General features: G+C 43.3%; 1 protein-coding gene and 1 long non-coding RNA gene across 4 annotated transcripts; one reads left to right on the top strand and one right to left on the bottom strand.

Annotated features, from left to right (window-relative positions):
* The first annotated feature begins 61,371 nt into the window (after positions 1–61,371).
* On the top strand, positions 61,372–127,540 carry LOC126059328 (uncharacterized). The gene is made up of 4 exons (XR_007513419.1): positions 61,372–61,450; positions 103,736–103,804; positions 126,732–126,766; positions 127,431–127,540. It is a non-coding gene; the product is annotated as an uncharacterized LOC126059328 (long non-coding RNA).
* HNRNPF (heterogeneous nuclear ribonucleoprotein F) lies at positions 120,921–138,604 on the bottom strand. Of its 3 annotated transcripts, none has more exons than XM_049855008.1 (5): positions 138,520–138,604; positions 138,128–138,193; positions 128,209–128,343; positions 126,163–126,221; positions 120,921–122,838 (listed from the first exon to the last, which is right to left on the bottom strand). In XM_049855008.1, the coding sequence occupies exon 5, from the start codon at positions 122,781–122,783 to the stop codon at positions 121,539–121,541; it is 1,245 nt and encodes a 414-aa protein (XP_049710965.1). In that variant the 5' UTR covers positions 122,784–122,838; positions 126,163–126,221; positions 128,209–128,343; positions 138,128–138,193; positions 138,520–138,604; the 3' UTR covers positions 120,921–121,538. The 3 variants fall into 3 exon arrangements, with proteins under 3 accessions (XP_049710965.1, XP_049710964.1, XP_049710966.1); XM_049855007.1 differs by having other exon boundaries at positions 128,209–128,327; XM_049855009.1 differs by lacking the exons at positions 138,128–138,193; positions 138,520–138,604 and adding an exon at positions 137,813–137,909 and having other exon boundaries at positions 128,209–128,327.
* Positions 138,605–144,179: the final 5,575 nt, after the last annotated feature.

The following is a 144,179-nucleotide window of genomic DNA, read 5'->3' as shown; positions in this document are numbered from 1 at the left end:
CTCTAATCCCTAGTCGTCTGGGTACATACCGGCTTGTGGACGTTCCCCAGGCAGGCCGGGGAGCTGCCTCCTGCCTCTGCTGTGGGGGTCCAGCTTTACAGCTTCCCCCACTTGGCTGCCATCTCTCCTTACCCCTTCCCTTTCTCCTAGTGGGTATTTTTGTCTTTTCTCCTTTATTCTGTAGACAAACAAAAAGCTTTCCACTTACAGTAGCCCTTACCTAGGAGATAACAAAACCAACTGAGTTTCCTCCCACTGGCTCCTCCTGCTGAGGCAGAAGAACATGAGTGACCAGTAACCTTTGACCTTTCCAGGGCCTCCCTGAAGGGGCCAGCTGACTGAGCAACCACAGGATTTTTTTCACCCACCAAGAACAGCCACATGGCCACGTTCTGCCCTGTGTACACCACTTCTTTGGATGTTCCTTGTGGGCACTGAGCAGGCCTCTGGAGAACCCCAACTTTGTTCCCATTGGAGGGACTGGGGAAGGTGGGAAAGTGCCATTCCAGAGGCACCTCCTGCATTCTTCCTCTTACCCTCCCCCATCTCCCCTGGCCCTCAGGCCATGGTCAGATGCTCCTTCTACGCTCACTACTTGCCTTTGCTGGAGGCCCTGGTTCTAGAACCTGACAGCCTGGATTCTGCTTCTAGTCCCACCACTTACTGGCCAGCTGGCCTTGGCAAGGGACTTTACCCTCTCTGTGCCTTGGTTTCCCCATATATAAAATGAGGTATTGAAAGTATCAACTTCATAGTGTTGCCACGAGGAGACAATGAGTTAATGTTCGCAAAGTGTGTTATTAAAAGTGTATCTGAGTCAGACTAACCTTGGCGAGGAGACCCTGGTGGTGCAATGGTTAAGCGCTATGGCTGCTAACCAAAAAGATCGACAGTTTGACTCCACCAGATGTTCCTTGGAAACTGCATGGGGCAGTTCTACTCTGTCCTATAGGGTTGCGATGAGTCGGAATCGACTCAACACCAACGGGTTAACCTTGGGGAGGCCACTTAATCTCTCCAAACTTCAGTTCCTCATCTGTAAAATGGGCGTAATGATTCTAAACCTGTAGGGTTGTGTCTAATTAAACGTTATGAAAAACCCTGAAGGACTGAGCCTTGGCCTCTGTGGCTTTCTGATGTCCTTGTCCCCTCAGTTGTGTCTCCTACGCCTCCTGCTCATGATTTAGCCCGTAATTTCATCTGGCTCCATCAAGTCCAGCCTACCGAAACCAGGCTGCTGGTATCTGCAGACAATCCCCGTATTCCCCACAAGTCCAGCCTGTCCAAACTAGGCTGCCGATCTGCAGGAATAATCCCTCTAATCCCATTTCAGAAGCTAATGCCACCATCATGAAATAGCCCGCCCTCTCCCTGCCAGGCATTCCAGAAGACCAGCCAAACAGTGGCCGCTCCCAGCGTGCTCCCTCCGCCTTCTCCTTCCTCCTTGTCCTTCCAAAAGAAACCCCAGCCAGAATCAGGCATTTATTTTTCAATTGTATCTATTCCAGTGCTTTTACATAAATGGTATTTTCCCGTAAATTTGTTTCATTCGATACTGGTTTTCACAATAATCCATGTAGGTATACATGACTTTTGTTCACTCCTTTCATTGCAGAATAGCGTTCTAGCCTACAAAAAGTCTCAGTTAACTTTTTCCTCCCAGTAGAGATTTACATTGTTTCTTACTGACATTTATTAAAAACGGCTACTCTTTCCGGTGGCGGAGTCTGGAGACTGGGCAAACCTGACACCTCTCAAGGGAAAGGGAAAGAAGGAAGAGCAAGTCGTCAGCCTTGGACGAGCAAAGGAGAGAATGTCTCCAGTGTCTGCCTCGTTTCTGCACCCTTCAGTGATTCTTTTGTCCACGTCACCGATCTCTCTGACAAGGAAACCGTCTGCCGTGTGACTGGAGGTGAAGGCTGACCCAGATGAACGCCCACCACACGCGGCATGGAGGTGAAGGCTGACCCAGATGAACGCCCACCACACGCGGCATGGAGGTGAAGGCTGACCCAGATGAACGCCCACCACACGCGGCATGGAGGTGAAGGCTGACCCAGATGAACGCCCACCACACGCGGCATGGAGGTGAAGGCTGACCCAGATGAACGCCCACCACACGCGGCATGGAGGTGAAGGCTGACCCAGATGAACGCCCACCACACGCGGCATGGAGGTGAAGGCTGACCCAGATGAACGCCCACCACACGCGGCATGGAGGTGAAGGCTGACCCAGATGAACGCCCACCACACGCGGCATGGAGGTGAAGGCTGACCCAGATGAACGCCCACCACACGCGGCATGGAGGTGAAGGCTGACCCAGATGAACGCCCACCACACGCGGCATGGAGGTGAAGGCTGACCCAGATGAACGCCCACCACACGCGGCATGGAGGTGAAGGCTGACCCAGATGAACGCCCACCACACGCGGCATGGAGGTGAAGGCTGACCCAGATGAACGCCCACCACACGCGGCATGGAGGTGAAGGCTGACCCAGATGAACGCCCACCACACGCGGCATGGAGGTGAAGGCTGACCCAGATGAACGCCCACCACACGCGGCATGGAGGTGAAGGCTGACCCAGATGAACGCCCACCACACGCGGCATGGAGGTGAAGGCTGACCCAGATGAACGCCCACCACACGCGGCATGGAGGTGAAGGCTGACCCAGATGAACGCCCACCACACGCGGCATGGAGGTGAAGGCTGACCCAGATGAACGCCCACCACACGCGGCATGGAGGTGAAGGCTGACCCAGATGAACGCCCACCACACGCGGCATGGAGGTGAAGGCTGACCCAGATGAACGCCCACCACACGCGGCATGGAGGTGAAGGCTGACCCAGATGAACGCCCACCACACGCGGCATGGAGGTGAAGGCTGACCCAGATGAACGCCCACCACACGCGGCATGGAGGTGAAGGCTGACCCAGATGAACGCCCACCACACGCGGCATGGAGGTGAAGGCTGACCCAGATGAACGCCCACCACACGCGGCATGGAGGTGAAGGCTGACCCAGATGAACGCCCACCACACGCGGCATGGAGGTGAAGGCTGACCCAGATGAACGCCCACCACACGCGGCATGGAGGTGAAGGCTGACCCAGATGAACGCCCACCACACGCGGCATGGAGGTGAAGGCTGACCCAGATGAACGCCCACCACACGCGGCATGGAGGTGAAGGCTGACCCAGATGAACGCCCACCACACGCGGCATGGAGGTGAAGGCTGACCCAGATGAACGCCCACCACACGCGGCATGGAGGTGAAGGCTGACCCAGATGAACGCCCACCACACGCGGCATGGAGGTGAAGGCTGACCCAGATGAACGCCCACCACACGCGGCATGGAGGTGAAGGCTGACCCAGATGAACGCCCACCACACGCGGCATGGAGGTGAAGGCTGACCCAGATGAACGCCCACCACACGCGGCTATGCTGGCTGCCCAGGATGTGGCCCAGAGGTGCAAGGAGCTGGACTCGCTGCCGTACACATCACACTCCGGGCCACAGGACGAAATAGGGCCAGGACCCTGAGCCTAGGACCCAGACTGCCCTCAGAGCCCATGCCACTCGGTAAGGAAGACGGGGAGGATTGAGAGCGTCACCCCAGCCCCTCCGACAACACCCACAGGAAGGGAGGTTGCGTGGTCGCCCTCTGTGAGCTGGACTCGTCGAATTACTGTTTTCTGTTAATAAATTCCCTTCGTATAAAACAAAGAATAGTGCTGCTGTGAACACTCCTGCGCACGTGGAGGGATGCGCTGTGCAGTTTAGGAAGCTCCCGAAGCCCTGGGGTCTCACGCCCCAGCCCGCACCACCCCCAGGCCCAGGCCTCCCCGCAGGGCGCGGCCTCCCTCCACGCTTCCGACCCACCCCACCCACCCCGGAACCCCGTCCAGAGTTGGGGGAAGCAATGCGGTTAATGAGCATCGCCAATTCAAAGACTATTTCAGAATGGAAGCTACACGGGAAAACCTTAAACCCCTGAAATCTCGCACTCGTATATGAAAATCGCGTAATCAAGGTCTTTTCGAATTTGACATCCAAAAAATTTACATTACCAATAATAAATTATGACGCTGAAAGCAAGTTTCCTATCAGTAAGTGTTCTAAAAAGCATGCCTCAATCACGCTAGAAACCTGTTGCCGTCGAGTCGGTTCCGACTCACAGTGACCCTATAGAACAGAGTAGAACTGCCCCATAGGGTTTCCAAGGAGCAGCCTGGTGGATTCGAACTGCCCACTTTCCAGTTAGCAGCTGTAGCTTTTAACCACTACGCCACTAGGGTTTCCAATCACATTAGAAGCTTCAGTTATTTTCTATTCTTTTCAATATAAATTGTTCTAATTTTACATACTTGTCTTAGTTATCTAGTGCTGCTATAACAGAAATACAACAGGTGGGTGGCTTTAAGAGACAGAAATTTCTCTTTTACAGTTTAAGCAGACCAAAACCAAACCCATTGCCATGGAGTCTATTCCAATTTATAGCTACCCTATAGCACAGAGTAGAACTGCCCCCATAAAGTTCCCAGAACCAAAACCAAACCAAACCTGTTGCAGTCGAGTCCATTTCGACTCATGGTGACCCTAACGGACAGAGCAGAACTACCCCATAGGGTTTCCAAGGAGCGCCTGGTAGATTCGAACTGCTGACCTCGTGGCTAAGCAGCCAACTTTTAACCACTATGCCACCAGGGCTTCCTTTTAAGGAGGAGCCCAGGTGGCACAGTGATTAAGAGAGTTCAGCTGATAACCCAAAGGTCATTCGACACCAGGTGCTCCTTGGAAACCCTAAAAGGAAGTTCTACTCTGTCCTACAGGGTTGCCGGACAGCAACGAGTTTGGTTTTTTGGTTTTAATCTTTAAGGAAGCAGACTGCCACATCTTTCTTCTGCAAAGCTGCTGGTGGATTTGAACCGCCAAACTTTTGGTTAGCAGCCGAGCACTTAACCTCTGTAGCACCAGGCCTCCTTTCTCACAGTTTAGGAGGCTTGAAGCCCGAATTCAGGGTGCAGGCTGCAGGGGCAGGCTTTCTCTGTGAGCTCTGGAGGAAATCCTGATCTCTCTTCAGCGTTTTTTCCTGGGTGGTCTTCCTGTCCCTTGGTATCACCTCCCCCCATCTCTGCCTGCGTCTCTGTGCTTATCTCCCAGAGGTGATTGGCTTGAAACACACCCTACGCTGGTATGGCCTCATTAGCACAAAAAAGAAAACCCATTCCCAAATGGGATTACAATCACAAGAACAGGGTTTAGGATTTACAATGCCTATTTTGGCGGGACACAACTCGATCCATAACAATACTCCAATTACGTTTAAAATATTCTAAATTGAAACAGTAATCAGGATGATGTCATTAATCACTTACAGTTATCAGAAAAACGAACAATGTGACAGGGCAATTAACTTTAAAATGTGTTACTTTTCTGGATTTTACGTTTATGAGATTTGTCAACTTTTTAAAATTTGCAATTGTTTTGATTTCTTTTATCACTCTAAATATAAGCTTTCATACAAACACGGCAGATTCATAATTTTGTGCTTTTAAAGAGACAACCTCACGTTGTACAGTAGTGGCAGCATCCCCAGATCTGCCCACGTAGTCTTCTGGGACAGGCGCGTCTGTTGCACAGGTGAACATACCTGGCGCAATGCTGTTGACCATCATGTTTGCACAACTTGAGTTTTCAGAAGCAATGCTGATTGTTTACAAATTTAGAAATGGAACTGAGACCCGTGCATCCCCACCCCACCCAAGATCAGTTAAAAGGTAGAATAAAGCAAATTCTACCCATCCCGAGAGGCAAAACTGGTTCTCCAAGTCCTCTGTGGTGGAGGGGATGGCTTCAGACCCTCAGTGTGGAAAATCCCAATGTTAATCTTCAGAAGTTAATATATTAATATTTTACTAGTTTATTAAGAACTTAGGAGCCTGGGTGGTGCAAGTGTTTTGCCCTTGGCTGCTAATCTAAAGGTCGATGGCTCAAACCCAACCAACCACTCCACAGAAGAAAGGCCTGGCGCTCTGCTTCCATAAGGACGGTTGTGTGCCGTCGAGTAGATTGTGGCTTATAGCAACCCTAGAGGACAGAGTAGACTGCCCATCCAGTTTCCTAGGCTGTATTCTTTGCGGGAGCAGATTGCCAGGTCTTTTCTCCCATGCAGCAGCTGGTGGGTTCCACTTGCCGACCTTTCGGTCAGCAGCTGAGCGCTTAACCACTGTGACACCAGGGCTCCTTTTTCATCACCATTACAGCCAAGAAAAACTCTGTGGAGCTTTTCTACTCTGTAACATATTGGGTCACATGAGTTGGAGTTGACTCGGTGGACTTTGGTTTTTGTTAAGATTTGAAGGCAAGTAGTAGCTTTCAAGAATTTGTACATCGAACTACAAGACACTAATTTTATACTATAGGAAAAAGCTAAAACTGCTATTCATTTTTTTAGCATGATTGATTTTTCCATTGGTCAAAAAAAAAATTTTTTTTTTCACTGAACTTCAGCTTCTTCATAGCTAGTTTTAGTTTGGTAAATATTGCTTGGAGGTAGTTGTTATTCTCTTTCTTACTCTGAATGGAGCACAACATGACATTGGCTGCCTTTGTTTACTGGTAAAGCAACACAACAAATGACTGTAAAATGTTGCTGGGTTTTAAAATTAGCTACTGCTTTATAGGGTCACCATGAATTGGAATCAACTCAACAGCAACGGGTTTGGTTGTGGGTTTGTTTTTTTGGTTTATGCAAGACAGCCCTGGTGGTGCAGGGGTTAGGAGTTCAGCTACTAACAAAAAAGGCTGGCAGTTCAAATCCACCAGCCACTCTTTGGAAACCCTATGGGTCAGTTCTACTGTGTCTTTTAGGGTCGTTATGAGTCGGAATCAACTCAATGGCACCCAACAACAATAACAACACGGAGACAAGGGAAAGAGCACTGGTGGCAAAGTGATTAGGCTCTTGGCTGCTAACCAAAAGGTCGGCAGTTCGAACCCACCAGCCCCTTCAAGGGAGAAAGATGTGGTAATTTGCTTCCTTAAAGATTTCAGCCTTGGAAACCTATCGGGTAGTTCTACCCTGTCCTAGAGGGTTGCTATGAGTCAGAATCAACTTCACAGAAATGGGTTATGGGGACAAGGACTATCGTCAAGCTCTCATTGTTAACAAACTGAACAAAGGCTGGCTTAAATGTTAAACCCTTTCCAAATAGTAGTTCTTTTGGTCTCTCGAATCTGTTTTTACAGTCTTTCAACTTTAGCAGATATTCAGCATCAGTAAAAAACATTCTTTTATTCTATTACTACCCAGTAAATTTGTGATTCTACTTATCAAACATTCAATCTAATTATAACTAACTTATTTTTATAAAAATGTAGATAAAAAGGGTTCATGGAGAGACATTCCTTAGAATGAGAGCCACTGGTTCTAGATAAGGAATAATATCTGGGTGTATGTTTAACTTCATTGGGCCAATTTAACTTAAAAAAAATGGCAAAGAGAAACTTATGACTGCAGTTTACAAATGTGTTAAACCTATTTGTCTATCACTCTGACCAACTCTGACCTCCCAGTTTAAAAATGTAGTCTTTCTACCCTATCGTTATATCTTCAAGCAGTCTTCCCTAACCAAAAAAAAAAAAACCATAGCCGTTGAATCAAATTCAGACCCGTAGCTAACCTACAGGACAGAGTAGAATTGATCCATATGGTTCCCAAGGCTGTAATCTTTACATGTTGTTAATGAGTCTTCCACCAATCCTGATGCCTCATCCTTCATACAGTCCAGCTTCTCGGATTCTTTGCTCAGCACACAGACTAAACAAGGATGGTGAAAGAATACAACCCTGACACACACCTTCTCTGATTAAACCACAACGTGTTCCCTTGTTCTGTTCGAACGACTGCCTCTTGGTCTATGTACAGGTTCTGCATAAGCACAATTAAGTGTTCTGGAATTTCCATTCTTCTAAATGTTATCCATTATTTATTACAATCCACCCAGTTGAATTCCTTTGCATAGTCAATAAAACACAGATAAACATCTTTCTAATATTCTCTACTCTCAGCCAAGATGCATCTGACTTCAGCAATGATATCCCTCTCTTCACATTGTCTTAGTTATCTAGTGCTCTTGTGCTGTTATAACAGAAATACCAAAAGTGGATGCCTTTAACAAACAGAAATTTATTTTTTCACAATTTGTTGTTGTTGTTGTTGTTAGGTGCTGTTGAACTGGCTCTGATAGCAACCCTACGTACAATGGAATGAAACAACTGCCTGGACCCGCGCCATCCTCACAATCATTACTATGTTTTGAGCCCACTGTCGCAGCCACTGTGTCAACCAATCTTGTTGGGGATCTTTTTCTTTTTCCCTGGCCCTCAACTTTACCAAGCACGATGTCCTTCTCCAGGGACTAATTCCTCCTGATAACATGTCCAAAGTATGTGAGACAAATTCTCAACATCCTTGCTTCCAAGGAGCATTTTAGCTATACTTCTTTGAAGACAGATTTGTTCATTCTTTTAGCAATCCATGGTATATTCAATATTCTTTCCAGTACTCTCTGCTTTCAGCCAGGATCCATCTAACATCAGCAATGATATCCCTCATTCCATGTCCCCTTTTGAATCTGGCTTGAATTTCTCCCAGTACCCGGTCAATGTACTGCTGCAGCCACTTTTGAATAATCTTCAGCAGAATTGTATTTGCATGTGATATTAATGATATTGCTGGATAATTTCCGCATTCAGTTGGATCACCTTTCTTGGGAATAGGCATAAATATGAATATCTTCCAGTCGATTGGCCAGGTTGCTGTCTTCCAAATTTCTTGGCATAGATGAGTGAGCACCTCCAGTGCTACATTCATTTGTTGGAATATCTCAGTTGGTATTCCGTCAATTCCTGGACACTTGTTTTTTGCCAATGTCTTCAGTGCAGCTTGGACCTCTTCCTTCAGTATCATCAGTTCCTGATCATATGCCACCTCTCACAGTTTAGGAGTCTAGAAGTCTGAATTCAGGGCACCAGCTCTAGAGGAAGGCTTTCTCTTTCTGTCAGCTCTAGAGGAAGGTCCTTGTCTCTTCAGCTTCTGCTTCCTGGTTCCTTGGAGATCTTCATGTGTCTTGGCATCTATCTTATCCCCTCTCTGCCTCTGCTTGCTTGTTTCATCTCTTTTATATGTCAAAAGAGATTGACTCAAGATACACCCTACACTAATCCCGCCTCATTCACATAAAAAAAAGATAACCCATTCCCAAATGGTATTATAACCACAGGCCTAAAACAAACAAAACCAAACCCGTTGCCTTTGAGTCAATTCCGGCTCATTACCACAGGCATAGAGATTAAGATTACAACACATATGTTTGGGGGGCATAATTCAATCCATAACACATGTCCTCTTCTGAATCCAGCTTGAATTTCTGGCAGTTCCCTGTCGATGTACCGTTGCAACCATTTTTTAGTTACCTTCAGCAAAATTTTACTTGCATGTGATATTAACAATAGTTTTATAATGTCTGCATTTCGTTGGATCACCTTTCTTTGGAATGGGCACATATATGGATCTCTTCCAGTCAGTTGGCCAGGTAACTGTCTTTCTAATTTCTTAGCATAGACAAGTGAGGACTTCAAGCATTACATTCGTTTGTTGAAACATCTCAATCGGTATTCTGTCAATTCCTGAAGCCTGGTTTTTCGCCAGTACAGCTTGGACTTCTTCCCTCAGTACCATCGGCTCTTATCATATGCTACATCCCGAAATGGTTGAATGTTGACCAATTCTTTTTGGTACTGTGACTCTGTGTATTCCTTCCACCTTTTTTTAGATACTTTCTGCATCACTCAATATTTTGCCCATAGAATCCTACAGTATTGCAACTTAAGGCTTGAATTTTTTTCTTCAGTTCTTTCAGCTTGAGCGATGCCAAGTGTGTTCTTCACTTTTGGTTTCCTAACTCCAGGTCTTTGCACATTTTGTTAAAAAACTTTACCATTAACAACCTTCGATATGCAGATGACACAACCTTGCTTGCTGAATGCGAAGAGGACTTGAAGCATTTACTGATAAAGAGCAAAGACTACAGCCTTCAGTATGAATTATAGCTCAACATAAAACAAAAATCCCCACAACTGGACCAATAAGCAACATCACGATAAACAGAGAAAATATTGACGTTTTCAAAGATTTCATTCTACTTGGATCCACAATCAATTCCTATGGAAGCAGCAATCAAGAAATCTAAAGATGTATTACAGTGGGCAAATCTGCTGCAAAAGACCTCTTTAAAGTGTTAAAAAGCAAAGATGTCACTTTGATGACAAAGCCATGGTATTTTTCAATCACCTCATATGCATGCAAAAGCTGGACAGTGAATAAGGAAGAGCGAAGAATTGATGCCTTTGAATTTTGACGTTGGCAAAGAATATTGAATATACCATGGACTGACAGAAGAACAAACAGATCTGTCTCGGAAAAAGTACAGCCAGATGGCAAGACTTCGTCTCACGGACTTTGGACATGTTATCAGGAAGAACAACCCCCGGAGAAAGACATCATGCCTGGTAAAATAGAGGGTCAGAAAAAACAGGAAGACCCTCAACAAGATGGGTTGACGCAGCAGCTGCAATAATGGGCTCAGCAGGGCAACGATTGTGAGGATGGCGACGGATCAGGCAGTGTTTCTTGCAGTTGTACACAGGGTCGCTGTGTGTCAGAACCGACTGGACAGCATCTAACAACAACAATCTTTACAGAAGCAGACTGCCACATCTTTCTCTCAGGAAGCGGCTGGTTGGTTCAAACCACCAACCTTTCAGTGAGTCATTGAACGCTTTAACCGCTGCAACACGCAACACGGGGGGCTGCTTCCGTCTTCACTACATCCGCCAATATCTGAAGTGTTATAACATCTGTTTCTATTCCCTACTTGTTGCCTCCACTGTGATGTCAGCTGGGTGAGGCAGGATGTTTGTGTTATGCACTTCGGAACTCCCAAGTCCTGGAAAAGTACCTGCACCGTAGGAGGACTTGAAAAATATTTGTTGAATTAATAAATAAGTAATTACATTAGAGTGAAAATACCTTGTAAGTTATAAAGTCAGATTTTAACTTGTTAAAGAAGAAAAAGCCTTAGCATAAGTTACAGCCATACCAACTTTTCAACAATTTACACTCTATTGAAAATAAAATATATACTCGTAAACACAAAATATCTATAAATTATTAGCATCCACATAAAAATCACACATACACACCATAGAGAAGTACAGATTTTAAAATAACATGTGTAAATTCTGTGAACATAGTATAAACCATAGAATCATACACTTGAAATGGGTTGTGAGAGAGAAAAATTAATAACAGACATCTTACTTTGTTTCAAAGTTTTTCTTATCCATGAAGCCAAGTATTAACTGTAAAAAAAGTTTTCTGAACCAAAATTAATCCTGCCAGTGGCTTTTTTTTTCACCCCTAATTGCTAATCTTTCCTTTCTTCTTTCCAGCATTAAGGTCTACTTAATCTAAATATCAAAAGGTATCATGGGGGCAGGTAGGTGGAGGGCCAGGGTCTGCCTTGTGACCAGTTGATCTCAGTAAAGGGGAGAAGGCCGGGTTCTACCAGTCCTGTTAAGATTAGTCGATGAAGGACCTTCTATTCTTCTCTCTTCCCTTCTCTTTATAAGCTTCGTTGTAACTAGCCTACTTCGAGCCATTTGCTTTTTTAAAAAAATCAGAATGGTGTCCCTAAGTGCATGTGCAGGATAGAATAAAAAAAAAAGTCCGCTGCCGTCAAACTACTCAAAATAAATCTTATCTTTTAAGTTCTTTGACTTTTGATTATTTTTAACAGGGTGCGTTGTGTGGTATGTGAATCATACCTCAATAAAGCTGTTTTTATAATCGCATTAAAAATAAATCAGGTACATTTTGATAGCAGAGTCTATAGAAGAATCCTAATCAAGAGGGGGAAATGCAGAACAGAATTTCAAATTCTCATGGACTCCAGACTTCCTGGAGCCATGAAGACTGGATGAACCTCTGAAACTCTTGCCCCGAGATAATCTTTAATCCTTAAACTAAAAATATCCCCTGAAGTCTTATTAAAACCAAACGATAGTTTAGCTTAAGTAATAAAAAAGGTACGCCTTGACATTATGCTCTTTTAAGAACTATCTGTATTGATAACAACAACTCGAAAGGTAAGACAGGAACCTTAGGGGGCAGTGAATTTATATTAACGGGGAAGGAACAGTTCAGAAAAGGAGGGTAAGGATGGTTGGACCACTTGGATAACATGAACACTGTCACTAAATGGTACGTGTAGAAACTGCTGAGCTGGTGTATGGTTTGCTGTGTATATTCTCAGCAACAACAAAAAAATAAAATCTAAAAAATAAAATAACCATTTAACACTGTGAGTGGCAGTTAACAGCCAGTTCTGGGGCCAAGTATCTACTTCCCGAGGTTGTTCCCAGGCACATTACTTAACCTCTCTGCACCTCATTGCCTCATCTAAAAATCAGCGTGATGACAGCCCCACCTCACAGGATTGTTGTGAGAATTACATGATTTACTACATGTCAAGTCTTGGAAAAGGGCCTGCCGTGCAGGAAGCACTGAGTAAACGCTGTTGTAGATGACATTGTTGTCACCATGACCATGAGGACGCCAATGTGTCATGCACTGTGCAAGGACACAGAGAGGATAGTGGGTGCTGCTCTGAACAGGCGAGGAGCGGTAATCAATAAGAGACTGTCGAGCACAAAAATATGTTTCTTAGGTTAAAATCTGTGAGGAAAAGAGGACTGAAATATCAGTATGAGGCAGAAAAGACAGTGTAAAACCTTTAAATAGATTATGATTGGAATTAAAATAGTATGGTGTTCAGATCCCACTGGATATATTAATGCCATGTAACCATTTTACTTTAAAATATTAATATGAAAACATAGCTGATACCTTTTGCAACTATTGAAGATCACAGTGAAAAACATTAAATAGCAACATAAAACTGTGCACGAGGTATATAGTTTTTCAAAGACCACTTTGCTACCTGGGTATGGGAAAAGCAGAGCGCCCCAGACAGAAGAAGCATGTTCTGTATGTTTCTATGATGATCACAAATCCTATAAAGTATAAGGCACTACTACGCTTCCAAAACACATACATATCCAAAAAACCCACTGCAGTTGAGTCGATTCCGACTCATAGCAACCCTATAAGACAGAGTAGAACTGCCCCATAGAGTTTCCAAGGAGCTCCTGGTGGATTTGAACTGCTGACCTCTTGGTTAGCAGCTGTAGCACCTAACAACTACGCCACCAGGGTTTCTGCACATATGTATAAGCACTCATAATATGAATTTAGAAATATGCCTATCTTTGTGACATGCTAACATTAACCGTAAGTCATTAGAAGCCTGTAGTCAGAAGAAAGTTATTTAGAAAATTTCTGAACTTAGACATAGAACATAGAAGCATGTGAAGTATGTAAAGAACATAAACAATCTTTAAGTTCACTTTGACCCGGCATGCTGTGACACAAGAAAACATTACATAGTTAGTACCTGAACAACCTCCCTAATCTCTAACTTTGAAGGAAAGATTCATCATTCAGCTACTCTCTAACCCTGGAGAAAAGACATAACATACTAGTCTTCTATAGCACACGGCCCCTTGTCATGTGAAGTCAAGGTGACAAACTCACACATAAACCCTAAACTTCTGCTCATTCACTGAGAGAAGGCAGAGTTGAAAGTGATATTCTCTCTGCCACCACCGACCTCGGACCCTAGCTATGAGGGACGTTCGAAGAGTTTGAGCCACGGTTAAGCCTTCCTCCTAGATCTCTCGTTAAAGGTTGTAAAAATGGTGTGGCAACAGTATCTGTCCTCCTCTAATTTCACAAGGCGGAAGGAGAATCAAGATCAATAGCACAAGGCTATTCTTTTTTTTTATTCCTATGAGGCAGAGATCAGACATGCCCTTCACCCTCCAACCTTTTTACCAATTCTGACACCAACCGTCCCTCCCATGACGCTCTCTACTTCTCTGCTGAGTTCTGTCGTTCGTTGCAGTGGCCACAAAGAACTCACAGGCAATACTGACAATTATGGGGCTTATTAGGGAAGTAACAGATTACAATTCAGGTTCAGAAATGCTCAGGATACAATTCTTTGATCAGGACAGCTTTGTCTCAGCTATGCCCACAGGCAGGTCTCTCTCTGGCCCTTGACACCTCAGCTTGGCCTCTGCCCTGCTTGGGCAAGTGTTAGAAAGCTCTTTTAGCTCCACCAATAAGTACCCCGAGGCACCCCACTCTGCCAGTAAGCCCGAATGAGCTCAGCTCTAGCTCCACGAATTGCCCAGAGGCACCCTACTCCTCCAGCAAGACTCCTTCCCAAAGGCATTCAGCTTTCTCGCTCCATTGGCCAGAAAGCCCACCATACCATCTCCTACCAGTCTTCTGCCTCATTGCCATTTCTCTGCTGCCCCTTCTCGTCATCTTCAGTGTTACAGCTCACTCTCTATCTCTCTGTCTCTCTCGCTCTATCGGTCTCCTGGTTCTAGGAGCTTCTCAGTGCACAAATCTGGGATCCAAAAGACACACTCCACTCTTGGGTCTTCTTTCTAGAGGAGAGTGAAATCCTCTTCTTCCTGCCTCTGGGATGGCTCATTTTAAACCTAATGGGATGGGTCATTTTAAACCTAATGGGATGGCAAAACAGACCATAGACCTTATTTGCATGGTCCCGCCCCCACAAGGATGCCATGAACTTTATTTGCATTATTAGCAAGCTATCCAAACCCCTTGGTGGGCCGAAAACACCTTATTTGCATAGTCCCACCCAATCACTTGGGTGAGAGTTACAAGACCATGGCAGGAAAGGCCATATAAAATCGATCCATCCCACTGGAAAGGTAAAAGCCTGGAATCTGAAGATTTGTACTCTGACCACTGAACTAACATTGTAATTGTTAATTCTGATTCTCTGGTTCTAAATGAATGTTGTGAGGTCGTGCCTTGCCATGACTAACTTGCAATAAACTAAACGAGTTTATGCATGACAAACCTGAGTATCTCTCTATTAATTTTTCTAAGATAAAATCCTACATAGCAGAACAGCTTGTGCAAAGACCTTTGAAAGGTCTTGAACCTAAAGAATTCCTGGGTCACTGGAGCTTAGAGAGCACAGGTAAGAGCACTGAGGGACAGTGCCAGAGAAGGTGGTACTGACAGGGCCTTGAGTGGTTAAGTTTGTACTTTGTGTGAGGATCAGAGGAGAAAGGGCTGAGCGGCAGAGGTATTTAGGAGGCAGAATGGACAAGAATCGCTAAGTGAGTGGATACGGGGATCCGGGAATAGGAAAAATCTCTCTGTGGCTTTAGCACTTGGATAGAAGGTAGACTGTAGGCAGAGTCATTAAGGAGGAAATCAATAGTTTATTTTGGGAAATGTGGGGTTGTCGATGTCTGGGAAACATTCATGTGGAGACATGAGGCAGGCCATAGACATGGCAGTCTAGAGCTGAGGACAAAGGGCAGAGAGGAGAGTTTCAAGTCTCAAATGCAGCTGAGAGCCTTTAAAAATCTAATTACCCATCCATAAGTGTATCCAGCCATCCATAGGTTATTCAGTAATTGATCAATCATTTTATTTTATAGTTAATTCATTTATCAGTCTAGTTTCCACACTGAATTCCTCCTGTGTGCTGGAGTCTATGAGAGCAGGAAGACAGGAAGGACCCACAGTCAGCACCTTGGGAGAAAAGGGAGGTGAGAGCTCAAGGTACATGCGCCAATACCTGTGGTGTAAGGCTTACTAAAAGAGGATCCACCACATGTGCTGTCAGAGGGGAGAGATGTGGGCATGAAAGGTGGCTTCCTATGTGAGAATCCGGTCAAGCTGGGCGCCCAGTGGTACATGGGAAGGAGGATGAGCCTGAATTCAGGCAATGGTCTGGAGGACTGTAGAGAAGATAGAGGATTAGATAAAGTGGACATGTACGAGCTAGAATAACAGGATGTTGCTGTGGAGGGAGAGGGAGGAATATTGAGACTCCCCTTTTAGTCCACCGTGCAGCTGACTCAGTATTACAGATTGACAGTCCTTGTCCTTGTCCTTGAGCAGGTCATAGCCTGAGGGAGAGACACACGCATCAATCAATAATATCCGTATAATGTGCTTCATGGTGACCTGTGTGACCAGGTGGATGTAGGAGCAACCTGAGATGAGAAACTCTGAAATAGAGGCAGGTTTGTGGGGGGACACATGAAGGGTTTATTTTAGAAGTTGTGGACTATGAAGCGCCTGTAAAAATGGAAGGGGGAGGTACTCAGGAGGTGCTTCAAAAAAGTCTAAGAGCTATGAAGACTGGTTGATGAGCAAGATCAGGAGTAGGTGGACAAGGATCCTGAGAAGGGAGGGCTGGAGGAGACCACCAGCTGAGGTCCCACAGACACGGAATGAAAATGTAAAAGCCTTTCTGCTTCTCTACTCTTGCACAGGTCCTCATTCTCATCCCCCTAAAACAGCCCCAAAAGGAAGTCCTAAAATGCAAATCTAACAATGTCTCTCCCCTGCTAAAAACCCTTCCCTGGAGTCCAAGCTCCTCTACTGGGCTGTCTGGCCTCACTTCACATGCCTGCCCTGATGGACCACCACCCTCAGTCACTAATCCCTCCTGGCCCCTCACATACCTGCCCTGCTCTATGAGCTCAATCCTGGTTTCCTTTCACCTTATTTATCAATCACAGTCTATAATGTCACAGTTACTTAAGTCAGTTCTCCCCACCCAAATGTGGGCCTTCAGAAGACCACAGCACAGTAAATATCTATAGCAGTGAATAGAGGGACCAACAAACAGAAGACGCCACCTCGATGAATTAACCTGATATTCCACGGTTACACAGGAGATGAAGAGGTGTGGCGAGAGTGGCTGTACAGGCATAGTAGAGTAGGGCGTTGACTGGCACTTCTAGTGAACCAGAGCAGCCAATCCCTGTCCAGAGGGGTAGGAGAGCCCCTCCCACACTACCTGGGCCGTGACCTCATAAAATACTTCCCCCATAGCCCTAGTTCAATGGCCTTCCTTGATGGTAGTTGTAGCTAGCCGCCATTAAGTCAGCTGATTCATGGTGACACCCACGTGTGACAGAGTAGAACTGTTCCATAGGGTTTTCTTGGCTATAATCTTTACTTAGTACATTCCACGTTCCAATTACTGATGGATGTTTGCAGCATGCCACAACAGCAAATGAAGGTCCTAAAAGCTTTACTCTCAGCGCATCATTAAGATGGACTCTATGTTGAGGAGGCAGCTCTTCCCCAATCCTATTTTGAGTGTCTTCCAGACTGAGGAGTTCATTTTCCAGCACTATATCAAACAATGTTTTGCTGCTATCTATAAAGTTTTCACTGGTTAATTTTCTCTTTTTCAGAAGTAGACCACCAGGTTCTTCTTCCTAGTCTGTCTTAGGTTGGTAGCTCTGCTGAAACCTGTCCACCATAGGTGACCTTGCTGGTATTTGAAATATCGGTGGCATAACTTCCAGCATCACAGCAGCATGCAAGTCACATGGTAGGGCAAACTGACAGACAAGTGGTCAAAGACAGAGTGAAGTATAACGAAATGTACAAAGACCTGGATTTAGAAAAGCGAAAACGAAGAACACGCTCTACATTCCTCAAGCTGAAAGAACTGAAAAAAAAAAAAATTCACGTCTCGAGTTGCAATATTGAAGAATTCTATGGGCAAAAAAAAAAAAGAATGAAGCATGAAGCATCAACAGAAGATGGAAGGAACACACAAAGTCACTGTACCAAAAAGAATTGGTCAATAATCATCTGTTTAGGAGGTAGCCTATTGTCTTTCTATTGTCTTAGCCTGGGTTCTCTAGAGGAGCAAAACCAGTGAAGTGTATATAGAAATATAGAGAGAAATTTACTTGTAGAAAACCACTCACACAATTGTGGGGGCTGTCAAATCCCAAATCCATGGGTCAAACAACAAGCTGACGGCCTCTGCTGGCTCAAGTGACTGAGGTAGCTCTGCTTCCTGTGTTCCTTGCCTCTTCAGCTTCTGGTTCCTTGGCATTTCAGCCCCTTGGCCCTCAATACCTGCATCTGTCCTGCTGGGACAACTGTTCCAAAGCTCTTTAGCTCCACCAGTAAGTGCCTAGAGGCACCTCACTCTGCCAGTAAACTTCAGCTGGAAGGTACTCAGCTCTCTTGCTCCTTGGGTTGGCAAGCTTAGCTCCACTGATAAGAGCCCAGAGGCACCTCACTCCACGAGGAAATCTCCTGAGCAAAAGCACTCAGCTCTTTTGCTCTGTGGGCTGGCTCCAGCACTGTCTTGCACTGGTCTCCTCATTCTGCTGCTGCCGTTTTTCTGCTGCTGCTTCTCACCATCCACCATGTCTCCAGTATAATAGCTCTCCTCACTTTCTTCTGAGTCTTTAGCAGAATTGTCTTTGATGTCCATAATTCCACCGACAATCTCTTCAGGGCAATCTAGCCTTTTACTTTTAGGCACTTTAAAACACTTCTAGCCTCTACCCATTCACAGTTTCAAAACCACTTCCACATTTTAAATATTTGTTAGAGCAGCACCCCACTCTGAGTACTAAATTCTGTCTTTGTTATCTAGCACTGCTGTAACAGAAATACCACAAAGAGAAACTTATTCTCTCACAGTCTAGTAGGTTGTTCTTGTTGCTGTTAGGTGCTGTCAAGTCAATTCCGACTCATAGCAACCCTATGTATAACAGAGCAAAACACTGCTCAGTCTTGTGCCATGCTCACTATCCTTGTTATGCTTGAGCCAGTTGTTGCTGCCACTGTGTCAATCACCTCACTGAGGGTCTCCCTCTTTTTCGCTGACCCTTTACTTTACAAATCATGATGTCCTTCTCCAGGGACTGATCCCTTCTGACAACATATCCAAAGTATGTGAAATGCAGTCTTGCCATCCTTGCTTCTAAGGAGCATTCTGGTTGTACTTCTTCTAAGGCAGATTGTTTGTTTTTCTGGCAGTCTGTGGTATATTCGACATTCTTCACCAACACCACAATTCAAAGGCGTCATTTCTTCTTTGGTCTTCCTTATTCATAGTCCAACTTTCACATGCATATAAGGCGACTGAAAACACCAGGGCTTAGGTCAGGCACACCTTAGTCTTCAAGGTGACATCTTTGCTTTTTAACACTTTAAAGATGTCTTTTGCAGCAGATTTGCCCAATTCAATACATCTTTTGATTTCTTTACTGCTGCTTCCATGGGTGTTGATTATGGATCCAAGTAAAATGGAATCCTTGACAACTTCAATCTTTTCTCCATTTATCTTGATGTTGTTTATTGGTCCAGTTGTGAGGATTTTTGTTTTCTTTATGTAGGGGTGTAATTCATACTGAAGGCTGTGATCTTTGATCTTCATCAGTAGTGCTTTTAGAAGTCCAAATTCAGGATGCCAGCTTCAGGGGAAGGCTTTCTGTTTCTGTTGGCTCTGGGGGAATGTCCTTGTCATCAACCTTCCTGTGGTCTAGGAGCTTCTCGGTCTTAGGGACCCCAGGACAAACGGACACACTTTGCTCCTGGTGCTGCTTTCTTGGTAGTATAAGGTCCCCCATGTCTCTCTGCTTGCTCCTCTCTTTTATATCTCAACAGAGATTGATTTAAGACACAATCTAATCTTGTAGATTGAGTCCTGCCTTATTAACATAACTGCCACTAATCCCACCTCATTAACATCATAGAGGTAGGATTTACAATACTTAGGAAAATCACATCAGGTGACAAAATGGTGGACAATCACACAATACTGGGAATAATGGACTAGCCAAGTTGACACACACAATTTTGAGGGGACACAATTCAATCCATAACATGGTTTAAATGAGTTTTACTTCCACCTGTTAAAGGTGCAAATCAGAAGAGTTACTAGGTTAATGAATTCATCTTCTCAGATATTAAACCCAATTTTTTTTATTAATGGTCCTGAGATTAGATGTAGAAAGATTTAAAAAGTTTGCATATTCCCATCAATAGATGAACAAATAAAGAAATTGTGGTAATACATACAATGGAATTCAACGCAACTATAAAGAATAACGAGGAGTCTGCAAAACATCTTATAACATGGATGAATCTGGAAGACATTATGCTTAGTGAAATAAGTTAACTACAAAATGACAAATATTGTGTGGTCCTGCTATTATAAAAAGTCAAGAATAGATATGCACACAGAAAGAAATGTTCTTTGGTGGTTACCAAGGATGGGAGGGGGAGGGAAGAGGAATCACTTTCTAGATAGTTGACTTTTGTTATTTTTGATGACGACTCATAGTGACCCTATGATGGAAAAGGCAACACCAGATAGAGTGAAGTCTATACAACTTGACCAAGGTAAATGAAGACACTAAAAAGTACACAAGAAAAAGGGACAACTTTGGTAAATGCTATAGCATATACAATTTTGCAATCACAGTAATAACAACCACAAAGTATGTGTATGGTGGTCTAGGTAGACATTTACACGTATACGTGTATGGGAAGGCACGTGTGTGTGCATGCTTGTGTGTGCTGCATATATGTCCATATATGTAAGCTAGCACATATAGGACACAGTTACAGAGACTTCCTAGACATATCCAAACAACTGCTGAGGCTGATTCACTGGATTAAAAGGCCTAGGACCATAGTCTCGTGTAATAACTTACACAATTGGCATAACACAGTTGATAAACGTTGATGATCTACACCTTAGTTTGATGAGGAGCGTCTGGGATCTTAAAAGCTTTCAAGTGGCCATCTAAGATACAACTATTGGTCTCTACTTGTCTGGAGCAAAAAAGAATGCAGGAAACCAAAGACTCCAAGAAGAAACTAGTCCATAGGACTAATAGCCCACATGAACTTCCACTTCTTCTGAGAACAGAAGAATTAGATGGTACCCCAGTGGCCACTATGGACCATTCTAACCAGGGACACAATAGAAGGTCCTGGATAGAATGGGAGGAAAATGTGGGGAAAAAGACCAGACCTACTGGACCAATAGAGACTAGAGGAACCCCCAAGACCATCGCCCTAAAATACTCTTTTAACTTGGCACTGAAGCTATTCCAGAGGTCACCTTTTAGCCAAATAATAGATTGGCTTATAAAATAAACAATATCACCCATGAATAATGTGTCCCTTAAATAATCAACCATATGAAACCAAGAGACCAACATTTACCCAAAAGCAAAGATGAGAAAGCAAAGAGGGGAAGAGAAGCTAGGCGAATGGAAACAAAACAAACAGAATGAAAATACTAAGAATGCTGACACATTGTGAAAATTGTAACTAATGTCACAGAAAAAGTATAAAAATCATTAAATAGGAACTTAACTTGCTGTGTAAACTTTCACCTAAAACACAATAAAAAAAAATTTTTTTTAATTTGTATATTAAGAGCTGTTTACTAAATGTCCTTTCATCTATTAAGTGTTCAGGGTGAATGAGTACTTTCTCACCGTGTGGTTTCTAAGGAGATTTGGACTGGCAGTAATGTTTGAATGTTAACCTAACACTGACCACTTTGTACTTTAGGAAAGATCTCGAAATGTTCTTTTTAACAAGTAATGCAAGGCTGTTCCTCTCCAATTTGTCGTTCCCAGCGTAGTAGACCGTACGATTGTCAGACTCAGAAGGGCCAATACCAGTCCATTTCAGCTAACTGATGCTTAGGATATCCATCTTAAGTGTTCCATTTCTTTTTTTGACAACTCACAATTTTCTTTGATTCAGACTTCGTACACATGGAATGTAAGAAGCTTCATAGGCATGTGGCCCACAAGAGAAAAGGAGCTGGGTGGAACTTATATTCTTTTTATGACCTAGCCTTAGAAGTTATACAGCATCACTTCTACCATTCTCAGTTGGGCAGAGCTGTGCCATATCCAGCCAAGATCAAGGAGAGGGAACACAGACCCCATCTCCTGGTGGAGGAAGAGCAAGGTTCTGAAGGGCACGTGGGACAGATTCCTGGATTGGGAAATAGGATGCTTGTGGAGAGTGGACAGAGGTCCTGTGAGCTAGACTTACTTTCACAGACAGAACAGGAGAGTCTTTGCCCTGGGTGCCTTTGCCACTCGTCTGTCTGAAGGCAGAAGCCTGGACCAGACACTTTCCTTAGAGGCCCTGTAGGGAGAGCTGAGTTTCTCAGGATTCCACAAGCCTCTTCAACAACTCAGCTGTTCAGGGAGCCTAAGAGTCTGTCACTCTAAGATTTGATGAAAGTGAAATTTTACCCAAGCTCTTTGTTAAAGCAACCCCCCTACCTTTTATGTTCTGGAAAGACAAGGCTTACTGCAAAGAATCGACCATGACTTACACATTGCTCTATTTGAATAACTGGTTTTCCCCTAACCTCCCCCTCTAGTTCTTCCTGGGTGTGTATCCTTCCAGAATCCAGGTGGCCTTGTCATAAAAAAGAAAAACTTTTCTCGCAAATGGGCCTAATTGCAACCTCAGCGCATCGCTTGCCCAGCCCGTCCCTTGCTCCCTCTTTCTTTTAAAAGCCCGCAGTCCTGTGTCTAGGTGGAGCTGAGTACAGATGTTTCCGGTGTCTCTCTCTCTCCACACTGTGGTGGTTCCCTGCCCCTTATAGTGCTCCTTCCTTCCCTTGCAACTTCCTTTCAAATAAGTCATCCTTGTCGTGTTCTAACATTGCGTAGTGCAATTTTTTCTCTGACAGTTCCCGTGGGGCTATTTTTGTACAATCAACATCTTAATGCTTTCTTCTAGGATTCCGTTAAGTATGGACACCCCTACATGTCACTTTGGTGTTTCTCTGGATAAGATGTCTCTACCCCGAAAACTCACCCTTCCAACCCTTCTCCGTCTGCCCTCCAGCTCCCCTCCCCAGAAACCAACACTAGTTTCCAAGAATGAAACCAAAAACCAAACTTGTTGCTGTCAAGTCAGTTCCAACTCATGGCGACCCCATATGTTATAGAGTAGAGCTGTTGCATAGGGTTTTCTTGGCTACAATCTTTATGGAAGTTTGCCAGGCCTTTCTTTCTGCTGGGTGGGTTTGAACTGCCAGCCTTCAGGTTAGCAGCTTATCACAAACTGCTTGCACCACCCAGGGACCACGTTTCCAAGGATAGTCTCTGCATACACAGATATATTCTAGGCTGACAGCTATTGCTGTGCTCAGTGGGGAAGGCAAAGGGTGTCATTGGCCAGAAATGTGTCAGTCATGATGTCCACCGAGCCTGACTTCCACCCTAACCCCTTTGCATGATAAGTGTCTTCTGACTTGATCCCAAAAACATCCCTGTAGACTCCTTGGTTTCTCCTTTGACATTTCTTGGCAGAAAATGACTCCTGGAGAAAGGCAGGGGGAAGGTAGAAGGTAAGAGACCTAAAAACAGACAGAAGACACAAACACACATTCATAAACACATGCACATGTGCACACACTCGTACACACAGAGGCTGGAAGACACGGGAGATATTGAAAGACACCCAGGGAGACCAAGGCAGACAGACAGACAGACACCAGGAGAGGGGGAGAGACATACTGCTGCCAGTGAGATCACTCTCATAGGGACTAAGCAGTGTGAGGCAGCCAGCTCGTCTCACTGAATCCTCAGAACAGTGCTGGGAAGTTCTCTTACTGTTCTCCTTTTATAGATGGAGAAACGAGGCCCAGGGAGGTGAAGCCACTCATCCAATGTCAGCCAGCTTGGAAGATGGTTCCCAGATTCAAACTCTGCTCTGCATACTCCTGAGATACCCAATTCTTATCTCATGTGTCTAAGAGAATGGCGGGCGACACACACCCAGAGCCTTAGAGAGAAAGATGCGAGACAGAGTCTGAGGTGAACGGATTGAGAGTCACCCTCCAAGGGACTGCAACACACAGCAAGGCCACACATTACTACACGTTACAACACTCATGGAGGCAGCTGCTGCCCACTAGGCTCCCCGGGATACTGGCTTCACCATCCACGACACACCTGACATCTTTTCCTTGGTTCCCTCACCCTTAATGTGGGGATGGTGGTCCCCAGGTGGCGGAAACAGCTAGCGCTCGACTACTAACCAAAAGGTTGGCTGTTCAATCCCACCCAGAGGCAGCTCAGAAGAAAGGCCTGGTGATGTGCTTCCAAAAGGTCACAGCCTTGGAAACCCTACGGAGCAGCTCTGTTCTGCACACGTGGGATCACCACGAGTTAGAATCCACCGACTCCGTGCCAGCTGGTTGGTCTATGTGGGGACGATAAGAGTACGTACCTCAAGGGACTTTTGTGAGGATTACATGAGATAATACAGGTATCAAGCTCAGGAAATTGGCTGGCACAGAGCAAATGCTCAATTGTCCTGAAATCCCCTCGTGCCCAGCCCTGCGCAGTGTGGTCCAGGGAGACCCAGGCGCAGAGAGACAGAGCAGAGAGACAGTGAGGCTGGAGCTTGAGAGCCGCCCTCATTCCTTTGTGTAATTCTATATTTTGTATGAGTCTGATATGCACAGGTGGTCACATGGGGCAGAGAGTACATGTCCCGTCACCTCTCTCAAGAGAGCCATCAGCTCTCTTCCCCCAGGTGAACCTAGTGCCTGTTTCTTGTGAGAGTGCTTGCCTATGTGAGATTGACAGGTATTTTCTATTTTTCCACAAATGACAGCATACAGTTCTCACTGTGCTATACCTTTTGCACTTAAATACATTCTGGAGCTATTTGCAAGTCGGTACCTGTTGAGTTGTCTCCTTCTTCTCAGTGACCATGTGTTTAGGAAGAAGGTGTTACCCAACTTTCTCCCCTCCCTCCCCCTCCCTGTCTCCCCGGTGACCTGTTTCCCTGCCTGCTCCCTGTGGACAGTAGCCTGAGACCCTTAGGCAAAGAAAAAGGACAGCTGGAGCCCTGCCTGCTCAGGAGAGGCCACTCCAGTGCACACGCTGCTGGGGTTCATCCCAGGGAGACAGTGACCTCCGTATCTTGAGGAGAGAGATGTCCTTTGCTCACCCCAAAGGTCCTTCAGCCCGTGTAGTCCCCAAGGGACCCCCTACCAAAAGCCCAACTCTCTGTTCCCAAATGCATCCTGACGCTGCCCTCAGCCCTCTCATTGCTCACGACTCCCCCACTCCCATCATCGCAACCCTCCAGATTCTGTGCAGAGGGTCTGATGACTCTCCTGAGGGAACCACACAGCGGGCAGAGGGCAGAGGGCAGAGGGCAGAGGGCAGAGGGCAGAGGGCAGAGGGCAGAGGGCAGGCTCGTGTGCCACCTTCCCCTTTATATCTCCTTTCAGAGAATATGTTGCTAGTTGACAGTTGCTGTCATAGTGACCCTATGTGTTTCAGAGTAGAACTGTGCTCCATAGGGTTTCCAAGGTTGTGACCTTTTGGAATTAGACACCAGGCCTGTCTTCCAAGGCACTTCTGGGTGGGTTCAAACCACCAACCTTTTAGCTAGAAGTTGAGTACTTAACTGCTGGAGCCACCCAGTTTCTCAGAGAATGTGCCACCCTCCAGTGACCCACTAGGCCCTCCACCGTCTGGCCAGGTGAGTTCTCTACCTTAGATCTTCTTTATTCTGTCCCTGATCCCTTCTACCAAGGCAGACCCATCCCCCTAAAGCCCTTAATTGCCCTCCCAAGCCCACCCAGTCAGTAACACCCAATTCCTTGCCAGGCATCCCCATCTGCCTTCTGGATGAAGACAGGTGTCCCTCATATGGAAAAAAGGAATTAGGGTGGGGAGCAATGGAATAGAAAGACTGGGATCACCTAAGACCAAGGACCCAGTCCAAAGGAGTGTGGTGGTGCAGAGAATGAGGTGGGGAGGGACAGCAACACATAAGTCAGGAATCGAGGCCCCCCTTCCTCATCCTAGTGTAGGCAGCCTCCTCCAGAGCCCTTCCCCCATGCCCTTCCCATTGCTGCTGTGAGGGAGGTGGGGGAATGAGGGGCCTGATTCCAGCCATTACTCTCCTTTGGGCTAAGAGGGTGTCAGGGCCTGCTCAGAGGGTGAGCAACCAATCCCAAGGAGTGGCTTCCGGTGGGCGCTGGTGTGCATCAGCCCCAAACCCTCATCCTCAATACACACATTGTCAAGTAAAAGCAGTAGGACCACTGAGCAAACCAAGCCTCAACCACAGTCCCCTGACTCTTCTACTCAGCTGTTCCCAGGACACTCCTATACAGACATGCTGGAACCCCCACTGCTGGCAGAAGGACCCAGGAACACCCCATACCCCACCAGCACCCTTTCTGGGTCCCTCTTTTATGATCTAGGCAAATTAAAGAAGCTGACGGACACTTTTTCTCAAGAGAGAGACTCCTGGAGGTCTGAGGCCCGGCTCATTCCTCTCCCACCCACCACCCTGGGTGTGGCAGGACAAGCTATCTTCTTAAGAGCAAATGGCTGAGCGAGCTGGGGGAGGCTCAAGGAGTCAGACCAGTTTCCTGGCTGCAGGTATTTTTGCCTGGGCGGGACTGCTGGGTTTAAAGAGCCTGAACCCACCGGGGCCAACCACAGACCCAGTGGCCTCTCCGGACCGGCCCCCTGCGCTGGCCTCTCAGGTGAGGGGTGCTCCTCCTTCCACCCCCACCTCCCGTCAGGGGCTGCTAGGAGGAGGGCACGTGGGGGAGGGGGCGGCTAGCAATGCCTGTGCTCTGACATTGGGGACAGCCCAGAGGACCACTCTAAGGAAGCGGTGGTGGGTGCCTGGGGATTCTGAGTGATGGGGCCCATGTCTGGGGGTTTCAGGGACAGATTAGGGGTTCCAGGAGCCTCCTGAATGGAGGCTGCCTCTTTATGACCTCTGTCGTATGGACAGTGGGTTGGGGGCTGGAGGGAACAGGAGTCAACCTTTGGCTAAAGAATGTGTGGGCTGGAGTTGAGCTTCTCAGGACCCAGGAATCCCAGAGTGGCAGAAAGACAAAGGGGGCCAGCTACACAGACTGTTAAACACTCAAGAGCCAACAAACCAACTGCCACATTAGAACCAAGTCCATGAGTGCCCCCTCTTTCGGTTATTGTGAGGGCAAAAGGAGTTTGTGTGTTTCTTTATGTATTTGTTTATTGTAACACATTTTTAGTGCTAGGCAGAGCCCTGGTGGCGCAATGGTTAAAGTGTTTGTCTGCTAACCAGAAGGTCGGCAGTTCAAATTCACCAGCCACTCCTTGGAAATCCTATGGGGCAGTTCTACTCTGTGCTATGAGTCAGAATCAACTAGATGGCAATGGGTATGGTTTGATTTGGTTTATAACAATAATTACAATGATTAGAAGAAGAAGACAGGCTAATAGAAAGGAATGTGTCCTGTATCCGATGTTTGGGGGCAACCAGCTAAAAATGTCAAGGAAAGATGGAGCTGTCATGGGTGGCAGTTCTCTGTCCTGTGGGGTCACTACGAGTCGGAATCGACTCACGGCAATGGGTTTTTTGTTTTGTTTTGTTATGTGTTAGACACGTGGTCTCTGGGTGGCAGTTTACACTACTAACCAAAAGGTTGGCAGTTCAAATCCACCCAGTGGCACTGCGGAAAAAAGGCCTGGCAACCATCTTCAGTAAAAATTACAGCCAAGAAAACCCTGTGGGGCTCATTTCCACTCTGTAACACACAGGGTCGCCATGAGTCAGAATCTGCTCGACAGCAACGGGTTCATGATCTAAGGCTTGAAAAATAGTTAATTCATTTAATTCAATCTTTATAAATTTATGAGGTTGCTATAATCCTCACTTCACAGAACGCTGACGCACAGAGAGGTTTAGTAACCACGCATCACAGCTGGTAAGTGACTGGGAGGGGATTAGACCCCAGATCTCTGTCTCCCCGGGAGTCCAGAGCTGGGAGGAGCAGGTAATAACAATTGTTTCAGTGTAGAACATTGACTATTGCTGTGCCTGCTTTCGGCTAGCAATATGCAAAACCTCTGGGCAGCCGGACCTTATCTCAAGGACACAGCCACCTCGGGGGGCAGGCAAATTGTGTCCTGGAGAGTTCCCACCCTAAAAAAAGGAGAAAGGGATGCCACAAAGTGGAATTTGGGGTTTTTTTTTTTTTTTTTAAGAAAAGAAAAAAAAAAATTTTTTTTTTTCTTTTCTTTGAACCAGGTCCCTGGCCGAGCCTGGGGTGGGAGGTCCTCACCCTTGAGCTCAGCTGGTCTCTCTCCCCTCCTGACACCGCGATGGCTGTGGCCCAGGGAAGGAAGGGCTGTGTGCTAGGCTCCACGCCCCATTGTGGAGGCTTATCTGGGAATTCAGCCTGATGGATTCCAGCCGCCTCCCTCCATACCCAGCCCCAAACCTTTGCGAACAGTTGCCCAGGGCCTTTGTGTGGGGTTAAGAAGTCTGGCTCCAAAGCTTGACTTCCTGCTTCCATTTTTTCCTTCTGTGAAGTGGAGGTAAAAATTGTATTTCCTTCATGGGGTTGCCATAAAGATTTGAACAATTTCCCTAGCCTAAGCACTCAGCTCAACTAACTCAGTCTGGATAACTGATGAGGCAGTTATTATTTCTATGTCTGGATGAGGAAACAGAAATTTAGTAACTTTCCCCACCAGCAAGCAGCATCCTCAGGCTTTGGACCCCACCCTCTCAAATGCCTGTGACCTCAGGTCCCTCATCTGCCCCTCTTATTGAGCTCTGAACCCAGAACAGAGGCATGAGGCAGAGGGCCTGGCCCAGATCAGACTCCCCTGACCCCGGCCCTCCTCTCTTCTGTAGCCCCTGCTCTGCCTGACTGGTGACATGGAAGAAGTGACACGGGGTCTCCTCCTGCTGGCCGGTGAGTCCCTGACCCTCATCACTACCTCCTCCCTGTGCGACCCACTGGTGATCCTTCTACCACCCACCCCACCCACCAGGCATTGACCCAGAACTGCATGTCCTACAGGACGTTCTGCCTAAGAAATGTGTTTTCCTTCCAAATGTCCATTTAAAGAGAAATAACAGCACAGGCAGGCTGCGCATGCTGCAAAAACCGCATTAGTGGTTCCTGAATAATCCAAGCTTGGAAAACTGCAGCCACCTACTGGCCTGAAAGAAGATCACTCCCTATTTCTTCAGAAAGGAGCCCTGGTGGCACAGTGGTTAAGCACTCAGCTGCTAACTGAAAGGTCAGCTGTTCAAACCCACCAGCCACTCCAAGGGAGAAAAATGTTGCAGTCTGCTTCCTTAAAGATTCCCAAAAAACCCACTGCCATCAAGTTGATTCAGACAGAGTAGAACCGCCCCATAGAGTTTCCAAGGAGCACTGGCAGATTCGAACTGCCGACCTCTTGGTTAGCAGCCGTAGCACTTAACCACCACACCACCAGGGCTTCCCCTTAAAGATTATGGCCTTGAAAATCCTATGGGGCAGTTCTCTGTCCTACAGGGTTGCTATGAGTCAGAATCGACAATGGTTTGGTTTCTGGGTTTTATTTCTTTGATATTAGCCAGGCTTCATGCAGGAAACCTTAGGAAAGGATAAAAACACACCCAGGAACCATCCCATTCAGAGCACAGGAAAGAACAGCAGGAAGGGCCACGAGCGGGCCAGCCACAGGCCATGGTGGGACATAAAATCCAGGGGATGTTTGGGGCTGGGGGAGGCATAAGGAAGGGGACCAGGACTCCAGGGTGCCCCCAGATGAGGCTGGTTGTCCTTGCTTCTCTGGCGCTGGGGGTCCTGCTGGCTCACTTATTGTGAGAGCCAAGTCACGAACTAACACCCAGTTCCCTGCTTCTCTCCACCCAGGACTGCCTGCCTTGGAAGCCAACGGCGTCTTTGGTGAGTCGGGCCCCAAATCACCCTGCTCATTGAGCCGCCTCATGTCCTCCCTGAAGACTCCCACATCCTGCCTCCTGGTTCTGGTTTTTATTCTTTAATTTTTTTTTCCTGCAGATAAAGACAGTCCCTTCTATTACGGTAAGAGCTAGTCTTCCACCTGCCCCTCCACTGCCCATCTTGATCCTCTCGTGCCAGGCAAGTTGGTGAGGGTTGGTGTGGAGCTGCGTGTAGATGACTTGGGTGTGAGCTTGTTCTCTGTGCTTCCCCCAGACTGGGAGAGGCTCCAGCTTGGCGGGATGATCTGCGCCGGGCTCCTGTGCGTTGCAGGGATCATCTTTGCTTTAAGTGAGTGACTGGCTGGCAGGACTGGGGGAGAGGGTGCAGCCGGAGGAGGCTCTCAACCCAAACGCCTCCACGCCTTCCTCTCACAGGTAGCAAATGCAAATGCAAGTCCAGTCAGAAGCACAAGTAAGATGTGGCCCCTGTTGCCTTCACCTCATGCTGAGTAGGCCTGTTTGGGGGGTAAAATCCTAAATCTTGGAGAAAGAGACCAGCCTCTTGGCTGCTCAGTGAATTTGCAATGAAATTTGTTATTCACAGATAATCGACCCCAAGGGACCCCAAATCTTGACAGTCCCCAGACCCTTGTATTGTATGAAGTGACAATGGAGAATAACAAGGGTCTTACTGGGGGAGGAGGTGGCAGGGACCTTAGGGAGGGGACAAAAGTTTAAAGGGAGGGGACAAAAGATGTTAATCTCCTCCTCTAGATCCTTGCCTGAGAAGGCCACTCCACTCATCATTCCAGGTAAGACAGGCTTCTGTGAGAGGCCTTTGGGGACTCAGGCAGGCAGCCTCACACTTTGAGAGGGAGCAGTAAACACCTGTGTGTGATGGGACTGCCCTGAGCCAGCCCCGGCTGATGTTCTGAGAGTGAGGACCTGACCCCACTCTCTCCACAGGCTCTGCCAGTAACTACTGAGCCCAGGACCGGCTTCATGGGACTCCAAGACCTGCGCCCCCTTACTCTGGCCTTCTGCCCCTCCCTCCCCACCTGGGGGCTTTAACCTCCAGGCGCTCTTCCTCTCCCAGGGCAGCCCTTAGGCTCCCTTCTGATGGGGGTAGGAGGAGGCTATCCACATCCTATTTATAAATTAAAACGTTCTCACCCCTCCCTCCAGTAATCTTGTGACTGTATGTCCGCAGGCCCCTCAGCAGGTGCGGGATGGGAGGGCCGTGGGGTTACCCAGTACTACCCCCGTTTATCCTGATACCCACTCCCAGCATGAATGATACCTGATCTCCTGCCCCATAGTTCCTCCACTGGACTCACAGCCCAGTGCACCCCCACAGGGACCCCTGTGCCTGTGAGACTCCACAGTGTTACCTCAAAGACCTTACAATTTCCACACTTTGCCTAGAGACCCTAGAAAGTCCCAGGTACCATGACATCCTCTAACCTGCACTGATCCCCAGTGCCTGGTCCACCACTGTGAGACCCCACCTACTCTCTAACCCTCATGCAACTAGGAAACTCAAGGATTCCTTCATTGACCCACACAATGGGAGATCATTCAAGGTTCGTTTTCTCCAAGAGATCCCAGTAAAATCCTATATAACTCTCAGACCAACCTATGCCCCCCCGCCCCCATAATATCCTGAGACCCCACTATGAGCTATATCCCAAAACACCCCACACAGTACCTTCAGAACCAAAACAACCCATGCGAATCTGGGTCCCTCGATATCTCAAAAATCCACTCCTGAAACACTTCACTCCCAATATCCTTGCACCCCACGGTGGAAACAACGACAATGTGGTGAGTGGCCCCAGACACAGGCTTCCCCACCCTGCTGCCTGTCTGGGTCGAGGCAGCCTCCAGAGCCCAGGACAGAAGGAGCTGAGCACCCTGGTAGCCTGGGGAGCAGAGGCCCCATGACGTCCACTTATCCCTAGCCATTCAGTGCCTCAGCCTGAGGCCTCAGACCTGCGCTGCCGGGTGTCCTAGTGCTACTTCAAGTTGGCTTAATCTAGGGTGTGCTCCTTCAAACCTCCCTCCAGGACCAGGCTAGGTCCAGGTTCTCGGAAAAGTATGTGTCCTAGACTTTGGGTCACCTGACTTGTGGGTCGGGCTCAAGAAGCCACTGCATTGGTGTCTGGAGGCCCTCTTCTTGGCCTCCCATAGGCTTTGCCCAGGTTCCATTCCACCAAGGCCCCGTGGTCTAAAACCGAGGTTGTCATATCTGCTTAGGGCCCTGGAAGCAGACAGGTAAGGGGTGGGGGTGAATGTGGGAGTGCCAAAGCTGGGATGGAGCTGCAGTCGGAACGCAGGAGCACCTAGCTGAAAGTGCAGTTACTGCCCAATGTGGCCACGAGGTCCTAGTGACAGAGACTGGGAGCTGGGGGAGCCGTGAAGATTCAAGGGGACCCATGGGAACCTGGGGAGCTATGAGGATCTGGAGGGGACCAGGGGGAAACCAGAGGGGAGCCGTGTGTAGGCGGTGGCTGGGCCAGGCTCATCAGCAGCTGGGACCAAAGCATGCCAGGCTTTTAAGGCCCCAGCATTCTGAGTGTGATACATGCCATGAGGAAAATAAACTGAGTGTACTGGAGGGATGTATGGGCAGCTTTGGATAATGTGGTCAGTGTGGCCTCTCAAGAAATGATGTGAGCGAAATCCTCAAAGGTGAATGGACGGAGCAAGCCAGGCGCATCAAACTCTTTCCTGACTGTAAAAATAGTGTGGTGGGGCATTGTCTGACTTCCTCGAACTTCACATGGGGGAAGGAGAATCATTAGCACCATCAGCAGGCCAAGGCTGATTCTGACCTATGAGGCAGAGGTCAGACATGCCTCCACCCTCTAAACTCTCCACCAATTCTGACACCAACGGTCCCTCCTACAACATTCTCTACTTCTCCATTGGCCTTGACAATTTGTTGCAATGGCCACATAGGACTCAGACAATGCTCATGATTATGGAGTTTATTAGGGAAGTAATAGGTTATAATTTGGGTTTAGGAACACTCAGAGTATAGTTCTTCAATAGGAGAGCCTCTTCTCAGCCACGCCCAAAGACATGCCTCTCTCTGGCCCCTTGGCCTTTGCCCTGCTCGGGCAAGTGTTTCAAAGCTCTTTTAGATCTGCTGATAAGTGCCTAGAGGCACCCCATTCCACCAGGCAGCCTCCTGCTCAAAAGTGCTCAGCTTTCTTGCTGCATGGGCCAGGAAGCCCGCAGTGCCATCCCCATCGGTCTCCTGGTTCTGCTGCTCCTGCTTTTCACACTTACACCACTGTCTCTTGCTGTCTTCCATGTTACAGCTCTGTCTCCTGGATCTAGGAGGTTCTCAGTGCAGGGATCCCAGGTCCAAGGGATGTGTTCCACTCCTGGCTTTCCTTTCTTGGTGGTTGTGATGGTCCCCCTTTCCACCTCTGGGATGGCTCATCTTAAGCCTAGTGGATGGCAAAACTAACCGATCCCCTCGTTAGGGCTCCATACACCTTATTTGCATGGCCCCACCCCCACAAGGGTGCCACGTACCGTATTAGAAAGCTAGCCAATTCCCTCAGTGGGTCACAGGCACCTCATTTGCATAGCCCCACCCAGTCAATTGGTGGTAGTTACAAAACCATGGCAATAAAAGCCATATAAAAGTAATCCATTGCACCACACTGACAGAACAGTACATCCAAATGCCCTGAGGGGACAATGGCCTTGACGTTTTGGGGACCAGGTGACAGTCAATATGACTGGATGTAGGAAATGAGATCAAAGGAGGAGTTAGGACAGGCACCATAGAGGAACCATTCTTCTGCGAGCCACCAAAAAAAACCCCAAACCCATTGCCATTGAGTCAATTCTGACTCATAGCAACCGTAGAGGACAGAGTAGAACTGCTCCATAGGGTTTTTCAAAGAGCAGCTGGTGGATTCAAACTGACGACCTTTTGGTTAGCAGCTGAGCTTTTAACCACTGTGCTGCCAGGGCTCCTTTCTGCGAGACAAAGGAGGATTTTTTTCTGATTGGAGTTGTATGGGAGGTGTAACAACCTGCTCTGCAAGCTCACTCCTGCGTGAGCAAATGTGATCTTGCCCTCTGCAGGCAAAGAAAGGGCTGAGCCAAGACCTGTTGCTAAACAGACGAAAGCAATCAAAGTGACTTACAAACATGCTTTCCTTTCCTGGAGAGCAGATTGGAACGTGCTCCCTCTGGACACGGGAGGACTCAATGTGTGGGTGGACTGTATTTGAGAAAGTCAAAATTAGCTCTGCCTCACAAAGCAAATCCCTGGGTGGTGCAAACAGTTTGTACCGGACTACTAACCTAAAGGTTGGTGAGTCCAATATGCCCAGCAGCACCGAGGAAGAAAGGCCTGCCGATCTGCTTACAAAAGATCACAGCCAAGAGAACCCTATGAAGCCTCACTTATACAACAAGAAAAGCAAACGTATAGAGAACATAGTTTATAGTGGTTACCAGCAGTGGCATCATCAGGGTTAGTGTCATGCAGTGCGGTAACTCATGGTGTCACCCCCCCTTAAGCCTCACGGTGTCACCCCCCCATGGATATAGGTTCACAAATACTAATTACCACAATGTTGCAGCTAAAACACCAGATAATTTGACAAAACCAGCCACTAGAAGGACACCAGCCTCAATGAAAACAGCGTGTGCTTCCAGCATGTGCAGAAAAACCACAGGATTTGACACGTCATTGTCATTGGGTTACAGTGACAGCTCTGACTGCAGCACATTAAAACCAGTTGCCATCGAGTCGATTCTGACTCACAGCGACCCTATGGGACAGAGTAGAACTGTCCCATAGGGTTTCCAAGAAGTGGCTGGTGGGTTCAAACTACGAACCTTTTGGTTAGCAGCCCAGCTCTTAATCACTGTGCCACCAAGGCTCCGGAGCACAATAGAAGTTTCAAAAAATAAATTAGCATAGAGTTTTAGCCTTGTAGGTGTATTGATACATGTAAGCTGGGCTTATGAAAAATGTTTTTGTTGCTACAATAACTACAGGAATATTTTCATAAAAAATAATAAATTTCTACTGAAACACTACAAAAACTATATAGACAGTCTTTTTTGATGTCACCCCCTCTGACAGTGCCACCCTGTGTGGTCTACATCCCCCACATCCCCTAGTGACGCCACTGGTTACCAGGGGAGGGAGGGAGGAAGAGGCAAAGGGGGGTTAGCAATGATGCAAATAGCATTGATTAAGGGTAGGGCTGCACAGCCGATTATTGTAATTGCTGCAATAAGTTGTACACCTGCAAAAAATTGAATTAGCCAAAGTTGTGTGATAGGTATAGTCCCAACAATGACACACACACCCAAAAAGAGGAGCTGCTGAGGCTGCTTATGTACAACCAAAGCCTCATGGCATTTGGTTTCTTGGTCAGAGGCTTATGGCTATGGATTCATGGGACATCCCAGTTAATTGGCCTAATGACATGTATAATGCCTCTGATCTACCTCCTAGTTTGATGTGTAGTGCCTGGGGTCTTAAAAGCTTGCAAGTGGCCATTCGAGGCACAACAATTGGTCTCTATTCACTTGGGAACAACAGAGGAAAAAGGAGAGTCAGGAAAAGGAGGATATGGAATGTGTGGCTAATTGCCTCCACAAACAGCTGCCTTCTTTACCATGAGACCAGAAGAACTGCATGGTGCCTGACTACCATTACTGAACATTTTGATCAAAGATTTCACAGAAGAATCTTGATCAAAAGGGAGAAAATGCAGAACGGAATTTCAAATTCTCACGGACTCCAGACTTCCTGGAGCCATGACAGTTGGTTGAATCCCTGAAACTATTGCCCTGAGATAATCTTTAAACATTAAACCAAACACATCCCCTGAAGTCTTCTTAAAATCAAACAATAGTTTAAATTAACTAGTAAAAAATATCTGCCTTAAGCACTTCACTAAAGAAGACATTCAGGTAGCTAACAGATACATGAGGAAATGCTCACGATCATTAGCCACTAGAGAAATGCAAATCAAAACTGCAGTGAGATTCCATCTCCAAAAAGGCTGGCATTAATCCAAAAAACACAAAATAATAAATGTTGGAGAGGCTGTGGAGAGACTGCAACACTTACACACTGCTGGTGGGAATGTAAAATGGTATAACCACTTTGGAAATCAATTTGGCACTTCCTTTAAAAGCTAGAAATAGAAGCACCATAGGATCCAGCAATCCCACTCCTTGGAATATATCCTAGAGAAATAAGAGCCTTTACACGAACAGATATATGCACACCCATGTTCACTGCAGCACTGTTTACAATAGCAAAAAGCTGGAAGCAACCAAGGTGCCCATCAACAGATGAATGGAGAAAGAAATTATAGTATATTCACACAATGGAATACTACGCATCGATAAAGAACAATGATGAATCCGTGATACATTTCATAACATGGAGGAATCTGGAAGGCATTATGCTGAGTGAAATCAGTCAGTTGCAAAAGGACAAATACTGTATAAGACCACTATTACAGGAACTTGAGAAATAGTTTAAACTGAGAAGAAAACATTCTTTTGTGGTTACGAGAGTGGGGAGGGAGGAGGGAGGGGTTTTTCACTAATTAGATAGTAGATAAGAACTATTTTAGGTGAAGGGAAAGATAGCACACAATACAGGAGAGGTCAGCACAACCGGATTAAACCAAAAGTAAAGAAGTTTCCTGAATAAACCGAACACTTCCAAGGCCAGCATAGCAGGGGCAGGGGTTTGGAGACCATGGTTTCAGGGGACATCTAAGTCAACTGGCATAATAAAATTTATTAAGAAAACATTCTGCATCCCACTTTAGAGAGTGGCGTCTGGGGTCTTAAACGCTAGCAAGCAGCCATCTAAGATGCAACAATTGGTCTCAACCCACCTGGAGCAAAGGAGAATGAAGAACACCAAAGACACAAGGCAATTATGCGCCCAAGAGACAGAAACGGCCACATAAACCAGAGACTTCACCAGCCTGAGACCAGAAGAACTAGATGGTGCCTAGCTACAACCGATGACTGCCCTGACAGGGAACACAACAGAGAATCTCTGAGGGAGCAGGAGAGCAGTGGGATGCAGACCTCAAATTCTCGTAAAAAGACCAGACTTAATGGTCTGACTTAGACTAGAAGGACCCTGGAGGTCATGGTCTCCAGACCTTCTGTTAGCCCAAGACAGGAACCATTCCCAAAGCCAACTCTTCAGACAGGGATTGGACTGGACTATGGGATAGAAAATGATACTGGTGAAGAGTAAGCTTCTTGGATCAAGAAGACACATGAGACTACGTGGGCAACTCCTGTCTGAAGGGGGATGAGAGGGCAAAGGGGGTCAGAAGCTGGCTGAATGGACACGAAAAAAGAGAGTGAAGGGAAGGACTGTGCTGTCTCATTAGGAGGAGAGCAACTAGGAGTACATAGCAAGGTGCATATAAATTTTTATATGAGAGACGGACTTGATTTGTAAACTTTCACTTAGAGCACAAAAAAAATTAAAGAAAAAAATGTCTGCCTTGAGCATTATGTTCTTTTAAGAACTATCTATATGGGGTCAAATTGACAGCAGCAATTCAAAAGATTAGATAAGAACGTTAGGGGGCCGTGAGTTAATGGGGGAGGAACAACTAAGAAGAGTGAGAATGGTTACACAACTCAAAAAATGTAATCAATGTCACTAAATGGTATGTGTAGAAACTGTTGAATTGGTATATATTTTGCTGTGTATGTTCTAAACAACAACAACTAAATAAATACAATTATACAAAACAAAAAAGTATGGAACTGTTCTACTCTGTAACACATGGGGTCGTCATGAATCAGAATCCACTCAATCGGCAAAGAGTTTGTTTTCATTTGTTTTGGTTAAAGAAAGCAAAATTGGTGTGGCTACTCACTAGGATGGAAGGATCTATGTCACTTCAGCAACCCACATGCAGAGCCTCAGAAAAGGGGTTTCATGACACAATAGTCCACATCTCCTTTAACTTTTTAGTTTCCCATGTGTACTTCGCTGTTGAGACCCCATGTCTACCCCTTTCTACACAATCCTGCTGTGCTTTGAGCCTATCAAAACGCTGCTTCAGTTAAATTTCACCTGAATTCTACAGTTCCCCAAAATCCAGTAACAACCCTCTTTTCTTCAGTGAGAGGCCCATGGACCCCCTGATGCAGTTTTCCTTACTGCGATGAGTCAATAAACCTGGCTTTGTTGAATTACAGGCTTGTGTCTGGTGGTTTTAGGCTGATTAGGCTAAGACACATTCTACACATCCAAGGCTGTGGCAGGGGCAGGGAGCTCCAGTGAAGGACTTGTGGAAGCCTGGGTTAATCATGGAACAGGAGAAGTCAGGGCACAGTGATGTGCAATGGGGGCAGGGTCTGTGCGGCATGGGGACAGTGCAGGATGGAGTCAGTGTTAGCCTGGGATGGATGCAACTGGTGTCCCACAGTGGGTGTAATCCATTGTCAGAAATCACCTAGCTTCAGGGGGATAAGAATCACCAGGTTCGGCACAAAGCTGGTTTCCATGAGGTGGAGGTCAGATCAGACACACCTCCGCTCTCCAACTTTTTCATCATTTCTGACACCAGCCATCCTCCCCACACACTCTCTAATTCTCTGCTGGGCTAAACAATTCATCGCAATGGCTACACAGAACGCACAGACCATACTCACAGTTATGAGGTTTATTAAGGAAGTAACAGAAACCCTGGTGGCGTAGTGGTTAAGTGCTATGGCTGCTAACCAAAAGGTCGGCAACTCTATGGGGCAGTTCTACTCTGCCCTATAGGGTTGCTATGAGTCGGAGTCTACTCGATGGCAGTGGGTTTGGTTTTTTTTTTTTTTTTGAGGAGGTAACAGGCTACATTCCGGGAGACAGGATCAACTTCATCAATCAGGACAGCTTCCATCAGGACAGCTCTCAGCTCCTTCTCCACTGGGCCAGCCGTCAGCCTTTCTCTGGGCTTCTGTGGTTGGGCCCTCTAAGCCTCTGTGGTTGGGCCCTGTAGCTTCTGTCCTACTTCCGCAAGTGTTACAACTCTTTAGCTCTGCTGACAAGTGTCTGGAGGCAACAGCTTCACTAGCGAGCCTCTTGACCCAAGGTGCTCAGTTTTCTCTCACCCTGTGCTCACTGCAGCCACCTACCGGTCCCGTAGTTTCCCACCGCTCATACCGCTGCCACTGGGCTCTGCTGGGCTCTGCTGGGCTCTTCTGGGCTTTCCGCTATCTTGTGCTAGCTTCAATGCTACAGCTATTTCAGGATCTTTCCTTTCTCTCATCGTCTCTCTCGCTACCTGCGTTGGGTTGGTTGCTTACATACGCAAGCTCCTGATCAATTTCAAGGCATGGCCCTCCCAGTTGTGCCACAAACCAACCAATCCCCACTGTCATGGATTGAATTATGGCCCCCCAAAAAGTGTGTATCAACTTGGTTAGGCCATGATGGCCAGTAATGTATGGTTGTCCTCCATTTTGTGACTGTAATTTTATGTTGAGAGGATTAGGGTGGGATTGTAACACCACTCTTACTCAGGTCACCTCCCTGATCCAAGGTAAAGGGAGTTTCCCTGGGGTGTGGCCTGCACCACCTTTTATCTCAAGAGATAAAAGGAAAAGGAAGAAAGTGGAGAGTTGGGGACCTCATACCGCCAAGAAAGCAGCACCAGGAGCAGAGCACATCCTTTGGACATAGGGTCCCTGCGCCTGAGAAGCTCCTTGACCAGGGGAAGCCTTCCTCCGGAGCTGACAGAAAAAGCCTTCACCTGGAGCCAACACCCTGAATTTGGACTTGTAACCTACTAGACTGTGAGAAAATACATTTCCCTTTGTTAAAGCCATCCACTTGTGGTATTTCTGTTATGGCAGCACTAGATAACTAAGACAGTCACTTAATCCTTGTGTGTAACCATCCTCACTCTTCTTGACTTGCTGGTAGGTCTAACTGGGGAGATTTTAGAAATAAAATTAAGCATTGCGTTCAGAAATTAGTTTAATTTTACGTCTACACTACTGATAACCATTAAGCTTCCATTACAGTTGCCATTTGAACAACAAAGCTCAGTCATGTTTGTTTTGTTGAGTGTTCCTACAACTGGCCTTAGAAAAAGCTTCATTGAGTTATTAATTAGAGTCCATAAATAAACATGTTTTTTAAATACCTTAAAGAATTTCCCCAGCAAGCACCTAGGCGTTATCTCTTTTCTCTCAGCTAAGGAATCCACTCGATGGCACTGGCTAAGTAAGCAGAGGTTATTTACACTTTCCTAACTAATGGTTGGAAATCTGGTGGCGTAGTGGTTAAGTGCTACAGCTGCTAACCTAGAGGTCTGCAGTTCAAATCCACCAGGCGCTCCTTGGAAACTCTATGGGGCAGTTCTACTCTGTCCTATAGGGTCACCATGAGTTGAAATCGACTCGACGGCAGTGGTTTTGGTTTTGGGGTTTTAACTAATGGTCAGTTCTGTATCCAAAGATTCCAATTAAGTTGGCCCAGCTGCAATTATATCACTAACTTTCATGTAAAAATTGTTTATACTTTTCAATTAAGAAATATTACCTTAGTTAAAATGTATCAAGTATGAGAGATTTAGGTTAGACTGGAAACTGATGTAAAGAAAGTTTCACAGCTAACTGCCACCCTTGTGAATCTCACCTCCTTTCCTGCCATTGCCTTGATGTGAAGTTGTCATCTGTACTCACTGTACTTGTCAAATATCTCTGTTTTACCCCTAAAGCAGAGCACACCTTACAGCTGAACTGAACGCATGCTCTCCTGCGGTTCATTCCTTTAATACATTTTAGTTGTTTAATTTAGCAGATGTAGCTGCAAAAAAGGCTGCTTTCCGGCATCCTGAGATGGTGCAAACAGGGGATGCAGCCCTAGCCCCCAGAAGGGACCTCAGGGGAAGCCCAGCCAGTGCACGTAGGCAGCGCAGTGATGCGGCTGAAAGGAGGAGAAGTCACCGGGAGGCAGCGACTGGTTTTGGAGCCGGGAGTGTGGCATCCCAGCTGGGCTTTGGACTGGGAGCAGAGGAACTGACCATGGCTTCTGAGACAGCACAAGCACACGATGCAGGCCTGACCCTCGGGGGCAATCTCGACCCAGCCAACGCACACAGGCTACATACCCCTCAGGAATCTCAGATAAAACAGTCCTTACCCAGCAAGATAAGTAACTTTGTCTATATTCCGGGGTGCTACTCTCTCCTATCTATCTGATCCCTCCCCTCCCCTTCCCAGGCGGCTTCATTAACATCGGAATTTCCTAAGCAAGAGAGTGAAGTGCTCTGTGGTTTTTTTTTTTTTTTTTTTTTGTCTTTTCCTAACCCATCCTCCTGGCCTGAGAGAAGCAGCTACAAAAAACCCAGGGACCAAAAATCCTTCCCTGACTTCCCAAAATTGGACTAAAAATACAGAACCAGCTCCAGCCAAGCATATGAGATCCACAGTCTTGGGCTTTCATCCCTACAGGCAACAAGGTGGCTATTATACCGCAAAGGCAATTCTGATAGGGATCTGACTGTAATTGTTTTAGTGGATTACTGGAAAGACAAGTTTCCCAAGTCTGATATCTCTGCGTATCAAACAGAGCCCTCACTGACCCACAACAGGGAACTGAGGGCTGAAGCTCCCCCCAGACCACCTAGCCTCCTGCCTTAGGGGTCTGAGGATGGTGACACCTACCAATCTGTAGAGGTACTTACATTGGATGCCTAAGGTACAGCTCCAGAGCCCACCCACCAAAGTGCTTTAGGAGCAGAGACACACCTACCTCACTCACACTTGGGGGAAGCCTGTCAGCATCCTGACCCCCCTGGAGTGTGACCCCCTGCTGCTACTAGAATCTGGTGCACACAACTATCACCACTACTCCTCTAGGTGGATAGGTGACAGTCTGCACCACACACTTGGTGACCCAAAATCTGATTCTACTCAAGAATAATGAATGGACTCTTAGGCTTATGTATCTGGCAACAGCCCAAACCAGCTGGTAATAGGACATAAGTGAGTCAAGGGCTACAACAATCAAGACAGTGCAATCTAGTAGCCCATCTACGTATATTGAAAGAAAAGAAAACAAGATAAGACTCAGTGAGCAAATATAAAATAAATCACTACAATATCTTATAGATGGCTCGGAGACAGCAGTCGATATCAAACCACATAAAGAAGCAGACCACGATTGCTTCTACAACTCCACAAACTAAAGAATCAAAATCTTTCCCAAATGAAGATACAATCCTGGAATTGCCAGATGCAGAATATAAAAAACTAATTTACAGAATGCTTCAAGACATCAGGGATGACCTGGAAAATGAAATAAGGCAATCTACAGAAAAAGCCAAGGAACACACTGATAAAGCAGTTGAAGACATCAAAAAGATTATGGAAGAACATAGTGGAAAAATTAATAAGCTGTAAGAATCCATAGAGAGGCAGCATTCAGAAATCCAAAAGATTAACAGTCAAATTACAGAATTAGACAACTCAGTAGGAAGTCGGAGGAGCAGAATCGAGGAATTGGAATGCAGAGTGGGGGGGAGCTGGAGGATAAGGCAATTGACACCAATATAAAAAGAAAAATCAGATAAAAGAATTAAAAAAAAAAATGAAGAAACCCTAAGAACCATGTGGGACTCTACCAAGAAGAATAACTTGCATGTGACTGGAGTCCCAGAACAGGGAGGGATAACAGAAAATACAGACAGAATAGTTGAAGATCTGTTGGCAGAAAACTTCCCTGACATCATGAAAGACGAAAGGATATCTATCCAAGATGCTCATCGAACCCCATATAAGATTGAACCAAAAAGAAATTCACCAAGACACATTATCATCAAACTTGCCAAAATCAAAGATAAAGAGAAAATTTTAAAAGCAGCCAGGGAGAAAAGAAAGGTCTCCTACAAAGCAGAATCAATAAGAATAAGCTCAGACTACTCAGCAGAAAGCATGCAGTCAAGAAGGCAATGGGACGACATATACAGAGCACTGAAGGAGAAAAACTGCCAGCCAAGGATCATATATCCAGCAAAACTCTCTCTCAAATATGAAGGTGAAATTAAAACATTTACAGATAAACACAAGCTTAGAGAATTTGCAAAAACCAAACCAAAGCTACAAGAAATACTAAAGGAAATTGGTCAGAAAATCAATAATATCAGATACCAACACAACACAAGGTCACAGAACAGAACATCCTGATATCAACTCAAATAGGGAAACCACAAAAACAAATTAAGATTAATTTTAAAAAGGAAAAAACGCTCAAAACAGGGAATCATTGAAGTCAATATGTAAAAGATCACAATAATCAAAACGAGGGACTAAATACAGGAGGCATAGAACTGCCATATGGAGAGGGAAACAAGGCGATATAGGACAATACAAGATATGTTTTTATTTAGAAAAATAGGGGTAAATATTAAGGTAACCACAAAGAGGTATAACAACTCCATAACTCAAAATGAAAACCAAGAAAAACATAACGACTCAGCAAACATAAATTCAACTACTATGAAAATGAGGAACACACAATTTATAAAGGAAAACGTCTCAGCACAAAAAAGTAAGTGGAAAAATGAAATTGTCAACATCACATACAAAAAGGCATCAAAATGACAGCACTAAACACATACTTATCTATAATTATGCTGAATGTAAATGGACTAAATGCACCAATAAAGAGACAGAGAGTCTCAGACTGGATAAAGAAACACGATCCATCTATATGCTGCCTACAAGAGACACACTTTAGACTTAGAGACACAAACAAACTAAAACTCAAAGGATGGAAAAAAATATATCAAGCAAACAACAAGCAAAAAAAGCAGGAGTAGCAATATTAACTTCTGACAAAATAGACTTTAAAGTTAAATCCACCACAAAGGATAAAGAAGGACACTACATAATGATTAAAGGGACAATTGACCAGGAAGATATAACGATATTAAATATTTATGCACCCAATGACAGGGCTGCAAGATACATAAAACAAACATCAACAGAACTGAAAGGTGAGATAGACACCTCCACAATTATAGTAGGAGACTTCAACACACCACTTTCGGAGAAGGACAGAACATCCAGTAAGAAGCTCAACAGAGACACAGAAGACCTAATTGCTACAATCAGCCAACTTGACCTCATAGACTTATACAGAACATTCCATCCAAAAGCTGCAAAGTATACTTTTTTTTCTAGCGCACATGGAACATTCTCTAGAATAGACCACATGTTAGGTCATAAAACAAACCTTTGCAGAATCCAAAACATCAAAATATTACAAAGCATCTTCTCAGACCACAAGGCCATAAAGGTGGAAATCAATAACAGAAAAATCAGGGAAAAGAAATCAAATACTTGGAAAATGAACAATACTCTGCTTAAAAAAGACTGGGTTATAGAAGACATTAAGGAGGGAATAAAGAAATTCATAGAATGCAAGGAGAATGAAAACACTTCCTATTAAAACCTCTGGGACACAGCAAAAGCAGCGCTCAGAGGTCAATTTATATCGATAAATGCACACATACATAAAGAAGAAAGAGCCAAAATCAGAGAATTGTCCCTACAACTTGAACAAATAGAAAGTGAGCAACAAAAGAATCCATCAGGCACCAGAAGAAAACAAATAATAAAAATTAGAGCTGAACTAAATGAATTAGAGAACAGAAAAACAATTGAAAGAATTAACAAAGCCAAAAGCTGATTCTTTGAAAAAATGAACAAACTTGATAAACCATTGGCCAGACTAACTAAAGAAATACAGGAAAGGAAACAAACAACCTGAATAAGAAACGAGATGGGCCATATCACAACAGACCCAACTGAAATTAAAAGAATCATATCAGATTATTACAAAAAATTGTACTCTAACAAATTTGCAAACCTAGAAGAAATGGATAAATTCCTAGAAAAACACTACCTACCTAAACTAACACAATCAGAAGGAGAACAACTAAATAGACCCATAACAAAAAAAGAGATTGAAACGGTAATCAAAAAACTCCCAACAAAAAAAAGCCCTAGCCCAGACGGCTTCACTGTAGAGTTCTACCAAACTTTCAGAGAAGAGTTAACACCACTACTACTAAAGGTATTTGAAAGCATAGAAAATGATGGGATACTACCTAACTCACTCTATGAAGCCACCATATCCCTGATACCGAAACCAGGTAAAAAAAAAAAAAAAAAAAAAAAATTTTTTTTTTTTTTTGGTAAAGACACCACAAAAAAAGAAAATTACAGACCTATATCCCTCATGAACATAGATGCAAAAATCCTCAACAAAATTCTAGCCAATAGAATTCAACAACATATCAAAAAAATAATCCACCACCACCAAGTGGGATTTATACCAGGTATGCATATGCAAGGCAGGTTTAATATTAGAAAAACCATTAATGTAATCCAACATATAAATAAAACAAAAGACAAAAACCACATGATCTTATCAATTGATGCAGAAAAGGCATTTGACAAAGTTCAACACCAATTCCCGAAAAAAAACCCTCAGCAAAATAGGAACAGAAGGAAAATTCCTCAACATAATAAAGGGCATCTATACAAAGCCAACAGCCAACATCACTCTAAATGGAGAGAGCCTGAAAGCATTTCCCTTGAGAACGGGAACCAGACGAGGATGCCCTTTATCACCACTATTATTCAACATTGGGCTAGAGGTCCTAGCCAGAGCAATTAGGCTAGACAAAGAAATAAAGGACATCCGGATTGGCAAGGAAGAAGTAAAATTATCTCTATTTGCAGATGACATGATCTTATACACAGAAAACCCTAAGGAATCCACCAGAAAACTACTGAAACTAATAGAAGAGTTTGGCAGTCTCAGGTTATAAGATAAACATACAAAAATCACTTGGATTCCTCTACATCAACAAAATGACATTGAAGAGGAAATCACCAAATCAATACCATTCACAGTAGCCCCCAAGAAGATAAAATACTTAGGAATAAATCTTACCAAAGATGTAAAAGACCTATACAAAGAAAACTACAAAGTACTACTGCAAGAAACTAAAAAGGACCTACTTAAGTGGAAAAACATACCTTGCTCATGGATAGGAAGACTTAACATAGTAAAAATGTCTATTCTACCAAAAGCCATCTATACATACAATGCACTTCCAATCCAAATTCCAATGTCATTTTTTAATGTGATAGAGAAACAAATCACCAACTTCATACGGAAGGGAAAGAAGCCCTGCATAAGTAAAGCATTACTGAAAAAGAAGAAGAAAGTGGGAGGCCTCACTCTACCTGATTTTAGAACATATTATACAGCCACCGTAGTCAAAACAGCCTGGTACTGGTACAACAACAGGCACATAGACCAATGGAACAGAATTGAGAACCCAGATATAAATCCATCCATATATGCACAGTTGATATTTGATAAAGGCCCAGTGTCAGTTAATTGGGGAAAAGATAGTCTTTTTAACAAATGGTGTTGGCATAGTTGGATATCCATTTGTAAAAAAATGAAACAGGACCCATACCTCACACCATGCACAAAAACTAACTCCAAGTGGATCAAAGACCTAAACATAAAGACTAAAACGATAAAGATCATGGAAGAAAAAATACTGACAACGTTGGGAGCCCTAATACAAGGCATAAAAAGAATACAAAACATTACCAAAAATGATGAAGAGAAACCGGATAACTGGGAGCTCCTAAAAATCAAACACCTATGCTCATCTAAAGACTTCATCAAAAGAGTAAAAAGACCACCTACAGACTGGGATAAAATTTTCAGCTATGACATCTCCGACCAGCGCCTGATCTCTAAAATCTATACGATTCTGTTAAAACTCAACCACAAAAAGACAAACAACCCAATCAAAAAGTGGGCAAAGGATATGAACACACACTTCACTAAAGAAGATATTCAGGCAGCTAACAGATACTTGAGAAAATGCTCTCGATCATTAGCCATTAGAGAAATGCAAATTAAAAGTACAATGAGATTCCATCTCACTCCAACAAGGCTGGCATTAATCCAAAAAACACAAAATAATAAATGTTGGAGAGGCTGCAGAGAGATTGGAACTCTTATACACTGCTGGTGGGAATGTCAAATGGTACAACAACTTTGGAAATCTATCTGGCGTTTTCTTAAAAAGTTAGAAATAGAACTACCATACAACCCAGAAGTCCCACTCCTCGGAATATACCCAAGAGAAATAAGAGCCTTTACATGAACAGATATATGCACACCCATGTTTATTGCAGCTCTGTTTACAACAGCAAAAGGCTGGAAGCAACCAAGGTGTCCATCAACGGATGAATGGTTAAATAAATTGTGGTATATTCATACAATGGAATACTACGCATCGATAAAGAACAATGACGAATCTGTGAAACATTTCATAACATGGAGGAACCTGGAAGGCATTATGCTGAGTGAAATCAGTCAGATGCAAAAGGACAAATATTGTATAAGACCACTATTATAAGATCTTGAGAAATAGTATAAACTGAGAAGAACACATACTTTTGTGGTTACGGGGGGCGGTGAAGGAGGGTGGGAGAGGGTTATTTACTGATTAGTTAGTAGATAAGAACTACTTTAGGTGAAGGGAAGGACAATACTCAATACAGGGAATATTCAATACACGGAAGGTCAGCTCAACTGGACTGGACCAAAAGCAAAGAAGTTTCCGGGTTAAACTGAATGCTTTGAAGGTCAGCAGAGCAAGGGTGGGGGTTTGGGGACTATGGCTTAAGGGAACTTCTAAGTCAATTGGCAAAATAATACTATTATGAAAACATTCTGCATCCCACTTTGAAGTGTGGCGTCTGGGGTCTTAAATGCTAACAAGCGGCCATCTAGAGTGCATCAGTGGGTCTCAACCCACCTGGATCAAAGGAGAATGAAGAACAAGAACACCAAGGTCACATGACAACTATGAGCCCAAGAGACAGAAAGGGCCACATGAACCAGAGACTTACATCATCCTGAGACCAGAAGAACTAGATGGTGCCCGGCCACAACCGATAACTGCCCTGACAGGGAGCACAACAGAGAACCCCTGAGAGAGCAGGAGATCAGTGGGATGCAGACCCCAAATTCTCATAAAAAGACCAGACTTAATGGTCTGACTGAGATTAGAGGAATCCCGGCGGTCACGGTCCCCAAACCTTCTGTTGGCCCAGGAGAGGAACCATTTCCGAAGACAACTCATCAGACATGGAAGGGACTGGACAATGGGTTGGAGAGAGACGCTGATGAGGAGTGAGCTACTTGTATCAGGTGGACACTTGAGACTGTGTTGGCATCTCCTGTCTGGAGGGGAGATAGGAGAGTAGAGAGGATTAGAAACTGGCAAAATTTTCATGAAAGGAGAGACTGGAATGAGGGAGCGGGCTGACTCATTGCGGGGAGAGTAAGTGGGAGTATGGAGTAAGGTGTATATAACCTTATATGTGACAGACTGACTTGATTTGTAAACTTGCACTTAAAGCACAATAAAAATTATATTTTTAAAAAAAGGCTGCTTCCAAAATTATTGTTGCCCCTGAAATAGCAAAAACAAAAACAAAAGGCCCAGAGGGGCTTTTGGAAGAATCTAGAGAGGGCTGTTCACGTGAAACCACTGGTACCTTCACGCCCACCAAAGAACAGCTTTTAAGACATCAGCAGTTGGCTCAGTCTGAAGCAACTGAAGCGCGGAAAAAGTCAGGCTGTTATCAGGACCCTGACACAAAGCTACGGTAACCACCTAACGTCAAAACTTCTTCCTAAACGCCTGCATGTCCCTATGATGAGGACTCTATACGAGAAAACTCATCTAGAGAGAAAGAAAATGATTGAAGTTCTAGAGAAATACTGGTGGGGAAAGTTTTCTGAAGCGGATGAGGTTGTTACCGCTCACTGTTCTACCTGTCCTCGTTATAATCGTGGGAAACATCTTAAGACTTTCCGGAACAATATCCTTTGCCTTCTGGGCCCATGCTTAATTGGCAACTGGACCTTATCCAGCTCCCACTTTTAAGTGGTTACAAATATGTCTTAGTGACTATTTGTAGATTTTCACACTAAAATAAAATAAAAGTAAAAACTTTTATTTGCCAACAAGCCTCTTTTGTGGCAAAGAAGCTCCTTGAAAATGTAATGCCCACTTGGGAAATACCCAAGACTCCTTGCAGTGATCAAGAACTCCATTTTACTGGACAAGTTATTCACGAATTGTGCCAAGTTTTCCCATACACCAGAGATTACATTGCCCTTATCACCCACAGTCTTTAGTCCTCTGGTCTCGTGGAAAGAACTAAATGGTACGATGAAAACTCAACTTGCTAAACTTTCTGAACCCTTACGGTTGCCCTGGACTACAGTTCTCCCTTTAGTCCTTCTAAATTTAGGAAGCACTCCTTTTGGATCTCATAAACTTCCTCCTTATGAAGGAATTACTGGAAGGCCTGTGATCCTTTCCTACATTGCCTCTACTGAGCTGAATTTAGTACAACCCAAATTACTAAAATATTGTCAGTCTTTAATACAATACTCTAAGAACTATCTCTCACAAATTAAGAGGCATTTGAGGTGCAGAAATCTGAACCTCCTTCCTCAATTAATTGATATTAACCCAGGAGGTTATGTTTTTTAGAGAAGACATCAACTAAAAGACTCATTGGAGGGCACCCTATTTTGTCCTTTTAACTAATCCTTGTACAACGAAACTAAAAGAAATTAACCCTTAGGTTCATTTATCACAGTTACAGAAAGCCGAAGAAACCACCTGGACTTGCCAGCCAGCCAAGATTTGAAGCTCAGACTGAAGCAGAGTTTCAGTGATTGAAAACAAAGCACTTCAAAGCCAGGTGCTGACCCCAAAGCCATAGCTGAGATCACACGTGAACAGCTGACAATCTGTGAACTCTGGTTCTTAACTACTGGTATTTTAATAGTCTGGGCTATTTTTGTTCATTTGTAGAATTATTATGTTTTTCTGCTCTAAAAAAATTTTAAAAACCTGTTGCCATCAAGTTGATTCCGACTCATAGCGACCCTATGGGATAGAGTAGAACTGCCCTGTAGGGTTTCCAAGGAGCACCTGGTGGATTTGAACTGCCGACCTTTCGGTTAGCACCCGAGCTCTTAACCACTGCGCCACCAGAGCCCCAGTTATTATTCCAGGACTTGTTAAATGTATAATGCATTGTGTTTCTCATTGCCACAGCCAACCCTCAATGATCAGGCGATGAGTTACGTGTTTAAGGGAAGCTGATTTTTCTAAAGATGAGGCTCAGTTCTGAAAATCGAACCCTGTTTACAATGCCGGTTATTCCTTTTAATATAGCCCCGTTCCCTACGTTCTCCCTGATGAGAATCTATCCACCCTGATGATAAAACCCAAAGCTTTTATAGCAAGGTGAAGTCGAATAGTACCCAGCTACTGCAAGACCAAATGGTGTTCAATTCGCAGCCAGCGGACCTCACATGCAGCCATCCCCCGTTTGTCGGTGGAGGCTTCTCTGCTGCCATGATGCTGAACAGGGTTCGGCAGAGCCTCCAGGGTAAGATGGACTAGAAAGAAGAGCTTGGTGATCCACTTCCAAAAATCAGACATTTAAAACCCTGTGGATTTAAAAAGTACATGTGGTCACCACAAGTCAGGGGCCAAACTGACAACAGCTAAACAAAAACAATTCTAAGGCATGTGGTCAGCGGTGGTTCAGGGGTAGAATTCTCTCCGTCCATGACAGGGACCCAGGTTCAGTTGCCAGCTGATGCGTCTTACGTGCACTCACCACTTGTCTGCCAGTAGAGGCTCGTGTGTTGCTGTGAGGCTGAACAGGTTTCGGCAGAGCCTCCAGACTAGGAAGAAAGGCCTGGTGATTTACGTTCAAAATCAGCCAGTGAAAACCCTATGGATCACAATGGTACGACACAAAACCGATCATGGGGATGACACAGAACTAGACAGTATTTTGTTCCATTGTGCATGCGGTCTCCATGAGTTGGGGCCAACTCGGTAGCAGCTAGCAACAGCAAGATCCTAGAGCAGGGAAGGGACCAGAAATGTCACCAGAGATGGGAAGTGACTTCAAGGTCCCCGGGTTGGCTTGTGGTTCAGCCAGGATTAGAACTCAGTTTGGAGAAGTTCTGCTCCAGGACTCTGCTCTCCAACTCTTCAACTTTTTCTCCTTGGGCATCATTTATAATTATTAGCATATACAAATATCTGCTGAGATATTTAAACAGATAACCATTTATTGAGTGCCTAGCATGTATAAGGAGCCCTGGTGGTGCAGTGGTTAAGCATTCAGCTGCTAACGAAAAGGTTGGCAGTTCAAATCCACCAGCTGCTCCCTGGAAACCCCACAGGGCAGTTCTACTCTGTCCTATAGGGTCGTTATGGGTTGGAATCGACTCGACGGCAATGGGTTTGAGTTTTGGAGGATGTGCTGGGTGGGATATCTGTAGCAGGTGGGAGGCCCCAGAGTGGCTGAAGGTGGTAGGCAGAGGTGCTTGGTGGTCAAAGGGGAAAGGGAAAGGATGGTGTCAAAGTCTAAGTTCATGGTCCTCCAGGCCTTCACAGGCTTCTTACTGATTTAAAAGGCATGACCTAAATACAGGAAAATTAAACAATGATAAAGGTGAGAGTTCAGTGCAGTAGAGGCTGAGCTGTTTTAAGGCAATGTATGATTGGTAATCAAATCCTTAGCAGTTGCCATAACATTTCTGAGGAGGAAGAGACAGTTTTACACAACCTTTTTCCGCATTTAACTGTTTTCAGTGCCGTCCCTCATTTGGGGTGGTCAAGAAGGCCCTACACGGGAGAGGAGGTGGGCTCTGCATCCTGACTTGAGGTGCTGATAGGATTTGCATGTGCACAGAGGATGCTGGGGAAAACAGTAAGTCCTTAAGGAGCATCCTGCCTTGTTGGAGAGTCCAGGCAGCGTGTGATGGTTGTGTGAGTGGAGAATTGGAACCGAGGGATTCTGGCGTTCAGAGGGAGAGCAACGTTGGGGTCTGTAGGGAGTTGATAAATGTACCAAAGTGTGCTTTTTGAGTAAATTCTTCTTGCCTGTGAATAGGCACATAAGTGTAGTGGAGGAGAACGACGGCTGGTCTGGGACTAACTGGCTACGTGGCTTCAGGCAGCTTGCTTAGTTTCTCTGGGCCTCAGTTTGCTCCTCTGTAAAATTAGAGGAATAAATAACCCTCTCACCCTTCTAGTTGGAAAATTCTGTGATTCTAAACATCCTACAATCATATTTTGAAAAATCAGATTTTCAGATATTAGTCAGTTTGCAACTTCGTTTTGAGTAATCTTTCCCTTGTTTGGAAACTGTGGTGGCAGAGTGGTTAAGAGTTCGGCTACTGACCAAAAGGTCGGCAGTTCACATTCTCCTTGGAAACCCTGTTGGGCAGTTCTCTGTCCTACAGGGTCGCTCTAAGTTGGAATCGACTCAACGGCAACAGGTTTTGGTTTGGTTTCCCTTTTTTTAGGAGTCTCTTGGTGGCACAAAAGGTTAAGTGCCCTTAACTGGATTAAATCAAAAGCTAAGATGTTTCCTGAATACAACCAAACACTACGAGGGACAGAGTAGCAGGGGCGGGGTCTGGGGACCAGGGTTTCAAGGGACACCTAGGTCAAATGGTATAACAGAGTTTATCAAGAAAACATTCTGCATCCCGCTTTGGTGAGTGGCATCTGGGGTCTTAAAAGCTAGTGAGCGGCCATCTAAGATGCATCAATTGGTCTCAACTCACCTGGAGCAAAGGAGAATGAAGAACACCAAAGACATGAGGAAAATATGAACCCAAGAGACAGAAAGGGCCACATAAACCAGAGACTCCACCAGCCTGAGACCAGAAGAACTAGATGGTGCCCAGCTTCCACCAACGAACAGCCCAGGGAACACAACGGAGAGTCCCTGACGGAGCAGGAGAAAAGCGGGTGCAAAACTCAAATTCTAGTAAAAAGACCAGACTTAGTGGTCTGATTGAGACTGGAAGCACCCCAGAAGACATGGCCCTGGGCTCTGTTAGCCCAAAACTAAGATGATTCCCAAAGCCAATTCTTCAGACGAAGATTAGACTGGACTATAAAACCATAAAATGATACTTGCAAGGAGTGTGCTTCTGAGCTCCAGTAAATACATGAGACTAAATGGGCAGCTCCTGCCTGGAGGAGAAATGAGAAGGCAGAAGGGAATAGAAGCTGGTTGAATGGATACGGGAACTACAGGGTAGAAAGAAGAAGTATGCTGTCGCAGTATAGGGAGAGCAACTAGGGTCACATAACAATGTGTGTATAAATTTTTGTATGAGAAACTAACTTGAACTGTAAACTTTCACTTAAAGCACACATACAAAAACAGGTTAAGTTCTCAACTGGAACCAAAAGGTCAGTGATTCCAACCCTACCCAGAAGCACCTTGAAGAAGGGCCTGGCAATCTGCTTCCATAAAGGTTAACCAAAACCAAACCCATTGTCATTGAGTGGATTCCGACTTAACAGCGACCCCACAGGAAAGAGTAGAACTGCCCCATAGGGTTTCCAAGGCTGTAAATTTTTATGGAAACAGATTGCCACATCTTTTTCCTGCAGAGGAGCTGCCGGGACCTAAGAGCTGACCTTTAGGTTAGCGGCCAAGAACTTTAACCACTGGCACCAGGGCTCCTTTCCATAAAGGCCAGGGCCTTGAAAACCGTATAGAGCGCAGTTCTACCCTGCGCACATGGGGGCGCAGTTGGAATTGACTGAAGGGCAATTGGCTTGGTTTAGTTTTGGTTCCCTTATTTATCCCACAAGTTTTTGAGTGTTTTGTGATTATCTTCTGTCATTTGAATTTACACAACGTCCTTGAAAGCTAAAAAGAGGACTGGAGTCGTCCCCATTTCCTAGATGGAAGTGGTGAAATAGATGTTTATCTGTCTTTTCCTCCAGTAGTTCACTAGCGGCTTCTCAGGCTTAATTACTGCACCCAGACCGTAGCCTCCACCAGCACTGAGCCCCCAGAAGCCAGAGCGCGGTGAAGGGGCGCCGGCCGCCCCTCCCCAGCGCGCTGACAGCGTGCACCAGGCCCCCGCCCCTTCCCCTCGCCAGCAGAACACGCCCCCACCCCCTCCGCTGGCTCCGGCAGTTCTAGGCCGACCCAGCGGCTGCGGAGAGAGTGGGTGGCGAGCAGGGAGCCGGCGAGCGGGCGTTGGCGGCGCGGGAGGGCAGGGGCTCATGCAAGTCCACGGGGAGCTGCCTGGGGCGCACGGAGCCCGCGAGGGGCCGCCCGGGGCTGTACCTCGGGCGACGGGAGCCTAGGCAGGTGTGCGCCGCTTGGGGTGTCGAGTGGCCCGGGGTACCTGGGAAGCGGCGGAGCCGGAGCCCGGCCAGGATGAGAGGTGAGGCCGCCGGGGTCGCCACTCGCTTTGTGGGGAGAGATGCTCGCCTACTGCGTGGAGGATGCCACCGTGGTGGACGTGGAGGAGCGGAGAACCCCTCCACGGCCTATGCAAGCACTGCCCCCACTTCACCGCTGCGGAGGGCTGGCCGGGCTCCCCGGAAAGGGCCCCCCAGGTAGCCCCTCGCCCCTCCCCGCTGCTAAAGTGCCGGGTCTAAGTGCGCACAGGGCGGCCGGGACTGTGGAAGTTCTTCTCGGGGCTGTGCTCTCCAGGGAGGTCTTTCTGTCCTTACTCCACTCCTCGCTTTCTTTCTTTCTTTTTTTGGCATTGGAATTGGCGGGTGACTTGAGTCCTCTGTCCACCTGAGCTTTGATGAGTAACCCCAACCCCCGCCCCCAAGGGTAAGGGTGCATTCGTCAAACCCTCGCAGTGGACCTCCTTTGGGAAGAGCATCTTCCCCGCCCTTGCTGAGACTCGGGTCGCTCACACAGACGGGGCTGTTTTTAGAGGCTGACCCCCGGGAAACCTCGTTCTCTGCCTTCTGGGTTTGCTCAGGTCTCTGCCTTCCTAGGCCTGGGTCTAGGGGCAAGAAGGAAGCCGCTGCCACCCTGCGCCATCTCCACCCTCATCACTGAGCTTTGATTTGCTTCTCTCTTCCGCTTATTCTTTTACCTTAAGAATAAATAAATGCGCAGGTTTGCCATGCATAAACTCGTTTAGTGTATTTTAAGGTCTACATGGCAAGGCATGCGCGAGTAAGACGTCAAGACATTCTTTTAGCTTTGGAGAATCAGAATTAACAACTAAGATGTTCGATTACGTGTTAGAGTCCAAACCTTTAGACTTCAGGCTTTTCCAGTTGAGTGGTCTTGGAACACAGGGGAGGTCCCCTGCAGCTAGGGCCTGAAGTCAGTTGTGGCCAGCAGTGACTCAGCAGGCTTCTCGGTCCTCAGAGAGTCAGAGGGACCTTTTGCTTCTGTCTTCTCTGAAAAATGAGCAGAAATCCATGGGTTTGTATACCCCGTGTGCTGTCGTGTTCAACTGTAATTGGTATGTTTTATTGCCAGTTACAGAATTGTTGTATGACATATTTACGTTTTGTTAATTTGTGTGTTTTATTGCCTGTTGGAAAATTGTTGTATGACATACTTATGTATTTGTTTACTACATGTTTCAAGGCCAAGTGAATTAAAAATTATGGGAATTTCTTAGTGACGCATTTATGATTTATTAATTTATAGAGATTGATTAATGTTACATTAAGTTATTGCAGGTGCACAGCCCAATTTAGGAGAGCTATTTACAGGTCGCTCTGAGTCGAAACCGACTCCCTAGCAACGGGTTTTTTGGTTTTCACATTATTTATGTATTTCCAACGTTAGAACAACTTGTTAATGACTTATAGTTTCTGAATTGAGAAATTCTCTATTTCTAACCTGACATTATAAGTGACTTATACATAGGTGTTTCAAAGCATAATAAAAACATAACAATGTAAAAAGTATTATAGAAGTATACATAATAGTGACTGACACATGCGTGTTTTAAGAACATTAAAGAATTAGATGCGATTCGAGTGCATACAGAAAGCATACATAATACCTTCTTAAAGTCACCGTGTCCACTGACTTGAGGAGAATTGTGGCTTTTCCTTTTATCCCGGCTCTGGATGTGACCCTTACCAGGTTCATTTCCTCTGACGTGATGAGGCTCCATCTCCAGACCGGAGGAGGCGGATGTTTGCTGTGATCTCGGAGAACAGTCAGCTGCCCCTTCCTTCTCAAAACTTAGTGAGATGGGGCCAAGGAGTCCCTGGGTGGCAAAAACGTACTTGACTACTAACCAAAAGGTTGGCACTTCACACTCACCCAGTGGCATCTCAGAAGAAAGCCATGGAGATCTGCTTCCGAAAATGTACAGCAAGTCAGAATTGACTAGCGGGCATCTGGCTTTTTTGTTGTTGCTGTTTGTTTGTTTTTTGGTCGACTGGGCTGAGCTCCCTAAAGGTCACCCTTTATCCCAGCCAGCCCTGTCTTCCCATCCTTCACATCTTAGGAAGTGTCTTGGCTCCTGGACTTGAGATAGAAGAAACAGACATACTGCTGGGTATCGGTCAAAGCAGAGAACTTTGGGACAGCAGGGCTGCACCTCACTTATGGATTAGGCATTCGGAGGAGAATTTAGAATGCTCCAAGAGTTAATTTGAACTGTGAAACAGGCTGCTGGCTGCTGTCCTAGACTGCACATGAATCTTCTAGGTGCATTTTATTTCCCTGTTGGAAGGAGATTGGTTTGTGTAAATCTCAGCCTGAGGCTACTTTTTCTGCCTTTTCACCAATAGTGCAGGAGTGTTGCAAAAGTGATTGGGACTCAGTGCAGGCAGTATTGAGAGGTGGTGAAGAGTTGGGGCTCTGGAGTTGGATGATCTTGTTCAAAGCCTGGGTCTGCCAGTTAATGCCCATTAAACCAAAAACCAAACCTGTTGCCATCGAGTCAGTTGCTACTCATGATGACCCCACGTGTTACAGAGTACATCTGCTCCATAGGGTTTTCTTGACATAATCTTTGTGGAAGTCAATCACCAGGCCTTCCTTCTGTTAAACTGTGGGGTGGGTTCATACCACCAACCGTTGGGTTAGTAGTTGATCGGCAAACCATTTGCGCCATCTAGGGATTTTAAATGCCATTAAAGCCAAAAACCAAACCCATTGTCATCGAGGATTCCAACTCATAGCAACCCTATAGAACAGAGTAGAACTGCGCCATAGGGTTTCCAAGGAGTAGCTAGTGGATTCGAACTGCTGAACTTTTTGGTTAGCAGCTGTAGCTCACCATAGCTCTTAACCACTGCACCACCAGGGCTGTGTTTAAATCCATTTTCCCATTCTCTCAAACTTAGTTAACTAGACTCCTATTAATATCTTGAGGAAGGGCCCCTCAGAACACTGTTTGGGTGTTGCTGACCTAGAATGTGGGAGAGCTAGGAGGGGTTGGTGGGAAATGAGCCTGGAAAAATAGGTTGTGTCCAGGCCATGAGAATTTAGGTTTTGAAATTTTAAGGAACTTGAACTTAATTTTGCAGACTACATAAAGGCATTGAAATATTTTAGACAAGGAAGTAGTAACATTTTCACATTTGCATTTCATGAAGAACATGCAGGCAGTGGTGTAGATGATGAATTAGAGGGAGGCCAGACTAGAGGCCAAGGGACTGCTTGGAAGGTGGTGGCAGGAATCCAGGCAGTACATAATGAAAGCCTGGACTATGGCAGCAGGGATGGGGAGGAGGGGCTAAGTTATGAAAACATATTTATGAAGTAGAATTAATAGGTCTTCTTCACTAATGGCATCTAAGAGTGAGAGAGAGAGAGAGAGAGAGGTGTCAAGGAACCTTTCCCATTTTCTGGCTTAGGCAATTGGTGGTGATATTCATTCTGACACAGAAGAGCAGGGCAGAACTGTGGGGGAAGAGGTTTAGTTTGAGGTACTCTGAGAGTCAGGAGAGAGTTCTGGGCCAGAGGTGAAGAGTTGGGAGGCACTTGTATATTGAATGGGTTGAAACCATAGGTGTGGCTGAGGTCACTCAGAGTATGTAGAGGGTGAAGGGAAATGGGTGGGAGATTGACCCTTGGGGAGCATCCACTTGTAATGGCTAAACAGAGGAAGAGGACACAGAAGGAAGAAACAGAAAGAGGGGGGAAACCAAAAAGGTAGGGGAGAATATGACCAAATCAACATCAAATGCTGGAAAAATCATGAAAAAGATTAAGAATGGTAAGGGAAGTATTGCATTTGAGAAGGTGAATGTAATTGGTAACCTTAGGAGAGCAGTTTCAGAGGAGGGGTGGGCTGAGTTGGAGTTCGGCAGAGATTATGCAGAGCTAGGAATTGACGGGATACAACTGAGATGTTTCAACAAATGGATGCAGCCCTGGAAGTGCTCACTCATCTGTGTCAAGAAATTTGAAAGACAGCTACCTGGCCAACCAACTGGAAGAGATCCATATTTATGCCTATTCCAAAGAAAGGCGATCCAACAGAATGCAGAAATTATAAAACAACATCATTAATATCACACACAAGTAGAATTTTGCTGAAGATCATTCAACAGCAGTTGCAGCAGTTCATCAACAGGGAACTGCCAGAAATTCAAGCTGGATTCAGCAGAGGACATGGAACGAGGGATATCATTGCTGTGAGATGAATCCTGGCTGAAAGCAGAGAATACCAGAAAGGTGTCGATCTGTGTTTTATTGACTACGCAAAGGCATTTAACCGTGTGGATCATAACAAATTATGGATAACATTTCAAAGAATGGGAATTCCAGAACACTTAATTGTGCACATCAGGAACCTATGCTTAGACCAAGAGGCAGTCATTGGAACAGAACAAGGGGGTACTGCGTGGTTTAAAGTCAGGAAAGGTGTGCGTCGGGGTTGTATCCTTTCACCATACTTATTCAATCTGTATTCAATCTGTATACTGAGCAAATATTCCAAGAAGCTGGACTATATGGAGAAGAACTGGGCATCAGGATTGGAGGAAGACTCAGTAAGAACCTGCATTATGCAGATGACACAACCTTGCTTGCTGAAAGCGAAGAGGACTTGAAGCACTTACTGATGAAGATCAAAGACCACAGCCTTCAGTATAGATTACACCTCAACATAAAGAAAATAAAAATTCTCACAACTGGACCAATAAGCAACATCATGATAAACGGGAAAAAAAATTGAAGTTGTCAAGGATTTCATTTTACTTGTATCCACAGTCAATGCCCGTGGAGACAGCAGTCAGGAAATCAAAAGACGTATTGCATTGCGCAAATCTGCTGCAAAAAAAGACCTCTTTAAAGTCTTAAAAAGCAAAGGCATCACTTTAAGGACTAAGGTGCGCCTGACACAAGCCACAGTATTTTCAATCACCTCGTATGCATGTGAAAGCTGGACGATGAATAAGGAAGACCAAAGAAGAATTGATGCCTTTTAATTATGATGTTGGTGAAGAATATTGAATATACCATGGCCTACCAGAAGAATGAACGAATCTGTCTTGGAAGAAGCACAACCAGAATGGTCCTTAGAAGCAAGGATGGCGAGTCTATGTCTCACATACTTTGGACGTGTTATCAAGAAGTATCAGTCCCTGGAGACAGACATCATGGTAAAGTAGGTGGTCACTGAAAAAGGAAGACCCTCAATGAGATGGAATGACACAGTGGCTGCAACAATGGGCTTAAGCATAACAATTGTGAGGATGGTGCGGGACCAGACAGTGTTTCGTTCCATTGTATATAGAGTTGCTATGAGTTGGAATCAACTTGATGGCACCTAATAACAAAATTATGGTGGGTTGAATTAGAGACCAGAAAGTGGGGATAGGGAGTGCATATGACTCTTCCAAGAAGTTTAGCTTTGAAAGGAAAGGGAGCAAGAGGACAGGAGTTACAGGGGCAGGGGCTTCAGAGAGGCTGTTTTCTTAAAGTTGGATGAGACCTAAAGAGAGGGAGAGAGCATGTCTATGTGTCAAGGGGAAGTCAGAGAAGGGGAAGGTGACATCAGAGGAGACTGAGCAAGGTTGTTGAGGAGGCAGGCAGAAAAGCGAATATCCCTTCTCCAATGAATATACCGAAAACAAATTTTAGGATTTTAGGATAGATTCAGTAAATAGGGTAGAGACCATTTCTTACAGTGTTTCATATTTCCTACCATAGTACATTAGACATAGCAGGCGACCACTCAACTTTGTCTCAGTGAATTTGCCAGTTCTAAATATTTCATGTAAGTGGGGTCACACAGTATTTGATCTTTTCTGTCTGATTTATTTCACTCAGAATACTGTTTTCAGGGCTCATCAATGTATCAGAACTTTACAGATAAATAATGGCATTGTCTGTGTACACCGCATTTTTTCACCCATTCATCGGTTGATGGACATTTGGGTTGTTTCCGTCTTTTGGCTGTTGTGAATGATGCCGCAGTGAACATTGATGCGTGTGTGTTTGTATGAGTCGCTGCTTTCAATTCTTTTAGGTATATATACCTAGGAGAGGAATTGCTGAGTTATGTGTAATTCCGGAAACCCTGGTGGTATAGTGGTAAGAGTTCAGCTGCTAACCAAAAGGCCGCCAGTTCAAATCCACCAGGCACTCCTGAAAGCCCTATGGGGCAGTTCTACTCTGTCCTATAGGGTCGCTATAAAAAAAAAAAAAAAAATTTTTTTTTTTTTTTTTTTTTTTTAGTCGATGGTAATTCTATGTTTAACTTTTGAAGGACCTACTAAACTGTACAGCAGCTGAACCATTTTATATTCCCACAAGCAATGTTTCAATTTTTACACATCCTTGTCAACAGTTGGTATTTTCCATTTTATTTTTTCTGTAATAGCCTATCCTAGTTGGTGTGAAGTCGTATGTCATTGTGGTTTTAATTTGCATATCCCACCATTCAAGCTGTGGGAGAAAAGACCTGGTGATATGTTCCCATGTAGACTACAACCTAGGAAGCCCTATGGGACAGCTCTACTCTGTCATATAGGTTCGCTATGAGTCAGACTGACTTGATGGCACCCAACAACAACAATGACTAATAAAGTTGAGTATCTTTTCAAGTGCTTACTCACCATTTGTATATCTTTTCTGGAGAAATGTCTATCGAAGTCCTTTGCCCATTTTTAAATTGGGTTGTCTGGTGTTTTGTTATTGTTGCTGAGTTTTAAGAGTTCTTTATATAGTCTGGATATTAAGCCATTATCTGATATATGGTCTCCAAATATTTTCTCCCATTCTGTAGGTTGTCTTTTCACTTTCTTGACAATGTCCTTTGCTGCACAAAAGTTTTTAATTTTGATGAAGTTCAGTTTACCTGTTTCTTCTTGATGCTGATGCTTTTGGTGTCACATCTAAGGGTCCGTGGCCTCAAAGAGGGTCTGGAAGCTTTACCCCTGTTTTCCTTTTAAAGTTTTATGATTTTAACTCTTATATTTAGGGCATTGATTCATTTTGTATGTGCAAATTCATGTCCTTTATCAAATTTGGGAAGTTTTCAACCGTTATTTCTCCAAATATTCTTTCTGCCCCTTCCTTTTGCGCGTCTCTGTCTGGAACTCCATATGTATATATATCGGTTCACTTAATGATGGCCTAAAGGCCTTGTGTGCTGTGTTCATCTTTTTTTTTTTTCCTTTCTATTCCTCAGGTTGCATCATTTCAAATGTTGTATCTTCCAGTGCATCGATCCTTCTGCTAGCCCAAATCTGCTTCTCAACCTCTCTTGTGAGTTAATTTCAGTTATTTTTTAAGCTCCGGAATTTGTTTGAATTCTTTTTATAATTTCTATCTCTTTGTTAGTATTCTCATTTTGTTCATACAATGCTTTCTTGATTTTCTTTAGTTCTTTGTATTTTCCTTTAGTTCTTTGATCGTATTTAAAATCTGTGTCTATGAGATCCAATGTCTGGTTCTCCTCCAGGATGGGTTCTGCCAGTTTATTCTGTTCCTTTGAATAGAGCATCCTTCCCTATTTCTCTGTAAGTCTTGTGATTTTCTTGCAGTTTTGTTGAAAACAGGACATTTGAATAGTATAATGTGGTAGTTCTAGAACTCAAATTCTCCCCTTTCCTCAGGGTTTGATAGTTTTCTTTCTTTCTTTCTCTCTATTCCTTGCTCCTTTCCTCTATTTTCCTATTATTGACAGTTGTGGTAGTTCATTAGTTTAGTGACTTTTCCCAACTACTCTTGAAGAAACAAACAGAAAAAAAAAAGCTGTTTCTTTTTTTTTTTTAACCTCTTATAGTCTTTGCAAAATGTCTGTAGGCTGGGGCAGTCCTTAACCAGGCTTACACTGAGCCGAAAGATCCACCGGAGGAGAATGTTTAGGATTACCTCAGGTCTTTCTGGGCATGTGTGGCTCTCTGAATTATACACACTTGAGTGTGCTCAAATCCCCCAATTTCCAAAGGAAATTCTCTCTCTGGGGTTTTGACCCTGCCATCTCAGTCTCCCTCTTTTGACCCAGGTTGGGTATTCAGTTCACCTTACAGTGCCTTGGGCTATGCCTGCCATTTCTCAGCCCTGAGAGAAAGCTCTAAGATGAGCAAAACAGAGACAAGCCCCTTTGCTTTAATCCTTTACTTAGTCGTTTGATTGATTCAAACAGGCAAACATCCTACTTTATCCATAAAGTATGCTTTGCTCACTCTAGAGCCAGGGGCTGAACACCCAAGCTGCCAGGTTTCAATTTATCTGCCAGGTCGGGGTGGGGTTGGGATGACGCTTAAGCCAATATCAAAAAAGTCTCAGATTCATCTTACCATTCTGACAAGCCTTCACCCGGCTGCCATGATCCCCTGAGAGTTCGCCAGAGTTCTGATAAGGCTAGTACTATCATTTTCTTCAGTTTTTTTAAAATTTTGCTTTGGAAGAACTGGAGTGTGGAGCTTCTTACTCTGCCATCTTGATTCAGGCCTGTTTCCACCAAATTTTTTAATTCATTAAATTATTCCACTGATCATTCATCAGCAATGCCCTGTTGATTACAGGGAATAAATGGAGAAGCCCTTTAGGATGTAGCCTGGTCTTGGTTTTCACCTCATCTCCCGCGGTGTCCACTGCAGCCATCCTTTCCACCAGGCTGATGTTTTCACTTGTCCGTAACGTGCCTTGCTCTTCCTGCTGCTTCTGCCCTGGGGTCATCCCATCACAATTCATCACCCTCCCTTTCCAAATGGGAAGACTAAATAATCCTAGTGCTTAGAGCTGAGCCTGGCATGTAGGAGGCCTTTAAGAAATAGTAATTGAAGAAATTAAGTAGTATAAGTTCTAAAAAAATTTTTTTTATTTGACTAGCGGTTATTAAATATAGGATTTTCATGCCTAAAAATATAACAAATATAATTTGGGAGTAGATTTAAATAATTCACACAGCTGTGGGTAGATCTTCACGTGGATATTGTGCTGTGTGAGAAGTTTGTTTAAACTTTGTTTGCTGTTTTGAGTGAAGCTTTCCAGTCAAGAGCCTTCTGAAGAGCAAGCTGTGAGTCAGAAGTAGTCAAGAATCTGAAGTATCCACAGTTTAATGAGGTGGTGGTTTCTGGTTCCAGTTTTATGTACAAATATATTTGGATGTCCTTATACCCTTTCTTGACCAGTGGGTGATATATCTCCAACCTGTGTTTTCCACCTCTTGGATTTATTGGGAAGCTGCTTTCCCACTAGCAGTACATGCGGCCGTCAGGAGGTGACCTGTATAACTATTTGAAATGGGAAAAATAGGGGTGTGCTGCAAATTACTGTTTTTTACAGGATATTGTATGAAGTGGTGCATCCTGTAGGGTCTATGTGTCCCAACAAACTACATGAGTCCACAGGGACATTTGTGTCCAAGAGTCCAATGGGACATATGCATCCCACCAATCTTACACTCCCCATAGACCAGAGGAACATATGCATGTATCCCAGAGTCCAAGGGACATATGTGTCCCACTGATCCTACCCCCAGAGTCCAGAGGGACACACTCAATTCAGACATACTCAGTGATTCAGCATGCATTCCATTAATGAAAAAATTTTTTCTCAACCAAAAAATTTTTTAAACTTTTAATTCAGTCTTAAAAAGCATACTAAAGTCTTTTGTACAGATTTTTTACCTCACTTTGTTTCCTAATTATTACTTCAAATGGTTTCTTTCTTCCTGGGAAGGCAGCTGGCCTCTCTGCATAGTTCTCTGTTTTCCAGAACAGTCTGGTATTCTTCATAGCTTATCTCCTCAGGAAGAAATTAATTCACACCAACTGCTAGCCTTGCTTGGAGATCTATGGTAGGTGCTCGACGAGGTATCAGGGACATGACAGGGGTCTGTTGCAAGAGCTTAACTCTTGATGTGGGCAAAGGATCAAAACAAGCCAAAGAAAACTGGTATTGATATCTTTGCTGTATCAGTGGTGATAATGTCTCAGGGTTTTTTTTTTTTTTTTTAATGAAACCTCATGGTTAAAGCCAACTACAACTGTCTTTTTACAGAGTGATCTTTAGACTACACTGTAGTTTGTAGTCCTGGTGGCACAGTGGTTAAGAGCTCAGCTGCTAACCAAAAGGTCAGCATTTCAAATCCACCATCTGCTCCTTGGAAACCCCATGGGGCAGTTCTACTCTGGCCTATAGAGTCGCTATGAGTTGGAATCAACTCGATGGCAATGGGTTTGGTTTTTGGTTTGGTAGAGTTCTAAGGTGGGAGGGGGAATGCCATTGGTCTATTTTTTGTTTTGTTTTTTAATTTTTTGTTAGTTTTGCCATAAAAGGAAGTTTTATTTTGACTGCATACAATTGGGTCATACAATTTAGAAATGTTTAAACAGTAGAGAATGTCTTGAACAAAATAACACATTTTTAAAAATTACAAACAAGAAACAAATGGTTGCAAAATGTCAACTCCCCTAAATTAATCTATAAACTTAGGGATAAATGAACATAAATATAATGAAGTTTGGCTGGAGATGCTGTTGTTTAGATTTATTTAGAGTTTTTTTTGCATTAAAAACTATTAAGGTTTGTTGAAGTAAATATCGTTACCTTTACAGATTTCTAAAAACAGCTCATGGTATCCTGAAATGGTCTGTTTTCATCTCTATCCATGGTTTTAACCATCTATATCCAATGGTTTTTAACATCTGTATGCATGTCAAACGTCAATGATAGCTTAACTAAAATCGGACCTTTTATTTCAGCCAAAATACAATACTTTTTCTATCCAACTCTAGAGAGTCCAATGAAGTAGAACTGTGTATTCATAAGAATTCTATTAAATGAATCTATATGTGAAAAATACTGTCTTAGGAATTATGCTATCAGACTTCAATAAGCAACTGTAGCATCAATTATAGTAGCAGTTAAACTGAAAAGAGATCGATCAAAATTACTTTCAAAGAGAGAAAACACAGGTAGACGTCTTGCTGTGGGTGTGGATGTCCAGGGGTCAGCTGCTAAAAAAAAGTGGTGACTTTTAGGGAAGTTAAATCAAACCTGCATATCGCCCTGGGTCCCTGAGCCCTTAACCATCCTCCGTCCTTGAGAACCTTTGAGAACCTGATGATCGAGGAATCCCGGATACTTTCAAGCCTCCTCAGATTGTATATGGAACAGCAGGGGTAGAAAGGCCACTTGAAAAAAGCTGAAACTTGAAATCTATGTGAACCAGTATTTGTCTGTTGTGGTCAGTTTCTTTCCTTAGCTCACTGAGGCTTTCTCTCAGTAAAAAGCAGTGCTGCCAGCTAACTTTCTTGAGCTTTCTTCTCGTAGAAAACTGGTTCTGATAGAATGAAATGTTCTTTCCATTTCTTTGCACAGATCTTCAGCCATCTCCCTGTAGAGGCTGAACTTCTGACATATGTCGCTCATGTTTCCATACAGTTGGGAAGTTTCTTCTCTGTTTCTAAGCAGTAAGTTTTCTCCTTAATTCATTCTCTCTGAAATTCCCATTATGGAGCCCTGGTGACGCAATGGTTGAGCGCTCAGTTGCTAACCTAAAGGTCGGTGGTTCGAACCTGCTACCTGCTCCACATGAGGAAGATCTGGCCGCCAGCTTCCCTAAAGATTTACAGCCTTGGAAACCCCATGGACCAGTTCTACTTTGTCTTATAGGCCCATTGTCATGGATTGAATTATGTCCCCCCAAGAATGTGTGCATCAACTTGATTAGGCCATGCTTCCCAGTATTGTATGGTTGTCCTTCATTTTGTGATTGTAATTTTTTTTTTGCATTTAGTGTTATCCTTTTTTTTTTAGATTTTTTATTGTGTTTTAAGTGAAAGTTTACAAATCAAGTCTGTCTCTCATACAGAAATTTATATACACCTTACTATATACTCCTAGTTGCTCTCCCCATAATGAGACAGCATACTCCTCTCCACCCTCTATTTTCGTGTCCATTAAGCCAGCTTCTGACCCCCTCTGCCTTCTCATCTCCCCTCCAAAAAGGAGCTGCCCACATAGTCTCATGTGTCTACTTGATCCAAAAAGCTCAGTCCTCACCAGTATCATCTTCTATCCCATACTCCAGTCCAATCCCTGTCTGAAGAGTTGGCTTTGGGAGTGGTTCTTGTCTTGGGCTAACAGACGGTCTGGGGACCATGACCTCCAGGGTCCTTCTAGTCTAAGTCAGACCATTAACTCTGGTCTTTTTACGAGAATTTGAGGTCTGCATCCCACTGCTCACCTGCTCCCTCAGGGGTTCTCTGTCCTGTTCCCAGTCAGGGCAGTCATCCTTTGTAGCCGGGCACCATCTAGTTCTTCTGGTCTCAGGCTGATGGGACCTCTGGGTTATGTGGCCCTTTCTGTCTCTAGGGCTCATAATTACCTTCTGTCTTTGATGTTCTCCATTCTCCTTTGCTCCAGGTAGGTTGAGACCAATTGATGTATCTTCGATGGCCGCTTGCTAGCGTTTAAGACCCCAGACACCACTCTCCAAAGTGGGATGCTGAATGTTTTCTTAATAGATTTTATTATGCTAATTGACCTAGATGTCCCCTGAAACCATGGTCCCCAAACCCCCACTGCTGCTACGCTGGCCTTGGAAGCATTCAGTTTATTCAGAAAACTTCTTTGCTTTTCGTTTAGTCCAGTTGTGCTGACCTCTCCGGTATTGTGTGTTGTCTTTCCCTTCATGTAAAATAGTTCTTGTCTACTACCTAATTACTGAATACCTCTCACCCTCCATCCCTCCCCACTCCTGTAACCATCAAAGAATATTTTCTTCTCTGCCTAAACAATTTCCCAAGTTCTTATAATAGTGGTCTCATACAATATTTGTTTTTTTGCACCTGACTAATTTCACTCACCATAATGCCTTCCAGATTCCTCCATGTTATGAAATGCTTCACACGTTCATCATTGTTCTTTATTGATGCATAGTATTCCATTGTGTAAATATACCATAATTTATTTATCCATTCATCAGTTGATGGGCACCTTTGTTGCTTCTACCATTTTTATGTAAACAGTGCTGCAGTAAACATGGGTGTGAATATATCTGTCCATATAAAAGCCATTATTTCTCTAGGATATATTCAAGGGCTGGGATTGCTGGATCCTATGGTAGTTCTATTTCTAGCTTTTTAAGGAAGCGCCAAATCGGTTTTCAAAGTGGTTGTACCATTTTACATTCCCACCAGCAGTGTATAAGTGTTCCAGTCTCTCCACAACCTCTCCAACATTTATTATTTTGTGGTTTTTGGATTAATGCCAGCCTTGTTGGAGTGAGGTAGAATCTCATTGGAGTTTTGATTTGCATTTCTCTAATGGCTAATGATTGTGTATCCTCATGTATCTGTTAGCTACCTGAATGTCTTCTTTAGTGAAGTGTCTGTTCATATCCTTTGCCCATTTGTTAATTGGGTTATTTGTCTTTTTGTGGTTGAGTTTTTGCAGAATCATGTAGATTTTAGACATCAGATGCTGATTGGAAATGTCATAGCTAACTTTTTTCCAGTCTGTAGGTAATCTTTTTACTCTTTTGGTGAAGTCTTTGGATGAGCATAGGTGTTTGATTTTTAGGAGCTCTCAGTTATCTGGTTTCTCTTCTGCATTGTTAGTAATGTTTTGTATCCTGTTTATGCCATGTATTAGGGCTCCTAACGTTGTCAGTATTTTTTCTTCCATGATCTTTATTGTTTTAGATTTTATATTTAGGTCTTTGATCCATTTTGAGTTAGTTTTGTGCTTAGTTAGAGGTATGGGTCTTATTCCATTTTTTTGCAGACGGACATCCAGTTGTGCCAGCACCATTTGCTAAAGAGACTGTCTTTTCCCCATTTAACTGACTTTGGGTCTTTGTCAAATATCAACGGCTCATATGTGGATAGATTTATGTCTGGGTTCTCAATTCTGTTCCATTGGTCTATGTATCTGTTGTTGTACCAGTACCAAGCTGTTTTGACTACTGTGGCAGTATAAGAGGTTCTAAAATCAGGTAGTGTAAGACCTCCCATTTTGTTATTCTTTTTCAGTAATGCTTTACTTATCCAGGGCCTCTTTCCCTTCTATATGAAGTTGGTGATTTGTTTCTCCATCTCATTGAAAAATGTCTTTGGAATTTGAATCAGAATTGCATTGTATCTATAGATGGCTTTTGGTAGAATAGACATTTTTACAATGTTAAGTCTTCCTATCCATGAGCAAGGTATGTTTTTCCACTTATGTAGGTCTCTTTTGGTTTCTTGCAGTAGTGTCTTGTAGTTTTCTTTGTTTGGGTCTTTCATGTCTCTGGTAAGATTTACTCCTAAGTATTTTATCTTCTTGGGGACTACTGTCAATGGTATTGATTTGGTGATTTCCTCTTCAATGTTCTTTTTGTTGGTGTAGAGGAATCCAACTGATTTTTATCTGTTATCTTGCATCCTGATACTCTGCTGAACTTTTCTATTAGTTCCAGTAGTTTTCTGGAGGATTCTTCAGGGTTTTCTGTGTATAAGATCATGTTGTCTGCAAATAGAGATATTTTTACTTCCTTGCCAATCTGGATTATTTCTTTATCTAGCCTAATTGCTCTGGCTAGGACCTCCAGCACAATGTTGAATAAGAGTGTGATAAATGGCATCTTTTTCTGGTTCCCTATCTAAAGGGGAATGCTTTCAGACTCTCTCCTCTTAGGATGATATTGGCTATTGGCTTTGTATAAATGCCCTTTATTTTGCTGAAGAATTTTCCTTGTATTCCTATTTTACTGACAGTTTTCATCATGAATGGGCATTGAACTTTGTCAAATGCCTTTTCTGCATCGATTGATAAAATCATGTGATTCTTGTCTTTTGTTTTATTTATGTGGTGGATTACATTGTTTTTCTAACGTTGAACCATCCCTGCATACCTGGTATGAATCCCACTTGATCAGGGTGAATTATATTTTTGATATGTTGTTGAATTTTATTGGCTAGAATTTTGTTGAGGATTTTTGTATCTAAGTTCATGAGGGATATAGGTCTGTAATTTTTTTGTGTGTGGTCTCTTTACCTGGTTTTAGTATCAGGGATATGCTGGCTTCATAGAATGAGTTTGGGAGTACTCCATCCTTTTTATGCTCTGAAATACCTTTAGTAGTAGTGGTGTTAACTCTTCTCTGAAAGTTTGGTAGAACTTTGCAGTGAAGCCGTCTGGGCCAGGGCTTTTTTTTTTTGGGAGTTTTTTGACTACCTTTTCAATCTCTTGTTTTGTTATGGGTCTATTTAGTTGCTTTTTTTTTTTTTTTTCCTCTGTGTTATACCTTTGTGTTAGTTTAGGTAGGCAGTGTGTTTCTAGGAATTCATCCATTCTAGGTTTTCAAATTTCTTAGAGTACACGTTTTTAGAGTAATCTGATATGACTTTTAATTTCAGTTGGGTCTGTTGTAATATTGGCCATCTCATTTCTTATTCGGGCTATTTGCTTCCTCTCCTGTTTTTCTTTTGTCAGTTTGGCTGATGGTGTATCAATTTTGTTAATTTTTTTTAAAAGAATCAGCTTTAAGTCTTCTTAATTCTTTCAGTTTTTTTTTTCTATTTTCTGTTTCATTTAATTCTGCTCTGATTTTTATTTCGTTCTTCTGGTGCCTGAGGGTTTCTTTTGTTGCTCTCTTTCTATTCAAGTTGTAGGGATAAGTCTTTGATTTTACCCTTTTCTTCTTTTTATATGTGTGCATTTATTGATATAAATTGACCTCTGAGCACTGCTTTTGCTGTGTCCCAAAGGTTCTGATAGGAAGTGTTTCCCTTCTCATTGGATTCTATGAATTTCTTTATCCCATCCTTAATGTCTTCTATAATCCAGTCTTTTTTGAGCAGGGTATTGTTCAGTTTCCAAGTGTTTGATTTCTTTTCTCTGCTTTTTCTGTTATTGATTTCCACTTTTATGGCCTATGGTCAGAGAAGATGCTTTGTAATATTTTAATGTTTTGGATTCTGCTAAGGCTTGCTTTATGACCTAATATGTGGTTTATTCTAGAGAATGTTCCATGTGCGCTAGAAAAGAAAGTATACTTGGCTGCTGTTGGGCGGAGTGTTCTGTGTATGTCTATGAGGTCAAATTGGTTGATTGTGGCATTTAGATCTTCCGTGTCTTTATTGAGCCCCTTTCTGGATGTCCTGTCCTTCACCGAAAGTGGCGTGTTGAAGTTTCCTACTATTATTGTGGAGCTGTCTATCTCACTTTTCAGTGCTAATAGAGTTGGTTTTCTGTATCTTGCAGCCTTGTCTTTGGGTGCATAGATATTTAATATGGTTATATCCTCCTGGTATATTGTCCCTTTAATCATTATATAGTGTCCGTCCTTATCTTTTATGATGGATTTAACTTTAAAGTCTATTTTGTCAGAAATTAATATTGCCACTCCTGCTCTTTTTTGATTGTTGTTTGCTTGATATATTTTTTTCCATCCTTTGAGTTTTGGTTTGTGTCTCTAAGTCTAAGGTGTGTCTGTTGTAGGCAGCATATAGACTGATCATGTTTTAATCCATTCTGCCGCTCTCTGTCTCTTTATTGGTGCATTTAGTCCATTTACATTCAGTGTAATTATGGATAGGTATGAATTCAGTGCTATCATTTTGATGTCTTTTTTTCGTATGTTGTTGACAATTTCTTTTCCCACTTAATTTTTTGTGCTGAGTAGTCTTTTCCTTATATTCGTTGATGTTGATTTTGTTTCTGCTGAGTCTCTATTTTTTTCTTGTATTTTATTTTGATGTGTAGTATAGTTTGTCTCCTTTGTGGTTACCTTACTATTTACCCCTATTTTTCCAAATTTAGACCTAACTTTTATTTCTTTGTATTGCCTTGTCTTCCTCTCCATATGAAAGATCTGTAACTACATTTCTTAGTCCCTCTTTATTGTTTTGATGTTGTCTTTTTTACTTCATAACATCACTGTTTCCCTGTTTTGAGCATTTTTTTTTAATCTTGATTTATTTTTGTGATCTCCCTGTGTGGATGGACATCTGATTGCTCTGTCCAGTGTTCTAGTCTTGGGTTGATACCTGATATTATTGATTTTCTAACCAAAGAACTCCTTTTAGTATTTCCTATAGTTTTGGTTTGGTGTTTACGAATTCTCTAAACTTCTGTTCACCTGGACATGCCCTAATTTCACCTTCATATTTGAGAGACAATTTTGCTGAACATATGATTCTTGGCTGGCAATTTTTTTCCTTCAAAGGTTTATATAAGTCATCCCATTGCCTTCTTGCCTGCACGGTTTCTGCCAAGTAGTCTGAGCTTATTCTTATTGACTCTCCTTTCTAGGTGACTTTTTGTTTATCCCTTGCTGCTCTTAAAATTCTCTCCTTATCTTTGGTTTTGGCAAGTTTGATTATAATTCGTCTTGGTGACTTTCTTTTAAAATCTACCTTATGTGGAATTCGATGAACATCTTGGATAGATATCTGCTCATCTTTCACAATATCAGGGAAGTTTTCTGCCAACAAATCTTCAACAATTCTCTCTGTATTTTGTGTTATCCCTCCCAGTTCTGGTACTCCAATCACTCATAGGGTATTTCTCTTGATAGAGTCCCACATGATTCTTAAGGTTTCTTCATTTTTTTTTTTAATTCTTTTATCTTATTTTTCTTCGAATATATTGGTGCCAAGTGCTTTATCTTCAAGTTCAGAAACTCTGCCTTCCACTTGCTCCATTCTGCTTCTCTGACTTTCTATTGAGTTGTCTAATTCTGTAATTTTATTGTTAATCTTCTGAATTTCTGATTGCTGTCTGTCTGTGGATTTTTCCAGCTTATTAAATTTTTCATTATGTTCCTGAACAACCTTTTTAATTTCTTCAACTGCTTTATCTGTGTGTTGCTTGGCTTGTTCTGCATATTGCCTGATTTCCTTCCTGATGTCTTGAAGGGTTCTCTATATTAATCTTTTGTAGTCTGCTTCCAGTAATTCCAGGAAAGCACCTTCATCTAGAAGATCCATTGATTCTTTGTTCTGAGAGCTTGTTGAGGCGCACATGGTCTGTTTCTTTAGTTGACTTGACATGACTGTTGTCTCCAAGCCATCTATAAGTTATTGTATTAGTTTATTTCATGTTTGCTTACTGTATCATTGTTTCTCATTTGTTTGTTTTGATATGCCCAAATGGGTTGCTTGAGTGAGCTAGCTTGATTATTTGCCCCTTTGGAGCTCTGACATCCTGTCCCCAGATGGCTAGAGTTGTTATCATGTATATCATCTATGAGTCCATTAACTTTTCTTATATGAATTCAGCTCAGGTGTCCTGGTAGCTGATTATCAAGTTTGTGGTACAGGCTCTGTTCTACAGTCTTAGAGGGGCAGGGGTGATTGGTGTAAGTACTGGTATCTGGTTGCAGCAGGGGGTCATGCTCTGAACAAGGCACGGGGCTGAGAATCATCCCTCAAGTGACTCTGCGGAAAGTGTGTCCCTCTTCTATAGAGCATAGAGGTGGGTGGGTTCTGCAGACGGACCATGGGCACCCAGTGTTTTTGGTTGTCAGGGTTGGGAGGTACCTGTTTTCCTTGGACCCCTGTCGCAGATGGCTAGGTGACCTGAATGGAGCCACCAGTCCATAGGCCCCTGATATAGGTAGGTAAAGGCCCTGTTTAATAGGCAAAGCGGTGTCAAACATCAAACACCCACCACTCCACCACACAGCTGAAACAGGCCCACACAGGCCCATGTATGGGTGAAATGTACTCTAAGTGCACAGATTGTTTATGCCTGGACAGTAAGCGCTTCTGTCCTGAGCTCCCCTGGTTAGTGGAGCTGGCAAATTATCTTTTCCCCCGACTGCAAGTTTATTCCTTCTCCAAGGCTTGAAAGATGGCTCTAGGTGCTCAACAGGGCCTATCTCAGGCCCAGGGAAATCAACAGCCGCTGAAGCCAGCTTGGGGGCAGGGGGCACAATAAAGTATATGCAAGTACCTACCTTTGGCCAAGAGCGCTGTTCTTCTCTGGTTCCGGAGGTGTGAGTTGGCTGTGTGGCTGGCTGCTTCTTCCTGAGGAAACTGCGGCCAGACACTAGTATCAGCCCACGACAGCCGCTCCCGGGAACGGTGCCTGAGGGTTCCCAGAGATTCAGGTCCGGTAACTGCTCTCCACTTCTGAACAGACTCTTCCTCTCCCTGCCACTCAGTTCATTTTCTAACTTTGCCTTTGATGTTCAGGGCTCCTAGCTTGTCATAAATACACTCGTTTCACTTGTTTTTCGGGTATTTGTTGTAAGAGGGCTAGCCAGAAGTGTCTGTCTAGTCTGCCATCTTGGCCCCGCCTCTCACATAGATGAGTTTTTAAAGGAGCTCATTACTCACATATGGTATTCTTATTTTATGAGCCCATCTGTTATTTAGCTAAAAGGTGACCTCAAGGGATAATTTTGGTTTATGGTTTAGAGAGTATCTCAGGGTGATAGTCTCAGGGAGTGCTCTAGTCTCAACCAGCCCAATAAGTCTGGACTTTTTAAGAATTTGAGTTCTGTTCCACATTTTTCTTGCGTTCTAGAAGGGTTAATCTATTGTGGCCCTGATCAGAACAGTCAGTAGTGGTAGCCAGGTACCATCTAGTACTTCCAGTCTCTAGGTAGATGAGGCCTGTAGACTACTTTCTTCTCTGAGTCTTTGGCTTCCTTCTTTCTCTTTTGTTCTGGATGAGTAGAGATCAATAGTTCTACCTTAGATGGCTGCTCGCAAGCTTTTAAGACGCCAGACACTACTCACGACCTTGGGATATAGAGCATAAGCTTTATGAACTATATTGGGCCAGTTAACTGAGTTCTCCCATGAGACTTAGTCCTAAGCCTCCAAACTCAGGAAACCAATTTCACCGGGTGTTTATTTATATCTAAGAAGTATCTGTAACTGTGCCTCTTATGTGGTTTATTATATATATGGATATACTGGTATGTACACACATATGCCTATAGATACTTCTATCTGTGCACACATGTGTACCCACATATTTATACTAATGTATTTATATGCCTGTATACATATTTGTGTAATCTCACTGTTTTAGTTATCTAGTGGTGTTGTAACAGAAATACCACAAGTGGATGGCTTTAACAAAGAGAAATTTATTCTCTCACAGTCTAGTGGGCTACAAGTCCAAATTCGGGGCGTCAGTTCCAAGTGAAGGCATTCTTTCTCTGTTGGCTCTGGAGGAAGGTCTTTGTCATCAATCTTCCCTCGGTCGAGGAGCTTCTCAGCCCAGGGATCCTAAGTCCAAGGGACGTGCTATTCTCCTGGCTCTTGTTTCTTGGTGGTATGAGGTCCCCGTGCCTCTCTGCTCACTACTCTCTTTTATATCTCAAAAGAGATATAGTAGATCTCATCAACATTACTGTGGCTGATCCATCTCATTAACATCAGTGATAGAATTTACATAGGAAAATTACATCAATCACAGAATGGAGGATAGCCACACAATACTGGGAATCATGGCCTAACCAAGGTGACACATATTTTCAGGGGACGTAATTCAATCCATGACACACACACATATTTTTTTGGTTGTTGTTGGTGTTGTTTCAAAATTATATTTGTAATATCCTTTACCAAAAACATCCTTTTCTCTCGTGCGCTTCTTAGTGATCTCATTTACCTTGGTCAAGCTGTGTGCACCTCACCCACATTTGATGCCACCTTCAAGGCCACAATCTGTAGGCAATTAGATAATGTGATGAAATTGACAAATTCCTAGATATACATTGTTGTCGTTGTGTGCCATCGAGTTGATTTCAACTTATAGCAGCCGCATAAGACAGAGTGGGGAAACCCTGGTGGCGTAGTGGTTAAGTGCTATGGCTGCTGACCAAAGTGTCAGCAGTTCAGATCCACCAGGCACTCCTTGGAAACTCTGTGGGGCAGTTCTACTCTGTCCTATAGGGTCACTATGAGTCAGAATCAACTCAATGGCACTGGGTTTGGTTTTTTGGTTTTACAGGACAGAGTGGTGCAATGGTTAAGAGCTTGGCCGCTAACCCAAGTTCAAATCCACCATCCACTCCTTGGAAACCCTATGGGCAGTTCTACTCTGCCGTATAGAATTGCTATGAGTTGGAAATGACTCAATGGCACCTAACAACAACATAGGACAGAGTTGAACTACCCCACAGTGTTTTCTAGGCTGTAATCTTTTTTTTTTTTTTTAATTGTGATTTAGGTGAAAGTTTACAGCTTAAGTTGATTTCTCATACAAAAATGTATACACATACTGTTTTGTGACATTAGTTGCAATCTCCACAGTGTGACAGCGCACTCTCCCTTTCCACCCTGGGCTTCTTGTGTTCGTTCATGCCAGTTCCTGTATCTTCCTACCTTCCAATCCTGCCTCCTGACAAGAGCCACCCATTTGGTTTCATGTATCTGATTGAACTAAGAAGCATACTCCTCATGAGCCTTATTTTGTTTTATATTCCAGTCTAATTTTTGTCTGAAGAGTGGACTTCAGGAATGATTTTAGTTCTGGGTTAACAGCGCAAACAAGGAGCCATATTTCTGGGGGTCCTCCAGTCTCTATCAGACAATTAAGTCTGGTCTTTTTACGTGAATTCGAGTTCTGGTCCACACTTTTCTCCTGCTCCATCCGGGATTCCCTGTTGTGTTCCCTGTTAGGGCTCATTGATGGTAGCCAGTCACCATCTAGTTCTTCTGGTCTCATGCTGATGGAGTCTGTGGCTTATTTGGACCTTTTATGTCTTGGGCTAATATTTTCCTTGTGTCTTTGGTGTTCTTCATTCTCCTTTGCTCCAAGTGGGTTGGGACCAATTGGTGCATCTTCGATGGCCATGTAGGCTGTAATCTTTACGGGAGCAGATCACCAGGTCTTTTCTCCCTCAGAGCTCCTGGTGGGTTCTAACGGCTGATCTTTTGCTTATCAGCCAAGGGCTTTAACCGTTGCACCACCAGGGCTTCTTTTTAGATACACGTGAACTACATAAATTGACTCCAGAAGAAATATGAACTCTCAACAGACCCATAACAAGTGAAAATATGGATTCAGTAATCAAAAACCTCCTCACAAAATAAAAGTCCTGGACCAGTTGGCTTCTCTGGGAATTCTAGCAAACATTTATAGAAGTGACACCATTCCTTCTTAAATTCTTCCAAAAAGTGTAAAAGGGGGAACACTTCCTAATTAATTCTGTGAGGCCAACATTACCCTCATACCAAAACCAACAAAGATACCACAAGAAAACTACACACCAGTGACCCTTATAAAATAGCAAACCAAATCCAACATGATATAAAAGGATTATACATCATGATCAAGTGGGATTTATCCCAGGAATGCAAGGGTACCTTGACATTAGAAAATCAATGTCATACGCCACCCTAACAGAACGAGGAGGGGGGAACACAATCACTTCAAACAGCAGAAAAAGGCATTTCACAAAATCCAACACCCTTTCATGGTAAAAACACCCAACAAACTAGGAGTAGAAAGAAAACTCCCTAATATGATGAAGGGCATTTATGAAAAACCCATAGCTAACATCATAGTCCATGAGGAAAGACTGAGAGCTTTCCCCTTAAGATCAGGAACAGGGCAAGGATATCCACTCTTAACCACTGCTATTCAAGTCCTAGCTAGAACATTAGTCAAGAAAAAGAAATAAAAGGTATCCAAATCTGGAAAGAAGTAAAACTATCCATTTTCACAGATGACATGATTCTGTATACACCCACTGCTCACTTACCAACGTGGTTAGTTCCTAAAGACCAGGACATTATGTGAAAAAAGGAGGATGACTGCATCATTACATAACTGCCAAATTATATCATTACATAACTGCCAAACCACTGAGAATTAAGGCCCAGCAAAGTTGACACATAACCATCCCAGCAATTATTACTCTTGCCTCGCACCTCGGCGTTCATTACTACCAGATATAAGTCGTTAACGCACAAAATAGTCAGATAGTAGATTTTTTGCTATTGTCGTAAATGCAAAATGTCAGCCAACAAGATAATAAGTGAGGAGTGGGTGTATAGAAAATCTCAAAGAACCTCCAGGAAAGCTACTAGAGCTAATAAATAAATTCAAGTGGCAAGATTCAAGGTCAATAGACAAAATACACAAGGTCAATACAGAGGTTGGTGCACAAAAATCTGTTGGGTTTCTATATAATAGCAATGAGCAATCTGAAAAGGAAATTAAGAAAAAAATTCCGTTTACAATAGCATCTAAAAGAATAAAATACCTAGGAATAAATTCAACCAGAAAGGTGAAAGACTTGTACACTGAAAACTATAAAACGTTGCTAATCTAAATAAATGGAAGGACATTATGTGTTCATGAATTAGAAGACTTAAAAGACATCAGTACTACTGATAGTGATCTATAGATTCAATGCAATCCCTATTAAAATGCTAATAGCCTTCTTTGAAGAAATGGAAAAGCAAATCCTCAAATTTATATGGAACTGCAAGGGGCCTCAAGTAAGTAGCCAAAGCTATTTGAGAACAAAGTAGGGGACTCACACGTCCTGATTTCAAAATGTACTTTAAACCTGCAAGAGTTAATATTACTGGTATAATGATAGACATATAGACCAATGGAAGAGAACTGAGAGTCCAGAAATAAACCCATACATCTTTGGTCAATTGATTTTCGACAAGGGTGCTAAGTCCATTCAATAGGGAAAGGATAGTTTCAGAAAGCAGCAACTAGTGGATTTTTGACACCTACCTCTTCCCCAGCTCTCTCACACACAATTAACATTTAGTGAAGCAGACAATGTACTTATAAAATACTTAGGCTTTGCCTTCTTTTAAATTTCAGGTATATTTTTATACAGTGGGCAGCCAGTAATAGGTAGATGTCCTGGGAACTGTAATTGAAGTGAGAAAAGAGATGCCTTCTATGGTTACAAAGGTAAGAACAGTTGTGTCTGAAACTGAGATCATGTAGAAGGACCCCACTTGGCTGAAAGTTGAATTTCAACCAGCCTCAGCCTTTGGGAGCAGCGTGAGGACTCTCACAAAGCCTGTGCACTTGACTTTATGGCAAGGCCCCTGGGAGCTTCCGAGTGAACTAAGTGTCAAATGAAACACAGGTCAGAATGCAGACTGATGAACACAGTTCAGGGACAACTGCTGGGGTGTGAGGAGGCTGGAGAATGGAAAGTGCAGCAGTCCAGGGTCTTGTTGGGACAGACACCTTATACCCAAGGACATAGCTATAAACAGCAAAGGATAGTGTATGTTTATATTGATACCTCATAAAAGAACAGGCCAAATTAATGCTAAGTAGACTCTGTTTAAGAAGACAGGGTGGTGTGAAAAATAATTTTTAAAGACTTAAATCTAGTACAGTTTGAAAAGAATGCTTAAAAAAGCCTTTTGGTGCTCAAAGGGATAAATATCCATTATCAGAAAATTTCACTTCCCTTACGATGATGGAAACTAAATGAAGGGTTCCTATGGTGGTGTGTTCCAACTCATAGCAACCCCATAGGAAAGAGTAGAACTGCCCCATAGGGTTTCCAAGGAGCATTGGTTAAGAGCTTGGCCGCTAACCAAAAGGTTGGCAGTGCAAATCCACCAATCGCTTCTTGGAAACTCTATGGGACAGTTCTGCTCTGTCCTATAGGGGTTTCTATGAGTTGGAATCAACTCAACAACAACGGATTTGGTTTTGGTATAGTCTGGACAGGAGTCCCTGTGTGGCACAAAAGGTTATAAGCTCAGCTACTAACTAAAAAGTTGGCAGTTCGGATCCACCCAGCGGTGCCTCAGAAGAAAGGCCTAGCAGTCTGCTTCTAAAAGATCACAGCCATTAAAAACCCAATGGAGCACAGTCCTACTCTGAGACACATGGGATCTTCGTGAGTAGAAATTGACTCGATGGCAACAGGTTTATATTCTGGACACCAGCAAATTCTTAGAATGTCATTTTAGTGTCATTGCTTTTTATGTTTCCATTAACTTTAAAGTAAGCATTTAAATACATTATCTTGTGCAGCCCCAACACTCTCCATAGTTAAAAGGTCAAGCCAAATACTGTGTGGTAAACTTAACTTTGAATTCCAAACCTTTTCTATAGTTGACATTGTCTCTCTTTGTTCTGTTGTATTGGATTTTTATTCTTGGGGCCATATAGGAGGCAGTGGAACTGTGTAATGAAGAACATTTCATTGGTGGTCCAGGCGTGATTGATAATTTATAAGATACAATATTATTTCATGTCTTCAACATGCATTACTTTTCCTAAAGAAGACTGTCTTGTGCTTCTAAAACAACACGTAGGATGAGATTTCTCATGCCCTCTGCTTTTTCCCAGCATACTTGTTAAACTCTAAAATAGACCATCTTGTCAGGCATTCCCATACTGAATCTCTTCTCTCCTTTATTGTACCAAAGGTATTGATCCAGTTTCCTCCAGACAATTCAGCAGACATTTAGTAAGTTTCTGCATATACCCAACCATGAGTGAGCACATTGCCTGTAGTACAAAAAAGTACTTCCTCTCCAAATGCCAGGGACTGCAATTATAGTATCTTTTCATTTACAAAGCTCTTTTACACACATAATTTCATGTTATCTTTCTCCTAATCTTTTCTTCTTCTTTTACTTATTTGCATATTCATTCTCGCAAGCTTTATTATTATTATTTATTAAACGTATTTTGAGAAAACTGTAGATTCACATGCAGTTGTAAGATATAATGCAGAGAGATCCTATGTACCCTTTAGCCAGTTTCCCCCAAGAACAATATATTTCAAAAGTATAGAAGTGTATCACAACCAGGATACTGGCACTGATACAGTCGAGATACAGAACATATCCATCACCACAGGGATTCCTCACTTCTCTCCTGCCCCCACCGCTTCCTTAACCCCGGAAAACCACTAACCTGTTCTCTATTTCTGTACTTCCCCTAATCTTTTCTAAAAGGTCCCTGGTTGCCTTTCCAGTGGTGCCATAGAAGAAAGGCCTGGCAATCTGCTTCCATAAAGATTACAGCTAAGAGGCAGGGCCAAGACGGCAGAACAGCCAGACACTTCTGGCGAGCCCTCTTACAACAAAGACCTGAAAAATCAAGTGAAAGGATTATATCTGTGACAAGCTAGGAGCCCCGAACATCAAAGCCAAAGTTAGAAAAAGGACTGAGTGGCAGGGAGAGAGAGAGACGGTTCAGAAGCGGAGAGGAGTTGCTGGACCTGAATTGCTGGGATCCCTCAGGCACCATTCCTGGAAGCAGCTGTGGTGGGCTGGTAGTAGGGTTCGGCCTCAGTTTCCTCAGGGAGAAGGAACCAGAACCACAGCCTACTCACACCTCCAGAACCAGAGAATGGCGCTCTTGGCAAAGCCTCAGTTCTTGCATATATTTTACCACGCCCCCACCCCCCAAGCAGGCTTCAGTGGCTGTTCATTTCCTTGGACCTGAGATAGGCACATTTGAGCACACTAAGCAATGCTCCCGGCCTTGGAGAAGGAATAAATTCATGTCAGGGGGAAAAGATAATTTTCCAGCTCCACTAACTGGGGGAGCTCAGGACAGAAGCGGCTCCTATCCAGGCATAAATGGTCCATGGACTTTGAATAACTTCCCCCCCTGCATGGACCTGTGTGGGCCTATTTCAGGAAAATAGGCCTTTGCTGGCAGACTGCAACTGTTTAAGCTGTGGGGTGGAGAGGTGGGTGTTTAATGTTTGACACCGCTTTCCCTATTAAACAGGGTCTTTACCTACCCACATCAGAGTCGTAAGGACTGGTGGCTCCATTCAGGTCACCCAGCCACCTGTGACAGGGCTCCAAGGATAACTGGTACCTTCCAACCCTTACAACCAAAACCACTGGGTGCCCATGATCCATCTGCAGAACTCACCCACCTGTACACTCTAGAAAATGGAGACACGCTTTCCTCACAGACACTCAGTGGATGGTTCTCAGCCCCCTGCTTTGTTCAGAGCATGACCCCCTACTACAGCCAGATGCCGGTACCTACAACAAACACACCTGCTCCTTTAAGACTGTATGACACAGACTGTACCACACACTTGATGACCAGCTACCTGGACACCTGAGCTGAATCCACATAAGAAAAGTGAATGGACTCATAAGCTCATATACCTGATAACAGCTCTAGCCATCTGGTGACAGGACGTCAGAGCTCCAAAGGGGAAAATAATCAAGCTAGCTCACTCAGGCAACCCATTTGGAAAATAAAAACAAAACAAAGCAAGAAACTAGGATACAGAGAGCAAACATAAAATAAACTAATACAATAACTTACAGATGGCTCGGAGACAGCAGTCAATACCAAACCACATAAATAAACGGACCATGATTGCTTCAACAAGCTCTCAGAGAATCAAAGGATCTTCTGGATGAAGGTGCCTTCCTGGAATTACTGGATACAGAATTCAAAAGATTAATATACAGAACTCTTCAAGACATCAGAAAGGAGATCAGGCAATACACAGAACAAGCCAAGGAACACACAGATAATACACTTGAAGAAATTAAAAAGGTTATTCAAGAACATAATGAAAAATTTAATAAGCTGCAATAATCCATTGGGAGACAGCAATCAGAAATTCGGAAGATTAACAATAAAATTGCAGAATTAGACAACTCAATAGAAAGTCAGAGGAGCAGAATCAAGCAAGTGGAAGGCGGAATTAGTGACCTTGAAGATAAAGCACTTGGCACCAATATATTTGGAGAAAAATCAGATAAAAGAATTTTTTTTAAAATGAAGAAACCTTAAGAATCACGTGGAATTCTATCAGGAGAAATAACCTACGAGTGAATGGAGTAGGAGAGCAGGGAGGGATAACAGAAAATGCAGAGAAAACTGTGGAAGATTTATTGGCAGAAAACTTCCCTGATACCATGAAAGATGAGAAGATATCTATCTAAGATGCTCATTGAACTCCACATAAGGTAGATTTTAAAAGAAAGTCACCAAGACATATTATAATCAAACTTGCCAAAACCAAAGATAAACACAGAATTTTAAGAGCAGCTAGGGATAAATGAAGGGATAAATGAAAAGTCACCTAGAAAGGAGAGTCAATAAGAATAAGCTCGGAGTACTCGGCAGAAACCATGCAGGCAAGAAGGCAATGGGATGACTTATATAAACCATTGAAGGAAAAAAAATTGCCAGCCAAGAATCATATATCCAGCAAAACTGTCTCTCAAATATAAAGGTGAAATTAGGACATTTCCAGATAAACAGAAGTTAAGGGAATTTGTAAAAACCAAACCAAAACTACAACAAATACTACAGGGAGTTCGTTGGTTAGAAAATCAATAATAGCAGGTATCAACCCAAGACTGGAACACTGGACAGAGCAATCAGATGTTAACCCAGACAGGGAGATCACAAAAATAAATCAAGATTAAAAAATGCTCAAAACAGGGAAACAGCAATGTCATTATGTAAAAGAGGACAACATTAAAACAATAAAGAGGGACTAAGAAATGTAGTCATAGATCTTTCATATGGAGAGGAAGAAAAGGCGATATAAAGAAATAAAAGCTAGGTTTAAACTTAGAAAAATAGGGGCAAATATTAAGGTAACCAGAAAGGAGACTAACTATCCTACTCATCAAAATAAAATACAAGAAAAAAAAAAAAAGTAGAAACAAAATCAACAACAGCAAATAAGAGGAAAAGACAATATAAAAAAATAAAAATACTCAGCACAAAAAATTATGTGGGAAAAAGAAACTGTCAACAACACACACAAAAAGACATCAAAATGGCAGCATTCAACTCATACCTATCCATAATTACAATGAATGTGAATGGACTAAATGCACCAATAAACAGACAGTGGCAGAATGGATAAAAAAACACAATCCGTCTATATGCTGCCTACAAGACGCACGCCTTAGAGACACAAAAAAAACTAAACCTTAAAGGGTGGAAAAAAATATATCAAGGAAACAACAATCAAAAAAGAGCAGGAATGGCAATGTTAATTTCTGACAAAATAGACTTTAAAGTTAAATCCATCATAAAGGATAAGGAAATAAGGATAAGGACACTAAATAATGATTAAAGAGACAATATACCAGGAGGACATAGGCATATTAAATATTTATGCACCCAAAGACAAGGCTGCAAGATACATAAAACAAACTCTAACAGCATTGAAAAGTGAGATAGACAGCTCCACAATTATAGTAGGAGACTTCAACACACCACTTTCGGTGAAGGACAGAACATCCAGAAAGAACCTCAGGAAAGACACAGAAGATCTAAATGCCACAATCAACCAAATTCACCTTATAGGCATATACAGGACGCTTGACCCAATAGCAGTCAACTGTACTTTCTTTTCTAGTGCACATGGAACATTTTCTAGAATAGACCACATATTAGGTCATAAAGGAAGCCTTAGCAGAATCCAAAACATCGAAATATTATAAAGCACCTTCTCTGACCATAGGCCATAAAAGTAGAAATCAATAACAGAAAAAGCAGAGAAAAGAAATCAAACACTTGGAAACTGAACAATACCCTGCTCAAAAACGACTGGGCTATAGAAGACATTAGGGTAGAATAAAGAAATTCATAGAATTGAATCAGAATGAAAAGACTTCCTATCAGGACCTTTGGGACACATCGAAAGCAGTGCTCAGAGGTCAATTTATATCAATAAATACCCACATACAAAAAAATTTTTTTTTTTTTACAAAAAGAAGGGCCAAAATCAAAGAATTATCCTCTACAATTTGAACAAATAGAAAGAGAGCAACAAAAGAAACCCTTAGGCACTAGAAGAAAGCAAATAATAAAAATATGAGCAGAATTAAATGAAATAGAGAACAGAAAAACAATTGAAAGAGTTACCAAGACAAAAAGCTGGTTCTTTGAAAAAATTAACAAAATTCATAAACCACTGGCCAGATAGACAAAAGAAAAACAGGAGAGAAGGCAAATAACCCAAATAAGAAATGAGGTGGGCGATATTACAACAGACTCAACTGAAATTAAAAGAATCATATCAGATTACTTTGAAAATTGTACTCTAACAAATTTGAAAACCTAGAAGAAATGGATGAGTTCCTAGAAATACACTACCTACCTAAACTAACACGAACAGAAGTAGAAAAACTAAATAGACCCTTAACAAAAGAAGGGATTGAAAAGGTAATCAAAAAACACCCAACAAAAAAAAGCCCTGGCCCAGACGGCTTCACTGCAGAGTTCTACCAAACTTTTAGAGAACAGTTAACACCACTACTACTAAAGGTATTTCAAAGCATAGAAAAGGACGGAATACTCCCAAACTCATTCTATTAAGCCAGCATATCCCTGATACCAAAACCAGGTAAAGACACCATAAGAAAAAAAAATTATAGACCTATATCCCTCATGAATGTAGATGCAAAAATTCTCAACAAAATTCTAGCCATTAGAATTCAACAACATATCAAAAAAAAAAATTCACCATGATCAAGTGGGATTCATACCAGGTATGCAGGGATGGTTCAACATTAGAAAAACAATGTAATCCATCATATAAATAAAACAAAAGACAAGAACTACGTGATTTTATGAATCGATGCAGAAAAGCCATTTGACAAAGTTCAACACCCATTTGTGATAAAAACTCTCAGCAAAATAGGAATAGAAGGAAAATTCCTCAGCATAATAAAGGGCATTTATACAAAGCCAACAGCCAGCATCATCCTAAGTGGAGAGAGTCTGAAAGCATTCCCCTTGAGACTGAGAACCAGACAAGGATGCCCTTTATCACCGTTCTTATTCAACATTGTGCTGGAAGTCCTAGCCAGAGCAATTAGGCTAGATAAAGAAATAAAGGGCATCCAGACTGGTAAGGAAGAAGAAAAAAGTATCTCTATTTATAGATGACAGGATCTTATACACAGAAAACCCTAAAGAATCCTCAAGAAAACTACTGAAACTAGTAGAAGAGTTCAGCAGAGTACCAAGATACAAGATAAACAGACAAAAATCAGTTGGATTCCTCTACAACAAAAACAACATCAAAGAGGAAATCACTAAATACCATTTACAGTAGCCCCCAAGAAGATAAATTAATTAGGAATAAATCTTACGAGAGATGTAAAAGACCTATACATAGAAAACTACAAGACGCTACTGCAAAAAACCAAAAGAGACCTACATAGTGGAAAAACATAGCTAGCTCATGGGTAGGAAGCCTTAACATTGTAAAAATGTCTATTCTACCAAAAGTGATCTATAGATACAACGCAATTCTGATCCAAATTCCAATGACATTTTTTACTAAGATGGAGAAACAAATCACCTACTTCATATGGAAGGGAAAGAGGCCCCGGATAAGTAAAGCATTACTGAAAAAGAAGACCAAAGTGGGAGGCCTCGCTCTACCTGATTTTAGAACCTATTATACCACCACAGTAGTCAAAACAGCCTGGTACTGGTACAACAACAGATACATAGACCAATGGAACAGAATTGAGAACCCAGACGTAAATCGATCCACATATGAGCAGCTGATATTTGACAAAGGCCCCAAGTCAGTTAAATGGGAAAAAGACAGCCTTTTTAACAAATGGTGCTGGCATAACTGGATATCCATCTGCAAAACAATGAAAGAAGACCCATACCTCACACCATGCACAAAAACAAACTCAAAATTGATCAAACACCTAAATATAAAATTTAAAATGATAAAGATCATGGAACAAAAAATACTGACAACGTTAGGAGCCCTAATACATGGCATAAACACTGTACAAAACATTACTAACAATGCAGAAGAGAAACCAGATAACTGGGAGCTCCTAAAAATCAAACACCTATGCTCATCTAAAGACTTCACCAAAAGAGTAAAAAGACCACCTACAGACTGGGAAAGAATTTTCAGCTATGACATCTCCGACCAGCGCCTGATCTCTAAAATCTATATGATTCTGTCAAAACTCAACCACAAAAAGACAAACAACCCAGTCAAGAAGTGGGCAAAGAATATGAACACACACTTCACTAAAGAAGATATTCAGGCAGCTAACAGATACATGAGAAAATGCTCTTGATCATTAGCCATTAGAGAAATGCAAATTAAAACCACGATGAGATTCCATCTCACTCCAACAAGGCTGGCATTAATCCAAAAAACACAAAATCATAAATGTTGGAGAGGTTGTGGAGAGACTGGAACACTTATACACTGCTGGTGGGAATGTCAAATGGTACAACCACTTTGGAAATTGAATTGGCACTTCCTTAAAAAGCTAGAAATAGAACTACCATACGATCCTGCAATCCTACTCCTCGGAATATATCCTAGAGAAATAAGAGCCTTTACACAAACAGATACATGCACACCCATGTTCATTGCAGCACTGATTAAAATAGAAAAAGATGGAAGCAACCAAGATGCCTGTTAACAAATCCATGGATAAATAAATTGTGGTATATTCACACAATAGAATATTACACATCAATAAAGAACCATGATGAATCTGTGAAACATTTCATAACATGGAGGAACCTGGAAGGCATTATGCTGAGTGAAATTAGTTGCAAAAGGACAAATGTTGTATAAGACCACTATTATAAGGACTCGAGAAATAGTTTAAACAGAGAAGAGAATATCCTTTGATATTTATGAGAGGGGTGAGAGAGGGAGGGAAGAAGAGAGTTTTCACTAATTAGATCGTAGATAAGAACTATTTTAGGTGAAGGGAAAGACAACACACAGTACAGGAGAGTTCAGCACAACTGGATTAAACCAGAAGCAAAGAAGTTTCCTGAATAAACTGAGTACTTTGAAGGCCAGCATAGTAGGCGCAGGGGTTTTGGAACCATGGTTTCAGGGGACAACTAAGTCAATTGGCATAATAAAATCTATTAAGAAAACATTCTGCATCCCACTTTGGAAAGTGGCATCTGGGGTCTTAAACATGAGCAAGCAGCCATCTAAGATGCATCAATTAGTCTCAACCCACCTGAAGCAAAGTAGAATGAAGAACACCAAAGACAAGGTAACTTGTGAACCCAAGAGGCAGAAAGGGCCACATAAACCACAGACTACGTTAGCCTGAGACCAGAAGAACTAGTTGGTGCCCGGCCACAACCGATCACTGCCCTGACAGGGAACACAACAGAGAACCCCTGAGGTAGCAGGAGACCAGTGGGATGCAGACCCCAAATTCTCGTAGAAAGACCAGACTTAATGGTCTCACTGAGACTAGAATGACCCTGGAGGTCATGGTCCCCAGACCTTCTGTTGTCCCAAGACAGGAACCATTCCCAAAGCCAACTCTTCAGACAGGGATTGGACTGGACTATGGGATAGACAATGATACTGGAGAAGAATGAGGTTCTTGGATCAAGTAGACACATGAGACTCCGTTGGCATCTTCTGTCTGAAGAGGAGACGAGAAGGTAGAGAGTGTCAGAAGCTGGCCGATCGGACACGAAAAGAGAGAATGGAGGGAAGGAGTATGCTGTCTCATTAGGGAGAGAGCAAAATTAGGAGTATGTAGAAAGGTGTTTATAAATTTTTGTATGAGAGGCCAACTTGACTTGCAAGCTTTCACTTAAAGCACAATAAAAATTGAGGAAAAAAAAAAAACCACCATAAAGATTACAGCCAAGAAAACCCTATGGAGCAGTTCTAATCCATAACACGTGGGCTCTCCAAGAGTTGGAGTGCACTGGACAGAAACTGGTTTGGTTTTTTTTGTTTGTTTGTTTTTTAATCTTTTAAATAGAAAGGGCAGATATTATTTCCATTTTCCAGGTGAGAAAACTAAGGTTCAGTAAGTTGCTCAAGGTTCCACTAATGTAGCACTCTCTGTAGGACTCTTTACTGACTCCCAGTGTGCTATGTAGTCTTTATAAAACTCAATTTTATTTTTCAGTTCCCCATCCCTCCCCCACTCAAGAAAATAAAAGATGCATCTGGCTCTTAGTTATCTGTTTTTCACATCAAGGGAATGAGTCTGTGAGGACTTCAGTCCTGGCCATAAACCAAGTTAGACGTTAAGCCTGTGACCTCAGGGCTTCACTCAACCCCTTTTCCCTTTATAAGATGATTGAAGTGAAATGTCAGATTACTTCTCAATAAACACTTTTCTCAGAGTGGGTACCTGTGGGCTGTGGGAAAGCAAAAGGCATCTGAATGTTGAAGTAACTTAGAGTAGGATGTGGCTGTAGCCACTTTACCTCCTGTGTGGCCTGTTCAAATGTGGAGCCCCCTCTCTCTCAGCCATCCTCACCTCAGCTTAGCTCTCCCTGAGTCCCTGCCCGCTCTGCCTGACTCACCACAGGCCCGTGCGGGATGCTTCCAGCTCCTGCTGTCTGACTTGGCTCACAGCTTGAAACAAAAGGCAGGTGGCCCAGATGACCTGGAATGGATGCGGTGCTGTCCAGCTGGAAAGGACGCTGCACAGCCCTGCCAGGACGCTCGTCTCTGACAGCGTTCCCAGCCAGGCCTCGGGTGCCAGGCAGGACACAGGCTCTGTGGGGAGAAGTCACAAACGAGGTGAAGGCAGAGGGTTCAGAGCACAGAGCACCCGGCAGCTACTCCAGCTCAGAGCTAGAGTACTGGGAGGCTGCAGTCAAGGCCAGAATGACCTCACATTTTCTAGAACAAAAGTTCATATGATAATTTTTTTCCTTCCTATTATAAATCAAGATTTTAAACTAACCAGAGAAGTGATGTGCCTGGAGGTATCCTATATTTTTTTAACTCAAAATGTCTCTATTGATTTTTTTTGCTTAGTGATACTTATTCATTATAGGATAAAATTTTAAATAAGAGGAAATTTGAATGAAGTACATATTAGTTATTTGAAACCCTACAAATCAGACAAAAACACTGTTCATGTGTGGGTGTGCATCCTCCCAAACTTAGAAGTCTTAATATTGAAGAAATAATTGTTCTTGTCGATAGCTGTCATCAAGTTGGCCCTTGTCATGGATTGAATTATATCCCCCCATAAGTGTGTATATCAGCTTGGTTAGGCCAGGATTCCCAGTATTGTGTGGTTGTCCTCCATTTTGTGATCGTAATTTTATGTTAAGAGGATTAGGGTGGGATTGTAACACTACCCTTGGTCAGTTTACCTCCCAGATCCAATGTAAAGGGAGTTTCCCCAGGGTGTGGCCTGCACCACCTTTTCTCTCTCAAGAGATAAAAGGAAAGGGAAGCAAGCAGAAGAGTTGGAGACCTCATGCCACCTAGAAATCAGCACTGGGAGCAGAGCTTGTCCTTTGGACCCAGGGTCCCTGCGCCTGAGAAGCTCCTCGACAATGGGAAGGACAAGGACCTTCCTCCAGAGCCAACAGAGAGAGAAAGCCTTCCCCTGGAGTTGACACCTTGAATTTGGGCTTTTAGCCTACTTCACTGTGATAAAATAAATTTCTATTTGTTAAAGGCATCCACTTTTGGTATTTCTGTTATAGCAGCTCTAGATAACTAAGATAGCCCCCAACTCATTGCGTAAATATAGATATGCCTTATTTTCTCAAGATGAATATGCATATTTCTTCTACTTTTTAATATTGCTGAAATTAGGTTTACAGTCAATGCATATATTGAATATTGGGCTCCTTCTCCACACTCCAAAGAAATTGCTGTTAAGCAATGCTTTTATTAAAACCATTACTGTCAAAAGCACTACTTAAAAGGATTTGTATGAACTGGATTGTATATGATGCACTGGTTAAAGTTTACATCGAGCTACAGCTGCTAACCAAAAGGTCAGCATTTCGCATCCCCCAGCCGCTCCTTGGAAACCCTATGGGGAAGTTCTACTCTGTCACTATAGGGTTGCTGCGAGTCTACTCGACGGCAACAGTTTGATTTTTTTTTTTTTTTTGGTCTCTTATTTATTTAACCAATTCCATATTTTTAAATATTTAGGTTATTTCCAATTTCCAGTATTAAAAACAGTATTGCAATGAACAGCCTCATACAATATTATTTATTTGGGTTCTTGTTCTGGTTTTTCCCTCAGGATAAATTACTGGAAATAATTCCTGAGTCAAAGAACATACGTTTTTTGTTGTTAGGTGCCATTAAGTCTGTACAACAGAAGGAAACACTGCCCAGGCCTGCACCGTGCCCCAAATCGTTGTTATGCTTAAGCCCAGTGTTCCAGCCAGTGTGTCATTCCATCTCGTTGAGGGTCTTCCTCTTTTTCGTTGATGCTATATCTTACCAAGCATGATATCCTTCTCCAGGGACTGATCTCTCCTGACAACACGTCCAAAGTATGTGAGACATAGTCTCGGCATCCTTGCTTCCAAGGAGCATTCTGGTTGAACTTCCTCTAAGACAGATTTGTTGGTTCCTTTGGCAGTCCATAGTATGTATATTCAGTATTCTTCGCCAACATCACAATTCAAAGGCGTCAACTCTTCTTCTGTCTTCCTTATTCATCGTCCAGCTTTTGCATGCATATGATGTGATTGAAAATACCATGGCTTGGGTCAGGCACGCCTTAACCTTCAAGGTGACATGTTTGCTTTTCAACATATTAAGGAGGTCTTTTGCAGCATATTTACCCAATGAAATGGTTCTGTTGATTTCTTGACTGCTGCATCCATGGGTGCTGATTATGGATCCAAGTAAAATGAAATCCTTGACAACTCCAGTCTTTTGTCCATTTATCATGATGTTGCTTATTGGTCCAGCTGTGATGATTTTTATTTTCTTTATGTTGATGTGCAATCCATACCGAAGGCTATGGTCTTTGATCTTCATCAGTAAGTGCTTCAAGTCCTATTCACTTTCAGCAAGCGAGGTTGTCTCATCTACATAACGCAGGTTCTTAATGAGTCTTCCACCAATCCTGATGCCCCATTCTTCTTCATATAGTCTAGCTTCTTGGATCATTTGCTCAGCATACATATTGAATAGGTATGGTGAAAGGATATAACCCTGACGCACACCTATCCTGACTTTAAACCATGCAGTATCCTCTCGTTCTGTTCGAACAGCTTTTTTTTTAATCGTGCTTTAAGTGAAAGTTTACAAATCAAGTCAGTCTCTCATACAAAAATTTGTGTACACCTTCCTATATACTCCTAGTTGCTCTCCCTCTAATGAGTCAGCACAGTCCTTCTCTTCACCCTGTGTTCCCCATGTTCATTCAGCCAGCTTCTATCCCCCTCTGCCTTCTCATCTCCCCTCCACACAGGAATTGCTCACGTAGTCTCATGAGTCTGCCTGAGCAAGGAAGCTCACTCCTCACCAGTATCATTTTCTATCTTATAGTCCAGTCCAACCCCTGTCTGGAGTTGGCTTTGGGAATGGCTCCAGTCTTGGGCTAACAGCAGGTCTGGGGACCATGATCTCAGGGGTCCTTTTAGTCTCAATCGGACCATTAAGTCTGGTCTTTTTATGAGAATTTGAGGTCTGCATCTCCCTGCTTTTCTGCTCCATAAGGGGTTCTCTGTTGTGTTTCCCGTCAGGGTAGTCATCAATTGTAGCCGGCACCATCTAGCTCTTCTGGTCTCAGGCTGATGTAGTCTCTAGTTTATGTGGCCCTTTCTCTCTCTTGGGCTCATAATTACCTTGTGTCCTTGGTGTTCTTCATTCTCCTTTGCTCCAGGTGGGTTGAGACCAATTGATGCATCTTAGATGGCTGCTTGCTAGTGTTTAAGACCCCAGATGCCACCTACCAAAGTGGAATGCAGAATGCTTTCTTAATAGATTTTATTATGCCAGTTGGCCTAGATGTCCCCGAAACCATGGTCCCCAAGCCCCTGCCCCTGCTACACTGGCCTTCAAAGGGTTGGGTTTATTTAGGAGACTTCTTTGCTTTTGGTTTAGTCCAGTTGTGCTGACATCTCCTATATTGTGTGTCTTTCCCTTCACCTAAAATAGTTCTTGTCTACTATCTCATTAGTGAATACCCTTCTCCTTCCATCCCTCCCCACTCTCATAACCATTAAGAATATTTTCTTCTCTGTTTAAACTACTTCTTGAGTTCTTTTAAGAGTGGTTTTATACAATATTTGTCCTTTTGCAACTGACTAATGTCACTCAGCATAATGCCTTCCAGATTAATCCATGTTATGAAATGTTTCATGGATGCATAGTATTCCATTGTGTGAATATACTATAATTTCTTTCTCCATTCATCCGTTGATGGGCACCTTGGTTGCTTCCAGCTTTTTGCTATTGTAAACAGTGCTGCAGCGAACATGAGTGTGCATATATCTGTTCGTGTAAAGGCTCTTATTTCTCTAGGATACATTCCAAGGAGTGGGATTGCTCCATCATATGGTAGTTCTATTTCTAGCTTTTTAAGGAAGCGCCAATCGATTTCCAAAGTGGTTGGTACCATTTTACATTCCCACTGGTAATGTATAAGTGTTCCAGTCTCTCCACAGCCATCCAACATTTATTATTTTGTTTTTGGGATTAATGCCAGCCTTGTTGGAGTGAGATGGAATCTCATTGTAGTTTTGATTTGCATTTCTCTAATGGCTAATGATCGTGAATGTTTCCTCATGTATCTGTTTGCTACCTGAATGTCTTTTTTAGTGAAGTGCCTGTTCATATCCTCTGCCCATTTTTTAACTGGGTTATTTATCTTTTTGTTCTTGAGTTTTTACAGTATCATGTGGATTTAGAGATCAAATGTGGATCAGAAATGTCATAGCTAAAAACTTTTTCCCAATCTGTAGGTAGGTGATCTTTTTACTCTTTTGGTGAAGTCTTTGGATGAGCATAGGTGTGGTTTTTTTAGGTGTTTGATTTTTAGGAGCTCCCAAATATCTAGTTTCTAGTGTTTCTGCATTCTTAGTAATGTTTTGTTTACTGTTTGTGCCATGTACTAGGGCTCCTAGTGTTGTCCCTATTTTTTCTTCCATGATCTTTATCGTTTTAGATTTTATATTTAGGTCTTTGATCCATTTTGAGTTCCTTTTTGTGCATGGTGTGAGGTATGGGTCTGGTTTCACTTTTTTACACATGGATATCCAGTTATGCCAGCACTGTTTGTTAAACAGACTGTCTTTTCCCCATTTAACTGACTTGGGGCCTTTGTCAAATATCAGTTGCTCATATGTGGATGGATTTATGACTGGATTCTCAATTCTGTTCCGTTGGTCTGTGTATCTGTTGTTGTACCAGTACCAGGCAGTTTTGACTACTGTGGCGGTATAATAGGTTCTAAAATCAGGTAGAGCGAGGCCTCCCACTTTGGTCTTCTTTTTCAGTAATGCTTTACTTATCCGGGACCTCTTTCCCTTCCATATGAAGTTGGTGATTTGTTTCTCCATTACATTAAAAAATGTCGCTGGAATTTGGATGGGAATTGCAATATATCTATAGATGGCTTTTGGTAGAAGAGAGATTTTTACAATGTTGAGTCTTCTTATCCATGAGCTAGGTATGCTTTTCCACTTATGTAGGTCTCTTTTGGTTTCTTGCAGTAGTGTCTTGTAGTTTTCTTTGTATAGCTCTTTTATGTCTCTGGTTAGATTTATTCCTAAGTGTTTTATCTTCTTGGGGGCTGCTGTAAATGGTATTGATTTGGTGATTTCCTCTTCAATGTTCTTTTTGTTGGTGTAGAGGAATCCAACTGATTTTTCTGTGTTTATCTTGTATCCTGATACTCTGCTGAACTCTTCTACTGGTTTCAGTAGTTTTCTTGAGGGTTCTTTAAGGTTTTCTGTGTATAAGATCATGTCGTCTGCAAATAGAGATACTTTTACTTTTTCTTTACCAATCTGAATTCCCTTTAATTCTTTATCTAGCCTAATTGCTCTGGCTAAGACTTCCAGCACAATGTTGAATAAGAGTGGTGATAAACAGCCTCCTTTTCTGGTTCCCGTTCTCAGATGGAATGCTTTCAGACTCTCTCTTCATTTAGGAAGCTGCTGACAGTTGGCACTGTATAAATGCCCTGTATTATGTTGAGAAATTTTCTTTCTATTCCTATTTTGCTGAGAGTTTTTATCATGAATGGGTTTTGAACTTTGTCAGATGCCTTTTCTGCATCAATTGATGAGATCATGTTGTTCTTCTCTTTGTTTTATTTATATGATGGATTACATTGTTTTTCTTATGTCAAACCATCCCTGCATACCTGGTATGAATCCAACTTGATCATGGTAAAATTTTTTTTTTTTTTGATGTGTTATTGAATTCTATTGGCTAGAATTTTGTTGAGGATTTTTGCATCTAAGTTCATGAGGGATATAGGTCTGTAATTTTCCTTTTTTTGTGGTGTCTTTGCCTGGTTTTGGTATCAGGCATGTGCTGGCTTCATAGAATGAGTTTGGGAGTATTGCATCTTTTTCTATGCTCTGAAATGCGTTTAGTAGTAGTGGTGTTAAGTCTTCTCTAAAAGTTTGATAGAACTCTGCAGTGAAGCCATCTGGACCAGGTCTTTTTTTTGTTGGGAGTTTTTTAATTTTTTTCAATCTCTTTTTTTGTTATGGGTCTATTTAGTTTTTCCCCTTCTGTTTGTGTTAGCTTAGGTAGGTAGTGTGTTTCTAGAAATTCACCAATTTCTTCTAGGTGTTCGAAGTTGTTAGAGTACAATTTTTCATACTAATCTGATATGATTCTTTTAATTTCAGTTGGGTCTGTTGTGATATTGCCCATCTCATTTCTTCTTTTGGTTATATGGTTCGTCTCCTGTTTTTCTTTTGTCATTTTGGCCTATGGTTTATCAATTTTGTTAATTTTTTCAAAGAACCAGCTTTTTGTCTTGATAACTCTTTCAATTGTTTTTCTGTTCTCTATTTCATTTAATTCTGCTCTAATTTTTACTATTTGCTTTCTTCTGGTGTCTGAGGGTTTCTTTTGTTGCTTTTGTTCAAGTTGTAGGGATAATTCTTTGTTTTTGGCCTGTTCTTTTTGTATGTGGGCATTTATTTATATAAATTGACCTCTGAGCACTGCTTTTGCTGTGTCCCAAAGGTTCTGATAGGAAGTGTTTTCATTCTCATTGGATTCTATGAATTTCTTTATTCCATCCTTAATGTCTTCTATAATCCAGTCTTTTTTGAGCAGGGTATTGTTCAGTTTCCAAGTGTTTGATTTCTTTTCCCAGCTTTTCTGTTATTGATTACTACTTTTATGGCCTTATGTTCAGAGAAGATGGTTTGTAATATTTTGATGTTTTGGATTCTGTTACGGCTTGCTTTATGAAGTAATACGTGTTCTTTTCTAGAGAACGTTCCATGTGTGCTGGAAAAGAAAGTATACTTGGCTGCTGTTGGGTGGAGTGTTCTGTATATGTCTATGAGGTCAAGTTGGTTGACTGTGGCATTTAGATCTTCTGTGTCTTTACTGAGCTTCTTTCTGGATGTTTTGTCCTTCACCAAAAGTGGTGTGTTAAAGTCTCCTACTATTATTGTGGAGCTGTCTATCTTACTTTTCATACCTGTCAAGTTTGATTATAGTATGTCTTGGCAACTTTCTTTTGAGGTTTACCTTATGTGGAGTTCAATGAGCTGTCATTGGGTGCATAAATATTAATATGGTTATATCCTCCTGGTATATTATCCCTTTAATCATTATATAGTGTCCTTATCTGTTGGGGTGGTGTAACTTTAAAGTCTATTTTGTCAGAAATTAATATTGCCACTCCTGCTCTTTTTTGATTGTTGTTTGGTTTATATATTTTTTGCATCCTTTCAGTTTCAGTTTGTTTATGTCTTTAAGTCAAAGGTGTGTCTCTTGTAGGCAGCATATATGTGGATTGTGTGTGTTTTTTTTTTTTAATCCACTCTGCCATTCTCTATCTCTTTATTGGTGTATTGAGTCCATTAACATTCAGCATAATTATGGATAGGTATGAGTTTACTGCTGTCATTTTGTTGTCTTTTTTGTGTGTTGTTGACAGTTTCTTTCTCCCACTTAATTTTTTGTGCTGAGTATTTTATCTTTATATATTGTCTTTTACTCACTGTTTTTTGTTTTCTTTTTGCTGAGTCTTAATTTTTTTCTTGTATTTTATTTTGATGAGTAGGATTGTTAGTCTCCTTTCTGGTTACCTTAATATTTACCCCTATTTTTCTAAGTTTAAACTTAACTTTTATTTCTTTGTATCACCTTGCCTTCCTTTCCATATGAAAGATCTACGACTGCATTTCTTAGTCCCTCTTTATTGTTTTACTGTTGTCATCTTTTACATAATGACATTGCTGTTTCCCTGTTTTGAGCATTTTTTAACCTTGATTTATTTTTGTGATTTCCCTATCTGGGTTGACCTCTGGTTGGTCTGTCCTGTGTTCTAGTCTTGGGATCATATCTGATATTACTGATTTTCTACCCAGTGGACTCTCTTTAGTATTTCTTGTAGTTTTGGTTTGGTTTTTACGAATTCCCTAAACTTGTGTTTATCTGGAAATATCCTATGTTCGCCTTCATATTTGAGAGACAGTTTTGCTGATATATGTTTCTTGGCTGTCAGGTTTCTTCCTTCAATGGTTTATATAAGTCATCCCATTGCCTTCTTGCCTGCATGGTTTCTGCCGAGTAGTCCAAGGTTATTCTTATTGACTCTCCTAGTTGCTCTTAAAATTCTCTTTTTAACTTTGGTTTTGGCAAGTTTGATTATAGTATGTCTTGGCAACTTTCTTTTGAGGTCTACCTTATGTGGAGTTCAATGAGCATCTTGGATAGATATCTTCTCATCTTTAATGATATCAGGGAAGTTTTCTGCCAACAAATCTTCAACAATTCTCTCTTATGTTCTCTTCTACCTCCCTGTTCCAGTATTCCAGTTACTTGTAGGTTATTTCTCTTGATTGATTCCCACATGATTCTTAGGATTTCTTTATTTTTTTTTAATTGTTTTATCTGATTTGTCTTCGAATATATTGGTGCCCTGTGTTCTATCTTCAGTCTCACTAATTCTGCCTTCCATTTCCTCAGTTGTACTCCTCTGACTTTCTATTGAGTAGTCTAATTCTCTGATTTTATTTTTAATCTTTGGAATTTCTGATTTCTGTCTCTCTATGCATGCTTGTAGCCTATTAAATTTTTAATTATGTTCTTGAATAACCTTTTCAATTTCTTCAACTGCTTTATCTGTGTGTTCCTTGGCTTGTTCTGCCTTTTGCTTGATCTCCTTCCTGATGTCTTGAAGAGTCGTGTATATTAATCTTTTGTATTCTACATTTGGTAATTCCAGGAATACATCTTCATCCGGAAGATTCCTTGATCGTTTGTTTTGAGAGCTTGTTGAAGCAATCATGGTCTGCTTCTTTGTGATTTGATATTGTCTGTTGTCTCTTAGCTATCTATAAGTAACTGTCTTGATTTATTTTGTGAGCTTACTGTATCCTAGCTTCTTGCTTTGTTTTGTTTTGATATGCCCAAATATGCTGCTTGAGTGAGCTAGCTTCATTATTTTTGCCTTTGAAGCTCTAATGTCCTGTCATCACATAGCTAGAGCTGTTACAAAGTATATGAGCCCAGGAGTCCATTCACTACTCTTGTATGGATTCAGCTCAGGTGTCCAGGTTGTTGGTCATCAAGTGTGTGGTACATGCTCTGTCCTACTGACTTAGAGGGGCAGGGATGATTGGTGTAGGTACAGGTATCTGGTTGTAGCAGGGGGTCACACCCTTAGCAAGGCGGGAGGGCTAACAACTGTCCCCCACGTGTCTGTGAGGAAAGTGCATCCCTGTTCCCTAGAGCACAAAGGTGGGTGGGTTCTGCAGCTAGACCATGGGCATCAGTGTTTTTGGTCGTAAGGGCTGGGAGGTACTACTTATCCTCGGACCCCTGTCGTGGGTGGCTAGTGTACATGGATGGAGCCACCAGTCCTTAGGCCTCTCATTTGTGTAGGTGAGGACCCTGTTTAATAGGTAAAGTGGTGTCACACATCAAAAACCCATCTCTCCATCGCACAGCTGAAACAGTTGCAGTCTGCCAGCTAGGGCCTATTCTCCTGAAATGGGCCCACACAGGTCCATGCAGGGGTGATAGGTATTCAATGCCTGTGGATCTTTTGAGCCTGGACAGGAGCCGCTTCTGTCCTGATCTCCCCAGGTTAGTGGAGCTGGCAGATTATCTTTTCCCCCAATTGTTCATTTATTCCTTCTCCAAGGCCAGGAGAATGGCTCAGGGAGCACAGCAGGACCTATCTCAGGCCCAGGGAAATCAACATCCACTGAAGCCAGCTTTGGGGCTGGGGGCCCAGTAAAATAAATGCAAGTACTTAGCTTTTGCTGAGAGTGCCGTTCTTTTCTGGTTCCAGAGGTGTGAGTAAGCTGTGCAGCTCACTGTCTCTCCCTAAGGAAACCACATCCAGAACACTACCACCAGCCCTGCCATGGTGGCTCCAGAGATCGTGCCTAAGGGTTCCCGCCAAATCAGGTCTGGCAACTTCTTGCCACTTCTGAACTGTCTCTCCCTTCTCTTGCCGTTCAGTCTGTTTTCTAACTTTGTCTTTGATGCTCAGGGCTCCTAGCTTGTCATGTATGTAATCGTTTTACTTGTTTTTTTCAGGTCTTTGTTGTAAGAGGGATCACCAGAAGCGTCTGACTACTCTGCGATCTTGGCCCCGCCTCCCGAACAGCTGCCTCTTGCTCTACATGCAGGTTCCTCATGAGCACAACTGAGTGTTCTGGGATTCCCATTCTTTGCAATGCTATCCGTAATTTGTTATGATTCACAGAGTAGAATGCCTTTGCATAGTCATTAAAACACAGGTAAACATCCTTCTGGTATTCTCTGCTTTCAGCCAAGATCCATCTGACATCAGGAACGATATCCCTGGTTCCATGTCCTCTTCGGAATCCACTCTGAATCTCTGGCAGTTCCCTGTCGATACACTGCTGCAGCTGCTTTTGTGTGATCTTCAGGAAATTTTACTTGCAATTGATATTAATGATGTTCAATAATTTCCTCATTCTGTTAGATCACCTTTCTTAGGAGTAGGCATAAATATGGATCTCTTCCAGTCGGTTGGCCAGGTAGCTGTCTTCCAAATTTCTTAGCATAGACGAGTGAGCATTTCTAGCACTGAATCCCTTTGTTGAAACATCTCAATTGATACTCCATCCATCCTGAAGCCCTGTTTTTCGCCAATGCCTTCAGTGCAGCTTGGACCTCTTCCTTCAGTACCATCGGCTCCTGATCATATGCTACCTCTTGAAATGGTTGAACATCGACCAATTTTTTTTTTTTGGTATAATGACTCTGTATTTCTTCCATCTTCTTTTGATGCTTCCTGCACCATTTAATATTTTCCCTATAGAATCCTTCACTATTGTGACTCGAGGCTTGAATTTTTTCTTCAGTTTTTTCAGCTTGAGAAATGCCAAATGTGTTCTTCCCTTTTGGTTTTCTATCTCCAGCTCTTTGCACAAGTATTATACTACTTTGTCTTCTGGAGCCGCTCTTTGAAATCTTCTGTTCAGTTCTTTTACTTCATCATTTCTTCCTTTTGCTTTAGCGACTCGACGTTCAAGAGCAAGTTTCAGAGTCTCTTCTGACATCCATTTTGGTCTTTTCTTTCTTTCCTGTCTTTTTAGTGACCTCTTCCTGTATGATTCCTTCATGTCATTCCACTATTCTTCTGGTCCGCAACCATTAGTGTTCAATGTGTCAAATCTATTCTTGAGATGGTTTCTAAATTCAGATGGGATATATTCAAGGTCATACTTTGGGGCTCATGGACTTATTCTAATTTTCTTCAGTTTCAACTTGAACTTGCATATGAGCAATTGATGGTCTGTTCCACATTCGACCCCTGGCCTTGTTCTGACTGATGCTATTGAGCTTTTCCTTCTTCTCTTTCCACAGATGTAATCGGTCTGATTCCTATGTATTCCATCTGGCAAGGTCCATGTGTATAGTCTCCGTTTATGTTGTTGAAAAAGGGTATTTTCAGTGAAGAAGTTGTTGGTCTTGCAAAATTCTATCAAGTGATCTCTGGCATCGTTTCTATTACCAAGGCCATATTTCCCACTACCGATCCTTCTTTTTTTCCAGTTTTCTCATTCCTATCACCAGTAATTTTATCTCTGCATCCTGATTGCATGTTTGATAATTTCAGATTGCAGAAGTTGGAAAAATCTTCAATTTCTTCATCTTTGGCCTTATTGTTTGATGGAAATTTGAATAATAGTCTTATTAACTGGTCTTAGTTGTAGGCTTATGGATATTATTCTATCACTGACAGCGTTATACTTCAGGATACATCTTGAAATGTTCATTTTGACAATGAATGCAACACCATTTTTCTTTGAGTTGTCATTCCCAGCATAGTAGACCATATCATTGTGTGATTCAAAATGGCCAATATCAGTCCATTTCAGCTCACTAATACCTAGGATATCAATATTTATGTGTTCCATTTCATTTTTGACAATTTCTAACTTTCCTAGATTGATACTTGGTACATGCTATGTTCCAATTATTAACAGATATTTGCAGCTATTTCTTCCCATTTTGAGTCATGCCACATCAGCAAATGTAGCTTCCAAAAGCTTGACTCCTTCCATGTCATTAAGGTCAACTATACTTTGTGGAGACAACTCTTCCCCAGTTGTTTTTTGAGTAGGGGGGGGGTGCTCATCTTCCGGCTCTGTATCAGACAATGTTCTGCTGCTATTCATACGGTTTTCACTGACTAATTCATTTCAGAAGTAGACTGCTGGGTCCTTCTTCCTAGTCTTAGTCTAAAGCTCAGCTGAAACCTGTCCACTACAGGTGACCCTGCTGGTATCTGAATACTGGAGACATAGCTTCCAGCATCACAGCAACACACAAGCCCTCACAGTAGGACAAACTTACAGACACATGGGGGAAAGGACATACACATTTTATATACATTTCCATGTACTGTTAATGGTAGTGTAAATTAGTACCAACTTTCTGAAAAGCAAGTTTGAAAACAAGCATCAAAATTTTAAATGTATATGTCTTTTAAATTTTACATTTTGATGCTTGTTTTCAAACTTGCTCTTCAGAAAGTTGGTACTAATTTACACCACCACTAACAGTACATGGAAGCCCTGGTAGCACAGTGGTTGAAGAGTTCAGGTGCTAACCAAAAGGTCAGCACTTCAAATCTACCAGGTGCTCCTTGGCAACCCTATGGGGCAGTTCTACTCTATCCTATAGGGTCACTATGAGTTGGAATCCTCTTGACAGCAACGGTTGGTTTTTTTTTTTTTTTTTTAAAACAGTACATGAGGGTATCAACATGTTTAATATTCGTCATTCTAGTAGTTGTGAAATTATTTAAATTTTTTTTTTCCTGGTAACTTGTGAATTTAGCATCTCTTCAAATGTTTATTGACCATTTTTATATCTTCTGTGACTTGCATATACTTTTTCTTTGCCATTTTCTTTTGTGCTGATCTTAATATTTTTCTTATTAATATATAAGAATTCTTTATATGTTAAGGCACTAACTCTATCATATGGAAAGTTGCTATGCAATTTTAGTTTTTAGGTAGTCAAATATATCAGACTTTTTTTTTTTTTTTAATGAATTCTAACACTCATGTCCTGCTTCAGGAGATCTCACCCATTAACTATAAGCCCAAGATTAAAAAGTAGTCACATATTTTCTTTTTTATTTTACATTTAATGAAATAAAAATTCATCTAGAATTTATTTTAGTATAAAGACTATTCTTCTTGGCTTCCGTTTTCAATATAGATATTATACCTCTATGATTTAATCAAGCAATCAAAATTTTTTCCTTCACATTTCTTCTGTATTGTCTGTGCTTTTGCAAGAATATAGTCGAGTTTTTTAAAATCATTAGGTACACTGACCCCATGCTTAGTAACTTCCTTTCTTAGTTTATGAGAAATTAGGCAAAGAGGAAACACACATCATCCTATAGCAAATATCTCCAAATTCTCTGCAGTCACAAAACCAAGTGCAGTGGGTAGAAAACAGTGTGGGGCTTCAGAGCTCCTCGACTAACTTCACAAGGGGAAGGAGAGAGCAACGTCAGCCAAAGCTGATTCCTGTGAGGCAGAGGTCAGACATATCTCCTCTCTCCAACCTTTTTGCCAATTCATCCCTCTCATGGCATTCTCTACTTTTCTGCTGGGTTTGATCGTTAAAGTGGCTACACAGAACTCACAGACCATAGTCACAGTTACAGAGTTATTTAGGGAAGTAACAGGTTACAATTCAGGATCAGAAACGACTCAGGATACAGTTCATCGATCAGGATAGCTTCTTGACCATGTCTGCAGGCAGGCTTCTCTCTTGGTCCCCCTGACTCTGGGCCTGGCCTCTTCCCTGCCTGGGCAAGCATAACAAAGCTCTTTAGCACTGCCAATAAGTGCCCAGAGGCACTGCACTCTGCAGGAAGGCTCCTCCCCAAAGGCAGCTGTCTTGATCAGTGGGTCAGCATGTCCACTATAGCCACCTAGCTCAATGGAGTGGGAAGCCTACTGCAATGTCCAGCACAGGTCTAGCGTTCTGCTGCTGCCGTTTCTCTGCTGCGCTTGCCACTGCTTCTCACCATCTTGCACCTTCTCCAGCATTATAACTGGCTCCTAGGTCTAGGAGGTTTCAGCCCAGGGACCCCAGTCCAAAAGGCATGCGCCACTCCCAACTATTCTTGATGGTAGTGAAGTCCCCTCTCCACTTCTGGGATTGGCTCCCTTTAAGCCTAGTGGGATGGCAAAACTGACCAGTCCCCTCATTGGGGTTCGATACATCTTACTCGCATGGTTCTATCCCCACAAGGGTTCCATGCACCTTATTTGCATTATTAGCAGGCAGTCCAATCCCCTTGGTGGGCCACAAGTACCTAATTTGCATAGCCCCACCCAATCATTTTGTGGGAGTCACAAGACCATGCATGCATGGCTAGAAGGGCTGTATTAAGTAATTCTCTGCACCACAAATGGTAATTGATATTTTGCCCTTGGAACAAAATAAGTGACATCGATATCCTTTTTATAGCCAGGATATAATTATTTTGTAAGATGAAAATAAAACTTTGTCATTCTCTGATATGCTTTGCTTTTCTTACTGCCCCTGAAGTGGTAAGAGCTGGGTAGAAACTCTTTCACAAAACCTTGCACTCTTTTCCAAAGGCTTGGAATGCTGTGTCTTGGTGAGTTAGCAAGCTAGGGAGAGAGCAAATGGTGACAGAAGGCTGCACTCTAACTATGCACCAGGTGATGCTGTCTTGTTCCAGGGTAGGAGAGGAAGACTGACTCTGTATGTCAGCAGTCATTGAGATTGTTGTTGTTAGTTGCTATTGAGTGGATTCCAACTCGTGGTGACCTTATGTACATCAGAACAAAACATTGCCTGGTCCTGCATCATCCTCACAATTGCCACCTTGTTCAAATCCATAATTATGGAAAGTTCGAGTCTATCATTATGAAAAACCTTATGGATCACATTGAGGTGGAGGAAACCATTTTTAGGAGAGAGGGGTAGACGAGAATCATTATTTCCCTCGAGGTAGAGTAAGTGAAATGTTAAATATATCACATTGAACTCCTGTAGAACATTGACACGTGCAAACGAGCAATTTGCATTCGTGTGTGATGAGCAATTATTTCTAAAGGTGGAAGGAGAGTTTGATGAGGGTTTTATGTCATCCCTCAGTATGGCTGAATGCGGTGACAGCATGCCAGTTCAGCAACGATGCCACATCTCACTTTTGATCTTCTGTGTTTTTCTTGTAGTGGACGATAGCACAGGAGTTATAAACTGCATCTCCTGGAAAAAGTGAAGCAGTACTACGTCTTCATCAGGTAAGGTTAGTTGCTGTGCTTCTTTACTTTTTAGCTAACCAGTAGACTTTACGTAAGGTAGCTCATCAGAACAGCTGCAGGGCTAAATTTTGCATTTATCCACCAGTGAATTACATCGACCTACTCAAAGCAGTGGGCCAAGAACATTGGCTGCTCTGAAAACAGACTCTATGCAGGTGAAGCCAGTTGTTTTTCCTTATCCCACCTCTTGGTGCTCACTTCTTCCTAAGCCTTCAGGAATGTAAAAAGGGCTCTGGAAGGTTTCAGCCATTCATTTCTACCATACCAATTATTACGTAAGTCAAGGTTTTTAGCCTTATTGTCTCTGGGGTCAGAACCCTTTTCCTCCAAGCACATAACTCATCCAAAGAAGATTTTGAACACTTCTTTTCCTACATGGTTGCCACTAAGTTCTGTGCTGGCATGATACAGGTTTCCTGCAATCTATTATATCCTTAAAGGAATAGACTGGAAATACTGAGACTGATGAGAAGGTAAATTAGGGTTCCTTTGGAAGTTAGCCATTGTCTTAGTCATCAGTGCTGGTATAACAGAAATACCACAAGTGGCTGGCTTTAACAAAGAGAAATTTATTCTCAGTCTAGAAGGCTACAAATCCAAATTCAGGGCATCAGCTCCAGAGGAAGGCTTTCTCTCTTTGTCGGCTCTGGAGGAAGGTCCTTGTCATCAATCTTCCCCTGGTTGAGGAGCTTCTCAGGCACAGGGACCCTGGGTCCGAAGGACACGCTCTGATTTCGGTGCCGCTTTCTTGGTGGTATGAGCTCCTCCAGCTCTCTGCTCCCTTCCCTTTCCTTATATCTCTTGTAAGGTAAAAAGTAGTGCAGGCACATGCCAGGGAAAACTCCCTTTATGTTGGATCAGGCATATGACCTGAGCAATGGTGTTATATCCCACTCTAATCCTCTTTAGCATAAAAAGATTAGGATTTACAACACATAGGAAGATTATATCAATCACAAAATGGAGGACAACCACACGATACTGGGAATTGTGGCCTAACCAAATTGACAGATATTTTGGGGGGACACAATTCAATCCATGACAGCCATTAAATACTATATTTTTACACAAATAATGCATGCTTTATAGGCTTATAAGTAATATATGCTATAAAGTGAAAAAGAACTTTAAAATTGTGTATTGAACACATTGACTATAACTGAAAACAACATTTGGAATTACATGAATAAATTTTAATACCTCATAGGTTATTTATGATGTCATGCATTGCTGGTGATTATTTTTGGCTCTAGAGAAGCTCCTGAAAGTGGGGCCTTGTTTTTCACTGTTCTACAACATGGGTAGTATGGTGTCATACACAATGGGTTTATTCAGTAAATACTGCCAGCTGTAGTACCTAATGCCTATTATCTGTCTCCTCATGCAATATGTGGTTGGAATGTCTAACAGTTGGAGAGGTTTTTTCTTTCCTTTTGGCCACTGCAAGAGGAAATTATCAAAATCTGAACTTTCTGCTTTGACTGTACTGACAGTTGTAATGCTCATTTGCTTAATATCCTGATGTATTTACATTTAGAACTTGGCTGTCAATTTCACATAAGAACTGTCTTAGTTTTCTAGTGCTGCTATAACAGAAATACCACAAGTGGGTGGCTTTAGCAAACAGAAATTTATTTTCTCACAGTTTAGGAGGCTATAAGTTGAAATTCAGGGCACTGGCTATACGGTAGAGCCCTAGTGGTGCAGTGGTTAAGAGCTGCGCTGCTAACCAAAAGGTCAGCAGTTCAAATCCACCTTGGAAACCCTATGGGGTAGTTCTACTCTGTCCTATAGGGTTGCTATGAGTCCAAATTGACTTGAAGGCAACGGGTTTGATTTTTTTTTTTTTTTTTACAGGCTTTAGGGGAAGGCTCTCTGTGTCAGTCTGGGGAAGGATCTTTGTCTCAGCTTATCTTCCTCAGTTCTTTGGATATCTTCATGAGGCATCTGTCTTCCCCTGTGTCCTTGCTTGTCTCTGTGTCTAGGCTGCTCCTTGTATCACTCAGAAGTGATTAGGTTTAGGACACACCCTACACTGATAGGACCTTATTAACATAACAAAGAAAACCCTATTTTCAAATAGGATTACAGCCACATGTATAGGGGTTAGGATTCCAACATGTATTTTGGGAGGACGCAATTCAGTTCATAACAGGAACATTTAAATCACTGGCATAGATTTGCCTAGGAAGCCTTGTAGTTTAAAAAAAAAAAAAATACAGGGACTACAGGTTTTTATGAAGAAATCTCATAGGCAAGACTTAAACTGATTAGATAATCAGAGGTATGGATTTTCATATATATTTAGGGTATTAAAATCAGAGTTATGGTTGTTGTTACAACCTTCAATCAGAAGGTGTAGTTTGAATGTATATACTTGTTTGAGACTGGAGGTGGTCAGCAAACTTTTTCTGTAAAGGACCAAATAGTAAATATTTTCAGCATTGTGGGCCATGTATTTTGTGTCCTAACTATTCAACACTGCCCTGGTAGCACAAAAGCAGCCACAGATGGTACATAAACCAATGGGCCACAGTGGGCGTGCAGACACACGGATCCAGAGAACAGAGCACCTGCAGGCAGGAGGTTTCCTGGCAGAGTGGGCTGCCTGCAGGCACTTGTCCGCTGGGCTAAAGAGCTTTGTAACACTGGCCCAAGTAGGGCAGAGGCCAGACCTGGGGGTCAAGGACCTGAGAGCTAAGAGCCAAGTAAGAAGTCTGCCAATAGGCACGGCAAAGAAGTTGTCCTGACAGAAAAACTGTATCCTGAGTCATTCCTGATCCTGAATTGCAACTTGTTACTCCCCTAACAGACCCCATAACTATGACTATGGTCTTTGAGTTCTGTGTGACCATTGCAATGAATCATCGAACCCAGCAGAGAAATAAAGAGTGCCCCGGGAGGGACAACTGGTGTCAGAACTGGCAAGAAAGTTGGAGAGAGGAGGTATGTCCGACTCCGCCTCGCAGAAATCAAGTCTGGGGCTGATGCTGCTAATCCTGGTTCTCTCCCCACCCCTCACGAAGTTAGAGGAGGTCTGATGCTGTCATGCCATTTTTACAAGACATAACACCAAAAGCACAAGCAACAAGAGAAAAATAGATAATCTGGGTTTCATCAAAGTTAAAAACCTTGGTGTATCAGGGGTATAATCAAGAAAGTGAAAAAACCTATGTAACAGGAGAAAAATAATTTAGAAACCATATATCAGATAAAGGTTTAATATCTGGAATATATAAAGAACTTTTAAAACTTAACCACAAAAAAGACCAACAACCCAATTCAAAGGACTTAAAGATTTCTCTTAAGAATATATACAAATGGGCAACAAGCACCTGAAAAGATGCTCAATATCGTTACTCATAAAGGAAATGTATATCAAAACCACAATGAAGAACTACTTCACACCCACTGGGATGGCTATTTTTTTTTTTTTAAGTGGAAAATAACAAGTGTTGGAGAGGATGTAGAAAAACTAGAATACTTACACATTGCTGGTGAGAATGTAAAATGGTACAGATGCTGTGTAAAACAATTTGGAGATTCCTCAAAAAAGTTAAAACACAATTACCATACCAAACCAAACCTGTTGCCATCGAGTCGATTCCGACTCATAGCAACCCTATAGGACAGGGTAGAACTGCCCTATAGGGTTTCCAAGGAGCAGCTGGTGGGTTTCAACTGCCAACCTTTTGGTTAGCAGCCAAGCTCTTAACCACTGCCCACAAGGGCTCCACAATTACCATGTGACCTAGCAAATCCATTCCTAGGTACAAATCCAAAAGAATTGAAAGCAGTGACTCAAGCAGACATATGTTCACTGCAGCATCATGCACAGTAGCCAAAAGGTGGAAAAACCCGTGTCCGTCAGCAGATGAACGGATGAACAAAGTGTGGTTTATACATACAATAGACTATCATTCAGCCATAAAGAGAAATAAATGAAGTTCTGATATACCCCAGCACGTGGATTAACCTTGAAAACATTATGCTGAGTGAAATAAGCCAGACACAAAAGGACAAATATGATCCCACATATATGAAATATCTACAGTAGGAAAATGTACAGAGACTAAAGTTTATTAGTGGGTATCATGGGTGGGAGTGAGGGGGAAAGAAGGAATCATTGTTTAGGTGGTGCTGAGCTTCTGTGGGAGCCCTGGTGGCATAGAGGTTAAGAGCTCAGCTGCTAACGAAAAGATCAGCAGTTTGAATCCACCAGCTGCTCCTTGGAAATCCTATGAGGCAGTTCTACTCTGTCCTATAGGGTCACTATGAGTCGGAATTGACTCAACGGCAATGGGTTGTTGTTTTGTTGTTCAGCTTCTGTTTACAGTGTTGGAAAATTTGAAAACAGATACTGGTGATGGTTTTACAACATGATGAATGTAATTAATGTCACTGAATTGTACATGTAAAAATATCAGAATGGCAAGTGTTTTATATGTATATATATAAATATATATATATATATACACACACACACACATACGGTGAAACCAATGAGAGCCAGAACTCAACAGGACTGCTTGTTTTTCTGGATCTTGCAAGTTTTCTGCCTTTGAGAGGGTACAACTTACCACTTTTCTATCACTCTTTATTAGTGTCTGTCAGTTTGTCATACTATAGTGGCTTGCATGTTGCTGTGATACCTGAAGCTTTGCCACTGGTATTTCAAATACGAACAAAGTCATCCTTGGTGCACAGGTTTCAGCTGAGCTTCCAGACTAAGACAGACTAGGAAGAAGGACTTGGGAGTCTATTTCTGAAAAAACTGACTAGTGAAAACCTTATGGATAGCAGCAGAACATTGTCTGATATAGTGCTGGAAGATGAGCCCTCAGGTTGGAAGGCATTCAAAGTACAACTGGGGAAGAGCCGCCTCCTCAAAGTAAAGTCAACGTTAATGATATGGATGGAGGGAGTCAAGCTTTCGGGATCTTCATTTGCTTATGTGGCATGACTCAAAATGAGAAGAAATAGCTGCAAATATCCACTGATAATCAGAACATGAAATGTACAAAGTATGAATCTAGGAAAATTGGAAGTCATCAAAAATTAAGTGGAATGCATAAACATCAATATCCTAGGCATTAATGAGCTAAAAGGGACTAGTATTGGCCATTTTGAATCAGATAATCATATGGTCTACTATGCTGGAAATGACAAATTGAAGACAAATGGCACCACATTCATTGTCAAAAAGAACATTTCAAGATGTATCCTGAAGTACAATGCTGTCAGCGATAGGATAATATCCATACACCTATAAGGAAGACCAGTCAATCCATTATTCAAATTTACATACCAACCACTAAGGCCAAAGATGAAGAAATTGAAGACTTTTACCAACTTCTGTAGTCTGAAATTGATCAGACATGCAATCAGGATGCAGAGGTAATTACTGGTGATTGAAATGCAAAAGTTGGAAACAAAGAAGAAGGATTGGTAGTTGGAAAATATGGCCTCGGTGATAGAAATGATGCCAGAGATCGCACGATAGAATTTTGCAAGACCAACGACTTCTTCATTGCAAATAACCTTTTTTCAACAACATAAATGGTGATTATACATGTGGACCTCACCAGATGGAATACACAGGAATCAAATCCACTACATCCATGGAAGGAGTCGATGGAAAAGCTCAATATCATCAGTCAGGACAAGGCCAGAGGCCAGCTGTGGAACAAACCATCAGTTGCTGATATGCATGTTCAAGTTGAACCTGGAGAAAATTCAAACAAGTCCATGAGGGCCAAAGTATGACCTTGAGTATAACCCACCTGAATTTAGAGACCATCTCAAGAGCAGATTTGCTGCATTGAATACTAATGACCAAAGGGCAGACGAGTTATGCAGTGACATCAAGGACATCATACATGAGGAAAGCAAGGGGTCGTTAAAAAAGCAGAAAAAAAGAAAAGACCAAAATGGATGTCAGAAGAGATTCTAAAACTTGCTGTTGAACATAGAGTAGCTAAAGTGAAAGGAAGAAACGATGAAGTAAAAGAGCTGAACAGAAGATTTCAAAGGGTGGTTCTAGAAGACAAAGTAAAGTATTATAATGAAATGTGCAAAGATCTGGAGATAGAAAACCAAAAGAGAAGAACATGCTCAGCATTTCTAAAGCTGAAAAAAATGAAGAAAAATTTCAAGCCTCAAATTGCAATACTGAAGAATTCTATGGGGAAAATATTAAACGATGCCAGAAGCATCAAAAGAAGATGGAAGGAATACACGAGTCATTGCATCAAAAAGAATTGGTTGACATTCAGCCATTTCAGAAGGTAGCATATGACCAGGAACCAATGGTTCTGAAGGAAGAGGTCCAAGCTGCGCTGAAGGCACTGGTGAGAAACAAGGCTTCAGGAATTGATGGAATACCAATTGAGATGTTTCAACAAATGGATGCAGTGCTGGCAACGTTCACTTATCTGTGCCAAGAAATTTGGAAGACAGCTACCTGGCCAGCTGACTGGAAGACTTCCATATTTGTACCAATTCCAAAGAAAGGTGATCCATCAGAATACGGAAATTATCAAACAATATTGTTAAAATCACACATAAGTAAAATTCTGCTGAAGATTATTCAAAAGCGGTTGCAGCAGTACATCGACAGGGAACTGCTGGAAACTCAGACCAGATTAAGAAGAGGACGTGGAACCAGGGATATCATTGCTGATGTCAGATGGATCCTGACCGAAAGCAGAGAATACCAGAAGGATGTTTACCTGTGTTTTATTGACTGTGCAAAGGCATTTGACTGTGTGAATCATAACAAATTATGGATAACCTTGAGAAGAATGGGAATTCCAGAACACTTAATTGTGCTCATGAGGAACCTGTATATAGATCAAGAAGCAGTTGTTCGGACAGGACAAGGGGATACTGCGTGGTTTAAAGTCAGGAAAGGTGTGCATCAGGGTTGTATCCTTTCACCATACCTATTCAGTCTGTATGCTGAGCAAATAATCCAAGAAGCTGGACTATATGAAGAACTACAGGGCATCAGGATTGGAGGAAGACTCATTAACAGCCTGCAATGTGTAGATGACACAACCTTGCTTGCTGGAAGTGAAGAGGACTTGAAGCACTTACTAATGAAGATGAAAGACCACAGCCTTCAGTATGGATCACACCTCAACATAAAGAAAACAAACATCCTCACAACTGGACCAATGAGCAACATCATGATAAATGGAGAAAAAATTGAAGTTGTTGAGGATTTCGTTTTACTTGGATCTGCAATCAACGCCCATGGAAGCAGCAGTCAGGAAATCAAATGACGTATTGCAATGGGCAAATCTGCTGCAAAAGAACTCTTTAAAGTGTTAAAAAGAAAAGATGTCACTTTAAGTTCTAAGGTATGTGTCATGGATTGAATTGTGTCCCCCAAAAAATATGTGTCAACTTGGTTAGGGCATGATTCCCAGTATTGTGTGGTTGTCCTCCATTTTGTAATTGCAATTTTATGTTGAGAGAATTAGGGTGGGATTATAACACTACCCTCACTCAGGTCACCTCCCTGATCCAAGGTAAAGGGAGTTTCCCTGTGGTGTGGCCTGCACCACCTTTTATCTCTCAAGAGATAAAAGGAAAGAGATGCAAGCAGAGAGCTGGGGACCTCATACCACCAAGAAAGCTGCACCGGGAGCTAAGACAGCACGCCTGACCCAAGCCATGGTGTTTTCAATCACCTTATATGCATGGGAAAGCTGGACCCAAGGAAGACTGAAGAACTGATGCATTTGAACTGTGGTGCTGGCAAAGAATATTGAATATACCATAGACTGCCAGAAGAATGAGCAAGTTTGTCTTGGAAGGAGTACGACCACAATGCTCGTTAGAAGCAAGGATGGCGAGACTTCATCTCACATACTTTGGACATATTATCAGGAGGGACCAGTCCCTGGAGAAGGACATCATGCTTGGTAGAGGGTCAGCTAAAAAGAAGAAAACCTTCAATGAGATGGATTGACAGAGTGGCTGCAACAATGGGCTCAAGCATAACGATTATGAGGATGGGGCAGGATACGGCAGTGTTTCCTTCTGTTGTACACAGGGTCACTATGAGTTGGAACCAACTCAACGGCACCTACAAACAATAATTATTAGTGGAAAATATTTGAGTTTTTCTTCTTTGACAGTTTTCCGCCTTACAGCTTCCAGGGTTGCAGGTTTTACTATATCTGTCTACAGATAAGGAACCCTGGTGGTGCAACGTTTAAAGCACTACACTTCTAATCTAAAGGTCGGTGGTTCAAACCCACCAGCCCCTCCACAGGAGAAAGATATGATAGTCTGCTTCTGTGAAGATTTACAGCCTTGGAAACCCTATGTGGCAGTTCTACTCTGTCCTGCAGGGTTGCTGTAAGACAAAACTGACTTTACAACAATGGGTTTACCACATTTTTACACAAACAGTATGTGCCTTCTACATTTGTTTGCCAACTGCTCCCTCCCGCAGCCCTCGTGAGGTATTTTCATAAGTGCACTATGCTAATTTTTTTTACAGCTCCCTCACTGGGGCAGGGAGCGGTTGGCAAACAAATATAGAAGACACCCGTTATTTGTGTAAAAATATGGTGTGTGTATAGACAGGTAGGTAGGTAGAGAGAGAGAGAGAGAGAGATATTTATTTGTCACAATAAAAAAATTATCTGGAACAGAAAATGCATAGAAATAAAAGTTTATCAGTTGTTATTGGAGGTAAGGTGTGTGGGAAGGGGGGCGGGAATAGTTATTGCTTAAGGAATATCAGGATTTTATTTGAGTTGTGGGGTTTACATTAACTTTATCCAAAGAATTTGGTCTTTGCCTTCAGTTCCTGAGAGAGAATCTCTAAAAAACAAAAAAAAAACTTGGAATTTTCGTGTCCTTTACAAGGACTCCAGAACACAGGTAAGGTTAGGTGAGGTAATGAGGTGACTCTGGGCTGGGAGCTGGCCAGGCCAGAAAGACCCACCATTTAATACTGTGTGATCACCTCTTGATGCCGACCAACCTCAGGGAGAGGGGCTGGAGTTTTCATTGTGTAATGAGACCCCCAATAAATGTTGTGGACACAGAAACTCCATGGGCTTCTTGGTTGGTGGAAGACATTGATGCATGTGGGAGGGGAGTGTGTCCCTTTTTGGGACATGGAAGCTCTGTTGGGAACCCTCCGAGACCATGCCCTATGAGTTTCCTCATTTGTGTCCTTTTTTCGTACACTGAACTATAATCATAAGTATGGCACTTTCCATGAGTTCTATGAGTAGTTCCAGTGAATTATTGAACCTGACGGAGTAATGGGAGCCAGCAGGTCATAACTGAGGGGGGTGGTCTGGAAACCCCTGAACTTATGGTTGGTATCCCTAAGGCGGTGGAAGGAGGCCCCAGATTTATAGCTAGCAGTTCAGAAGTGAGGGGGCCCAGGAAAGCCCCGAGCTGCAGCTGGCATCCTGAAGGTATAGTGGGAAAAGCCTGAATTTGTAGCCAGCAGGTCAGTAGTAAGAGTGTCATGTGGACTCCCAAGCTTGTGGCTGGCACCTGAACTTAGGCCTGCTTTACAGTCTGGAGAATTGTGTCTGTTGACTTGTGAGATCTGACCTCTCTCTGGAAAGCTAGTGTCAGGAAAAGACTCGCTGCTTGGGCAGCAGGTGTCAGAACTGAACAGAGAAGTAAACATGGAGGTTGATTATTACCCTCACAGGGGTGATAAAAAAATGTTGCAATAGATAGTGGTGACATTGGCACAGCATGGTGAATGGGATTAATGCCACTGAATTGTACAATTAAGACTGGGTTAAACCGCAAACTTTTGTGATATATATTTTATCACAATCAACAAAAGAGGGTACAGACACATGATGGGAAATTATTTATCCTTTATATGGATGAATAAGGCCACAGCACGGATGAATCTTAATATCATGCTGAATGAATTCAGTCAGTCACAAAAGGACCACTTATATGAAATATTTAGGAAGGACAAGTGTGTACAGACCAAGCTCGTTAGTGGTTATCAGGAGCGGGTGGGAGGGAGGAAGATTGGGGAACTCATTGCCTAGGGGACACCGAGCTTCTCTAAGGGTGATGGGAAAACTTGGAGCAGATAATGGTGATGATGGTCGTTGTCATGGACTGAATTATGTCCCCCCAAAAATATGTATATCAACTTGGTCAGGCCATGATTCCCGGTATTGTGTGGTTGTCCTCCATTTTGTGATTGTAATTTTATGTTAAAAGGATTAGGGTGGGATTGTAACACCGCGTTTACTCGGGTCACCTCCCTGATCCAAGGTAAAGGGAGTTTCCCTGGGGTGTGTTCTTTTTTTGTAGTGTCCTTCTCAGGTTTTGATATCAAGGTTTTGCTGGCTTAAAAAAAAAAAAAACAAGATAGAAATATTCCCTTTTTTTCTATTCTCTGGAAGGGTTTGTATAAGATTGGTATTATTTGCTCTTTAAATATTTGCAAGAAGTCAACAATGAAACTGTTAGGGCCTGGAACCTTCTTTGTTGAAAGAATAATTGAAATAAATTGAATTTTAATTACAGATTCAATTAAATTAGCTAAAAGAAATTAGAGTTATCAGAGCTTCTAATTCTTCTCGTGTCAGCTTTGGTAAATTTTATTTTCTAGGATTTTTTTCATTTTATCTAATTTTTCTAATGTAATGTCAAAGAATAAGACAAGGATGTCCTCCTTCCCCAACTTTGTTCAGCATCACATTTACTAATAAAACATAAACTTGCACCCTGGTGGCTCAAAGGGTTACACGTCCCACACTACTAGCCAAAAGGTTGGCGGTTCAAACCTACCCCGGGGCACCTCGGAACACAGGCCTGGCAGTCTGCTCCAGAAAGGTGACAGTCTTGAAAAAACTATCTTATGGAGCAGTTCTGTTCTGCACACGTGGGGTTGCAATGAGTACAAATGGACAGCAGCCAACAAGGAACAGGAGCAGGCAATGAGGCAAGAAAAGAAATTAAGTACATCAGGATTAGAAAGAAATTAATAAAACCGTCATTACTTGCAAATAACATGTTTTTGTATGTAGAAAACCCATGGAATCTACATTTAAATTATGAGACTAAATAAGTGAATTTAGGAAGGTCACAAAGGTCCACGTAAAAAAAATCCATTGTGTTTCTCTTTCCAGCAACAAACTATCAGCGAATGAAATAAAAGACACCCCTTAAAATACCAGGAAATCAGGTACCTAGGAATAAATCTGATGATATATATGCAAGAAACTTTACATAATAACTAGAAACAAAATGGAGAGACTGTCATGGCTTGATGCAGTGTGGGCACCAGACCTCCCCTGAGGTCAGTCACATTCCAGGAGTTGTCTTCTGAGTGTTAAATAGCTCTGTGCTGCAGAAGACACAGCCTTGATTCAGAATACTAGGGGTCTGGGCTGTGACTACTGAGATTCGTCAGACATTTACTCGCAGAGAGACGGCCTATGAAGGCGTCTGCTTTACCACTTGAAGCAGACGGCAGGGCAGCTGGCAGCAGTGCCCGTGTCTTCGGCGGAGCCCTCTCTTGCTCTGGGCCCCACTCGGGAACAGCAGCCCTATGGGTCACCTGATGGTCAAAATTATCATTTTCAAAAGGTCCCTGGGTGGCACAAATGGATTACTCTTGGCTTTTTTTTCCTAACCTAAAGGTTGGCCGTTCAAACTCACCCTGCAGCACCTCAGAAGAAAGGCCTGGCAATTTACTTCCATATGGATTACAGCCAAGAAAACCTTATGGAGTAGTTCTACCCTGTAACATATGGGATTACCATGGCAGCAAAAGTTTGAGATATGTATATATATTTCAAAAGTAAAATAAGCTTCCTCCCAAATTTAGAAGTCCTCCAAAGAATTATGCCTTTTTCTTACTGATAAAAGCTGTAAGATGCAGGATCTTGACCTTTACGTTGGAGGAACCATCCCAGTTATGCCTAAGGCCAGAGCTAGCAAACATTTTCTGTAAAGGGTCAGATAGTAAATGTTTTGTACTTTCCTGCCCGTGAGGTCTCTGATGCAGCTATTCAGTTCTCTGCCATTGTAGCACAAAAGCAGCCGTAGGCAATACATGAATGAATAAATGCTGTGTGCCAATAAAACTTTACTTACAAAAAGAGGTAACAGGCCAGACTTGAGGACCCTGGTGTCGCAGTGGTTAAGTGCTCAGTGGTGAACTGAAATGTTGGCGGTTTGAACCCACCAGCCACTCCTCAGGAGAAAGAAGTGGCAGTCTGCCTCCATAAAGATTACAGCCTTGGAAACCCTACGGGGCAGTTCTGCTCTGTCCTACAGGTCGCTATGAGTTGGAATCGACTCAAGGGCAATGAGTTCGGTTTTTGGTTTTGGTAGCGCAGTGGTTAAGTGCTCAGCTACTAACCAAAAGGTTGGCAGTTGAAACCCATCAGCCACTCCACGGGAGAAACGACCTGGCAATTTGCTCCCATAGATTTCAGCCTAGGAAGCCCTTTGGGTCAGATCTACTCTGCATATAGGGTCGCTATGAGTAGAAACTGACTCAGTGACACATAGCAACAGGCCAGATTTGGGCCAAGGACCCTAGTTTGTCCAATACCTGGCCAATTGTTGAACCCTAAAAACCGCCCTGACATGGCACAGCCGTGAATTTGTCTTCTCTCTGGCTCACATGTGTCTTCCTGGGGCATCCAGAGTACCTTCTGCCCCTCCCCCAACTCTGTGCAATTCACATGTCATCTATATCGTGGATCATCAAAAGCGATCAATGTCTCGTCAGACGGTTGTAACAGAGAGCTGGAGAAAGACAGGGCGTGTGCTCTGCTCTGGGAAGGGGGAACTTCTTAACCTCCTACAGGACGGGGAATGAAGAGAATGCACTCACTAGGTCAGCGGCCAGCAGCCGGGCTCCTCAGCTCTAGTGAAGACAGCACATTAGATACTGCTCTGTGATTGGGGCTACTACTTGGTCAAGCGTCTGGTGCTCCACTCTCATCTGCCATGATCCCTCTGGTTTTTGCTGGAGCCCGACAATAAGTTAAAAGGGTATAGGATGCTGCTGTTAAGTCACTGAGTGGCGGCCCTGACCTCAGACATTACCCACAAGTTGCAACACCGCTTCTGACTGACTTATGGGGAGTGTCGTTTCATTAAGGCTCTTCTTCACAAGTTGAGATCCAGTGTGAGGGCGCTCAGCTGCTGAGAATATCCATCCCAATTATTCACTTGGAGAAATGACCTGAGGGGAGGCCTGTCAACCCCCTTGACCCACTGTGAGATGAACTTGGTCCACACCTCCATTCATCACTTGGGTCAGGTTGGTACGGGCTCCCCAGGTACCTGTTATCAGCTCAGACCATATATCCAGCTGCCCTCCACAGTCTTGGGTCATTCCCTTTCCCTTGGTCCCATAGGGGAAGGACTGATAAGTTTATTGCATAGGATGGTGTCATGGATTGAATTGTGTCCCCCCCACACCCAAAAATATCTGTCAACTTGGCTGGGCCATGATGCCCACTATTGTGGGATTACGTACCATTTTTGTCACCTGACATGATTTTCTATGTGTTGTAAATCCTGTCTCTGTAATACTGATGAGATGGCATTAGTGGCAGTTATGAGGCAGGACTCAAACTACAAGATTAGTTGTGTCTTGAGCCATTCTCTTTTGAGATATGAGAAGTGACCAGAGAGACATGGGGACCTCATACCACCCAGAAACAAGAGCCAGGAGAATAGGGTATCCTGTGGACCCATGGTTCCTGTGCTGAGAAGCTCCTCAATCAGGGAAAGATTGATGACAAGGACCTTCCTTCAGAGCTAATAGAGAAAGCCTTCCCCTGGAGCTGACGCCCTGAATTTGGACTTACATCTTATTAGACTGTGAAAGAATAAACTTTGGTTTGTTAAAGCCATTCATTTGTGGTATTTCTGTTACAGCAGCACTAGATAACTAAGATGGTTTTAATGCTGCCACCTGGCTCCATTCTGGAACTAGAACAAGACTCTGCTTTTTGAAAATAAAGACGGTTGACATCACCTTTCTGCTCCCCAGTTCTGCTCCGTTCTACAGGGTTGTTACGAGTCAGAATCGACTCAATAGCAATGGATTTGGATTATCAGACTGGAGTCCCTGGATAGCACAAACGGTTAAGTGCTCAGCTGCTGATCAAAAGGCTGGAGTCCACCCAGAGGCACCTTGGAAGAAAGGCCTGGTGATCTACTTCTGAAAAACCAGCCACTGAAAATCCTGTGGAGCATACTTACCAATACACGAGGTTGCCATGAGCCGGAATCAACTCTGCGGCAATTTGTCTGGGCTTTTGGGATCCCTTCTGGAACAAGGTTAGAAGGGGGTAGACAGATGAGAAACTTGAGTATTTCACCCCTGCACTGAGGCTGAACTAGAGACCTGGGCAGAACTAGAAGAGCTCCTGTACAGCAGAAGCATCCCATCCCAACTTGAGGGGTCCCTGCCCAAGGCAGCCAAAGGCCGCACCAGCTGTCCTGACAAGCAAAGGCAGGTGCAGGGAAAGCACGCCAGGGGCCAGCATGGAGACTGCCCTCTGGGGTGTCTGACTGCTGACCAGGCCGGAGGAAGGCTGGGCTCTCCCCCAGGAGCAAGGATCACCACTGCCCACACCTGAGAGTGAGGGGGAGCAAGTCAAGACCAGCAGGAAGGATTGGTGTCAAAATGCCCAAACTGGAGAGAGATCCCCAAGGCAGCTCAAAGGAAGGCCATGTTTGCCCTAGCACAGTTCTACTGTGACAAACGGGGTGCCATGCGTCAGGTGACTCCACAGGTCATCAGATTACAAACTTTGATCTGTAAAGACCTTTCTTGTGGGCTGTAAAAAAACAGGTGACAGGCAATATTTTAGCCCACGGGCAGTTTACTGTTTCCTGTTCAGCAAGCAGTGAGCGTGGACCTTGCGTCTCTCCCCAGGGGAAGCCTTGGCAGTCTCCAAAGGATCTTCTCTCAAGAGGGAGAGTGTCACTGCTGCTGGCTGAAATTTCATTTCAGGGTCATCCTGGAATCTAAGGCCACCTAGCATTTTCCCCAAATGTTCCCACCCCAGGTTTCTGGGACCTTCTCCTTCCGTATCTACACTCAGCATAGGGAACTTAACGGGAAAAAAAAAAAACCCAAACCCATTGCCATCAATTCCTACTCATGGCAACTCCTCGAGTACAACTGCTCTACTGTAGTCTTTATGAAAGCAGATTGCTATACTTTCCTTCCACCACTGCTGGGTGGGTTTGAAACACCCACCTTTGTTAGTAGCAGAGCACCCATTTGTGCTACCCAGACATGCTCCTTGTAACTGTATCTTTAGTATCAAACCTTAGGTTTGACTTGCATTTGAAGTCTATCATCCAGTGTTGCAGGTTTCAGAGTCTCCCAGGTGCTCCATGTGTTTCCCTGTGTAGTGTTGCCCAGGGCTCAGAGCAAGGTGGGTCCATTGGGTGGGCAGACTTTGTGAACAGGGCCTAGGACTCAGAAATTGTCCCTGCCTCCTGTATTTCTTTAGAACTCCCTCATGCTACCCCATTTTCCTAGCTCTGTTGTCTCTATACCTCTTGCCATTCCTGGGTGAGGCTGAGGCTGAATGAACACCGTAGGGTGAACACTGGCAGGTTAAGCTGGGCCAACTGAACCTGAGGAGGCCAGAAAAGCATGGAGTAAGACTCTATAGTCTACCTATATATATTTTTAATGTGTCCTGTTTAAGCACCTAATAGCAATAAAACAACAAACCCCGTTTTGTCTTGTTGCCATTGCTATTCTTATGATTACTTGTGTCATGGAGTCAGACAGGAGCTGTGCGGGGTGCTGCAAAATGACAATTCAGCAGATGTCCTTGAGGCCCTCCTGCAGCAGGGCCGGGCACTCCCTCCTGTTCTGGCCCTGAGAGACAATGAGCAGGTCAACTGCTTCCACCATGGAGCAAAATGTCAACTATCAACTGTATGCCCTTAATAATCCTCTATTTGCTTTAGTTCTGCTTGTAAAATGAGCATGATGACACCCATGTTACACACCCCAAAAGAGGTTCTCTTAGGATGTATTTCAGTTGCTCTTCTCATTCAACATGACATTAAGAGGCCATTTTCTCTGTAAACGAATAGGAAGCCATTTCCTGTAAATAAAGATGCCAGGTAGGCAAGATTCTTAAACTGGTGAAATTAGGGTACCTTTTTTTAGGTTGTATTACATGCCTAATTAAAGACAAGCGAGAAATTAAAGTTGTTGGAGAAAATCACCCACAGTATACACCCACTCCTCACTTATCGACATGGTTAGGGGCCAAAGACCAGGTCATTATGTGAAAACAGAGGATGACTACATCATCACCTAACTACTAAACCACTGAGAATCATGGCCCAGTCAAGCTGACACATAACCATCACTGCCAGCATCACTCCCCTTGCACCTCAGTGTCCGTCTTCCAGGCATGTGTCATCAATGTGAAAAATAAGCAGATTTTTAGTAACAAATGCAAAACATCAAATGACGAGATGGTCGGTGAGGAGTAGGTATATAACAAAGTCATCCCTTTTGCACAGAATCTTTTTAAAAAAAGGTTAGTTATATGCTGTGTGCAGAGCTGCCTGGAATTTAGACATTGCTTTCCACGGCAAGGTAGACGGCAACTTTTTAGAAGCAATTTGTTTCCTATAAAATTGTAGGTGTGAGAAAAATGTGCAGATCTGCACCTTTTATATAAAAAACAACTGTGGTTAATGACCTCATAACACATGTAGCACTTAGAACTATAGTTATATATGATGAATGTACCTACAGTGTAAAAGGGAATAAAGGTATTGCCAAAAAAAAAAAAAAGTCTGTGAAGAACATAGAGCAAACAAGTCACAGAGAGAATGGGACTGTGTGTGTTTTTATACTGTCCAGTATGTGTATTTCTATCACCATTTCCAGTCACATTTAATGTTTTTATTTAACTTTTATTTTAGCCTCATTCTGAAAATATAAAGAAAAACAGATTAGCTGTGCTAAATTATCTAATTCACACTAAAATACAGGAGTATGAAGATGAAATCATCTCGAGCCGCCCAGTCATTTTGCTGCCTTTTGGTGAGCAGACAGTCTGTGCCAGTCATTGTGAAAAAGTCTTTATTTTAAGAAAAAAATTTAGTTAACAAGTTTCACTTAGCAAAATACACCCAAAAGGAAATCACAGTACAAAGAAAGGTTTAAGTCAAGGCCTCACCAATTCCTACAGTATTAGTATTGTGTCTCAATTTTCAAAATTAACTTTTTAAAAGCTTAAAACTTAACCTAAAGGATTTTAAATGAAAACAAACTAGAATTGAACAAACATGAGAAATGTTTCTCTTTGGATTAAGGACCTAGCACCTCTGAGTTTTCCACAAAAGTGTGTCTCCCGAACGTGTCTGCTGTGATGTGGTGCAGAAGACCCACATTTAACACACTTAAACTCCTGGAACTCAGACATCTCTCTGAAGTACACTACCAAAATGTTAACTGAGAAAAGCTGAAAATAGTTTCTTATAGTTTACTCAATATTTTTATCACATGCTAGAAGAAACTTTGCATGAGAAAACACTGAAGAGGTAATTTTTTTTAATCCAGATTTCACAAACTCATGGTGCAAAATGGGTCCCACAGCTTTCTCTATGTAATAACTGCTCTCCACTGCTTGTTGGCTGCCTGTGAAAATGTGATTGCAAGAACTCAAATGCTTCTACGAGACTAGTCGTACCCACCCATGCTGTTCTGCTGACCGCTATAGCCAGCCCCGTAACAGCCGCTCACTGACTGGCTCTCAAGGCCAGTGTACGTGGACTGGGTCGACACCCCCATGCCCTGCATCATTTGGCTACTGTAAGCCCCATTGCTGGCCCCTGTGGTTGAATTCAAGAAGAGCTCTATGTATCTGTGCTGCATGTTGGCTCTGTCTTTTGACATAGCGGCCACAGCTTCTTCGTGAGTGGCAAACTCGACATCTGCTTCGCCGGTCACTCTTCCATCAGGGCCAATCTCAATATGCACTCTCACGGGGTTGAGTGGAGAGAAGAAGTTATAGATGTCATTCTCGGTTGCTTTGTACGGTAGCCCCCTCATGTGGACACAGTGTCCGGTTGTGCTCTGGACAGCGAACTCACTGTCTCCGTATCTGTGGTCATACATTCCTGACAGGCAATAACTGAGATCTCTTCCAAACAGATCGGTGGTAAAGCCATAGCTGTCGCTGAGGCCACTGTACTCTTCATAGCCCCCATAGCCTGTGCTATAGGCCCCAGACCTCATCCTGTCAAAGCCTGCTTGTTTGACAATGCCAATGTATCTCCGGGCAGTGCCGGGTCGATCATAGGGCCCTGGCCGCTGCACAGACATGAACTTCAGAGGGGGATCAGAGTATGATCTCACTTCCTCCTGGCTGCTCTTGAACACTTCAATATACCTATGCCCTATTCTTTCCTTGTGCTTCCCTAGAGCCTTCTCAGCTAATTCCTGGGAGGCAAACTGCACGAAGGCTTCCCCTGTAATCTTGCCCTCAGGGTCCACCGGCAAAGTGATCCCATTCGGCATGATTTCCAACCCTGAGAAGAACTGAACAATTTCTTCCTTTGTGCATCCAAACGGGAGTCCTCGAAGGCGCACAAAGCCATCATTGGCAGTGTCGGCACTGTTTGGACCGCTGTGCTTCAACACCCAATCCATTTCGGTTCTGTGGGACTTAAATACCTCAATATAGCGATGCCCCATGCTTTCTCTGTCTTTCTTCAGGGCCATTTTTACATCTTCTTCTGATTCAAGTTCAACAAAAGCCTCACCACTCTGTCTGCCTTCTCTGGTGTAGATGAAATGAACACCTGCAACGCCATCATGAATTTTGCATTCAGAGAGGAAATTCTGCACATCCTCAATAGAGCAAGACCACGGCAAGCCGCGGAGTTTGACCACAAATCCTTCACCTCCCTCAGGACCCAGCATCGTGGAGACTGGATGCGTCAGGTGTCAAATCAGCTTAGTGTGCAGCTTTTTGTGGCTGGAAAGAAAACAAACACTACCTTATGTAATTTTTCATTTAATATTTATAACAAAAATATGCAGCAAGCCTGGTTTTTCTACATTACAGATGAGTAAGTTAAGAATGAATGAAATCTGAAGACCTAAGAGATGTACCAAACACATCCAAGCTTCACATAATATTACCACAGAGATACTGGCGACCTACTTCTGAAAAATCAGCCACCGAAAACTCTCGGAGCTACTCTACACACACGGGGCGGGGGGCGGGCGGTGTCACCACGAGTTGGAATCAACTCAATGGCAACTTTTTTTTTTTTTTGCTATGGATAAAGTAAAAGGTAGAGGGGTATGTGTGAACTTGGACCTCCGAACACAGAGGACTCTATTACGTTAGTCAGGTTAGAACAAAGGCATTTTCTGGTTAGATTTACACTACATTTATTCCAGGCACTTGTCATGAGGAAGTTTACAAGTCATTTACAAGAGTTCCCCTATGCAATTCCTCCTTAACTACATCCTTACATTTAACCCATTTGCCTGTCTGCGCTAGGACAGACACTACAGCAGTACAATTAATTACAAACTCAGCAGGCTTTCTAAACCACAATATAGGGTAACATTTTCTTTGACACCAGGATGAACGTTAGTGTTCTCAGCACCAGCGATGCTGGAAGGATGCGAAACAGCAGTGGCTTCCGGAGCTTAAGTAACTATCACTCTGTTGCTAAATTATCAACTCAAAAATGCCAAGTGTGAGGCCGTGCTGAAGGCGTGTGCTGGTTAAGTTCATCAAACAGACTGCTGGTTTTGCACTACGAATAAAGGCACAGAAGCCAAACTATACTGCCGTACAGGGTCATATACAAATGAAACATAAAGCACATTAGAACTGCTGCCCATGGTGCAGGGAGAAGACACCACGAAGAAGGAAATTAACAAATATCTAGATACACCAAGAGAGGCAAGAGGTGGCCCTTCCCAACAGTGTTCTGAAGTCAGAGTGTGACATCTGGCACCTCAGTCCGAACTTCAAGAGAAAACAAGGTGAGGTGCCTGTGTAAGGGTAGGCAGGCTGCACTGACTGCCTTAGCCGCATGCAGCCAGCCAAAATGGTGCCCCCCCTCCCCCCGCCCCGGCCAGGGTTTCTCAAATTCATGACTACTGACCAGGTAAGTTGGGGTGAGTCTTCTGTGCATTGTAGAATGTGTTTAGCAGCAGCCTTGGGCCTCTTAAACCCACTAGATGTCAGGAGCTCCCCAAGCTGTGAAAACTAATGACATTTCCCGACATATTGCCGGACATCCCAACTGGGAAGCACTACTGTAGAAAATCAGGGTCACCAACCTTAGAATAGGCCCTCAATACTGCCTGCATAATTCCCCACTCTCCCCAGAGCCCTTTCAAGATGTCTATGGTAACCTCACATACTCGCATTCCCTCTCACTTGTCTTCCTTTTCATAGTTAACAAGGACCCGGTGCAGGAACTGCCACCAAGTTAATTTACAAACAAGGAGCTGCTGCTTCTTATAGATCACCATCTACAGCTTTGCTACAACCTCACGCACCTTCTTCAGTCTCTCTACTGAAGGTTTTTTTGGCAATTAAATACATTCGCTTGTATCAAATCTTTAAATAATCTTCCCAGATGCCAACTTTGCCTCCAACTTCCCTATTTGGCTTCCCCAGTAAAATCTCTTCAAAACTCCCTTCTGTCTCCTCCTCACCCCGCGTGCCCCTGTCATTTAATGAGCATGATCCCCCTCTGCTCCATGCCAAAAGCGTTTTCTTCAACTTGTTATCTTCACTCAGCAGAGTTTAACCACTCCCTCCTAAAACCCTCCATCCCCTTCTCTTCTAGGATACAACTTTATTTTGGTTTTCCTTTTGTTTAGAAACTCTTCTCAAGTCTCTTCCTCTAAGTCCTTCTGTAGAAAATTACTGGATTTGGGTCAGCCTCGTCCAACCCCAGCCTCAGGCTCCCCTGAGCCCCCCAGTCCAGAGTATTCCACAGCTCCCTCACCCGTCCCATACACGAACCCACTGTTTTCCTATGATACTGTGCTCCCACCCAGCACAACTGGCCTTATCATCTATTATCCAGGAGGCTGCAGAAGGAAAACGTTAATCCTTAACAACCAACCTCTCCCTAGACCCCAAATCCTATCAATTCAATATTCCCTTGGGCACCCCCATTCTCTACTGAAACCACACATCCCTAAATCCAATTCATACCCTCACAGCTCTATACTCAGATCCTAGCTCAACATTCTTTTGTTAATAAATGAACCACCAAATGGCCACCTTTTCTTTCTACATTTCTCTCCTTTTGTTTCTTTCTGATGCCAGTACCAACAGCCTATCCCCCCACCCCGCCCCCGGCTATCCCTATCTCATTCCAATTATGGCTAGCACTCACTCTCCTAGCTTTCCACTGGCCTCAGGATCTCTCCCTCCTCAAGACAAATGTGGTTTTCTCAACTGGTAATTGTCTTTCCAAACAAAATGCCCCTGAAGCTTCCACACTTTGTCTGGATAAATCTAACTTTCAAGGTCTCAACTCAAATACACCATTTCCAAAAGGTCTTCCCAGTCTGTAAATTAAGTCTTCTGAATCTGCACTGCCAGGGCACATTGCCATGATCTGTTTAAAGGTATCTTCCAAACAGAAGCTGTTGTGTCTGTTCTGTCGGCCACCGGGGCCCTCAGCCCAGCACAGGCCAGCTGAGACTATGCGAGTCAACGTCCCTCTTAAGAATGAGGCAGCCTTGTCAGGCTGAAAAAGTATAAAAGAAACACAAATGTTTCACACATAAGAATTGGTTAAAATACCCAGATAATACCTTAAGGTGCCTGCTAACAATACCATACAGATTACAAATGTTTTCAGAAAACATTTAAAAAACAAAACATTCTTTTCAGGAATTATTAAGTGTCTACACTTAAACTTGTATTTTATTTTTACTCCAGAATTAGATACTTCCTTTTCTCTGGGGAGGTCTTAAGGCTTAATTGCGTACTCGTCTAAATTTTTGATGGAATCCAAACCTAATTTTTGGTGCTAACGTAATGCATCATCCTCATTTCTGCTCTTGGATCCTCTATATTTGATTCTTTGTGGGGACTGTTTTAATGTCCTAAGTACTATAAGTTAAAGACAGCTGTTCATATCGGATTAAAAAAACCAAACCAGTTACCGTTGAGAGTCTATTCAGACTCATAGTGGCCCTGTGTTTTCTGACAAAAAAAAAATCTACTTCAGGTTCCTAAGAAAATTTCTTTTTACTGGAATCTAACAAATCAAATATAAATAAAAAATTGCTTTTTAAAAGAAAAACTCACCTTTAAAGACAAGGTTGGATGCTGACAGTCTCAAAATCTTCTGGCAGTTACCAAATGTCCTTCAAAAAAGAAAAAAAAAAAAGCTGGTGTCAGACACGGGGAAGAACAGGTCCAAGCCAGAGCTCTTCCGGGCAAAGGCTGGGCAGGGCCACAAGGGCCCTTTATGACTACTACAAGTCACAGCCCTAATGGCATTTACAAGGTTTACCTTTTTATAGGCTAATTCAAGGGATAAGAGAAGGAAGCCACCCATTTGCCTTCATTAGACTTAAATTCCTGAATTTTTATAAAGTGCAGTGAAGAAATTTAAATATTTCGGTAGGAGGAGCTCCATCAAGTCAGTCTGATGTAGAAGGAGGTTTGGATAGCAGCCAAGCGTTTAGCCACTGCCCTACCAGGACTCCTATTTTTTTTTAAAAGGAGGCTGGTAGTGCAGTGATTAAGTGCTCAGCTGCTAACCAAAGATTGGCAGTTCAGATCCACCAGCCAGAGAAGCTGTGACAGTCTGCTACTGTAAAGACTGACAGCCTTGAAACCCTACAAGTAACTAATTCTTTTTTGTCCTTCAGGGTCGCTATGAGTTGAATCTATTCGATGGCAGCAGGTTTGTGTCTTTCTTTTTTTTGGTGAAGGTCAGTAGGGCAAGTGTTCTTGCTAGAAATTGTTCAACCTAATTTACAAAAAAATCTCTGTGGGAAAGGTGTGGAGATCCTCAAAGATGTTCCTAGTTTAATTTGGTAATTTCATTTCTTGTGATCTGTATTTAATCTGACATTGTACTGCTCTTTTAGTTAACTGAGGGAAAATGGGAGGAAATGAAAAAGGCTTTTCAATAGGAAAAACCATCATCCCTACCATCAACAAGTGCCACGTGATAAAGCTATCCTCAGAGGATGAGGCTATGTGTTTAAATCCATGGATTACTTCTGAGAAGACCTAAATTATATTCTTATTATTTTGGAAACAAAACTGAGAAAGTTAATTTTTCTGAGCCTTAGAGGCTCCCTTGTCTTAAAACAGGTCATTTTATCTGCCTCATGTTGTAAGTTTCCCGTGATTACACACAAGTGTGTTATTTGGGAAAAAAAATATAACTGGAAAGAATTAGTTATTAGGAAATCTGTTAAGAAACAGCATCTCAAATACTCTGGAACTGGTTTTTCAAGAGGTTCAACCTCCCTCCTCCTCCAGAAAAAAGTAGAAATTCTAAAGGGCAGAGACCAACCATCTCAACTGGATCTGACCCACCTCTGCCTTTTCTACCTTAGCTCCTTCATGTGGATCAGAAAACAGCATGGGCACCACCAAAGAAGGGACAGTCTGACCAGACCCACTGAAGCCCAGCCTGCATTCAGACATACCTAGGTCAACTGTGGCACCAGTTCCCATTCCTAGCAGTGCGAGTGTGCTGTCACTGGGGGAGTGGTGAAAGTACCAATCCTGGGTCCTACACCCAGGGATTCCAATTTATCTGGTATGGGGTGCAGCTGGGAGGCTTTTTTAAAACTCCTCGGGTGACTGGCCCATGCCAAATGTGCATACAAGTCACTTAGGGATATTGTTAAAATGCAGAGCCCTGAACAACAGATCTGGGTTGGGGCCCAGATTCTGCCTCTTAACCCGCTCCCCTGGCCTCCAGTAAGTAACAAGATTCAGACAAATGTGCTCTTTACCACTGTACTGTGGTGGGCAGACAAGTTTTCTGTTTGGCTTGAAGCAGAAGCAATCAAGATAAACAGGGTGTGCCGTGAGTACTAAAACCAATTAGGTTATCAGCTGAATAAACGGGGCAGTTTAAACTCAACTCATCTTTGCTCAGGGACAGAGGGGAACGGGTGGGGACCTTGCCCTCAGGAGAGTCTGATGGTGCATTCTGAAAGTAAGCATTCCCCCACTCTTTGTTTTGTAAATGAATTTTAACCTGCAGACAGCTGGGAGCCAGTGAGGCCAGGTTGTCTTAATTACTCAGAAAGTACTCTTAAACCATACACAGAAGACACTCCCTCAGGTTCAAGCTGTTTACATTTTTTTTTTTTAAAGACTTACCAGTGAGGAGAAGAGGACTGATTTCTCCTTGAGCAAGTGAGGTTTAGCGCCAAAGGGCTGCGGAAGTCCACGCAAAGCTTAGAAACCCAGAGGTCTCCGGGACATCTTTTGTTCTCAACCTGAAATGAAATTTCACTGGCAATACGTAAGTGCTTGGCACGAGGTTTCTAGAACACCCTCAGGTTCGCTTTCTGATGGGAGTGCAGCTGCAAAGTCCCCACGCTCCCCGATGCCCAGAGACAAGGTAAAGGGTTTCCTCAGCTTCTACCCGGTGACCAGACAACACCCCCAGGTTCAGAACCCACAGCAACCACACCCCACGACGGGGTGGGATGGCGGGTTCCTCCTGGAGGGCTTCCCGGAACTGGGCGAGGGGTCCCAGAGTGGGACCGAGGCAGGGAGAAGACCCGCAGCTCTCACTGGTCCAGGCTGGCGGCTCAGCACGATCAGATGGAGCCACAGACCCAGGCGGATTCTTTCGAGGAGAGGGGCGCTTTGTAAGGAATGTAAAGGGCCTCGCTCGCTTAGGGCTGGGTCCTGGAGGAAATGAGTCATTCTGAGGCCAACAGGGCCTGCTAAGATGCCACCACTGGAAAAAACATCCCTGCAAGTGAAACGGGTGACAAAGCCCAGAACTGGAAGAAAGCTCACAAGATAGCAGGAAAAAAAAAAAAAAGGCAACAAGACAGCTCTTAAATGAGTTCTCAGGATAATGGAATAACCTGGGAAAAAAGTCCAGGACTATCACCTGTAACGAGGAGGGCGAGCATGATTTGTATTTGACAAATTGAAAGATAAACTATAAAAGGCAGGAAAATTTTAGAATGGAAACTAATTTTCTATATACCTGTTTTGTAGACTTGACCACAGGCAGGTTCAATGTAATTTTAAATAACCGAATCCCTAAAACTTGACAACTACAGTGTACAAACCTTTGAATTCTAATTGAAATGAACTGGAAAACAATACACAACTACAAAACAACTGCAGTAATTAGAGCAATGAGTATTTCAAAACATAAAGGAATTATGTTCTTTCAGAAGTCATTACTTAGAGATTACAAAAATATTAACAGATTAGATAATTTGATGTCTTGGCTCAAAATAATTGGAGTGGGTGGGAGTACAGATGAAACAGAACCAGCTGTTATAATTATTGATGCTGCCTCAGATGTACACGGAGATTTTTCATACTTCTCTACTTTTGTATGTTTGACATCTTTAATAAGTGTTTTTAAAAGAAAAAATAGTCTTAGAAATTCACTAATTTACTAGAGATAACTACCAAATTATAGGAAATTCCAGGAAGAGAATATTAAGTGGTAATATGGTCATGTAAGCACCAAAACCAGACCGGGAAATTCTATAAGCTAATACCTCCTCCATAAAAATGGCTCCAAGGAAAAAGTCTGAGGGGCCACTTATAGATAAAATTATTCGTAATTGTTAAAGATGGGTGAGAGGTTACTTCTGTATTTGTTGAAATATGCCATAATAAAAATGTTACTAAAAAAAAAAAAAAAATCAATCATGATTATTATCTTCAGAGAATGAGAATTCTCAGAGTATTCAAATTCCGCATCCTGAGGAAAGTGAGAAATAGATACTAAAAACGTAGATTCAAGGACAAACCAAATCAAACCAGTTGCCTTCCAGTGGATTCTGACTCACAGCGACCCTGTAAGACAGAGCAGAAACGCCCCATAGAGTTCCCAAGGAGCTGCTGACGGACTAGAACTGCTGACCTTTTCGTTAGGAGCCGAGCTCTTACCACTGCACCACCAGGCCTCTCATTCAAGACAACTGAAACAATATTCTGGAGAAAAATTAAGCCACTACCCCCCCCGCCCCCAAGTTAGAGTAACCACTGCAGAAATGGGAGCATTGACTGCTTCACAACTTTTACTTCAGTTAAAATTCTTTTCAGAAATATGGTCTTGGTAAATTACACGATTAACATGCATTTCATTTGTTGTACTTGAGTCATGTTTGCCTTTGTGGCTTAGCTGATTTCTCCCACTGCCAGGAGAGTGTGAATTATTTATCAGCTAGGAGATAGTTCTTGGCTGTTGAGGGAACAGCATGTGCAGAAGTCTCGTGCTAGGGAGCCTCTTGTGCTCCAGGACCTCAGTCTCGCTGAAATAGCAAACAACTGCAGCGAGGTTTGAAGTAACTGGAGAGAAAGAGCCTCCATACCCTTGAAGGTCTGGTACGGTATTTTGGACTTCATTCTAAGGTCTATGGGAAGTCACTTATTTCAAGATGGACTGTAGTATTTGAGTTTTGTTTGATACAGCAGTCTAGATGTTATCTGGAAAATCAATAGTGGGAACCGATGCGTGGAAACAAGACAAATTCAGGAAGAGCTCATGGTAACCTGCAACAGGAAGACTCTGCTGGAGATTGGATAATGTGGAAATTTGAGTAACAGGCAATAGATGAAATTTAGCAAACTTGGGAAATTAATCCAGTCATCAAATAACAGAGTATACTTACAAGATGCAGGCACCATACCATGCATGGGCTGGTGGGAAAGACAGGCATTGCTGCCTTCATGGTTCTAGTGGACTAGGAAGTTAAATGAACAAACAATGTATGATGGCAAATTCTGATACATGCCACAAACAAAACTAAATGGGGTGGAGAAAGTAACATTTGAACAGACCAGAAGCATGAGTTGGGGGTGGATATTGCTGACGGTGGTTGAGTAGGGGGCTAGAATGGGAACTGAGAGTAACAGTTCCATGTAGAGAGAACAGTAAGTCTTTTGTTACCTGGTAAATAGCTATGCTTTAAAGGTAAATAGCTATGCTTTGAAAGTACAAGTTAAAGCCCTTTTTTTTCCCCTCTGCTCATCACCTATGTATTCCACGTTGATGCACGTTAATTTTTTTTTTTTAAATGTAGTCCTTTCCCAGGATGTGTTTTGGTCTTGGTTGTTTTATATTAATATTTTTATTTTGTTGTGAATCCTTGATCTTTATGTTCAGCTCTTATTAAATTCATGAAAGGAAACTCTGGATATTGGTTTTCCTATTCGTTTTCTCTGCTCGAGAGACATGGATGGGCCTCAGGAGGAGGCAATTCTCAATCACAGGACGGTACATGATCAGAAACCTGTATTTGTTATCTTTTCCTGTTCTACTGGGAACCGCACTGGAAACTGGACTTAAAGACCTCAAAAAGTCTCTTCCAACTGCGCAATTTTATGAAGTCCCCAATCCAGTGGCTCTTAAACATCTCTTGCTATCACGGACTTGTTTGATGTTTGAAAATACAAAGCAAGTCTGGACCAACGGATAAAAAAATTTTTTTAAATTGTGGCAACACAGACAACTGTATCTAAGTTTTGAGGGGGCTCATGGACCTTACAGCTGAAACCTCTGACCCACTGTGTACAATATTGCAAGTTCAAGACACACAAGCTACCTAAGAGCTATTACGGAAAGAGAACCTGTAGGTGGACGATTAAGCACATTACATTTAAATGTTTATTGCTAGTACTACATTTTTATCCACCTAAGGGGATTTTTTTTTTTTTTTTTAAGGGGATACCTCACCCTCTGTGAGCAACAGGAAAGCTGTTTTCCATTATCTTTAACTATTAGGCCCTTTAGTTTACTTACTGTAGCTAAATCTGGGGTAATAATACAGTATTTTCCTCAGTGTTCCTTTCTCAAAAGCTTTGTTAATAAAAAGCAAAGTATAAATTGTAAGTAAATTTCCTTTATAATGCTTATATTGCATTTAGCATAAGGGACAATTTTTAACCAACTCAAGTCGCTGCTGCTCTATATCATCTATTCCATTTTGCAGATGATGCAAAAATCAAGACATCTAAGGTTACAATGGAGAATGACAAAAATTCATTATCATGTGAAGTTCCTTTAAATTTTTCATAAAAAAGAAACACGGCTAGATAAAATCTGTTTTCTTCAACTGAAGAAAAAATTTCATCATTTGGACTAATTGGTGGCTTTCTCTTCCCCCTCCCCATAGTAGGAAACGAGATCCCAACAGGGTGGGGATTCTGTCAACTTTCCTATAATTCTCTCCTGAGAAAGCGGCTGCTCTGTGGGTCAGCAGTCAGATTCTGGAGCTGGGTGACCAGCCTCAGGAGGCCTGTGGGTTACACTCCATGGTGTCAAGGGAGACCTCTGTCACGACACAGTCACAGCCCCCTTAGGAAGGTGTGTCCCACAGGAGCCTTCTAGCTCCCTCCCTTATCCGTGAGGCAACCCTAGGAGCAGTGGGGCTTCCTCTGGGTGTCTCTATGGAGGCTGACACCTTGCCAGGTCCTATGGCTCCTGCTCAATATTCAATGCTTACAGGACTACAGCATTTTGATCCAAAGGAAGTGGAGAACAGAGCCAGGAGGAGGAAAGGAAAATCATAGCTCATGAGAGGGACCCCAGCATCCAGAAGGAATACCACACATCATACCTAGAACAGCAGGCAATTTTCAAGAAATGAGAACTGCTAGGCAAAACCATAAATATTTTAAAAGCAAGAAAAATATAAGAGCACTTCAGGTTTTCAGTCACAGAATAAAAAACTTTCTGATACTAAAAATTTTAAGTTTGGAATTTTTAAGTCAGTAATTAACTGGAAAGGGAATGGCCTGGAAATTCAAGTGGAAGAAATACCTCAAAATAGAAAAAGAAACCATATGGGCAGAAAAGACATGAGATTTAGAGGACATAACAAGGAGAAATGACATGTGCATAACAGGAATTCCATAAAGAGACACAGATGGAGACAAAAGAACAGATAATTTTGCTGGTTTAAGATAAGCCCGATTCTGTAGTACCCAGCAGGATATTTAAAAAAGCTACAACTTGAACCGTAAGTTGGAAAAATTCCTACGTTTAAACCGCTTGGGAAAAAACAAGCTCTATACAAAGGCTACAAATGTAAAATGGCACCTGACAGCTGCTGTGAAACACTGGACGATATAGCTACTGACAGAACATACTAATGTGTCCCACGTGTTTACCATTGCCATTTTTTTACCTGAAAAAAAAAAAAAAAAAAAAAAGACAAGCTGATCCTAAAATTCATATGGAAACGCAAGGGACCCAAACTAACCAAAACAATCTCGACTCACAAGTTTCCAATTTCAAAATCTACTACAGAGGTACCATAACCAGGACTGCATAGTATTGAAGGTATAAAACCAAAAACAAACCCAAACCCACTGCCGTCGAGTGGATTCCGACTCATAGCGACCCTGTGGGACAGAGTAGAACTGCCCAATAGAGTTTCCAAGGAGCACCTGGCAGATCTGAACTGTAGACCTCTTGGTTAGCAGCCATAGCACTTAACCACTACACCACCAGGGTTTCCACTGAAGGTACAAACATAAACATAGGTAAATGGAAAAAAACTGAACGTCCACAAATAAACCCTTAGGTTTTACAGCCACTTGATTTTCAACAACGGTGCCAAGTCAATTTCAGTGGGTTAAGATTACTCAACTGGTACTGGAACTAGATACGCACAGGTAAAAGGGAAAAAAGTGGACGTCTGCCTCACACCATACACAAAAATTAACTCAAAATGAACCAAAGACCTAAATATAAGAGCTAAAACTATAAAAACTCTTAGAGAAAACATAGGTGTAAATTCAAGGTGTGACCTTGGATTAGGAATAGTTTCTTAGATATGACACCAAAAGCACAAGCCAATAAAAGAAAAGCTAAACTGGACTTGATTAAAATTTAAAAATCTGTGCTTCAAATGACACTATTCCAAGGTAAAGAAACAAAATACAGAATGGGAGAAAATGTATTTGCAAATTATGTATCTGATAAGGAACTAGTATCCAGAACATATAGACTTACAACTCAACAATAAAAACAAACAACCCAATTAAAACCTGGGTAAAAGATATGAACACACTTTCTTCACAGTAAATATACAAATGGCCATTAAGAACAAAAAGATGCTCAACATTATTAGCAACCAGGGAATGCAAATCAAAACCATCATGAGATACCAGTTCACACCCATGAGGATAACTACAAAAAGACAAACTATAAAAGGTGCTGGCAAAGATGTGGAAAACTTGAACCCTCATACAGTGCTGGCGGAAATGTAAAATGGTGCAGCCTATGAAAAACAGTTTGGCAAATGTAACCAATGTCATGGAAAAATTCTGTAAACCTAGTGGAATTTGTTAAATGGGAACCTAACTTGCTCTGTAAACTTTCACCTAAAACACACAAGAAAAATAGCTGGGCAGTTTCTCAGAAAGTTAAATATATATAACTATCATATAAGATTTACCTATTCCACTCCCATATACACATATACACACATATATATATGAAAACCAAACCCGGTGCCGTCGAGTCAATTCTGACTCATAGGGACCCTACAGGACAGAGTAGAAATGCCCCAAAGAGTTTCCAAGGAGCACCTGGCGGATTCGAACTGCTGATTCTTTCGTTATCAGCCACAGCACTTAACCACTACGCCGCCAGGATTTCCTATGTAGACAGATATGTACATACACACACACACATATATATACACATGTATATATACACCCCCCAAAATTGAAAACATTAAGTTCACACAAAAACTTGTACACAGATGTTTATAGCAACATTATTTATGAGACAAAATAAGAAACGTCCATGAATTGATGACTCTTCACCAACTGATGAATGGCTCAACAAAATGTGGCATGTCCATAATGGAATACTGTTTGGTGATAAAAAGCAATCAAGTACTGACACATGGATGAACCCTGAAAGCACCATTAGCGAAATTACGGATCTAGGCAATGATCACCAGTGGCTTAAAAAAAAAGAGAACACCAATTATTATGTGCCTCGGATACCACTGCCAATGGTATTTTTCAAAAAAATCTCACGTAACCAGAATAGCCTCTAGGACTGACTACCATTTTTAAAGCAAATACAAAAGACAGAAATTCAAACAGCACCATATATGCAATCAGAAAAATCCAACGTGGGAAACTCAGCATGACAATCTGATTTGTCTGGCAAAGTGCAAGGGAAACCCATTTTAAGAAAACAGAATCTCTGAATCGTCACTGTATAATACACTCTACACACTTGAAATGTGGCTGATAAAAATTCAGATGTGCTAAAAATGGAAATACATTTTGAAGACAGCATAAAAATTAAAAAATTTAAAATTATTGTTAAAGGAAACAATGTTTCTTTTACTACTACAAGTAAAATATGGGACCCTACTGAGACGGAATATGTTTTTTTAAGTATATTTTCACCATAATAAAAAAAAAATTGTATGTGGCTCACAGTATGTTTCTACAGGACAGTGCTGCTCTAGATTAAAAATTATCTACCAAATATAAAGTGTGACCTTGTTTGGATCTCAATTAAAAATCAACCACCTGTATAAAAACATTACACAATCAGTGACATCTGAACACTGGGTATTTGATACTAAGCAGTTGTTTTAATGTGGTTGTTTTTAAAAATCCTTAGAAGTACAAGCTCAAATATTTATAAATTAAAATGTAAAATAAACTAGGCTGGGCCCTAATCTCTACCTGCCCATCAAAAAGAGCCAGGCTCAGGGCAGCTGTCACCGGGGAAAGGAAGCCCTGTTAGGCCAACCTGAGTCCTTGTCCCAACTGTGTCCCTGGGCAAATAACTTTTCTCCCAGCCGCCGTTTTAACAGCGTACCTCGCTTACATTGTATGAGTATTAGAAAATGCGGTTAAACCTACAGCTGAGTGCCTAGGCCTAGTAAGCGTCAGTTAACGTGGTTCTAGAAAGAGTACAGCGCCACAGCTCAGGTGATGGGGGAGGGGTTGGCGCGATGTCACCGCCTCCGACGCCGGGGCCTTATCTCCACTAGGGGCAGCCACTGAGGACAGGCTAGACACTGAAGTCTCCTCCTGTCCCCATAGCCCCTCCAGGCACCTACCCCGAGAGGATCGAGTCTTGAGCCTTTCTTTCCTTCACGGTTTGGCCACACGCGAGGGGAAACCCTCCCATTTACTCCTTCCCTTAAATCAGTTCATAGTTTTACTTGAATATTTTATGTTTAAAGGAAAGCTTTTAATACTAGCCTTAACTGAAAGAAAAAGTTACTTGGAAGCTTAAAAAAAAAAGGAACAAAAAAGTAAAGATTATCAAAGAAAAAAATAGATTACAACATATAAACAATACGTTCAATTTATAAATATGCACTGGGTATACAAGAATAAAAGATGCTCAAAGCGAAGCATGGATTTAATGTCAGTAATTAATCTCTCCCAATACTGATTAAAATAAACCTACTCCTTATCTTGAAATGAAAAAAATTTTGTCTAAAAATGAGCACCGTAAGTATCACTTTTCACTGATACATCATATCTTTTGTCTAACCGAAGAGCCGGGAATATTTTCACTTACTAAAAACTTTCAAAAACACGCACTGAAAATATATTACAATCAGTTTCGGTGTTTTTTTTTTTTTATAAAAGGTCATCTGTAGTTTTCGCAACTCTCCCCGCGCCAGCAGGTTGCGGCCCCGTCCAGGCCGGGCCACCCCGGGCGGTCCCACCTCGGTCGGCCACGAGCCGCAGGCCCTCCCGCCCTCAGAGTCCAAGCAGCCGCCAGGAGCCCCAGAGCCCCGCAAGCAGCTGCGGAAACTAGAGGAGCGAACCCGCCCGGCCCTCCCGCGGCCGAGTTACTCGCGCACCGGCCGGCCGAGGCGCCCCCAGAAGTCATGCGGACGGAGGGCGCCACGAGGGAGACGGCGCGGCCGGGCGCCCTGCCCCTCCCCCACCAGACGGCGCGGCCGCCTCTTCCGGCGGGAGCCAGGCTCCGGGGCCAGGCGGCTCCTCCGAGCGGCTGCGCCGGCCCGGGGCCTCCCGAAAGGACCAGGAGCGAGGCCTAGAGTGGGGCCGTCCCCGAGCCCGCTCCCCGCGTGGCTCCAGGCCGCGAAAACCGCGCGTCCGCGGGCGGGCCGGGCGCCGGGGCGGGGGCGGGGGTCGGGTCGGGTGGGGGCGGGGGCGGCCGGCGCCATCATGCTCATCAGCACCCGCGTCTGTTATAGCAAACGGACTCGCATGAAGGGAGGCGCCAGGCCCAGGGTCCCGCAGGCCGGCTCGGCAGCCACTGTCCCGGCGGGGAGGGAGCGGGACGAGGAAACGGAAGTGGAGACGCGAGGAGACCGCTCTGCGCTCAACTGAGGCGGGAAGGGCGACCAGAGCGCGGGCTGCGGCGTCCGCGAGTCTCTTAGCAGAAAGTACGTTCAAAGATACCAAGTAAAGGAGAAACAAGGAGCTGACTGAACTCTCACCAAAACTGCGCTCACGAGGCAAAAGACAAGCACCAAAGATTTACATCCGAAAAACGGTGCCTCCACGGAACAGCGAGACACGCAGAGACGGAAGGGCCCAGAGCGGGGCCCCTGAGGAGAGAAGGCTCTGGAAAAAAGTCTCCAAGGGCTGAAAATGGTTCCCGGGAGAGCGAGAGCTGGGGAGGAGGGCGGAGCTGCCGTTTCCCACAGTGAAGTCGTACACTTGAACCCCCATCATGTGCTGCCTGCCTCAGAAGAACGAACTCCTTCCCCGACTACGGCTCCGCACCCCACAAGTGGCGGGCCTGGCTACTCACCCTTCCAGTCCGCTCCGCCAGCCGCGGCCTTACCGGAGCCTTCCGCACACTCTCTGCTCTCCGCCGCGAACTCAAGCCCTTCCCGCCGGGCCCATGGACCCCGCCTACCGATTGCTAAATCCCCCACAGTCCCCACCCCTTGCTGGCCCGTCCCTGCCGCCCCGTCCCCGGGTGTGCGCCCTTGACCTCAGACCCCGCCCCCACGCCTAATCTCGGCTCCGCAGCCCCCACGCCCAATTCTCCCAGTTCCCCGCCCCCGGGTGAGCGCCCTGACCTCGGGCCCCCCACCCTGTCCCGCCCCAGGTCGCCCCTCACCTCGGGCTCGGAGACTCCACGCTCTCGCTCTTCACATCCGGCACTTCCCTCGTCCTGCCTGAGTACCTAGAAAAGGGTGGAACGCGGTGGACTTGGCAGTTGTACCAGAGGCAGTTGAGGCTTGTTTACCATCACCATGGAAACCCCTGCGAGCGCGCCCGGACGCCCCCCCAGGGGGCGGGGCCAAGCGCGCGGGCGGGCACGAGCTTACAACTCCCGCCGCGTCGTGCGCACCCGCGGCTTCCGGGAGGCCCCGATACCATCGGCGTCTCCGGCCCCTGCTCGGCCCCACACCCTAGGCTCCTGAGAGCGGCAGCCCTGGAAGTCTGCACCCTCGCCCGTCTGCCGACTGCTGGCGAGACCGCGGACTCGTCCCCCTCGCTGATCCCCACCTTCAGCTCTCGTAAGACGCGACGCAGTCCTGGTTCCACCGCGGAGCCGGAAGAAGGAAAGGACCAAGGCGGGGCGGGGCCTCCGGGGCGGGCATCTAGGGGGCGGGGCCTCGAGGGCGCCATTGTGACGTTCCCGTAGCGGAGCAGGCGATTGGCCGTGCGGGCGTGGGGCGGGGCTGATGCCGGCGGAGACGAGAGACGCTGAGGCACTCTGGTCCAATGACCTGGACGGTGCTCCTTGGCTCTGCCCCCTCCCTGTGGACTCGACCCGCTCTCCTTCCGCGCGCGACCGGGGTTTAGCGGGCTATTCCGCTCGCGAGGCCTCCTGGGAGCTGGGCGGGGCTGGGGCCGCCAGCGCGCCATTGTGACGCGCCCAGAGCGGAGCTAGCGATTGGCCTGCTGGGGCCGAGGCCTCGGGGGAGCCACTCCGGAAAGCGGCCGCCCGGAGCAGGGACGTTGTGGGGAGAGGCGTAGCGGGACGGGCCAGGCCCTACTCAGGGGAGGGAAGTGGCCCACTGGTCACTGCCGAAGCCCTGGAGGATACGGACTAGGTTAAAAATTATCCCCGATGAAAACAAAAAAAAGAGCCCAAAGGAGCCCTGCAGTGAATAGACGCGTGAGAGAAGAAAATAAGTTTTGCTGAGAGAGGAGACAGAACACCTGAGGCGTAGTAAAGGCGTCTTTGAGTGCTAGGTTTTAAAGCCGGATTAGTCAGTCTGACAGACGTTGCCCACGTGTCCCGTGGCTCGGAATCACAGAGCCCCGGAGCCGATGGACTGAGTGGTTAATGGCTACTCTGCCTGAGGCAGTGAAGCAGATTGTCTTGATCGAGAAAACCCGTTGCCGTTGAGTCGATTCCGACTCATAGCCGGAAAATTAAATAATTTGAGGTGTAATTCCGGCTCATAGCGACCCTATAGGACAGAGTAGAACTGCCCCATAGAGCTTCCAAGAAGCACCTGGTGGATTTGAACTGCTGACCTTTTGGTTAGTAGCCATAGCACTTAACCACTTCGCCACCAGGGTTTCCGATTTTCTTGACAGGTTCCACTTTTGGAACTGCCTTCATAAAGGGAAGATATAAGGTATTTATCAACAGGGTAAGCAGATTTACAGGAAAAAATTAAGGGAGTGCTTGGAATTGTGTCATATTATGAGTGGATGGCCATAATGAAGAAAGGAGTGCAGTTAAAAAAGAAGCTGGCTCCAGGGAAAAAAATAATAGAAAATGCAGGTGTCAGAGGAGGTGCAGATGTGAGGAGGAAATTAATTTGAGGTATAATTCTGACTCATAGTGACCTTATAGGAGAAAGTAGAACTGCCCTATAGGGTTTCTGAAGAGTGGTGGATTTGAACTACTGACCGTTTGGTTAGCAACCAAGCTCTAACCACTGCACCACTAGGGCTCCTCAAAAATTAAATAGGTATTCTTAATAAGAAACCCCAGAAAGACTCCCTTCACAGCACATGTTGCAGAAAGGCACACTCTAGGTCCCACAAAGAGACGGGACTTTAAGGCTGGCTCATAAACAAAGCCCTTCTCTGCCTCCCTTTCCCATCTGAGAGAATGAAGGAAATGAGAAAGCAAATTGAATTGTCCAGTTACAGTATAGGCCCCGTCCAAAGGAAATATCGCTCCTTAAGACCAGGTGCTCTATTAGGCAGTGGCGAGGGATAAGATCCCTGCCTAATGGAGTCAGAAGTTGTAATAAATTTTCCAGGGTTTTATCCCATTTCAGCTTTCATTTTGCAGATAGGAAGCAGGCAGGTTTAGCAGTCATAGCATGGTCTGGTTAACTTTCTGGACCAACACAGAAAAATGCTCCTCTGAAGCAGCACTGCCTGCCCCTTGGTGGTGCAGTGGTTAAAGCACTCAGCTGCTAACCAAAAGGTTGTCAGTTCAAACCTACCAACTGCTCCTCAGGAGAAAGTTGTGGCAGTCTGCTTCTGTAAAGATTTACACCCTTGGGAACCCCATGGGGCAGTCCTACTCTGTTTAGGATGGCTGTGAGTTGGAGTCAACTTGATGGCAGTGGGTTTTGGTTTTGAAAGCAGCACCAGTGCTTATTCACGGAGTGCATCAGCATGAAGGCTGGACCCTTGGATTAATTACAGTTCATTCAGAGGGAACAGCCAAACAGCACTTTCATGTGTGTCAAATAGTGAAAGAGGGGTTACGGCACTCCCCGTGCTTGATGGGTATTTGCTTGAGCTGGTTGCTTTGCACAAGAGCAGACCGCGGTGGACTGGGTAACGTTGGTCAAGTTGGGGACCGTTCCCTTGCGCATTTCCCAGGCAGGCTGGGCTAGAGACTGGAGTCTTGGCATGCACATTAGTGAAATGAGTTGGACGTTAGTGACTCGAGGTCTAGCTCTGTCTCTATTCCAAGTCTTCAGCGTTTTGGTCCAATCATGAGTTTTCCCATTATTAACCGTTGGATGCCTTTACCTCTGCAGACCCTCAGGACCGTCAGAAAACTTCATGTGGATCAAGATGTGCTGGGGGTTGGGGCGGCTTGCAGTTTTCCGTCTCCAACTGTCTCTCTCTCTAAGTAACTAACTTTTTGAAAATGATGGAATACTTAACACATAGGGAAAGTTACAGATAATATTGTAACAATTTTTCAAAGTGTTGTCATTTTGCCCTATTTAGTTGTTTTTGGATAAAAGATTACAGATAAACCAGTGATGTGATTTTTAACTTACTATAATACAGTTTTTGAATGAAGAAATATTTCAAATTTTAAGAAATTTTGGAAACAGTATTTTGGGGTTTATTTATATTAACTGACTCATGGTGACCCCACGTGTGCCAGAGTAGTGTGCTCCGTAGGGTTTTCAATGGCCGATTTTTTGGAAGAAGATCGCCAGGCCTTTCTTCTGCACTGCTTTTGAGTGGACTCGAACCTCTAGCCAGGGGCTCCACCTTAACTTTAAACCAAAAACTTATTGCCATCGTGTCTATTCTGGCTCACAGTGACCCTATTGGACAGTGGAGAACTGTCCCACAGGGTTTCCAAGGCTGTCATCTTTATGGAGGCAGCCTGTCATATCTTTCTCCTTTGAAGCAGCTGCTGGGTTTGAGACACTAACCTGTTAGTTAGTAGCTAAGCACTTTAACCACTGCACCACCAGAGCTCCTTCCACACTAACTTAAAGTAATTTTGGTCTTTATCCTTGATTCCTGAGCAATAGGAAACCCTGGTGGCGTAGTGGTTAAGTGCTACGGCTGCTAACCAAAGGGTCGTCAGTTCGGATCCGCCAGGCACTCCTTGGAGGATGTGGGGCAGGTCTACTCTGTCCTGTAGGGTCGCTGAGAGTCGGAATTGACAGCACTGGGTTTGTTTTTTTTGTTGTTGTTGTTTCCTGAGCAATAACTCTAAACCCTTGGAATTTCTGAGAAATTGAAGTGCTGTTTTTATCTGTAGGAGCCATGGCGGCAAGTGGCTAAAGCCCTCACCTGCTATCCAAAAGGTCACTGGTTCGCACCCACCAGACACTATGAGGGAGAAAGATATGGCAGTTGGCTTCAGGAAAGATTTACAGCATTGGAAATCCTATGGGGCAGTTCAACTCTGTCTTATAGGGTCTCACTATGAGTTGGAATTGACTCCACTGCAGTGGATTTGGTATTGTTTGGGTCGTTGTTGATAGGCCTTCAGACCACACCTGAGAGTTTATGCTAATGTGTGACTCAAGTGAGGGGATTGCCAAACCAGAACGACCACTTTGTGGTATCAGCTGACCTCAAGGGAGACGGCCGTTTCAATGAACCCTGACAAAGGCTGTGGCCACTGAAGTTCCGTGGGCTTTCCGGTTAATGAAAGTGGGGGGTAACTAGTCCCTTCTCGGGACATGGAAGCTTCGCATTGGAGACCTTCCTAGGCCTCCCTTTATGTGTCTTTTCTTTGTGCCGATCCTGATTTGTATTCTTTGTAATAAAGTTGGGATCATGGTATAGTGCTTGCTGTGAATCGTTCCATCGAATTCTCAAGCCCAAGGGAGTAGTGGGAGCCAGCAGGTCAGAAGTGAAGGGGCTGAGAATGCCTGAGCTTATGGCTGGTATCCTGAGGGTATAAAGGGCACCCCCGGATTTGTAGCCAGCAGGTCAGAAGTGATGGGAGCCCTGGGGAGCTGGGGCTGGCATTTGATGTCTTGGGCAGCCTTGGCAGTCTTGAGGACTGTGTCCGTTAACTTGTGAGGTCTGACCTAGCTCTGGGTGGTTAGGGTTGGAGGAAGAAGTGCTGCATGGGCAGCTGATGTCAGAACACAGGTGGCAGAGAAGTGAAAAGTGGGGATTCTGTTTTATGTTGATTATTATCCTTATAAATATATAGTCAGTGGGAAGCACTGATGCGTTGGGAACAGGGAAGTAATAAAAATTTGACTAACAGACCATTGCTTCCTTGCTACTCTAGCTTGTATTTCAAAACCACCATGGTTGGATGGGTGGGAGGGAGCCTGGCACTGAGGCCTGGGCCTCAGCCCCATATTCCCCTCTGAACGCCAGCCTCCTCCTGCCTCTCCTTCCCCAGGGCAGAGTTTCTGCTCCCCAATGGCAAGGGAGCAAGGAGGCCAGAGCTGGCCAGTGGCTCCCGAGTCTCACTCTGTTGGGAAGTAGGGGACAGAAGTGTGGGCCCAGGCCCTGTGGCTTCCAGCCCTCCCTCTGAGAGCTAAGTACGTTCTAAGCATTTTATATTATCTATGCTTTTGTCAGAAGTTCTGTATTTTTTATCACTTGGAGTTTATTAAGCAGCAGTGTGTCCTGCTAACATTTACATTTTGAATACTTTATGAAAAATAAATTCCAAGTTTTATCATGGAAAAATGGAATAAATTTGAGATCTTCATAATAATCCCTCTTACTAATAATGTTGACTTTGAAAGTTTCTGACCTGCGACAGGAAGAAAAAAGTTCATACGTAAAAAGATGAATTGGAATAAAGTGGATTGGTGGAATAATGTGGCAATGAGAGAGGGAGGAGAAAAGAGAAGGGGTAGGGCTTCTCCTTGTCTACAAAGAAACCAGAACTTTACTCAGAAAATATAGCTTGCATCACAAATAGCCTCAAAACAGTAACCACTAAAACTCTAACTGCCCGCTCTCCTCAAGGCGCCCCTCAGGCAGGCCACGAGGGGGTCTGCGAAGAACGGCGGTGTGGCGGCCTCCGACTGTGGCGGCCGCGTGCAGCCGAACTACATTTCCCAGAGTTCCCCTCCCTGGGCGACTACAAAGATGGCTGTGCGAGATTTGGAGGGCGGGGCACACAGGCTGTAGCTAATCGGCCTGCAGCTGCTCCACCTCTCTCTGGATCCGCGTTTAACTTCGCTGGCTCCTGCCTGAGGTGTGTCTGCTTAGCTCTGAAGAGCCCTGGCCTCTACAAGGACACCCACCTACCAAGGTCAAAGGCAACAGTACCAAGGTTCAGTCTATCCTCGAGGGCTTGTAAGAGCAAACACTTTAAGACGTTTTAATTGTCCGTGTTGAGAATGAGATGCCCCCCCTTTTTTTTGAGAATTCGCTTTAGAAAACTTGTAAATTCTTTGTTTCTTTGAAAAGTGTGCAAATCTAGAATGTTTGCTCAAAAAAAAAATTTAAAAGACCTGGGAAAATCCTCCCCTATCTCCCAGTCTCCTGGAAGGAGAATAGTATAGCTTTGG

This window comes from Elephas maximus, chromosome 16 (genome assembly GCF_024166365.1).
Source record: "Elephas maximus indicus isolate mEleMax1 chromosome 16, mEleMax1 primary haplotype, whole genome shotgun sequence".
NCBI lineage: Eukaryota > Metazoa > Chordata > Mammalia > Proboscidea > Elephantidae > Elephas > Elephas maximus.
Note: the sequence above shows the minus strand (reverse complement) of the source record. Positions and strands in the feature narration are given on the sequence as shown.

Bases quoted from the DNA above. Each gene is read 5' to 3' on its own strand.
- HNRNPF (XM_049855008.1), bottom strand. From the start codon at position 122,783: ATGCTGGGTCCTGAGGGAGGTGAAGGATTTGTGGTCAAACTCCGCGGC.